Genomic DNA, 122,257 nt, shown 5'->3' on the forward strand with positions numbered 1-122,257 from the left:
CGATAGTTCGAGTTGTTAAAATACTGAAAGTGTGAACATTCGAGCTGAAAATGGTGTATTATGGTATTTTTTGGCTGGGTGGTATTTTCCTATCGTTATCGGCGCGGTCACCCTGGCTCTAGTTGCGTTGGTGTTGCCAACTCTTTGGGGCTTGAAAAAGCTAAACCCAACTTCGAAAAAAGCTAGAAATAGCCAGCAAATTTTGATGATAGCACATTCAAACACGTTCGTCGAACACATTCTCTCTCTCGGTTCGGTTGCAACGGAGCCGAAGGTGCTGCCGAAGGCTGCCGAAGTCTATGTTGTTCGCTCTCGAACACTCTACATTCTACACGAGAATTCGACCCCAAGCGTGTAAAACTGTGTTTTGACATTTTACTTTGAAGTTCAGAGTGACCAAGGAGAAAATACCAAATATCGAGATTTCGGTATTTTGATATACTTACATTTTTACACTCTACACGAGAATTCTACCCCAAAACGAGAATTCGACCCCAAAAACGAGAATTCGACCCCAAGCGTGTAAAACTGTGTTTTGACATTTTACTTTGAAGTTCAGAGTGACCAAGGAAAATATCAAACAAAAATATGGCGATTTCGATATTTGGGCAAAAAGTATCGTTATATTTAGGTTTTGAAACACGCCGATATAGTGGGAAAAGCTAAATTGGCAACACTGGTTGGTGGAGGAGGACGAAGCAAAGACCAAGAAAATGCACAGATCGCGATCGGTGCAAAAGGGAATGTGGAGAGGAAATATCAAAGCGTAAAAATCGAAGGCGGCCGCCAGCAGCATCCGCGACTACAAAAACAGCAACAACAAGAGCAGCGAGAACGGAGGAGGCAGCAACAACAGCAAAACAACAACAGAATATACAGCGCAGCGAGCACAGAAATACACATAAAAGAGAAATCAAAATAAAAAGGTACAGAATATACGACAGACAAATACACGCGAGTGCGTGTGTGTATATGTATGTATAATTGTTTGATGAAAAATAGAATTACTGCATTTCATATATGTACATTTATGTATATACATATGAGTAAAAGCCTCTTTGTGTCTGTGCGCGCTTGAGTCTGAGTGTGTGTGTGAGAATGCGACAACAACAATGGCAGCTTGACCCCCGCACAGCTGTGAATGTTTTCCATCTCCGTCCCGCTTCCACTTCCATTACCACTTGCACCCACTACCAGCCATTCCTCTTCCCACCTCGCTCTATCCCTGTAATTTTGCAAATCAAAAGCAAACTTCGATTTGCAATGCATGTCAATAGCGTTGGCTTTGCCAATTGGTTTTCGCTCTATTTCGGTTTTTTCCCGTTAGTCAAATGCCCTATCGAAGTGTTTGTCGTGCTCTTTAACTACCGTTAAGTGCAACATTTCTTTGTTGTGATATTGCCATCCCTTTCGCGCACCACAGCACCCCCCACTCCACCTCCCCGAAAACTACGCACTTTGCTTATTGCGTTGTGTGCTTTCCTCCGCCCCGCTCCTTTGCTTTTGCGTTTTAAAAATCTTATCACCACGTACAATTAAATGTGTTGAAATGCGGAGTAAAAACTCATTTGCTAAATTTTTGGCCCCACAAATACATGTAACGGTCCCTTCTCGCACACTTGCAGTCAATGACCCAATAGGCATTGTGTGTATGCCAGTGTGTGTTGCAAAAACACCTCCAAAGATGTCTCCCTAATTTTGGCTTTGTTTTTGGCTTTGCCTTGATTTGGTTTGGCTTTATTTTTAACCCTTCGCTAAACCGTTGCATTTTGACCTCGTTCAATTGTGATGTGTGGTGGGTCTTTTGTTGCTAGGCCCCACACACACGTGCACTTTTGAAGGGCATCGCCACTTCGGCTTTGGCCTCTCCATCCTATCCGTTGCCCTGCTGTTATTCCTCATTTCTTTCTTTAGCTTTTGTTTTTGTGGCTTTGCCTTGCTGCATTTTACAGCTGTCCTTGATTATAGCTTTTCTTTGCTTTGCTTCACTTTGCTTTGGTTTTCTTTTCCCTGCTCTCGGTCGCTGTCCCTCTCTGCTGCCCATCGCTTTGTTATTATGATTTGGCTTTGCCTGGGCGTGCGAGGGAGAGGACGGACTGGGGTGGGGAGTACACTGCACTGGCATCGCGACCCTCTTCCTCCTCCCGCTCCCTGACGCCCTCACTCCCTCGCACTCTCTGCTTTGCGCTTGCTCTCCTGATTGTCGCTCTCTGCTTCATGCTGGCTCTGGCTCTGCCTCTGCTGGCGTTGCTCCAACGTGCGCTGCTTTCTGCTTTCTGCTTTGGGGGCTCGAAACTCTGTTGCCAGTTAATTTTCAGTAACTAGTTGAAGTAGACAACAAAACGAGCGAAAACACACACACACACACACACACACAGGCAGCGCTCCTATATGCATAAGGGAGGCGGAGAGGCAGCAGCAACAGCAACAATAACAGCCCCAACGAACACAGCAGTTGCAAGTAAATAACCAAAATGTATAACTATGTTTTTCATAACTAAAAAAACAAAATGCTGAACGTAAGTGTGCATGTGTGTGTGCAGTGTGCTGTGTGGTTTTGATAAGAAACGTTACTCGATATTCTTTGTGTGCTTTTCAAATTTAAATAATTATTAAATAGAAATTGACTGCGACAAAAACAAACTGTTCTTTCAAATGCCAGCTGACTCGCATTTATTTATTTTTATTTTTATTTTTTTGTTATTGTTGATATTCCATGTGGGCGCATCATTGTCACACACTCAGACAAAAAACCAAAGCCAATAGTAATAGCGACAACAAGGGCAAAATGGAGCCCGAACAGTAATACCTCGCTTATTGCGTACAGTGAAGCCACAATAACAGTAATCTCCACATACGCACACAGATGCACACACACAACAGTCGGAGGCTATACAGAAATCGAAAGAGAATTTCACAATTTGTTAAACTAACGAAGCCAAACCGTGGCAAAGACAGAAACGGAAAGATTTTTGATGTGATGGGGGGCTAGAAAGAGACGGGAAGACGGGGGAGCTCGGGTACAAGCAAAAGCACCACAAGCGCACACACACGCAAAGTGCAAGAGAGTGGAGAGCGAAGTAACAGCAGAATTAGCTCATCCCAGAGCGGGAGAAGTGGGTGATGCAAAGGCGATGAAGAGAGAGAGAGAGAGAGCGAGCCATGGAATGGGGGATAGTAGGCAGATGGCACTGTGAATCAATTTTGTCACCTAGCTGAATATGATCGAGTAAAGTGCCCAGCCCTTAAGTCAAAGCCTTTTCAATTTCCCATTTTTATTTGTAATTTTAAGGATAACCTTATTGCTGAAATTATTATATTGAAACATAGGGTATGTTTTAAGATTACAAAATTCCAATATTCTATTAAATTGAGTCATAATCCTAGTAAGTCTGGTCAATAGGAATAACAGGATAACAAGGCTACCACCTCCTTGAGGCCCACGGTACATTTGTTGATTTCAAGATGATTGTGGGGCCTCTCTCTCGTCTGCTCTCTCATGCCCACTCTCTTTCGCGCCTTTCTCTCTTTCTCTCTCCCTCCTGCTGTTTGACTGTCGAGCGAGCAACAACATTAAACAGCTGAGCTTGTTTGAAAACAACAGCCACCAAACCATCTGAGCTCCGTCATCGCCCCCACTTCACTCCACTCCATTCGCTCCTTTCGCGCCCCACTGGAAAAGGAAATTGAAATTGAAACGGCATCACCCAGAGCAACGGTTGGTTGGCGAGCTTAACGGTATCCCGAAGGTATGCAGCATAATTCCGGTTAGCAGATCCCTTTCGAAGGACACTAATTTTTGCAAATGGCAATGACGTAGTTGGGAGCGAGGTAAAGAGAGAGAGAGAGTGGCTTAAGATACGACGTCACAGATTGCTGACATAGTTTCCTCATTTAGGCCAAGTATGCATTTCCACCAGTGCAGTGAGTGCAAAAGAGATTCGCTCAGCTTGGTGACCTACATAACCATGAATATAAATATATATATGTATATAGATAACTGAGCAACTCAGAAGGCAACGCGACATCCTTTATATCGCATCGGAACAGGAATCGGAAGAGAAATGGCTTATAATCGAAAGTCAAGTTGAATATTTTCGATTTAGAATCTATATTTGAATTGAATTTCGAAACTACCTTTGAATTTGGAAGCTCACCAAGGCTTACTAAGGGGTAAAATCGGAACAAGGACATATTCATATTTCAAGGATGTGTATTTCGCGCCTTTTTTTTTTGTGTGTTATCAGGGTATTTTGTAAAGTAGGCAACATTTTAAAAATAAGTTCGACGTCGAAAGAAGGTTTAATAACTTAAATTTAAATTAAATTGATCAATTTAATTTTTTTTAATATTGTTTAATATATTAATATATACTCCTCAGAATGTCCATTCTTATAAGTTTTTTGTTTCTCCTTGCAGGCAACTCTTTCGTTCTGGACCCTGCCAGTGAGAGTTGACGGATGCGGATGCGTTCGCAGTCAGCGGTGGAGCAGCAGACGACGAAGAGCACCAGGAAGTGGACAGAGGAACCATAATAGCAATATACCTTAACAGAAATATACCGCCTTAGCCTTAACGAAAAAAAAAAAGACAACGACGAGTCCACACCAAATCAAAACCAAAACCAATCAAAAGCCCAACTGCAAGTCCCAGCTCCCAGTCCCCATCCCACGTAAGCTACAAAAATGTCCTCGCCGAGTGCCGGAAAGCGTCGCATGGACAACGATGTGATCAAGCTGATTGAATCGAAGCACGAGGTCACCATCCTGGGCGGCCTTAACGAGTTCCATGTCAAGTTCTTTGGACCCACAGAGACGCCGTACGAGGGCGGCGTGTGGAAGGTGCGCGTCTACCTGCCCGATAACTATCCCTTCAAATCGCCCAGCATTGGGTTTGTGAACAAGATCTATCATCCGAATATTGACGAGTCATCTGGGACCGTTTGTTTGGATGTGATTAATCAGGCCTGGACTGCGCTGTACGATCTATCGAACATCTTTGAATCGTTCTTGCCCCAGCTGCTCACATATCCCAACCCGGTCGATCCGCTCAATCGGGATGCGGCCGCTTTGTACCTGCACGAGCCGGAGGAGTATCATCGCAAGGTGGCGGACTATGTGCAGCGTTATGCCACCGAAGATGCGTTGCGGGCAGCGCAGCAGGAGCGTGAGAGCAGTGACAGTGAGTCGAGTATGTCCGATTATAGTGAGGATGAGGCCAGGGATATGGAGTTATAATATCGGTTGGAATGCCAGCAGCAGCCAACAAAGGATCTACCGCTAACACTAACACTGACAACAGCCTAATATATATACAAAGGAAAAGGATAAATCCCTCTCACTTTCAGAAAACAAGCTACAATATATATATATATATATATATATATATATATATATATATATATAGATATTTATATATATATATATAAATAGCATATATATATATATATATATCGATTTAATTGATAAATGATTTGGATTTTAAGCTAGAAAGTGATTCGATGATGTAGCGTGCACACACGCACATGCATACATATAAATATATATATATATAAATATAATATATATATATAAATATATAGATACACTATATATACACACAATGCATATATATATGTACGTATATACACATACTATATGTATGCATTTACCTAAATGTAAGCGGAACGTAAAACGGAAAACAAGATTTGAAAACTCTTAGTTTTAGCCATCAGTAGCTGTTAACAAGGATAACAAATGATAAAAAACAAAAGCTAAGATTGGAGCAAGGTTGGAAGAATTGTAACAGAGCAAAGCAAGGAACTTACAGAAACGAAGTGGAAACAAACAAACAATTTAAGATGGAAACATGGTTATAGTAAGTGCACAGACACACAGACACATGCAATATAAAGAATAATGAATAAGGAATAATGTATAATGAATAAGACGATGTGCTTTTGGCTTTGTTCAGACCTCGTTCCATCGTTCAATAGGAGTTCTAAAGAGTTTTAAGGATCAAAAAGTACCAGAACACACAACCAATAACAACAATCCAAAATCCAGTTGCATCCACTGAAGGATCTAGACAAAGTTCGCTTTGCCTTAACCCTCGATAGCCGCTTTCCAAAATAATCTATGAACAATAAGTGACTTTTTGGGGCCAAGAGGGTTAAGATTATAATTATGTTCGCTTCGTAGAATATTTCAATTTAAATGTTACGTCTCGTCTCTCTTTCTCTCTCTCTCTGTTTCAATCTCTGTGTGTTCACTTGTAATATTATTCAAAATTTGTAACTGTTTAAACTAAGGAGAAAAACATCCCCCCAAAAACCATTTGACTAAGCAGCCTTGGCCCTGCGAAAATGATTTAAGATATAACCAAGACAAATCTTAGAGAAAGGAAGCCGTGGAACAGAATAAACGTTGCAGTTCATTTTCTTGTTAATTAATATTATATTGTACGGTTATTATGTAATGTTTTAAAATAGGATTTCGAATTGAACGTGTAATTAAATGCAATAACTCGTATGTCCTAACTTATGTCACACCGTGTTTAAGCCAAAATTAACACTTGTTTATTTTAATATATATATATATTTTTTTTAATTTTATTTTAATAATAATTATAATTATTAGCCCGAAAATCCCAATCCAAATTGTTAAACGAAACCGATCTGAATCTGGAACTGGGTTAGTACGCTGCGGGTTTAAACTTAACTGAAGAAATCAAATCAAAGTGCAGACATATATAGACATTACTGTACTGTGTACTAAAAAAAAAGAAAAGAAAAACACAACATTATAACAATACTTACGCCTAAGTCGAACAGAAACAGAATTAATGAACAGAGTAATCTATCTGATAGTTGTATATAAGTTACACACGCGCCTATATATGCTGATTCTATCTATCTATCAGGACACACAATAATTAAAACGTAATTCAAGCAATCGAAGAAGTCGGAGGAAAAACAAAAAAAAAACAGAAAAAATATAAAAGAACAAATATGTTGTTACAAAACAAAAGTGAAATCTAACAAATAAAAGAGGAAACAAAAGAAAAAAAAAAACACTAAAAAGAAACCGTTGATACTTTTTTTCCAAATGAAAGTGAAGAGGTAAGCGATTGTGCCAAAAGATCCTGCAGGACAAGACAAGAATGAGCTTGAAAAATTTGTAAATATAAAGTTTTCTACATAAACCCCAGTACAAAGTATGAAAGTATGTTGATTTTTTATTTATTAACTTTTTTCAGAGATTTTTTATTGTTAAATTATAATATTTGTGGCTCTCTCTCTGCCTCTCTTTCAAGACATCCTTCGTATGCCGTTACTCATCTTTCACTGTCTTTGTTTGGAATGCGGTGGCCAAAAGTCGCTTCTTGGCCCTGTTTTGTCAATAAGTTTTGGTGTTTCTGGCCTCAAAAATAGACTGGCACGGTTACCTTTATATACCTTTACCTAGGTCCAACTCCACCGCCACCTCCTTCAAGGACCTGTCTTCGCCTTGGAAACTAAACTGAAAGGCGCGCTCTATATTTTGTTTGTTGATTCCTTGGCTTTTTTCGTTTTGGCCCAAGGGCCGAGGGACACGGTTTTAACGCTCCTGCGTGGAGTTAATCGCGCAATCAAAACAACAACAACAACAACGGCAGTCAGGAGCCAGGAGCAGACCGACCATGGGTATCTACTTTAAAGATCTATAAAAAACAACATTTCGTCTGTGTCTGTGTCTGTGTCTGTGTGTGTGTGTGTGTGTGTGTGTGTCAGTGTGGATTGTAATTACTTTTGAAGGTTCGACAATTGCCCTAGCAATTGGGTAGCAGCCTTGGCCAGCCCCAAATTCAAAGGGAATACAAAATAGTTGAAGTTTTGCCAGTTTTCTAGGGGGCTTTGTTGGGGGAATTCCTTTCTGGTTGCAGGAATTTCAAAAGTTTCTCGGTTAATTGCTTTAAAGCCTAGAGGCATAGCTTTGTGGATTTCAAATATAATTACAAGTGCCACAGGCCTACGTTTGGGCACCATTTTTAAATGATTTATAAAATCAAAGCTGTTTTTTAGTACAGATAATACTGTCATTCTTGTAAGCTCACTGCAAAAGTCTGAAAATAAATATATTAGTATTTATTAGTATTTCCTGTTTGAAGTACTTACTTTTAATTAATTAACATGAAATTCCCTTCAGAAGCTACACTTTTCTGGAGTCCAAAATGTTGCCAAAGCCTTCACGATATTTCTCTATATAATATTTTATAAAGAAAATATGTTTAAGTTTTGTGGAAAATCGACTATTGATTTATCGTTGCTAAGCAAAACAACAACAAAAAAGTGTTTAAAGTATATAAATGGGGCAAAATATTTTACTGCATAAATAAATTAAAAATTAAAGTACTAAACACTTTCCAAAATTCCACTGAGAGAGAAAGAGTCCAGGAACACAGGATCCTTGCCTTTGGCTTGCCAATCGCGACTGAAGCAATCATTGGCGGCCAAAAAGGACATGGCCCGTCGTCCAGGCCTGCCTGTCATATGGTACATGTTCCGTACATGTCCTGGCACAGGAAATTGCAGCCAGGAGGCAGAGAGAGTGCAGAGACTGCAGCCCTTTTATTTTGACGGACTGCCAGGTCCAAAAATTTTTGATTTGTTTGCCTTAACAGTGGTCGAGCTTAGAAAGAGGGAGCCCAGAGCTAAAACCCTTCTTGGCAACCGATATCAACAAATTATAGGATATACCGTATGCGGCACATGGGAACGGGCCTAGACAGACGTGTGTCCTATAGCATGCATGCCCCGCCGATGGGCCCACAACAATGGCAAATGGAAATGCTAATAAAATTATAGTGCCTTTGGGGCAAAAGAAATCGGGGAACGGGGAAACCCCGCTACTTATACGGGTAATCACTAGATAATAGCATTTTTTCTCCAAGGCTCGAAGGCTCACAAAGGAGCACGAGACAACAAAACAATAGTGGGGAGGCGAAAAGTACGACTACAGATTGAAATCAAAGTGAACACAACAGCAAATGAGTGTACTCACAGAAATCGGAGAAAGAATGTCCTTAAACAGCTGAAAAAAAAGAATTTAATTTTCTCTTATATTTCATTCAATTTTCAAATCTTTAAATTAAAAGGAAAGGTTTAAGCCGAGGGATTTCAACTGAATTCGGTACCTAATAAATTGCATTGCATACTTTTAAGCACATTTTTAAGGGGTTTTAAAGAGGTGTGTGTTTTTTTTTTAGAAATGTGAAAAATATTTATTATTTTTTATTATTATAGTATTATTATATATTTTTTTCTACATTATTCTTAAATAATATTTCAATTAATTAAGATTTATTTAAAAATAACTTACAATATTTTATAGGATTTCCAAGAAGAAGGAACTCCTCAAACTTATTATTTTCCTTTTTTTTTAAATTTATTAAATTAAAGTAAAAAGCTAGGTTTAAGCTGAAGGATTAACTAAATTTGGAACCTGCAAATTGGTATAGCATACTTTTAAGCACATTGTAAATGATTTTAAATTGGTGCTTTTTATTATGAGAATTATTTATTACTATTTACTATAGATATATTATATTATTTATATTTCTATATATTTTTTTTCAGCCAGTGATATTTATATTAAATTAAGATTTATTTAAAAACAACCTATTATAATTTATAGGTTTTATGGTTACCTTATAAAAACTTGTTATTCAAAATTGGTTTTTTACAGAGACCTTTGAGAGTCTTGTATGTTCTACCTCTTAAGTAGCTTTTTTCCACTTAATTTCCTCCTCGAAATAGATTTCTTTCAGTGTATTTAAGTCGCCGAAACAATTTATGGGCAGAATGTGAACGCTATTACCCATTTCGATGGGCTCCGAATGGGTTTCCGGCGGGTATGAAAGCCCCGCATTTGCATTTCCAGGCCTTTTGTTTGCTCTGTGCTCCACATTACATAGTTGAAGGGCTTTTCTGGCTTGGGCTTCGGCTCCTGCTCTCCAGAAGAAGCGCTGGGGGAGCTGGGAGCCCGGCGGGTGAGCGTGTCGACTTTGACACATAAAGTAGCAAACCCACAGAGACACGCACCCAAGTGGCGTGGGAGGAGGAGGAGGTGTATATGTAACTGACAATTTGTGTTTCTCTTTCTATTTTTTTGTATTTTTTTTTTTTTTTTTTGTGCAGGCAAGGCGGGCGCCGCCGGCAAGGGTCGTTCGCCAACACCGACACCCCAAGCAGCAGCAGGCGGAGCAGGAACAGGAGGCGGAGGTGGTGCAGCACCCACAGCAACAGTGGCAACAACAGCCGGCGGAGGTGGCGGAGGCGCCGCCAGATCCACGCTACATGCGAGTCGAACCATACTGAAAACGGTATCCGTGTTCCTCGCCAGCGGCAAGCGCAACTCGAGCCACCAACAGTCGAAGGCCGCGGCGGCTGCCTTGCAGAACAAACGGCAACAGCGGCAACGGAGGATGGATGAGCTGAGCGGCAAAATCAATCCCAAGCTCCTGGACAGTCTGCGCAAGAAGACGCGCTTTACCAAGTACTAACACCAGGCTCTCCTTGAAAGGATTTCCTATATACAAATATATAATCTCGATATCCTTGAGCAGGGATGAGCTGGATGCTTTGTGCCGGATCTATCGCAAGCTGGTGTCCAACTGTCAGTACGCGGCCAAGACGCTGGCCTCCAGCTCCTCGAGTGCAGCCATAGCCAAGCCACATGCCGCCGTGGAGGTGAGATTTATATAAATATATCAATTTTTTTACAATTAAATAATTAGTTTAAGCCTTTTGATCTTCAGGATTCTCTGAGCTAGAGCTCTTAAATTTGCTGACTGCATTCCTAAAGGTTCAATTCAGTTAAAATATATTTTTTAAATATTAAATATATATACAATACAATACAAATCAAATAAATCAAAACAGTTCATAAAGAAAATAAAGCCTTTGTAAGGCCTTGTAGGCCATGGCTCTGATTTTTCGGTTGAAAATAAATCTTTTTACTTACAATAACAATTTATAGCTTTGAGCAAAAAAGTTTTGAGTGAAATTTAATAATAAACTTAAGAGTTATGAGAAAATAAAGTTGCTGTTGCCAGCTAAGTCTTGGCAACATGTTTGTATTGCCAGCAGCAACTCAGGATGTTGCTCAACATTTACTCAGCAACATTTATTTAGGTACTTAGCAACATGTATACAAAAACAATTCTGGTGCATTCTGTAAGGTTATATTTGGGCTTTTATATCAGTGTTAGTCCATAAATTAAATTCAATTAATTATTAATTATTACTATTGACTTTATGACTTATTTTAATTTAATTAATTTTGTTAAAATTAAATGAAATTAATTCAAATTTGTTCTTCTACTTTAATTTTATTTAAATTTTATTAACACTGTTTTTCTTTAAATTATTAGTATTATTATGTAATACAAAATTGCTTTGACTTTCACTAACTGCATTTTAAATTTACTTAAATTTTCTTTTAAAATTATCTTTATGACTTATTTTAATTTAATTAATTTTGTTAAAATTAAATGAAATTAATTCAAATTTGTTCTTCTACTTTAATTTTATTTAAATTTTATTAACACTGTTTTTCTTTAAATTTTATGACTTATTTAAAGAAAAAGTTTAATTATATTTCATTTAATTAGCTACGTACTTACATTTTATAATTTTTGTAAGTTTTATTTGTTGTTTTAATTTATTAAATTTCTTATAGTTTTAATTACATTTTCTTAAACTTTAGAAATGATTTAATTTTTAATTAATTATTTCTTAATTAATTATTTATTAATTACTTATTTATTAATTATTTATTATATATTTATTAATTAATTATTTATTAATTAATTATTTATTAATTTGTTATTAATTATTGTCTAAAAAATGTATGTTAAATTGTATTATTATGTTTTTCTTTTACTTTTTGTAATTTAATAAATTAGTTAATTAATTAACCCAATCCTCTGTTACACTCCACCTACCTAGGGCATCGATCGCATCGTTTTCCGAGAGCTGTTGCACAGCACCTTCGACATTGTCACCGAGGAGATCCTGATGGAGCGCATCTTCTGCAGCTGGGACAAGGCCCACGAGGGTCTGCCTCTGCGCCTCGAGGGCTGGCTGATTGGCCTGTCGACCTTCTTGCGCGGCACGGCGGCGGAAAAGGCGGCTTTTTGCTTCCGGGTGTATGATCTCAACACCGATGGCTTCATCACCAAGGATGAAATGTTCACGTTACTTAGGAACTGCCTGATTAAGCAGCCGCAGGACGAGGACCCGGACGAGGGTGTCAAGGATCTGGTGGAGATTGTGCTGAAGAAGTTTGATCTAGATAAGGATGGCAAGGTGAGTGCTGCACCTCTTGTCCCCTCCTTGTGGCTTAATTTAAGCTTTGAGTATCCTGGAACAGGTCTCCATGGAGGACTTCATGGGCACCGTCACCGCGGAGCCGCTGCTCATTGAGGCCTTTGGCCAGTGCCTGCCCACGGACAGCGCCGTCGTCTCCTTCTTCTCCACTCTGCAGGTCTGAGCTGGGAGCTATTTCTTTTTGGAAAATGTATTTAAATAAAATTTCATTAAATTTGTGTGTGTATTTGTTATAAATATTAATTATTAAATATATAACATCAAATAATAGAAGAAAATAAAAGTAAGAATTCCAAGATACAAGATACAATCTTTAAGATACATTTATAATAACTCTGAATGTTCTCATTTGTACCCTCACTTCTCGAAATAGTTTATGATAATTGTGTGGCGCAATAAAATGTATTTTTTTTGCAAGTATATATACTATATAAGTGTATAAACAAATGCTATGGGGTTTATATTAATGCAAGTCCAACTTGAACTAGAGACCCCGTAACAGATACGGAAAAAGATACAAATGCACTGCTACCAAAAAATATTAAAAGGAAAATTATTCAGAACTAAGTGAAATTTATAAAAATTTTATTATTTTTTTATTTTATTTATTCTGAAAAAGGGGTTATATATATTTTTTTTATAATTTTTGGGAAAATCAAAACTTAAAAAATCCATAACTAAGCCAAAAATTTATTAAATTCAAATCGGAAAGCATTTTTATGTTAGTTTTTATAATGTTAATAAATCTGCATATTAGATATATAATTTTTTTTAAATTTATATTTGGTCAATTTTCGGAAAATTTCATGACGAGCACCTGGAGGGACATCTCCACGAGCCGGAGAAGTTGTGCATCTGCTCGGAGCTCCTGCTCTCCTTCTTGGCCATTACGAACTTTAATGCCATCTGCGATAGGAATGTGGGTGCCGACACCATGCCCTGCATCCATGGACTGCGAGCCTTCAGCATGGCCTGGGTAATCCTTGGCCACACATGCATCGTGGTCTTCAAGTACTCGGACAACATGGAGATGCGCAAGGAGGTGGAGCAGAACTTCTTCTTCCAGGCCATCACCAATTGCCCGTTCAGCGTGGGCACGTTCTTCTTCATCAGCGGCTTCCTCATCTCGTACATCTACTTCCGGACGAATGCCAAGGGCAAGCTGAATAAGCTGAGCAAGGGCGCCAATGAGTTCACCGCCGGAACAGCACACTTCCTGGGCCTGGTGGCATACAGATTTATGCGGCTAACGGCACCCTATCTATTTGTGCTGGGCGTGGTTCAGGTAACCATGAAGTATCTGGCCACCTACTCGATCTTTGATCCGCCGACCATGGATCACATCACCTGCCCGGACTATTGGTGGCGGAATATCCTGTATATCAACACGCTGTTCCCTGTGGATGAGATGGTGAGTGCATGGCTAGGGATGTTTAGCGATGGAAACAGTTGAATATCCCCCTTATTTCTTTGCAGTGCATGGAAGTTGGTATCTGGCCAATGACACTCAATTCTATATGATTGGAGCCATTATTCTGATCGTGGGCGTCCGCCACTTTAAGCTGTCGGCCATTACCACGCTGGTGTTCCTGGTTCTGTCTTGGATCACCACCGCTGTGATTGCGTTCGCCAACAACCATCGACCCAATACGGACTATCCGCTGGCTATGTTTGACAAGATCTACGACAAGCCCTGGACCCGCCTGGGTCCCTACCAGATCGACATGGCCGTCGGCTGGATTCTGTTCCGGACGAACTGCAAAATCCGTCTGCCCAAGCTGACGGTGGCCAGTGCCTGGTTCCTGGCCATGCTGAATCTCTTTGTGCTGGTCTTTGGCCTGTATCGAGCGGATTTGTCACACTTTTAAGCCACTCGGCCTGGGCCATGTCGCTGGCCTGGATTACCATTGCCTGCTCCACGGGATATTGCGGCTATATCAACTCGCTGCTATCGGCGCCCTGCCTGTATCCCTTCTCCCGCGTCACCTACTGTGCTTACCTGGTGCATCCCATTGTCATCCGTTCCATGGCGTTGAATTTGGACGCATCTGGGCGGGGATCTGATGGTGAGTTATTGGAGGGATTAGTTCGGGAATTGTGTTATTTATAAAGGGTATTATTTTCCTTGCAGGACGTCATCTTCTTCGGTCTTACGGTGGCTTCCTACTTCCTGTCCTTGGTGGTGTCCATGTCCTTCGAGGCGCCAGTCGAAAGAAACGCCTCGCCTAAGTCCATCTATGCCCACGCACCCCAGCTCCGTCCATTTCCGATTATTTATACCCCCATTTATGTCATGTTATCTATTTCTTGTCCACATATTTATGTAGCATAGACTCATCCCGTCGTCTTCTATATCCCTTTCGCTCTACACTCTCTCCAGCACGTTCTCTCTCCCCACACGAGATATTAGCTTTTGGATCATCTGTTTTGTTTTCATTATGTGTACATTTTAGTCCTTTAATTTATTCCAAAGGTTTGGAAAAAGGTGGAAGGAGAAACGAGAAACGAGGAAGAAGGAGCCAGGAAGAGAGCCAGAGTTATACATAGTACTTAATAGCTATAATTATATATGAAACTCTAGTACCTAATTTTATAAAGAATCACGTTGTATATACTATATGCTATATATATTGTTATACATAAAACTTTTAAATAAAAACTGCTACCAAATACAACAAGTGGGGCATCGTTTCATTTATTTTTCGGTTCAGCTTATCAATTTCAAAGCAATGCATTTAGCAAAATTCTAATATTTAAAAAGTCAAAATCTAAAAATTTAATTTTTTTCTGATTTTTTTTTTGTATTTCTTTACGTTTTTTTCTGAATTTTTTACATTTTTTTAAAATATTTTAACTGCCAAATTTGAATTTAACGACGATCAGTATCAGTGTGCCCAGGTGCAGTTGTAAAATAAAGGCAAAATTTGGATTCAAAAGGTTTGAGTCTTAGCTTACTCGCGCCGATTTTAAAATGGTTCGAAACTTGGACTTTTTATAACTATTTATACCAGTTTTCAGTTGCTTGCTGCTGATTTCTGTTCGCCTGTTACCCCAGTTTGGGAAACGGGCAATTTGCATGGAAATGTTTGGAAATTTGGATGGGCTGCTGTAGGGATGTTGTTGTAAGGGGGTTGTTTTTGCAATCAAGTGGTTGTTGTCGGCAACAAATAGGTATAAATGCATAAAATGAAATATAACAGTTTATACCAATTATTAATTTTGCCCAAACGTTTTTATAACAGTTTATACCAGTTTTCAGTTGCTTGCTGCTGGTTTCTGTTCGCCTGTTACCCCAGTTTGGGAAACGGCCAAATTGGATGGAAATTTTTGCTCACTTGCATCAGTGATGCTCATGAGCATCAGTGATGCTCATCTGGCTATATTGCAATATTGGGGGGCAAAAAAATCAGGCTTAATGGCAGTGATGCGCATGTGCATCAGTGATGCTCATCTAGCTATTTTTTGCATTATTGATAGAAAATGGCATTTCACTAACCGCCAGTGATGCTCATCTAGCTATTTTTGCATTATTGGTGGAAAATGGCATCTCATTAGCTCCCAGTGATGCTCATCTAGCTATTTTTGCATTATTGGAACAAAATGGCATCGCACTAACTGCCAGTGATGCTCATCTAGCTATTTTTATAAGGTTATGAGGATTTCCGCCAATTTTTGATTAAATATTTTCGAAAATATAGGTAAGTATTTCATCAAAACTCAGAACAGCTTTCCGAATTGAATTTCATGCATTTTTGGCCGAGTTATGAGGCTTTATGTAAATTTTTGCTTAAATTTTATTTATTATTTATTTGTTATTTATTTTTTTATAAATTATAGGTAAGCATAAATATTTTTTTATGTATTTGCTATTTATATAATATATAAATGTATTTCTTTGTGTTATAAATTCCCAAAAAAACATTTCCCCAATAAAATATATTTGACTACATTTTTTCGCCCAGTGTTCTTATACAGTAACGGCAAATTGCAGTGTTTAGCTAACTGGCTAACGATCCGGGGGCTCCAGATCGGATCCGATCCGTTCAGAAGGTGACCCCGACCCAGACACACATATTGGCTGTAATTGGCACGTATCCACATTGGGATGCCGCCCCTGAGAGATGCATGGACACGGATACAGATGCACTGCATCTGACGGCTGCACTTCGGAGGCGATCATACCGAAATTTATGCAAAACAATAAGCCAGTCAAGCGCTGCGGTAATGCGAGCTAATTTATTCGATTAGCCAGCCGCGTCCACACGCAGAAATCCAGAACTGAGAAGTGAGAAGCGAGAAATGAGAACTGAGAACCCACAGCTGAGAACTGGGTATCGCAATTGTCACGAATCTTGTTTATCTATTGGATGCATTCATGCAACGCCCAAAGCTAGACCCATTCGGCGGCATTGTTTTATTTCATTGGGTTTCCCCATTCGCCTGTGCTTTGCCCGTCCTCTCACCTCACCTTGCTGGCATTTCACTCAAATGGAAGGTGGACCAGATCGGATCGGGTCGCATCGGAGAACCGGAATGTGGGCAAACCTTGCCACAAGGTGTCCCAGTTCGAGAGGCCGGAAAGGAGGAGGATGCCCTTGGCGGCGCCTTAAAGTTTATATCCGATTAACTGACTTAATATTATATTTTACATTTCAATCTTCTAAATAAACTATAAAAAATATAAATTAAATAACAAATAATCGAAATCGTAATCGTTAACCTTTATGGATCAATCTTATCTGTTTAACATTTAATGGGTTAATTAAAGGTAATTTTCAAATTGGAAGTAACCCATTCTATATTGACTTGAAACAGTAAATCGCCCCAACTTGTCTGTATTAGTTAATTAATTAATTATATGGAAAGACCGGCTGGTACTTGACCACTTTGTTGATCCGCAATATGACGTATCCCTAACGTAAATACTATGTAAACAAGATATAGAACTGCAACTTGTATACAGAACATACTTTATAGGTTTACGTGTAAAAGAGTGATTGCAATTTTGTAGTATTTCTTGTTTTTTTTTGTATATATTTTCTCTACTGACTAATCTCGCTTATCGCTTATCGATTTGGAAAGAGTGAGTTCTCGGGGGTAGTCATACTTTGACCCACAAACTTTTTCTTTTTGCGCAAACTGATTCATCACGGTGAGTTGGCAGATCCTTGGAACTGCCAATCTAATCAAAACTTCAGATTAGCCAGGATCAAAGGGGTCAACTGTACTGGTTTTAAACTTTTTCTTATATATATTATTATATATTTAAGAGATATAAATTATTAATATATAACTTATATTAGCTATAAATTCTAAAAGTTTTATATAAACCCGCGAACCTGCCAATCTAATCGTAGCTTCAGATTAGCTATGATCAAAGGGGTCAACTGTACGGGTAAAATAGGGTTTTTTTTGAGGGTTTATTTTAAAAGGTTAAAGTATTTATTATAGAACAGAAGTTCTAAACTTGTAAAGTAGTATATATATAAATAAACATCCTCATTAGAGTTCCTCTGTGTTTTTAAGCAACTTCTCTGCATCTCTATGGCATGACAAAATATTCTATAAATAAAATAAAAAATATCTTGAAACCCCCCAAAGCATTTGCTTATGAATACCTCTAGATTCTAGGAGATTAGCTTGCTTTGAAAGGGTTCTATAGGAAGGGTTAAAGATCAGACTGCAGCCAAGTCCTTATCTTCTCCATTTCCGATTCATCATGCTGAGAGAGCCAAATGATCTAGGGGGAGACCCCTATTCTCTATATCAAATCTCTAAAGTATCTCTCCATCTGTGGGATAACTCTGTGTGTGTGTGTGCTGTGTGTATTTTTATATGACATGCATATCATTTTTAGTCTTGGTATTATTACTATCGGACCCTGATTAACGCACACACACACAGACACTGGAGCACCCCTACCCAGCGGAACTGGGGTCTCGTTCCATATAGATCGGATCGGATCGGTTTGGATGAACATGTGTCGGAGCAATGTTTATAGAACGCTCTGTCGCAGTCGCTGTCGCCGTTGCCGTTGCCATTGTAGCTGTAGCTGTATCTGTATCTATGAGTAGTGTAGTGTATCTGAAAGTACGAGCGAGTATCTGGGCCTCTCTGTGTGTGTAGATTTGAAATAATAACTTATACGACCGGCGGCACGGAGCGGTGCGTAGTGCGGTGTTTACTTAGCTGTACAATTTTCAGTTTGAATTCGTTAACAGCCGCTAACGGTTTGCCACCAAAAACAGGTCTCCCAAGATCCTTTTCGGAAAATCCTTTTCGAGCAGAAATCTTTCAAAAATGACCAAAGTGTCGCAAAGGTCAGTGTTGACAATATACATATATATATATATATAAACTAGAGCTGTTGGCAACAAAACAGCCAGTGAGAAAGAGAGTGAGAGTGAGAGCAGCACTATCAATGCCTTATCAATGGAACACATTCACATTAGGGGCCATTAAAAAATTGCCATAAGCGATAGCTGGGCTCTTATCAGCCACCCAGAAGCCACCTCCCCAGGAGCAGGGTTCAAGCAGGTGCTCCAGAAAACACCTCATTTGCTTGGTACAGATACATCATCCATTGCAATCGTGGATTACCACCTTTGACCATCCTAAGAACAACTCCCAAAATAACCCTTTAGCTGCAGATCAAGTTCAACCCAAAGATCGTGTTTAGTTATGCGTGGAACCAAAAGGTTTTATCTATCTTAAAGCTTAAAAAAAAACCGACTGTTTAAAACAAAAACTTTACCAGATTTTAAGACCAGAAATTGGGAGTTTGAAGGGGCTTTAAATATACCTAAGAGTCGCCTTGAAGCTTTTATAATGCAATTTTAAAAGAGAAATAATTAATAATAAAAAATAAAATAAATAATAAAAAATTATTTAAGACTAGGAAAAGAGAATTTCATAATTCTGATTTTTTAGAAAAATATCAAGAAATGTATATCGAATTAAACATTTTAAATATATCGAATTTATCGAAAACGGTTTCCCACCTAGAAAGGGTATGGTTATCTTTGACTTCTTGGTTGAATTTACAGGACCTATTTATGTGGTTTCTCATTTTTTATTTAAATATCGATAAATGTATATTGAAATATACTTAAAATATATCGAATTTATCGAAAATGGCTCGGTTGAATTTTCCAAGTCTTTTAAAAAGCCAAACTCTTAAAAAATCTACCCCAAACTTCAGCTAAATTAATTTTATATACAATATAATTTTTAAAGTGACTGTAAATCGCCTGGTTTTTCCATTGATTTTCTTTTTGTTTTGATTATATCTTCTCGATGTATCAAAAAAGCATAAAAAGTATCGAAAATAACCTAGAATTCAATTAATTGTTTACTCAACACCTTTTTAAGATACCCTTTATATTCAAAATAATTCAAATAAAATTTCTCTTAACTTTATTTTGAGTAAAAACACCCTATTTCAGTCCACCCTGGGGTTAAGCTAATTAATTGCATTTTTCTTGGTAACAACACGGCTTTCATCGGTATCGGCACGCTTTCGGCGAGAGTCAGAAGGTGTGTTTATAAATAGCATTCCAGAAGTGCGGGAGTGGCACGATCGTATATATATATATATATATATATATATATATATATATTTACTGGACTAGATGTCGTAATATCTGACCATGATCGAGGCACGCAGCTGCAATGCCGGCAAACAGTGTAATTAGAGAAAACATGAAAACGAGAGCTGGGAAAAAGCGCTGAACACCCACTTTTCCCAGACCCAGCACTCAAAAATAAACACATTAAAAAAAAATTGTATTCTATAATAAAAATTAAATTAAATCGTAAAACTAAAAAGATTAAAGCTTAAAGTTTACTTTGCTTATGTTTTTTTGTAATACCTAAACAAAACCTTTAACCAGAGCCTCGTTTTTTTTAGATGACCTTTTATAGACTCTAAATTTGTTAGAAAATATTTTCATAGAATATTTTTTCACCGTGTAAGCAGAGCTATGGAGAAGCCTGAACTGAGGATGCCAAAAAGGTCACTCGACATGGCGATAAGCTCCACACACACGCACATCCCAAATGATGTGATGTGATGGCTCTGGTCATGCAAGAGTTGGACTTGCCGGATTGGGCCAGACCCAGACTCACATTCCGCTCCACTTCACTCCAGTTTGGTTTTATTGTTTTTATAATAATGATGCTTGGATCAAGGGTCAAAACTAGCATCAGCACGCACTTTCCACAAAAAGAGCCCACAAAACAAATATATACATATATGGTTTTCCATATAGAAATATGATTTTTATACAAAAAAAAAAAAAAGGAAAAATATGAAAAACCCAGAGGTATTAGAATTAGCAATATATTTTTATATTTTATATACTCTATTAGTTCTAAAATACAAATTATACCTACAAAATATTTATTAATATTAAATATATATATTATTAAATATTAAATAATATTTTTGAGGTATTATTTATATTTTAAAGGTAATGTAGTATATTAAATAAAATAAAATATAGGTTATTCTAGTACCTCTTTTAATTTTTAATATTTAAAAATATTTTAAATTCTAATATAATATTTAATATTTGTTTTCTGGTTGCTTAGCTTTGTTGTTGATCTAATTTGAAAAAATATATATATATATAATCTACATACTATATAAAATGTAACAAGTTGAAGAAATGTTGCAATTATCCTAAACAAGGGATTACCTCAAGGGGTCAATCAGTTTAAAGGTGATTCAGGTAATGGCAGTTGAAGCACTTCAAGTTCTACACATGTACTTACTAAATAAATATAAACTTATATATGTATGTATGTATATAGTATCACCCATCAGCTTAATTAACACACTTAGCCAAATGGTTTAGCCCGGGTTCAATGTCACAGTCTCCACATAAAAAGTTAAGTGAAAAAAAAGATGAATTACCATTTGCATTAAATGCACATCTAATTTAGTTATATAGTTATTTACGCTTAAAGTAACTCAATGTTTTCTTAAATCATTCAAAATTGTCCTTAAATCTAAGGTGACTCTCCTTTGGCTTTATTTTTAAATAAGAATTTCCAAAAATACAGGCAACAAGAAAGAAAACTAACTTTGGCCAGCCAAAGTTTGTATACCCTTGCAGGTTAAAATTAAAATATATCATAAATAAGCCAAAAATGCATTAAATTCGATTCGGAAAGCGGTTTTGTGTTAGTTTTTATAAGCCTAAAAAAATTGCATACCAAATTTAAAATTTTAAGAAATCAAAATTTTTGGCCATTTTTGCTAATTTTAATGAAAAAATTTTGCAAAAATGGCCAAAAAATCGATTTCTTCCGGACATATCTAGAAAGATTCCCCTGTTGATGCTGATCAAGAATATATATGGTTTATGGGGTCGAAAATGATTCCTTCACTTCGAAAAATATTATTTTGTATTATAAAATGATTTTATTAAAATCTGATTTTTTATATTAAAAAACTTCTTGATTATTTTAAAATTAACAAGAAAGGAAGCTAACTTCGGTATGCCGTTGCAGATGGTTTTGATGTTTATATTATAGATTATAATACTGACAACACTCAAAAAAACAGAGTTTCATTACATTTAACCTATACTTATTATGCTTACAGTTGACAGTTACAGTTTTACATTCCCAGCTTTACATATTTTATACATTTACCGATCGCTTCTATGGCAGCTATATGATATAGTTGTCCGATTTTTATAAAATATTTACCAAAACTCTGAAATAATATAAAATGGCCATATCTGAAAAATGGTGCAAAAATGTTGATAAACAGCCAAGTTAAAATTTTGTTTCTAAAAATTTATCGATCATTTGTATGGGAGCTATATGATATAGTCGTCCGATCCGGCATATATAGCAGTGAGAGCATATAGAAGACTATATGCAAAGTTTCATTCAGATAGCTTTAAAACTGAGGGACTAGTTTGCGTAGAAACGGACAGACGGACAGACGGACATGGCTAGATCGACTCGGCTGTTGATGCTAATCAAGAATATATATACTTTATAGGGTCGGAAAGGTCTCCTTCACTGCGTTGCAAACTTCTGACTGAAATTATAATACCCTGCAAGGGTATAAAAATAGGCTTTCTTTAGGACCCATGTATTTTAAAGTACACATTTTTTCGAGTGTATGGTACTTTCAATTTTCTATCAAAAAAGAGTTATATATAAAATGTATCAATATTTTGTAAAATATTATTCTCTCTCAATTTCCAGTGCTGGCAACAGCAGCAGCAACAACAATGGCAACAGCACAGACATCTACAACATCGTCCTCCTGGTCGTGGACATTGTAATGCTGATCGTCAAATTCTGGATTGCCATTGTCGAGGCTATAGTCAACCTGTTCAGGCCTGCTCCCCTGGAGAATGTCGGCGGCAAGGTGGTCCTAATCACCGGCACTGGCCATGGCATGGGCAAGCATATGGCCCAGCAGTACGCCAAGCTGGGGGCCACCGTCATCTGCTGGGATGTGAATGAGCAGACCAACAACCAGACGGTGAAGGAGATCCAGAAGAGCGGCGGCAAGGCTTACGGCTATACCTGCAATGTGACCAAGCGGGAGGAACTCGTAGAGCTGGCCCAGAAGGTGCGCAAGGAGCATGGATTCGTTCATGTGGTGGTCAACAATGCCGGCATTATGCCCTGCCATCCCCTGCTGGAGCATACCGAGAACGAGATTCGTCTGATGTATGACATCAATGTGCTGTCGCATTTCTGGATGATCCAGTCCTTCTTGCCCGACATGGTGGAGCGCAACGAGGGCAGCATTGTGGCTTTGTCCTCGTGCGCTGGACTCTTTGGACTAATCAACCTGGTGCCCTATTGCGGCACCAAGTTTGCCGTTCGCGGCTACATGGCTGCCCTGGCCGAGGAGCTGCGTCACAAGAATCCACAAAATAATGTGAGTTGAAGTTTAATTCTAGATAAAATCGATATATCAATAATGTATTAGTTTTTTGACGAAAAGGGATGGTGTCGATGAATAAATCGATATTTTCGATATCAATATTCTAATACCGTTAACTCTCTTTTCTCCAGGTCAAGCTGACCACCATCTTCCCCTACATGATTGACACGGGTCTGTGCAAGAACCCCCGCTACCGCTTCCCCAAACTGTTCAAACTGATCTCTGCCGATACGGCCGCCGCCTCCATTATCGAGGCCCAGCGCCAGGGCCTGGAGGAGGCCGCCATTCCCCGTCATTTTGTGGGTGTGGAAAAGATCGGCCGCCTGATCCCACGCAAGGCGATGCGTCTGGTGAACGACTTTCTAGACACGGGCGTCGACACCGACAAGCTCTAGAGAGGAGCACTGAGGATTCCTGGGTTTTAGTGCTGCTTCCGCTGTAGGTCATAAAGCTTTAACATTGTTTTTTTTTTATAATAACTACAAGAACAACAACAACGACTACTACTACTACTACTACTTTTGTGTAATTATTATCTCCTTTTAATTGCTGCAGCTAATTGCCGTATGGAAAGTGAGTTTAGCAAGGTAATTTAGCTGTTAAAAAGGTTGTTACTTAATTAAAGGCGAGCGTTGACGGGCTAATTGTTTATATTTTTTGTTTTTTTTTTTTCGTCTTAATAAAAGACTCCAAAGAGTACTCCCTAGAGTGATAAAATGTGGTTTTGTGTTATGATTTCACTTAAATGGGTGAGTATTTGTGGGTTCTTTTACGATTTTGAAGAAGTTTTGGTAATAAAAGAGAGTTTTCGATTTAAAAATTAAAAATAAGATCGATTTTTCGATTATTCTCACACATTTGCACTTATAATTCCCAACTGGCTCTAACATCCCTGGGATCAAGTGACGCCTGCCGGTCCTAGGTTTATACAGTGTGTTATTAAATATGATTTATTGCATAGTAAAATAAATCGATTTAATTATTAAGTGCGATGGGCAACTCGATAGGTGGTAGGCAATGTAATTACTTATTAAATTTTGCTCAATTTTTAATTAATTTTCAAAGTAAATAAGAGAGAGACTTTTAAAGACTACTGTCTTCTTTTTAAGTTTGTTAATTGGAGATAATCGATTTTCTTTGATCCACTGATTGCCTGCTCTTATTATCCTGACTTCGAATTGGAACCTGCTGCCTTGGGAAGAACATGGACTCTCTGTCCTCGTTCAGTTCTGGTGCCTCGAAGACAGTGCGCTCCATGATGACAGTGCGCTTGGATCGCTTTCGCTCCACGCTGATCAGCTCGTCCTGGAAATCCTTGATGGCCTTGCGGAACTCCTGATCGCTCTCGATCATCATGAGAAACTGATCGGGATTGTCGGGATCGAGGTCAAGATCAGGAACACCGTCCTGGCCCTGACGCGCTGCCTCGGCCTGAAGCATTGTGCGACGCTTTAGTTTCATCTCCTCGACGCGAGCTTCCAGGATTTTGCTGCGCGAGATCTCACGCTCGAACATCTAAGGGAATTAATTAATTAGTAAAGGATAATTAATTAACAAGTGAGAGAACCTACAGCTGCAATTAAAGCCTTCTCCTTGCCAGTGGCCGTGCGCATGGCCTCGTCCAGTGTTAGGATCTGCGTGTCTCCTTTCTCCAAAGCAACGGCCAGCAGATCCCCATCCGGACGAAAGACCACACTCTTGATGGGCACCCTAAAGTCTATGGAGAGTATAGGCTTTCGCTGGTGCAGCAGCAGATCCCAGAAATCCAAGACACCCTTGATATCCCCGGTCACAAACAGGGAACACCTTCCCGTGCTCCAGGCTCCGCACATAATTTGATTCCTTTTCCGAAAATACATGGTACTCGGGCCATCCTTAGCCTCCTCCGACCAGATGCGAGCTCGCCAATCCCCAATGACCAGGAAGTTCTTGACAAAAAACGGATTCCGATTGATGCTCCTTATGGGGCCGGCAAACAAAGGATAGTGGTTAATGAGAGCCTCCTGGGGAGTCATCCCCTTGCGATTGCCCACAAAGACATAGCCCATGTCGCTGCAGATGATAAACCGCACCGGAATGGTGTACTCAAATTCCAGCACCGTTACCCCATGTGCATTCATCCTGGACTGCGGCTCCTGCGGTTCCGGTTCAAGCAGCAGCTCCTGCAGTGGCATCTTCAGATCCCTGGTATCCCAGTACTTGATGGAACCATCCAGCGAACCCGAATAGAACTCCGTGTTAGACTTGGAGTGGACCCAGCAGAGGGCAGAGGTCTCCTCCCGGTGGGACACCTCCAAGGGGCATGAGCGCACCGGCTGCCCACCCCTGAAGGTATTCCACAGGCAGACCTGCCCCAAATGGGTGCCACCCACCATGTATGCCTCGTCCTTGGGACAGATCTTGGCCAGCTGGACGGGCTCGTGGCAGTCGTAGGTAATGCGCGGCCTCAGCGGATTCTTAACGTCCCAAATATAAAAACCATTCTCATTGCCAATTGGCTCTTCAGCTAGGAGACGGACTCGCTGCTTGATCTTGCTTTGGTGTTCGGCGTCTCCGCCGCTGGAAGACGTCATCGGTTGATTGGTAAATTGAGCCATAAACTGTCGATTATTGTTGGGCATCCATTCAATGGAGGTCATCACCCTCGCAGGCAGCCAAAGATCATGGAACACATTCAAGATGCGCGCCTTGAAGGGCAACTTGAGGTCATAGCCCAGTTCGGGCGGCAAGTCGGCAAAGAAATTCTGATAGATATTGAGGGCATTATTCTGCTCAACCACGCCCATCATCTTCTTGATCATCTCGAGGACCTGCTCGCCCCAGCTATCGTCGCGCTCCACCTTCTTGCGATGGCGCTGCGTCTGCTCCTCATCCAGGGGGTTCACCTCCTTGGGCCACCCGCCCTCGTAGTGATACAATCCGCGCTCATCGTACGTCACATTCTCCGTTTCCATCACGCTCAGCGCCGTCTGGTTGCTCAGCTGGGTGGACATGGCTATGGGATTGCGCAGGATGTACTTGAGGCGCTGCTTGCCGCTGGGATGGATGCTGACCATCAGCTCGTTGCGGTCCTGGAAGAGACATTGCTGTCCAAAGCGACGACGCTCGCGGGTGTAGGCAAATTGGTTGGAGTACATGGTCCTCAGGGGGTCTCTCTCTTTTATTACCTTTATTTTTTTTGTATTTATATTTATTTTTATTTTTTTTATTTTTAAGGTTTGTGTCTGTGTTGGGGTTTAGTTTAAGTTTAGTGGATTGGATTTGTGTGACATTTTCACATTTATTAATATTTTTCTGTTTGTTTTAAGTTTTACATTTAAATTTCTGTCAAACGGAAAAGTAACGGTTCAGTTTCAAATCGCAGCGGAGCAAGCATGGCGCTGCTATCGATAGTTAGGTGACAGTTAGTGGTGTGGCAATTGTTGACACTTATCGATTATGTTGACATTTTTTTATAAAAAAAAATTAGGTAAAATATCCAAGTAAAAATTCTATATTTAAATGCTTACTAAATATAATTATTTAATTTTATTCAAAAATAGTTTGCAATTCCGTTTGAATTTCCCCAGAATTTCCATTTTCCGATTAATTGCCGCCTGAACTATCGCTCAAGTTTCGCTCGGTGTGACCGTTTTACCGATAGTCCCCGTGCCCGGCGCTGTGCCATCTCTAAAAGTCAAGGCAGCCGAGCAACAAAACACAGATGAAATCTGATTTCTGGCTGCTGGCAGATTGAATTTCAAAACGGAGCAACCGAGAAGCGTGCGACGAGCAATCGAAACCGATTCGCATCGAATCCGAGCACCGATCCCGCCATGCAAGCTAGCGATTCGACACCCGCGGCTGCTGCCGCCGTCGATGAGCAGTCGCTGGCAGCGAATACCACGACAACAGTCGCTGGCCAAGATGCGGAGAACAACAACCATAACGAAGGAGTAGGAGGAGGAGGAGGAGCTGAGGAATTAGAAGCGGAGGCTGAGGCGGAATCGGAAGCCACCTCGGCCGAGGAGCGCGAGGAACTGCAGCAGTTCATAAGCGAGCTGCGCGACAAGATCGAGAGCAAGCGCCAGTTGCGCCTGGAAAACTCCAACTTTGAGCTGCCCGGCGAGGAGCACTTTGCCCGCCTGGACTCCAACCTGAAGAAGAACACGGCATTTGTGAAGAAACTCAAGGTGTTCACTGCCACCCAGCTGGACGGGCTCCTGCGCGAACTGGCCGCCCTCAATCTAAGCAAATACATCTCGGAAATCTGTGCAGCTCTGGCGGAAGCCAAGCTAAAGATGACCGATGTCCCGGCTGTGGTCACCCTGGCCTCCCGCCTCCATCGCACCTATGCGGATTTTGATGTACAATTTCTGGAGGCCTGGCAGAAGGCGCTGAACATCAAGGCGAATGGCGAGAAGATAGGTAATCCCAGTAAGCTTCGGGTGGACCTGCGCCTCTTCGCCGAGCTGGTTAGCTCAGGAGTGATCCAAATGAAGCCGGGCCTGGCTCAGCTGGGCGTGGTTCTGGTCCATCTGATAGCCCAGGACAAGGATGATCATAGTAACTTCTCCATTATACTCTCCTTTTGCCGGCACTGTGGGGAGGAGTACGCCGGCTTGGTGCCCCAGAAGATGCAGCAACTGGCGAGCAAATATGGCGTGGAGGTGCCCAAGTCGGATTTCCTGACCGCCGACAAGCAGCTCAATCTGAGGACCATGCTCAAGGGCTACTTCAAGGCCCTGTGCAAGCATGTCCTGGCCGAGCAGGCCGAGCTGATGAACATGACCAAGAATATACGGCGGATTATGGAGTGCAAGGGTGAGATATCCACGGAGAAGCGCGAGAAATGCGAACTGATGCAGGCGGGCTTCGATAAGGTCCTGGCCTCGGCCCAATCCCTGTCGGAGCTGCTGGGTGAGCCGCTGCCGGAGCTGGCCAAGGAGTCGGAATGCTGCAATCCGGGCACAGTCATAGACAATATGCTGGACAGTGCTGCCTTTGGTGTGCTGGATCCTTGGGGTGATGAGGAGACGCGAGCCTTTTACACGGATTTGCCGGATTTGCGGCAGTTTTTGCCCAACTTTTCGGCACCAAAAGTGGATTTGGAGACTCTAGAGGAGCCCAGTGAGCTCACAGAGGAGGCCATTGAGGCGAATCTGGATGCAGAAATGGATATAGATGATCCGCCTTCGACCACATCGGATACTGGGTTGGATGTTGTGGCTCCCGAGGAGCTAACAGTGCCCGCAGCACCAGCATCAGCAACTCCCCCCTCCACCGAGGAGGTGAAGCCACAGAAGATGGGCAATGCCCTCATGGAGTTGGGCCGCCAGCAGCAGCAGCAACAGCCCCAGCAGAATCCTAGCCAGAGCACCTCCCAGACCCAGTTGCGTCAGCAGTTTGATGCCTTTCTGCTGAACCTCTTCAACTGCGTCAACAAGGAGCTTATTGACTCGGCGGCCATCGAGTTTTTGCTTAATTTCAACACGAAACATCAGCGGAAGAAGCTCACCCGCACCATCTTCTCGGTGCAGCGCACCCGTTTGGATATACTGCCCTATCTGTCCCGCTTTGTGGCCATCATCCATCTGTGCAACACCGACATGGCCGCCGATCTGGCCGAGCTGCTGCGCAAGGAGTTCAAGTGGCACATTCGCAAAAAAAACCAACTGAATATTGAATCCAAGCTGAAGATTGTCCGGTTCATCGGGGAGCTGGTCAAATTTGGTCTCTTCAAGAAGTTCGATGCCTTGGGCTGCCTAAAGATGCTGCTGCGCGACTTCCAGCATCATCAGATCGAGATGGCCTGCGCCTTTGTGGAGGTCAGCGGTGTCTATTTGTACAATTGCCGGGATGCCCGGCTCCTGATGAATGTCTTTCTGGATCAAATGCTGCGCATGAAGACGGCCACGGCCATGGATTCCCGCCACTCGGCCCAGATTGAGAGTGTTTACTATTTGGTGAAGCCACCGGAGTCATCGAAGCGGGAGGCGACCCCGCGTCCGCCCATGCACGAGTACATCCGTCATTTGATCTTCGAGGAGCTGTGCAAGCAAAATGTGGAGCGCTGCATCAAGATGCTGCGACGCATCGACTGGCAGGATCCGGAGACCAACAGCTATGCCATCAAGTGCCTCAGCAAGGCTTACCTGCTGCGCTTCCCGCTGATCCGCTGCCTGGCGGATCTGGTATCGGGCCTGAGCTCCTATCAGCCGCGTGCCGTGACCGTGGTCATAGACAATGTCTTTGAGGATATACGGGCGGGTTTGGAGATCCATTCACCCAGGATGGCTCAAAGACGCATAGCCATGGCCAAGTATCTGGGCGAGATGTACAACTACAAGCTGGTGGAGTCCACGCACATCCTAAATACCCTGTACTCGATTATATCGCTGGGCGTGTCCATGGACCAGAATGTGGTCTCACCCTTGGATCCGCCGGATAGTCTGTTCCGGCTGAAGCTGGCCTGCATGCTGCTGGACACCTGTGGACCCTATTTCACCAGCCAGGCCACGCGCAAAAAGTGAGTTACCTCTGGCTTCTAGGCTTAGTCTTTGTTTTCTACAGGTTTTTTCTTTTATATTTCACAGACTGGACTACTTCCTGGTCTTCTTCCAGCACTATTACTGGTTCAAGAAATCGCATCCTGTGTTTAGCCGTTCGGAAAACACCTCCGATTTGTTTCCCATCCTGGTGGATCACACCTACCGCGACTGCCTGTCCAGTGTGAGGCCCAAACTGAAGCTGTACAAGAGTCTGGAGCAGGCCAAGGCGGCAATTGATCAGCTGCAGGATAAGCTATATCCCCAGCTGAAGAGCAGCAGCAGCAGTAGCCTCAACTGTGGCGGTAACAGCAGCAACATAGCTAGCCAGGATCCAGCCTTAACAACCATCAGCGAGATCAACGAACTGGAGGACAATGTGAGTTCTTTACAAAATACCTTTTTATACCCTTGCAGGGTCTTAAGGATCCAATTGCAAACTGCAATTGTTTAAAAATATATTTCATATATAAATATTATCGTTAGGTCACCGATGAGGAGGATTCTGCCTCCTCCAATGACCAGCGAGAGCGCCAGGTGGCTGGCAGCCAGGAGGTCGAACCGGAACAGGCCAATGATTGGACGGAGAATGAGACAGAGCCACCGCTGCCACCACCACCGCCCCCTGAGAAATCCAAGGAGGATCTGGAATTTGAGCAGATGTACGAGAAGATGACCACAGACTCATACCAGGAGCGCCTAAAGGAGCCACTAAAAGCCACCGCCAAGGATATACCAGTGCCGATGACGGCCCGCCTGCAAAAGAAGTCCTACGATCAGCTTAATGGCGGCTCCAGTCAAACCTCCTTGCAGATCTCAAAGGGAACCAGCGCCGTGGTGACGCACGAGGGAGCTCCAGGTGCTCCAGGCATCAACAGTGGCCCTGAAGCTCAAGTCGAGGGCAGCAAATCTGGTGGAGGAGGAGGAACCACCGCCGTGCCCTTTGTCCTAATGGTACGCGGCCACAAGGGCGGCAAGCAGCAGTTCAAATCCTTTGTGGCCGCCTCAGACTCCCATTTGGCCATCAATTTGAAGCGCCAGGAGCAGGCCATACGCGAGGAGAAGGAGAAGGTCAAGCGCTTGACTTTGAATATAACAGAGCGGATTGAGGAGGAGGATTACCAGGAGTCACTGCTGCCGCCGCAACAGCGCAATTTTGGCCATCAAAGCTACTACCAGAAGCCGAACAAGCACAAGTTTAAGCACCAAAAGGGCGCCCCAGATGCGGATCTCATCTTTCACTGAGAAAACGGAACAAATGTGGCTGTAAGCTAACAGAGCTAAATTCTCCAGGGACTGCGATTGCGACTGAGGGCGGGGGTTAGGATGGAGGCTCCAAGAGCCTGCATAGAAGCTCCCAACCGACAAGCACACAAACACACCTCAGAAATCGTACTTAAGCCCACTGAAAACTGAAGACAAGAAAAAGGCAGAAAAGCCAGAAAGCCCTCGCAATCGCAGCCAGCTCAAGCCATGGGGGGGTCATGGCACTCGCACTCGTACTCGTCCTCGATATTATCCTGTACATAATATAGAACAGAACAGAATGGAACGGAACAGCCTCTGCATCTAACATACGTAGAGGGAAACCCCAACCCTAACCGTAACCGTAACCATATATCTTAAATATTACATAGTACGTACCATTGCCTAGACTTGTTTCGAAAACAGAACCTAATGTATACAACGATATATACCACACACATACATAAACAGATATTCATATACATATATATATCCATCTATATGCATGTATATATATATATATATATATATATATTCGGTGTACATAAACTGGGCATCCATGTTAAATGTGTTTGCAAATTTAATTGACATTTTTTTGGAATTGGAAAATGGTCTGAAAATGAGTAAGAGAAAGGGAGGTTGGTTTTCTCTTTCTTGCCTTTTAAAAGGATTCAGAATTCTCTTCATAAAATGAAAAATACTTTTTCCACAATAATTTTCTTATTTTTCATCGTATTTAAAAAAAAAAGCTGTTTAAAAAAGTTTGCAAGTGTAAGAGTGAGATAGAGATATATTAGTTGTCTTCTTCTTTTTTAAAGGGTCCTAGAATTCTCTCCATAAGATACACTTTTTTTCTACAATAATTCTCGTATTTGAATGATTTTCTCAGCTTAAAAAAATGATTAAAAATAGGATAGAGAGATTGGATGGGTTTTCTCTCTGTCTCTCTCTCGCTCTCTCTCTCTCTCTCTCTCTCTCTCTCTCTCTCTCTCTCTCTCTCTCTCTCTCTCTCTCTCTCTCTCTCTCTCTCTCTCTCTCTCTCTCTCTCTCTCTGAAAGGACCCTCTTCCCAAATCAGAAATTAAACTCCTTTTCTTTATATTTTTTTTTCTCATTTTTATTTCACTAAAAATTAGCATCAAAACAATTGAATTTTTTCGACTTTTTAATTCNTTTTTCGGTTTTTTCCTTTTTTTATTATTAATAAAAATTACTCAAAACACGTTCAAAAACCAACTCGTTTTCTTCTGCTACGCTTTAAATATCTTCTTTCTTTTTTTTTTTTTTTTTGTTAATCAGTAATCAGTACAAATGGCAAAAAAATATATATATGTATATATATTCATATAGTAGTATTAATTTACTATTAATGAACCGAAGAAAATTCAATAATTAAACAAAAAAACACACACAAGAGACTAATTATTACAAAAAATAAATGAAATGTATAAAAACACATTAGGTTCTCCTGTTCTTTCTTATTATTTTCTCTGGTTTTCCTTTTTCGTTTTTCCATTTTGTAAAAAAGAATTATTATAAAAATGATTAAATAAAAAAAGGGCGGCTACAATTAACAATTACAAGCTTAAATGTTAATACGCTTAAATATTAATTTTTTTAAAGTTAGATTTTCTTTTCTTTTCTTTTTTAATATAAAACAAATAGGGGGAAAGAAATTTAAGAGGATAGCTGGGGGATGGTAACAGGCCTTCAATTCTTGAATTTTTTAATTAAAAAACAAAAAATACGCATAAAAAAATAAAAAATAAAATAAAATACTATAAAAAAAGAACACAAAATCATACATCATAATTCAAAATCGTTTGCTGGCGCTTCTTGTGTGTTGTTTGTATCTCGTGTGTAGCTTTGTTGTGCGTTGTCCTCCTGCGGGAAGCTCTTGTATATATATATATATTTGTATATATAAAGTCTAAAATATATATGTTGTTGCAAGGCACAAATCGTTTTGCTCGTTCATGTATATATAGATATTAAATATATATACTAAATGGGGGGGCTGACTTAGTTTAGAAGGCGTTTTCAATGGCAGTTTGACTTTCGTGGTTCTTGCACCCTTCGTCGTTTCGATTTTGGTTATGAACATATATGTTTATATATATATATTGGCTGTTTGTGGGGGTTTCCTGTTAGTTTCTTCAAAAGCACAGACACGACGACGACACACGTAATTTTTCACTAATATTTAGCTTAGAGATGTTCATGTTCCGCCTTGGTTTTTATATTTTTGATTATTTTATTTCATTTATTTGCCCGCGTACATGGGGTTCTTGAAGGTGGAGGTGGCCTGCTTGTAGATGGGATTCTCGCCCTGCAATCAAAAGAAGATAGAGAAATATTCTTAGTTTTGATATATTCATTTATAAATTATTTCCTATATACTTATACTGTGTACATACCGTATCCCACTTGGCGTTCATGCGCTCCTTCTCGAAGCGGGCAAACTCCCGCCGATCGTGGATGGTCGTGAGCAGCTTCCACAGCAGCAGAATGGCCAAACCGACCAGAACGATGGCTGCTATAACGCCCAGAACTATGCCCAGCATAAAGACCTTGGGCGGGCACTCCTTCTCCTCCTGGGCATGAACAATGAGATCGCCCTGCTCGCTGTACTTGAACATAAACTTGCAGTCGTCCTCGTCAAAGAAGGTGCACATCTGCTCGTCCTTGTGCTCATCGATCACCACCTTGTCCACTCCCACAGGCGTAAATGTCGTGCAGTTGCGCAGACAATCGTCATTGTTCTTGAGGACGCCGGTATGATACATTTGGCACTGGACGCAGTCTTTTAACTCCTGACACCGCCCCGAACAGGTGGGGCACTTTTCACAATGCCGCCCGGAGTAGCGACCCTGATCATTAACCGTGCACTTGCAGACGCCACACTCGCAGGTGCCGTGACCCGAGCATATCTCACCGCCGCCCGGCGGCATGCAGGTATCATTGGAGGCCTTGCAGGCGCAACTGGTGCCCGTCCATCCAGGCTTGCAGATGCAACGTCCGCAGTCACAGATGCCATTATCCGGGCCAGAGCACAATTGGTTCTTGTTTCGCTCGCAGCTAAAGTTATCGCATTCGCAGAGCTTACCGGACACAACCTCCTCGGGATTGGTGCGCTTGAAGCATTCGCAGGAGCCGCAAACGCAATTGCCTCGGCCAGAGCAGTCCGTGGTGGTGGTATTATCCGCCCGACAGCTGGCATCGTTATTGATGGTGGAATTCATATCCGAGACGGAACACTCGCAGCTATTGCCGAAATGATGCTCATCGCAGTCACAGATGCCGCACATAAAGGTGCCAAAATTGTTGCAATGCCGCGAATGCTTCTCATAGCCTGTGGAGCCGGGCTGCTCGCAGGGACACGCGCACAGCATCTCCAAATGGATGAGCATGCTCTCGTTAATGCCCACGGGATAGATATTAATGTATTGATTCCAATCGCGCGGATCCTCCGGGCACTTGAGCACCTGAATCTGGGCAGTGAAGCTAACCTGTTGGCCCACCGTCAGGTTGTCACACTTGGAGGTCTGCAGCTCGGGACCGCCGCCCAAGCAGGATGAGAAATAGGTGATTTTCACATCTCCAGTTGCATTGTCCTTCATCTCCACCGATGAGGAGATTTTCTATTAACAAACATTTTTAAATTAGATTTGTTTCCATTTTGGTTTCCTTTCCATACTCACCGCATATTCCTCCTTGACCAGATCCACCACATTGGATGAATCGTTCGATAGCACCGCCGCCGAAGAGCCCTGGATGTGTCCCCTTAGCTTCTCGTAGACAGAAATCTGATTGCTGGTCACCGCAAAGATTATGTTGATGGCATTCTCCTTGACCTTCTGATTGATCTGCGAAATGCTGGGATAATCCTGTACCGTCGAGTGCGTATACAAGCCCTGGGTATTCAGATGGCATTCACCATCGTTGGGTGCAATCACGCCGCCCAGCTTGCCATCGCCGGCATAATGGAAGCCAGCGTCCGTTGAGAACACAAGCAGTCGGCGGGCCTGTTCACGCCAACCCACCTGCTGGCGGCAAGCAATAGCCTGCATAATGGCATCGAAGCCACCCTCCGGTGCATCCAGATTACCAGACACGGCTGCCTCCTTTACCTCGGTCTGTCAGGGATATTTTGGAGTTTAAGAGGATTAGGAGGAGTCTTAAACACAAGTAGGGGTGGTGGTAGTTAGTTAGTTATGGTGATTGTGTTGGTTTAGGCAAGCGGGTTGAGGTTAAGGCAGGCAAGCAGCTCCTTTTGCTGGCACACATCCTGATTTTCCCGCAAGTTCTTTATGATTAATTGATCATTTATTTGGTTAGCAAACAAAGCTAATTGAAATCTTGAACCACCCCTTCATAAAAAGAAGTAACTTAGTACACAAAAAAAGTGTCTCAAGGCACATTTGCGGCCTATCAATATCTCAATATATCAATATTTTTTCAATATTACATTTAAGACAAATTTGTTTAATTGTTGTGTTATTATATGGTATTTAATTCATTAAGCTAACTTAAGCCATTTCGCCACAACAAATTTTTCAAAAGTGGCTCGTTTTGCACTGAATAAAACTATGGCAAAGCTAATTTTTACAGAGACTACCAATGAATACCTGGATACATATATATGTATATGTACCCTATGATCTATATAAATAGAAAATTGAGTGATCATCCAATTTTTCGAATTTTACCCAGTTTTCTTTACCTATCCAAGAGTGTGCCAGCTTATAAACAATAATAACCAAACGACATATAAAATCTTAAGTTAACATTTATATATCGACGCATTTTCGCGAAAGTATCGTATGTCGTAAAATCCAATTTTACAGGAGAAGCATTTTTGTGCTTTAATCTCTTAGGAAGCACTATAGAAAAGACAAAATTGAAACTTAATTTTTATCGGAACTATAGGGGTTTTAGTTATAATATTTCACAGGGTAGTGAGACATTAGGTGCCCAACAATTTTGCATTAAAATCTCAATTTCGAAAAAAAGCGACAAACGATACTTTCGCGAAAATGCGTCGATATATTAATATATTATTATTATATATTAATATACTCATAATATTAGGCATGCCAGTAATTAATTACTTACATCATTCAGTAGGTTTACATAACACCATTAACAATGCAATACCAAAACCAAAATGCAAATCAAAGAAATAATTGAATTGAAATAATGTTAGAAAAATGTTGGAATAATAATGTGGATAATGGTCCCCAGCTGAGAGTTAAGTGCAAGGCAATCAGGCGATGAGGACGATGACCACTTACAGCGAATCTATATGTGTCCGTGCTCAAGCCCATGATGTTTCGATAGCCATAGGGAGCATCGCAGTTGGGGCAGGGCTCCAGCAGGCTAGTATTTTAGTTTTAAATTTCGGATATCGGATTATCGAATTCGGGCAATTGTTCGAATACAATACAAATACATATATATAGATGGATGAGTGAAAATAAAAAGAGATAGAGAGAGAGAGAGAAGCAAACGAAAAAAAAAGAAAGGATAAATACGGTTTTTGTTGACAACATCGATTGGTGCAAATAATTACGATATAGTTACGATATATATATATACGATATATAGTAGGAGTGTCGAGAGAGATGTGCTGAGATCCTGCTCACCAGCAAACACATACACAGTACACACAGAGACACAAACTTAGGGCTAAGGCTTAATGCATAATGGATATATCTGAGAGATTGCAATAATAATAATAATAATAATAATGATAATAATAATAATTAATTATAATAATAATAATGAATAATAATAGCTATAATAATAATACGAAATACCCATAATAGAGACACAAGCACAAGGGGTACAGTGAGTGGAGTGAGGGAAGGACACATGCACAGTGTGACTTGGAATGGGGTTCTACGGGTGGAGAGGGGGGTGGCAGGCAGGCACCGGATATGTGTGGTATGTTGCATGTATGCAATGGGTTAAAGCAAGTATTATTCGTCGTCTCTTACAGAAAAGCTTTCGGTGTTATTGTTGAGTGGCATGTGATTGCGGTAACCATAGGGAGCCTTGCAGTTGTCGCAGGGATGCTCGAGTCTATCGATTCGTCGCGTTGTTGTTGTTGTTGTTGATGTTGTTGAGTTTGTTGTTGATTGGTGTTCATGGTTGTGGTTGTAAGTACATAAATATTTCAACAAGTTAGATAGAAATTAGCTTGAATTTAGTCATTAATCAAGAGAGAGAGAGAGTTAATTTTGTAAACTTTCAATCAAACCCATGAGGGCACTCATGAATCACGGTCAAGGAGTCACCCAGTCTCTCCAACAAGTCATCGCAGTTTCCAGCTAAGCGCTGACTAATCTCTAATATCAGCTCAGGGGTATGACTACCACAGAACTTTTCTTAGGAGCTAATCTTTAAACAAAAAAATTCACTTTAAAAAGCTAAAATTAAGGGGTTTTTGGAATGATACAATACATTTTCATATCAGGTCAAGTCAAAACAAACCTAGATCTGTTTCTTAACAATTAAAAATTTGCAATTAATATTCCCCCTACTTATTCCCCCTGTTACTTCAAACCATACTCACTTCTTGGGTATCGTTGAGACATAGGGCATCAGCACCTTGTCCACAAAGGAGCCAAAGCCCAGACGGAAGTTCGAGGTAATGCTCTTCATAGTCTCCGACAGCTTATCACCCAGCGCCGACAGCTTCTCCTTGTCATCCTCCATCGACTTGGACAGGTCCATAAGATAGTACAGATCCACAGGATACCCCTCCGCTTGGGTGTAGCTCACCTTCAGGTCATGCTTTTGGTCTGCAAAAAAAATCGGCATAAGGAATCAATGAGAAATTACTAGGGGGATGCCATCTCTACTTACTTATGCGCAGCTTCAGCTTCACCGACTGCGGCTTGATCTGGACAATTTCGCTGGAAGACCAGCCCGCAGAGTATTCCGAGCCAAAAGAACTGGACATGGACGAGGAGGAGGAGGAGGAGCTGTGATAGGAGCTCGAACTGCTGCCAGAGATGCTATAACCAGCGCCGGATTGGCCACCATAGCCGGCGCCATGACCAGCACCGCCAGCTCCATAGCCACCGCCGCCGCCCATTCCTATGCCTGCCCCCGATGCTACGCCGGCCAGCGTTAGGTTCTTGTTAAGGAGAATCTGCTCGGAGGTGTCCGGATTCCAGACAAACTCCTCGGGGCAAACGTTGCTTGTGTGCTGGAAGCAGCGCGACTGTCCCTTGAAGTCCGGCTGCATGCACCAGGCGCAGCTTTCGGTCTGGATGCACGTGTGGCACTTGTCCTTGGCCCCGCACGGGTTCTGTGTCAGTTTGCCCGCTTTCTGGGCTTCCGCGGCCAGCGTCATGGCGGCCAGCAGGCAAAATGCGAGGAGCAGGGCTCCCCGGCTAATCCTCGTGCTCTCGAGGATCATCTTTCTTCCTTTTGTGCCTGTGTGTGTGTGTGATTTAGAAGGATGGTGCTGGAGGAGGAATATCCGTGCGTCTCGCTCGCTCTCTCGGCGTTTACTGTCGCTGGAATAAGGAGAAAGCAATTGAAGCGATTAGTTTCCCAATCAGAATTACAAGAACTACAGTGGCGGGCATAAAAGTATACGCAACACTTTCAATAATTCTCCAAAAATATTTGCCAATAAAGGAGATTTTACTGGATTTAGTTAACAACTTAACAACTATTAAAACAAGATTAAGGCAGCTGGCCTATTTTTTCCACCGCGAGTGTAACTGAAGTTCAGCTGATGCTGTTGTTGTTTTTAATCGCTGTGCATTGCTTTCTACGCCCCCTCTTTCTCCCCCCACTTTTTGCTTGCTTTTACGGCTGCCCGCAACATCTGCCCCCTTTTCGTTTTCTACTTCTTCCTTCTTTATTCGTTTTGTTGTTTTTGCTGCTCTACCTTAATGTTTAATTTTATTTTCTCATCAACTTGGCCAGGGAGATGACTCATCTCTCACACTCAGACAGTCAAACAAGGGCGCTGCGTTGGATAAATGAATTTATAAAGGTGTATGGGTGGGGTGTGCGTGTTTTTTGTTTTTAGATGGCGTCGAAAAACCACACAAAAACAGGCACATCGAAAGAAGAAGCAGGAAGGAAGGAAGAGAGGCAGAAGCAAGCTGTCAATGCCTGCAGCGCACGTTCCGTTAGCACGCTCTCTCTCCCTTACTCTCTCTGCTTTGCCTCCTGGCGGAATGTAAACAAAGGCTGGAGGGAGCGGGACAATGAATGAGTAGTCATTATGAACGACGATTGCAGTCGATTTCCGCTTAAATGAATCAGAATCGAATCACTCATACCCGCAGTAATGCTCAAAATTCAATATGTTTAAGGGGGGATATACATGTAAACCACAAATTTTTCGGGCAAATTTTTTTTTTGTTTAAAAAATAGTTTATTATTTAAAGAATATAGTGTGTAAGTTTCATTGTCGAATTCCAATTCTAAGTGCCTCAAATCAAGTATGCACGCAAGGTTCACAAGTGTTAACGTGGGCGCATCAAAAACTTTAAACGTCTTTTTCTCAGCTTCTAATTTTTGCATTTCTACCTATGCTCTGGACACGATTCACAAAAAACTATGTAACATATCGGAGTGAATCAAAAATTATTATGATCAGCATGAAATTATCTTCTATTTGAACCTACATGGTTGTTAAAAAACTGAGTATTACTATTTTTTAAGAGGGTGGGAAGTGAAAACTGATCACCTGAAAATGGCATTTTTTCCTTCAAATCAAAATTAATTTTTTTTGTCTTGATTTCTTTTTGGTTTTTTAGGTTCAAATAGAAGATAAAGGTGTAATGAATACAAAAAAATTTAGTTTACGGATTTTGGACAGGAATTACGAGCTCTATCGTGTCCATAGCACGGCAACTCAAAGCTCGAGGCGCTACGGCATATGTTCCATAAGTCCGCCATTTTGTAAAATATTGTTTATAACTAATTTTTTTTATCATCTCTGATTCTACTTTTAACTATATCCAAAGTTTCACGACGATTGCTTGACTATTTCTTATAAAAAAAAAATTCACGAAAAATGGCAAAATTTTGACCGCTTACATGTATATCCCCCCTTAATAACCGAAAGGGCTGCAGCTTGTTTTGTATGTTCGAATGTCTGTTGCTCCACATGTGTACATACACTCACACATATCTATATTTAGACGCCCACGCATACACATCCGAACGCAATTTGCATGAAAGATCGTGTGCCGCCAAAACAACAACAATAAAAAAGAGCAACTATAATGAAAAAAATACAATAAATTTAAGAAAATTGAGCAATAGCATCACCCTGAAGGTATAAAAACTTTATAGAAGAACTGCAAAAAGCTGCCCTACTTGTGTGAGGTAACTTCGAAACCAAACTAGCCAAACTTATGATACTACAGCCCAAAATAGACGTGCGATCAGTCTGATTTTTTGCATATTATAAGCTTCATAATAAAAACAGACAATTGGCCAAGTTTCATATTGATGGCATGCAAGTCGAACGAGAGAATCGTCAAAGTAAACAGAAAATATGATATTGTAATGGGATCATACACACACAGCGAAAACAGTTGTTACTCCGAAGCATGCATGGTGGGGTAGAAGGGATGACTTTGCCCCCTATGAATAATACCCTCTATAAAAAAAAAGGCATCTGCAGCGGCGCACAGTTTTTTTGTGTTATTTTTTGCCATTAATGATGGACGCCCACCAACACATGGACACATAGACATGTGGGCGTACTGGTTGAGGTCCCCTCTTCACCCTCTCGATCTGTTTCTTCTCTGGTCTCCGTCTCTGCCTACGTACTCCGTTCGCTAGATCGTGCGAGTGGGTGGGGGAAGTTGCATGGCATGGCCAGGCAGGGCGATAAAGACAGAGCCCGAGGCGTAATCAGCAAGGCGTCGCCGATCTGCAGCTTTTAAATCAAATATAAAAAAAAAACCTTTAATACAGGCAAAAGTGTCGTGCAGAGGATTCGGATTCATGCCTCTTTTAGCTCAACAAACAACACACACACACGCACACAAACGCTCGTTATCGCTGTGTTCGTGCGTGTGTCGTCACTGCGAATGAAATCATCAGGAGAAAGAAAAAAAAAAAAAGAGCGCTCAGTGTTTTTGGCCAAATGCAGCCGGAATCCATTGATTTCTTACGTAATCCCCACTTATTTCACTCAACCCCCGACCAATGCCAGTACTTTGGTCTAACTTTCGATGCGTTTTTGCCGATAATTCGCGAAATTAGTTTCCATCAGGGGCAGTTGGCCGCTGGTTCTTCGTTTTCTTATTTTGATTTGCTCTCGCACACTTGTGGAGTTTACTCGCACACACACACACACACACACGCAGTGGATCTGAGTCAGTTACGGCTATTCCAGAGCTCTTTGTACTAGCTTTCCGTACTTTCGTTGTTTTCGTTAACTTGGTCACGATAGCGATTAAATGCTCTTGGCCAGCGGAAAACTTAATTGAACGACTGGCGCAAGACCGCCGATTGGAAGCAAGAAATTGGAATTGGAGAATTGGTAATTATATTGCTGGTGGTGTGACCAGATGGATGAATACAATAACGCCTCTTTCAAGAAGAGTGTCGTTTTATTTCGCTCCAGCTGGTCACACTTAAATTAACGAATTTTTGTGTGTTGGAAAACTTGGTTAAATAATAATCGACTCATCGATATCTGATATCGATATCATCGCTGCTAACTGCCCACTTCTAGCGCCCATCACTATCGACGTGTGTTCAGTTAAGGCAATTTTCACGGTAAAAATAACAATATTGCTTGAGAACCCCGGCCGCCGGCCATGAAACACTCCCACACAGCCCCCCAGCGGCAGCGGGAGCCATTGCAACCGAAAGCAGACGTTCGCGGGCCAGGGAGCCGCACCGAAATCGCCGGACCGCATTCCGCGCTCTATGCGCCATTTTGTTTCGCTTGTTACGTTTATTTTTTTTTGTCTCTCGCTCTTCTTACACGTTGAAAACGAAATATGAAAACTCACCACCAGTGGTTCTCTTCGCTCTCTCGCTCGGTTCTCTTCACCACCGTCACACCACTACGCAGGCAGGCACACACATGCCGCTCGCTATCTGTCGCACTCGCACATGCCGGTGTGTCGCCATTGGTTAGAGCGGCACAGCTGTATGGTGCAGGCGCGTGCGCCTCGTGCCCCGTCCGTCGTGCATGTGTGCGTGTGTATTCGCATTTTCAGTAATTTCGAAAAATTTTTGTATATTTGATGGCGACAGCGACGGCTCGAAACGCGCGTTTGTCGAAAAATCGTAGCGCGTACGTATATCGGTGTGTAGAAATTACTAAAAAATTGTGGTAAAAATCACCAAAAATTATATAAATTTGTAATCAGTGTGAAGTGCTAATTACGGGCCACCTGATGCGTATGGAAATTGTTGGAATATTTCGCGATTTTAGCGCCAAAAAACACATTTAAAAAATGTGAGACTTCAATGGACATGACAAAATTTTTTTTCTTTACTTTTTTTTTGGTGGTGGAACAAAAGCGAACGAAGAGGAAGAAGAAGAAACTGCTCTGACGTGTGTGTGTGTGCGAGCGTGCAGTTGTGTGTGTGAGAAGAGGGCATGAGTGTGTAGTAGTCACCAAGTGAATAATATTAACTAAAAAAAAAAAAAAGAAAAAACGGAAAAGAAGCAAAGAAAAGAGGAATACACACGCGCGCGCCAAATCCGAAAAGAAATTTCACTAATAAAAAGCAAGTGTGATCGTTTTGTAAAGAAATAAAACAAATCAAGGAATATAAAACTACAAAAAAAAAAAAAGCATGGAAAAATCTATATTCTATGGATTTTTCTGGTTATTGTTGTATCATTTAATATTTTGCGGTTTGGCGGCGCCGTCCATAACGTAAGCGAATTGCTCGCGTTCCGTTGCGTCGCGTCGCGTGATGACTGTAGCGTATGCCGATGCTTACGTTGTGGGTTACGTTGTCGCTGGGGATTCATCACACTCGCTCTCTCTCTCTCTCTTTCGCTCTCCCTCGCGCGCGCAAATGGATATCGGGGAAAAAGTGCTGATTTTTTTTATGTTTGTTTTTATTTCTACAGTTTGCACTTCTTTTAACAGTCGTGTGCAATTTTACATGTTGTATATGTTCGATTTAAACACAACTGATTCGAAATAACAGAAGCAACAAAGAATTATTTGGTTTTATAATAATAAATGACAACAACAACAGCAGCAGCAGCACACAGCTACATCAACAACAACACAGCAAGCAAGCAACAAAAAGCCATTCGGATTTCGGATTATTAAGCAAATGAAAAGCTAAAACATTTAAAGCGGCCGAAGGAAATGTAAGTCAGAAAAGTGCAACGCACGTGGCTACACGTCCCCCACCCACTCGGCCCACCATAGGTTGAACTTCTTTTAGTTTCCGTCTTCCAAATTAAATTTTTACTATTTTGTTGGCGAGTTCTCTTCAATAAACAAACATTTTTTGGAGGGATAATATTCTCCTAAGGGACAGCAGCTGCATTTCACCGGTTTTTCCAACCCTTTTTCTACCTTCTCGTTTTGAGTTTGAGATTTCTTCTGTAAAGAAGTTACAGATTTCAATAGTAATATACACAATTATTTGCTTACTTAATAGTATTTATAGCCAGTGTCAGGGTTTGTTTTAATTGATAAAATTTATTAAAAAGATAAAAATCCTTTAACTTTGTTATAAAAGTCTTCTTTAGCTTGAAAAAAATATTTAATTCACTAAAATAAAAAGCCTTGGAGTTGGAGTACATTTAAAAATTTAAAATATTTACCAAGTACTGAGTTTTCAGCATAATTACAGTTTGTTATTCTTTTAAATGGATTGCAAACTTAAACAGCATTCGCTATAAGTTTCTTGCCCAAAAATATCATAAACATACATTTTTAGTAAGAAATATCTACAATACTGTTAAAATGTGTAATTATCGATATTATTTAGGCATTCTACACTCTCCTGTTATTCCCCATCATGTACTCTTTCTACCGGCTTTGTGACTTTTTAAATTTATTTAGTTTTGTTGTCGCTCTCTTTTTTATTGCAATCGTCGTCGTCGTTGGTGTTGCATTTGGGCATTTGGCGCGTAAATAATAGGTAGACGCAAACGCAATCTGTTTGTTTACTTGTCGCCGCGGCTGCTTTGCGAAAATTGAAGATATGTTTATCGTAAATAAGCGGAAATTTTGTGGCTCTCTCTCGGAATCGAATTCATTGATGCTTTTTGGGGCGATGCTTCCTCTTCTGCTGGTGCTGTTTCATCTTCTTCGCATGCTGCTGCCGCTGCATGCTGCCATGTAAACCGGCTTTAAATTCGTGCCACTATTAGCACGATTTATTAACCTAGAGGCAGCAGCTAGCTCCCTCTCCCGCTCCTCCTAACCCATCGACTCCGCGCTCTCTCATTCTCGCTCTTTCGCTGGCTCGTAGTCGGCGGCGGCATACTTGCAGATACACAGAAGAAGCACAGCACATTCGCTTGCTCTCTCCGTTCGAATCGAATGCCACCACCTCTCTCTCTCTCTCTCTCTGGTTTCGAAATGCCGCCATATTTGCATTACGTAGGCCCCTATTGTTGTCTCGCTCTGCCGCACGTCCCAGCAGCTGCAACTTTCAGTGGTCTAGCGTAAGTGTGTGTGTGTGTGTGTTTCACTTGAGTATTTTATTTATTTAAATAAAATTGATATATTTGGCCGTAGTTCAAGTGCAAACAAAAATGAAACAATATTTAAATTAGGCACGTTTCTTAATGTTTCCTTAAATGAAGTTTGCTCTATTATGGCGTTTAGTTTGTAATTGCTTTTTAGCCAAACTATTGACCTTTGTTTATACGGGATTGAGATAATAAATTATTGATAAATGTACGGAGGAAAATGATGGCCCAGGAATATCAATTGGATTTTTGTGTAATAAAAGCTGCTTAAAGTGAATCCCTCTCCTCCAGTCCCCACCTTACTTCCTTTTCCTTTTCCTGGTGGAATCACCAATGCATGCCGTTGCTGTATATTCTCTGCTGCTTCTTCTCCTTGTGCCTCCTTGCTCATATTTTCCCTCGCCTCTACGTCACCGTCATCGTGTTTGCCTTCGTGCTATCACTCGTGCTGGTGTTGGTGTGTTTGCCTTGAATATCTCTCGGTTCACTTTGGCTCGCAATCGTTCTACGTAAAATTCTGTTCAAACTCAAAGTCTACTGTACTACATAATTACAACCGCACGTTCGCGCTCTCTCGCTCTCTTCCGTTCTAGCTGTTCGTGCTTGTGTATGTGTGCGTGCCAGTTAATGTTTTGTTTTGTTGTGAGAGCAACAGAGAGGGAGCGAGAGAGCGCCGCCCGCTATTGCATTCTGGACGTATCTCGTACACTCCCTCTAGCTCTATCCCCACCCTCTCCTTCCTCGGGTATTTAATATTTGTTATTCCTAAATATTCCCATTTTATTTGCGTGCTACGGCGAGAATAGAATGTGGAATACGTCATGATTTTCGCCTGGCCTTCGTGCGTTGTTTCCGTTTAATTTTGCGTCACACTCGCACTCGGACTCACACTCACGCACACACAAGCGCATACGAACACTTGGCAACTAACAAAAATACAGTGGGCCAAAACTATAAACTCAAAGCCCGCAATTGAAAACGCAGCCTGGATCCGGAACTTGAACTGGAACTCCTCCCAAAGTGAAAGCGGTACAGCTGAAAAGAAAAGAGCGGTGAAAATAACATGGGTCGCCGGCCGGCGAGACACACACACACACATATGTAGACTACATGTATAGTGTAAATAAATTCGCAACATCAACAATAAACAAAACGGAGCAAGTGTTTGTATTCTTTCTGCGTAAACAATTGAGGGTTAAATCAAAACGAATGCAATTGTGTGAATCAAAACTGTACGAGAGGGGGTTGTAAACATGTACCATATTTGTGGTCGCTGTGAATGCAATTTGTACCACTGTCAATTTGGAATATCAGACTGTGCATCTGTGTGCGTGCTTAGTGCTTGCCCTCGCCCTCCTTCCCCAACTTCCTCGACTCCTCACCACACGGCACGTACTTGTAGTTGAGGGTGTTAAATAAAAAATAAAACGTTGGAATTACGTGCATATTATTGCCTTTGCATTGGCGTTGCAGTAACAACAACAAACAAAGCGAATGAATCATGCTTGCTTGTTGACCAAGAATATTCAACTTAAAAAGGCGGCGTGGTGAATTTCTCTCAGTTTTCAAACACAACACACGCCGCAAGCGGTGTAGGTGCGTGCGTGCTTGTGTACGTACGTATTGCATTAATGGATATTTATTGTGTTTATTAATTTTTTTTTTTACATTCGATTTATTTTTTTTTATTTTTGCGAGCGCATTTTGTCTGGTTTTTGCTGTCCCTTGATAAAGCCGCTTGATAAGTGCAAGTGGGATGGCTATATGGTTAGAATGGGCTACATGTGTGCGTGTGGAATGTCTCTCTTTCTCTCCCGATGTCGAACATTTTCGAAGTGAAGTTCGAAAAGCGAATTAGGCTCTCCCCGCTGCTCTCTCGCTCTCCGGCGCTCTTCTCTATTTGTGCGACGGCCCGTGTGTGTGTTGCCGTTGCCTCTTCTTTATTTTCGCTGTTGCTGTGAGTGCCAAAACGGCGGCAAAGTAACTACACACGACCGAACGGTGGAAACGTTGGAAAAACGGAAAAAACAGCAGAAATAGCTGAAATAATAAAGTGCTCGCATCAAATAATCAAGAATAAATCAGATATATTGCGAATATTGTTGTGAAAAAGTGTAGGGAATTGATTGTTTTGCACTTGGGGCACTGTGTGAGTTTTATGAGTAGTTTCATTCTCGTTCCCGTTACCATTCTCGGTTCTCGTTCTCCGTCGTTGTCTCTCTGCTTCTTGCCGTTTGCTCTGTTTTCATTCCACGCAGTTTCGTTGTCGTCGCGCATTTTGTTTATGCGATTTGTAAATTTGTTATTTTGGTTGCCTGCTGCCCCCACCGCCCCCCTTGACCCTATTCTATTCTATTTTATTTTACGCTGTATTTATGTATTTCTGGTTGTTTATGTAACCCGCCTCGAGGTGGAAGTGTTGTGAAATGCAAATCTCGACCAGAGTTGCAAAATAATATGCCGGCATAAAACAAAAATTGATGGAGCCGAAGCCGAAGGATTGACTTCTAATTTGATTTGTGTTCGTTCCTTTGCTACAGATAATAATCGCATCGCCTCGCCTCGCCTTAGCTGGAAAAGATTTGACGGATTATTAGCAGCAATAATGCCTACCGTTGCCTTACACCACGTATCGGACTTGGCCGCAGGTCTTGCCATCCAATGAGAGGAGCCTGGGCGCTGAGAATCTGGAGCAGGGGTGGTGAGTAGCAGCAGACAAGGTCTCCTAGCATCTCCACTTACTAATTCTTCGGTCTCTTCCCAAATTCCCACAGTGCACAGACATTGCTGAGCATGAAGCAACAGCACAATCCCTCGACTAAGAACCGTTTTGCATCAATCACAGCGACGAAGAGTAAAGCGGGAGAGGAGCAAGCAATACGAGAAGGATACGGACCGGGAGCCGCTGTCAGGAGGTGTCAGGAGCCAGCAGGAGCTGCTGCGTCCAGGAGACGGAGGAGGAGGTGGTCGCCGTCAACGACGGCCACACAATCGATCTAGCGATCAACGCAAAAGTGAAAATACACACCCATACACACGCCGGAAAATCAAGAAAAATCAAGAGCAGTAGCAGGACGCCACAAGGAGGAGCAGCAGCAAGGGAGGCCACAACGGCGGACGGCGAGGAGACGGAGACGGCCCAGGCGTGTGTGTTTGTGAAAGCTCGTAAAAGTGAGCGCGTGTGTGGTGTGCTGCCCCCCAAAGTGTGTGCGTGAGTGTGCGTGTGTCGGCCGTCTCAGTCGAGAACGAAAAGGATACCGAGGATTCACAAGTCCAGCAAAAGAAGCACCACCAATTTATCAGCTAATTAAATCCCTAATTCACGCCACAAACTTCACACAACTAACAACGCCACCACTACACAACTACAACCACCATGTCGTCCAGTGAGCCACCTCCCCGGTATGAGCCGCCCGTGGAGCCAGTCAATGGCATTGTACAGCCACCGGTAATGCCACCAGCGGAGCGACCCGGCCGCAATACCAATCAACTGCAATATCTGATCAAGACGGTGATGAAGGTGATATGGAAGCACCACTTCTCGTGGCCTTTCCAGCAGCCCGTCGACGCCAAGAAGCTCAACCTGCCCGACTACCACAAGATCATCAAGCAGCCAATGGACATGGGTACGATCAAGAAGCGGCTGGAGAACAACTACTACTGGTCGGCCAAGGAGGCCATCCACGACTTCAACACCATGTTCAATAACTGCTACGTCTACAACAAGCCCGGCGAGGATGTTGTTGTCATGGCCCAAACGCTCGAGAAGGTCTTTCTGCAGAAGGTCGAATCGATGCCTAAGGAGGAGCTCGAACTGGAGCCGGTGACGGCCAAGGGTGGCAAGAAGAAACAACGTGTGCCCACCACGCCCAAGGCAACGGGCGGTGCTTCATCGGCGTCCGGTGGTGCCTCCTCAACGCCAGCTGTCAGCAGTGGCGCCGGCAAAGTGCCCACTGCTGCTGCTGGAGCCGCTTCATCCGCGCAACAGTTGCCCGGCCATGCGGGCGCAACGGGAGCGAGTGGCGGAGCTGCGACACCTGGCACCGGTACGGGTTCGGGTACGCAAGCCGCCCGACCCGTTTCAGCCATGGGTGGCACGGTTTCATCGACGGCCGGCGGTGCACCGTCCATACCACCGATTAGCACAATGCCACCGCATACGGTGCCCGGCAGCACCAATACGACGACGACAGCGATGGCTGGCAGCGCCGGGGGAGCTGGAGCGGCAGGAAATCCCAATGCCGTTGCCCTAATGGCCAGCCTCCTGAATACGGGCCAGGCTGGAGCATATCCCGGCGCGCCCGGCCAGACGGCGGTCAATAGCTCATCCCTACTCGATGGCAACTCTGGCGCCGCAGCGGCAGCAGCAGTGGCAGCAGCAGCAGCGGCGGCAGCAGCAGCGGCGGCGGCGACAGGAGCAGCAGGCGGTGGAGCTCCGCCAGGAGCGGGAGGAGGCGGCGGAGGAGGAGTGACAATACCAGCGGCTGCCGTGAATGCCGCCAACGCGGTGCAGGCCTATGTGAATAGTACGGCGGGAGTGGGCGTCGGTGTGGACACCGTGATACCGCCGCAGCAGCCCGCCAAGATTAAGAAGGGTGTCAAACGGAAGGCGGACACCACAACGCCGACGGCCAATGCCTTTGAGTCTCCGTATGCGCAAATGGACTCGAAATCGGCCAAAATAGCGACGCGGCGGGAGTCGAATCGTCAGGTAATTGGCAAGAAGGTAAGAGTAAGACGTGAGCCGAGTCGTATGAGTATGAGTATGATCATGATCCCCCCCTCGTTCCTGTCAAGTTTTTGTTATCTTAAATATTGTTTCAAGCTTCCATGTCAAGTTTATATTGTAAATATAGCTGCATTGTGATTTTTGTCAAAAAATTCCTGATAAATTATAAATTGTAAAAGCAAAAGACATTTTTTTTCTTGCATTGTCTATAAAAAAAGTAAGAAAAATCATTTTTTAATCGGATTGAAACACTTAAACTTCCTTTTTTTTTGTAAAGTTTAAAATTTAAAATCAAGGAAATTGTATATTTGCTTGTTTTAAATGTCTAAACATGTATCATTTAGTACATCAAAAAGCTTGAGTTTTTTAATATCATAAATATATATGGATGCTCCTCCAATCTTAGTGTACAAAAATTTCATTACCTTATAGTTGTATTTGTTGGAATCATTGATTAGCCTAAGCTATAAAACCCGAATCAAAATTGGTTAATAACTCAAAACCTAATTGAATAAATCATACACAATACGCTGCCTTGCCTCTTACTCGATGACCATTATTCATGTTATTGTAAATAAACACACGTTACTTACTACTGATTACTGGTTACTGTTTTTTGATTACTATTTACTGACCACTGTTTACTAATAACTGCTCACTTTTTACTGGCTTACTGATACTGACATAGATACTGATACTGATTCGCAGTGCTTCCTGATCAAGTTCGCAGTACTTGCTCTTGTTTTACTTTATTTTAAATTGAAAGATTCATTCTATTTCCTTCATATCAGCTTATAAGTTCAATTTAGTAGCGAACAAGAGAGTATTTACTTTACATTTTAAGTTTCTTTCCATTTATTCATAGGAGCTTACGGGAAAGAGTATTTTGCCATTGAATAATGTTGATCTTAATGATTACTGTTACTGACACTGATTACTGTTACTCACACTGATTACTGTTACTGATTACTGTTACTGATTACTGTTACTCTGAATAATCATAATTCATTATCCTTTTTGATTTAAATTCAATGCTAACACCATGCCGCTTTTGCTCCTTTATTTCGTTCTTTTCTTTTTCTTCCATTACGTTGATTTCGTTTGCACTCGATCAATCAATCAATCAATCGAACACCAATCACCAATCAATCAACCAAACCAACCACGAATGGGATCTTCTGAACCAACAGGATCTTACATTCCAGGGCTCGGGCTACACACTGTCGCCATTGGGCGCCGGTCTTCCCGGGATTGGCGGCCTTGTGGGCGTCGGCGTTGCCGGCGGCCCCGGTGTGGTCAAGTCCAAGGAGAAGCTATCGGATGCCCTCAAGTCGTGTAACGAGATCCTGAAGGAGCTCTTTTCGAAGAAGCACTCCGGCTATGCCTGGCCCTTCTACAAGCCGGTCGATGCCGAAATGCTGGGCCTGCACGATTACCACGACATCATAAAGAAACCGATGGATCTGGGCACCGTGAAGCGGAAAATGGACAATCGCGAGTACAAGAGCGCGCCGGAATTTGCTGCCGACGTGCGATTAATATTCACCAATTGCTACAAGTACAATCCGCCAGACCACGATGTCGTTGCCATGGGCCGCAAGCTGCAGGATGTCTTTGAGATGCGCTACGCCAACATACCCGACGAACCGGTGGCCAATGCTGCCCACCATCATCACAGCAGTCACGGCCATGGGCATGGTCATGGTCACGGTCATGGTGGACACGGTCATGGCGGTCACGGGGGTCATGGTGGCTATGGTGGCTCCGCTTCAAACAAGCATGATGCCAGCGATTCGTCCAGCGAGGACTCAAGCGATACGGAAAATGAATCCAACTCGGATGAGGAGCGCAGTGCCAAGCTGAAAATGCTTGAGTCCAAGCTGCTCGGCCTCCAGGAGGAGATACGCAAGCTATCGGAAGAGGCGTCCGCCAAGAAGAAGGCCAAGAAGAAACTCAAGGAGAAGAAGAAGCACATCGGCGGTGGCTCCGGTTCCGGTTCAGCCTCACACCATGGCCATGCCTCTGGTCCAGGCGGTGCCGGCGGTCTAGGAGCCGGCACTGGCAGCGGACCCGGCCTGGTATCCGGCGTACCCGGCGCCGGTGGTGTGGGTGCCTTGGGCGCTGGTGGAGCGGCTGGCGCCAATCTATCCGCTCTGTTAAGTGGCTCCCTAGTCGGCGGTGCCGGCGGTTCATCGCTAACTGGTGGCAGCGGTCTACCCAATGTATCGGGCCTGCATAGTCAGGCGCACGATGTCATGGGCTTTGGCGGTGCCGGCGGTGTCGGTGGACCAGGCTTTGCCAACGTAGCGGCTGCTGTGGCAGCTGCGGGCGGCAAGGCGGGTACATTGGCCGGAGCCTTGGCAGCGGGTGCTGCAGCGGGCGCTGGAGGAACGTCAACCGGCGGCGGCGCCAGTAATAGTAAAGGTGCTAAGAGCAAGGGCCAACGTGGAGCAAAGGGTGGAGCAGTTAATGCTGGTGGCGTTGGTAATTCCGGAGCTGGTGGAGCGGGCGCTGCAGCGGCGGGCACGGCAACTGGGGCAGGAGCTGTGGGCGCACCAGGCGGTGGCAATGCCTCCAAGCGAGCCAAGGGTAGTAATTCGGCGGGCGCTGGCGGTGGAGCGGGTGCCGCTGCTGCCGCTGGCGGTGGTGGCAATGCCAATGCCAATGCTGGTGCCGGTGCCCGCGGCAGCAGCAAGAAAAAGCCCAGCCAGGTGATGAACTTTGACTCCGAGGAGGAGGACACGGCCAAGCCAATGTCATACGATGAGAAGCGTCAGCTGTCGCTGGACATCAACAAGCTACCAGGTGAGAATTGAAGAGAACATTTTAGAAATATTTAAGAAACTGCACTACATAATATAGTAAATATTTAATATAAATATTTAAATATATATATTTAATAAATATTTAATATAAATGTAATAAATTATATATTTAATAAAATATATTATAAATACCTATATCTATTAAATATCCCCCCTCTTTTTCCAGGCGACAAACTGGGCCGCGTTGTTCACATCATCCAAAATCGTGAGCCATCGCTGCGAGACTCCAATCCCGACGAAATCGAGATTGACTTTGAGACCCTGAAGCCGTCGACGCTGCGCGAGCTAGAAAGCTATGTGGCGTCGTGTTTGCGCAAAAAAACACGTAAGCCATATTGTAAGTTTGTAACTAAACCGAGACCACCATTAAAAAAAAAAAACAAAAAAACAAAACCAAAACAAAGCCTAAGCAAAAGCAGCAATAAACAGCAACAGCAGCAAATTCAAAAACAGCCCCTGTTCCTCCAGACCAAGCTAGAAAAAGTTCCTATTATTTCCTTTATCTCCCCCCAGAGGAATCCCAAAGCCCTACCAAACAACCAAGAAGAATCAATCTACTATATATCTGAAGAGAAATCTCCATTTTGGCTTTGCTGACTGCGCTCCAAATTTGATTTTGATTTCGAACTAAAATATAAACCGTAGTGGTCATGTTTAGTTAGTTAAACTCGAATAAAAAAAAAAAACAACAAAACAAAAAACTAAGAAAAAAAGATAATAATATATATAATAAATATGCAAAAATCCGTATATTTAAGTCTCTCTCTTGAGCTATCTGTCCTACCCAATCTTCTGTCTGTAGTTATATATATATATTAAATAATATAATATATATATTATTTAGTGCCAGTGCATGCAATTCCCTTCCCAAAATCTCCTCCCTCCAAAGTATGTAGCCTGTGAATGCTGTAGATGTGTCGCAAAACTCTCTCTCTGAGATTTCTGCGGCATTTCGCTGATATATCTTTTATATAGAGACTTGATATTTGCCGCTTTATCTTTCCTTCGTCGAGCATGAACCCAGCCTTTTTCCATCTCTCTATCAATCTATACATCTTTATATCTATACAAATATATATATGTTTTTGTTCTTTATTTTCTAATGCAGATAAAAAGCCTTCCGGCAAGTCAAAGGACGAGCAGATGGCCGAGAAAAAGCAGGAGCTGGAGAAGCGACTGCAGGATGTCACCGGCCAGCTGGGGGCAAGCAAGAAAACCGCCAAGAAAGGTATGTTAAACCTTAATATAACAGTTTATAACAGAATACAGATATGTTCTTAAAGTTGTTTCTTTTATATTAATTAATTATCTTTCATAACATTACTCTCCTCGCTCTCTGCAGACGAATCGAACAAGGTGGAGGCCATTCAGCCAGCGAATCCTGTGTCGTCGAGCTCCAGTTCCAGCGATTCATCGTCGTCAAGTTCGAGTGATAGCAGTTCGAGTGACTCGAGCGACAGTGAAGCAGGTTAGGACGCGTTTTGTTTGTTTGTTTTATTTTATAAAGTCTATTTTTTTTTAATAATAAGATACCTAGAGATAGGGCAAATACATATACATATATAAATATATACATATATATTTAGTTATGAATAAATATATATATATGTATATGTAGATATATAAGTATGTTGTTTAAGAATCAAACAACATAACTCACTAAACAAAAAGAAAAAACGGATACGGATACCGATTCCGATACAGAAACACACACACACACACGACACCTATACAACGTTTTACAACTTTTAACGGAAACAGAAACGGAAACACACCTAAAAACCTTCACTAATAAAGAAAAACAGTCGCCGCATAATCATTTTTTTAAATTCTATTATAACGTGTTAACACTGGAAGACCGTACATATTAAGGACATCATGAAGACTCTAACGAGTAGCGAGTAGAAAAGCCGTTGAATTGTGTAAAAAGAGAAAGAGAGAGAGAGAGAGAGAGAGAGAGCTAGAGCTAGAGCTAGCTAACTTTGCTGCAGATCAGTTTCAGGAGATTTTGGATTAATTCGATTGGATATAGGTTTATCTAGTTATAAATGTAGCTTAACCATACCCCCATACCCTAACCTTAATCCAATTTAGCGAGTATCTCTAGGGTTTTATCCTGCGATTGATTGTGTTTCTAAAAGTTCAGTATCAAGACCACCACGAAAATCCAACTTCATATCGAATTAGAGCGAGATGGACGTATATTGAAAGAGAGAGAGAGAGGAAGGGGTATGATGGCCAATTGTACTATTGTTAATAAACCATATACACACACACACACCCACACACGCACCCTTATTAATTTATTGAACTTAGCGCATTTTGTTTATGTTTTTGTGTGCTAAAATATATACCAACGGAAAAGATAAATTTCCAGCAAAGGAATATATGCGATATTATGTTTACACCCGTCTGATTCGGCAATAGAAATGACCAACTCTGGTGAATATTACTTTTTATCTAATTTTTTTTTTTTTTTTTTTTTTGTATTTGTTTAGAATTTTCAAGAACCAAGTTCATGACAAAGTGCAATATGCATTTACTCTAAGAAAACAAATGCAGCGAAAGAGTGAAAGATTTATAGAATTTCGAATCATGAGAGAAATCGGGACAATTATGGTAAAATATATTCAGAAGAGATTGTAGAAAAAATTCAATAAATAAAAGATTGTGAAGATTGTTCAACAAATTTGCAGAAAGATGAATCTATATAGTTTGGAGAGATCCAGAGTTGGTGGTAAAGGCAGGATCAGGCGGGTGTAGAGACTAAAGGAGCGACCATATATAAAGAACACCCATAGTACCCATAAAACCCCCCTCATTAAACACCGTTTTTACTGACGACGACGACATAGACGAGACAACATGAACATGAACATGAACACACATCGGCAAAACTTTATATAATCGATTTATATATATATAAATTTTAGGTATAGTATATACTTAATTATATATACACAAACACACATATATATATATATATATATATATATATATATATCATATATCTATAGACATATACATATACATTATGTATATATATATGGCGTATATAGATATTGTATTTAAGCATTTGTAGGTATTAAACAAATTGTATTTGTAAATGAAAAACTATCTAAAAATTAGAATAATAAGAGAACACACAACTCTTTACTAATTTTAAGTCATTTTTGAAAAAAAAAGAAAGAAAAACAAATCTTGAAAAAAAAAGAACAAGCAAAAACCAGCTTATTATTACCAATAATATGATTATTATTATTATTATTATTATGATTATGATTATTATGAGAATATGCTGAAAAAAATCGTGAAGCAATTGTGTATTGGGGGCAGCCAATCTGAAAAAGAAAGTAATGAATATATATTCCAACTCCAACCAACCAACCAATCAATCAATCTATCAACCAATCAATCAATCAATCAACCAACCAACCAAACCAAAACCAACCAATCAAGTCAATCAATCAATCGATCAACCAAAACTCTCCATCAAATCAAATCAATAACAAACAGAGCAACAATTGCATGATTGACAAAACAAAAATGATCAACGAATAAATCGATTATAAAAAATCTATCATTCACGCCCACACACAAACAAACACACACACGTCCACACATCATGATATATAAACCCCATAACCATAAAAAAAGAAAGCAAATGAATAGAGGCAGCTCAGGATCATGTTTATGATCACGTTCACACGTACTCCTCACCTCATCTCAAGGCAACTAGTCCCCTCCTAATCTATATCATCCATGCACTGCCCGGTGGAATCAGTTCTTAAAACAAACCCCCCTCTAGGTTACCTTCTGTGCCAATTCCATAATGTTTCTAGTCCAATCTCCCGATGTTTCCCTCACACAAACATCTTCTATCGGTCTTCATAACTTGATTTTTTTTTGTAATATTTTTGAAACCCACACACTCACACAACCACAAAAAATAACCTCAAAGAACTATGTGTAAAATATAATAATAATAATGAAAATGAAACAATGAATAATAACCCCCAAAAATAATAATATGAAAAACTGATTGAACCAAAAATGCAAGCAAAATTACCACATATATATATGTATATATATATTTATATATATTTATATGTATCTATATATATCTATATATGTATATATGTCTAAAGAGTATATAGAAAAAGCCAATATGCAAAATATATATTTGAAAATTCTCGATACACTTGCAGACAATGTGTAAAAACCAAGAAAGTATGAAAAGCTTCAAAAAACAAAAAAACGAAATCGAAATCGAAAAAGAAAAGAAATGAGAGAAAAATAAGAAAGAAATCAAACAAACACCAAAACCACAAAAGCGTAACTAAACAAAAAACTACGTAAGGATCGAATACGTAAGGAGAAAGAGAGAGTAAACGTAAGGAGAGAGAGAGAGAGAGAGAGAGAGAGAGAGAGAGAGAGAGAGTAAACGTAAGGAGAAAAAAGTAAACGTAATGGGGGATAGAGAGAACAAGTAAAGTGTGGCAATGAATGAAGATACAAGACAGAGAGAGACCAAAAAGGAGAGAGAGAGAGAGAACAGTCAGGGGGATAGAACATTTAAAAAACACCCATATTAAGACTTAAAATGACTCCGTTATTTATTGTTTAGACCGTTTGTTACATAACCTAAACCCATCCCGCGTTTCCTGCTGGCACAAAATGGAACTGGAACACACGACAACTAGCTCAATTCGTGAACTCTAGTTCGCCTCCGTTATCCTTCTTATCCTTCTCACACACTCATATATATATGAGTATATATACATATATATATATATATCGCTTATAATCGTTGTTGTCATTTAATTTATGTGTAAAAACAAAGAAATATGAAAGAAATGCTTCCAAGTAACTTCCATCAACTTGATATCCTTCCTCCGATTAGCTAAGGGAAAAGGTTAGATGTGCTAATAAGAATGTATAGAAGGGAAAATGGGAACAGTCGAAATCCATATAGAGTAATAGAAATAATCAGGATTCCATCCCTTTTCAAATCTCTTTCTCTCCCACTTCCTATGTGTGGCTCGAACTCTCTCTCCCACACTCTGTCGCTCTTTCCTTCTGTCGCACTTGTCCTTGTTTTCGTCTCTGTCTGTTAGTAGTCACGTTATAATAACGGTAAACGAGAGAAGCGTAACGGAACGTAACGACAGGAAGAGCTCTCTCCAAGCGTACGTAATACGTAGAGTTCTTTTGGCCTATATCCAAACTCCAACTAGTTCTACATACAAAGCTATATAGTAGGGTGTACATATTTACATAGATGTATCCAGCAGCTAAACATTGATCAAAATCAGAGAGAGGTATAAATAAAAAAAAAAAAAAAAACTAAAAAAGAAAAAATAGAAAACAAATAATTAAATGTAATTTGAAAGCATTTTATTATTTATTTTTCGGCTGTCGGCTTTCCCCTTTACACATTGTTTGCACGTTTTTTTCAAAATATAATAAAAAAAAGAAAAGAAAAAATATATTATATATATACAAAAATATACAAAAAAAAAAAAAAAAAAAAACAAGAAATGCATAGAAGAGGAGGAGGATTGATTAATGATAAACGATGATAATGCAATGGAAATAAATAAGAAATGAATGCATAAAATCAATTTAAATATAAATTTGTACTATTTAATTAAATCAAATGAAAACGCAAGGAGGAAAAATGGAAGCGAACGAGAAACCAACAAGAGCAACAAACTGATAATAAACGACGACAAACAAGAGAAACAGCCACACACAATGTAATCAATATTACTTTAAAAAAATCAAGTTGAAGATAAATCTGAGAAAGAGAGCAAGTAGAGAAAGCAAGCAGTGTCAGAAGAAGTTTGAGAACAGGCAGAAGAATTCGAGCAATTCTACATTTAGGTTTTACTTGAGACCACTTGCGCGTTTTCTTTACTTTTGTTTCTTTTCAATTTTTTATTTATCGACCGATTAGCTCTTGTATATTTTCCTTGCTTCAGTCAAGTCACCCTTCGGTTAAAATTCCAATTCCAACTCGAAGTCTATATCGAAAACCCCTTCTCCCCCATTGCATTGTGAGATTGTTTTGTTGTAAGCTTAATACTTGTGTTTATTTTTTTTGTTTAGCTTTTAGTTAAGGACTAGCGAAGAAAATGGCAGTAAACACGCTCAAAAAATAAAAAACGAGTCTTGTAAGAACAATTTCGTAAGGAACGTTGTGAAAAAAAAACATAAAAAAAGAAAGAAGAAAAAAAAAACATTAAAATCAAAACAAAAAAATAAAACAAACAGTGCATTTTTGGTTTCAATTTCAGTATATATATTTATATATATATATAAGATAAAGGAAAAGTATGGGGGGAGGCAAGCCGATACATAATAAAATATAAAATAAAATAAACGCAGAGATAAATAGTAAAAATCTTAGGGAAAGCAAGAAGAAAGGGAGACACACATAGACGAGACATAACAGGAACACAACAAACACAAACACACATTTAGCATTATAAAAAACTTACATAAACAAGCATACATTTAAATATTTATAGTAAAATAAAAAACACAAACAATAATAATATTTATTATTACAAAATGGCAACAACAAACAACAACTAAAAACTAAACTAAAAAAAACGCAATGAATACAACAACAAACAAACAAAAAAGAAGAAAAAAAAAAACACGAAAAATGAGAAGAAAAATGAAAAGAAAATGTTTATTAAAAAAGTAAAAAAAAAAAAAACAACGTGTGTTTCCTCATTATCCCCGCCCCACCCCAAAACTACCCATTTCTATTCACAGGAAGAAAAAAATATTTAACTGAATTAAAAACATATAATTAAGTGAAAAAACCGATAAAAAATCGATTGGAGCTTGGTTTGGTTGCAATTCCATTTTCCCGATTATATCGATATCGATTATACATTTTGGCGCCTTTTCTGCTGGTGTGGAGTGAGACAGGACGAGCTTTTCGGGGGTCTTGCTGTTCTTTTTTTCCCCCCTTCTGCAGAAAGCACAGATACAGATAAATATAGAGATACAGAGAAAGAGAGGGAGAGAAAGAAGAGAGTGTGTGGGCGAAAAAGGCAGATAGGAAGAGAAGAGCTCCGATAACCCGATAACCGATATCCCGTCACCAACCCATCACGAAACACAATTGCTTCATCGAAACTCGGCATTGTAAGAGGTATTTTAAAGACACCTATAATCTAAAATCTATAAACATATCTGTAGATCATGTGCTGTTTGTATGCTATATATGTACATACATATATAATCTCTATACCAGCACCAGGATGAATCCCACTATATGAATTAATTAAGAAAATGTTCAGGTTTAGGGATCAAATATGACAATTTCATCCTGAAACCTTGTAAGTCTTCTAGAAAACTGTTTTCAAATAATTTATAATAGTTTAAAATGCAATTTGTATTTAATATTTATAAAAGAACTAAAACTTATTATCATATAGGATTCATCCTGGCGCCTTAGCTCCTTTAGCTTTTCCTGCTTTCCATGATCTCCTTTGCTCCTTTGACATTTGTGCTTATTTGTGTATTCTTCTGCCTTTTTCCTGAAACAGGTGACGGTGATGAGCGACCGCCGCGCAAAAAAAAGTCCCGAGACTCGAATGGCAGCAATGTAAGTAACAAGGACTATATAATAATGATATATATGGGACATATATATAATAAAAAATTAAATAATTGGGGAGGACCGCAGACAGACAGGCAGAAAAAGCACCAATGGAATTTTTGGCAATGGAATATGGATTACAATTTTGTTAATGTTACAGAACCTTTAATTTTTAATGATTTTTTTTTCTTATTACATTAAAAATTTGAGAGAAAATTTAACTCTTTGTTGATTCCTTTCCAAGCTTTGCCTGCAATGTACAAGCAAACAGACTTATTAAGTTCCACTCTCTGGAAGAGCCTTTCTCCTTTTTCTCTCTTGTATTTAAGCTTTGGCTTAAGCTTTGTTTATCGAAAGAAAAAGTCCGTTAAATAGATTTTTTCGTTTTTTATTTTTTTAATCAATCTTTAATATATATATTTCCATTGCCAAATCCAAAGAGAAGAACTAAAAACCAGAATATAAACACACTGTAACTGAGTTTGAATGTTGTAATAACAACTTGAGTCTTGAATGTAACATTTATTCATTACCTAATTCTCTTTCCCTTCGTTGTTCCCTTTTGTTTTGTGTTATCCTTTTGCCGGGATATATCAGGTAAATAATCCTAGTTTGACCACAGTCCTGGGCGGCGCCGGAGGAGGAGCAGCAGGAGGCGGCAGCGTTCCAAGCGGCGGTCTCACGCCAATTTCGTTGATGAACCTGGAGCATGTCCTGAACGCCAATACACCCACATCACACACGTGTAAGTAATGTCCTTGAATCATTTCCTTTGCCGGATTAATCCTTTATTCAAGTTTGTAACTAACTGAGTACCTTCTTCCTCCTTGCTCTCCCCTTCCTCCTTCCCCTTGTCTACAGCCTACATGTTTGGCAATGCCAATCCGCTGACGGCGGCCGCCATGCTCAACAATAACAATAAGACGACGCTGCCCGGCAGCAATTTCAGTGGCGGCGGCGGCGGCAACATGCTGCACGGTGCTGGGCCAGTGCGTGTTGGTCCTGGCTCGGCTGGTGCTGCTGCAGCAGCAAAGAACGGTGCAACCAACGAAGATCTGGGCAAGGTGCCGCCAGTTTCCGTTTCCGTTAATCTGGGCACGCAGCAGCATGGCTATCCCGGCAGCAGTGCTGGAGGCGGAGGTGTCCAGGCTGCCGGTGGCGGTGGCATACGGATAGCTAGCAATCTGCACAAGCCACCCGGCGGCATTGGCGGTGATCTGGGCGAGCATCATACGGCACTGGCGGCTGCTTTGTTGTCCAGCAACCAGAACAATGGGGCTCAGAACACAAACACCAGTCATCCAGTGGGCGTCCATGGGGATGTGATGGCCAATGCCTCGTTGTCTGCGGGTCTCAAGCAGATACCACAGTTCGATGATCCCGTGGAGCAGTCACTGGCCTCGCTGGAGTTCAGTGCCGGCTCCACGGGTAAGTCGTCAGGGTTACCGCTAACGGATAACTTTTTGATGCAGCCGGATGGGGCTCAGCAGCAGCAGCAACAACAACAGCAGCAGCAGCAACAGGCTTTTGCCCACTTGGACTATGTGAATGAGCTACTGATCAAGGGATCAACGGATGCTGTCAGCGGCATGAATGGCAATCATCCGCTGAACTTTGTGCTGGACATGGCGGCGGCAACGGCAAACCTGCAGAAGCATCCCCAGCAGCAGCAGCAACAGCAGCAGCAGCAGCAGGCGCACAATAACGGTTTCAATGTGGCCGACTTTGGCATGCCTGGTTTTGATAGTCTCAACATGACGGCCTCAGCATTCCTAGATCTAGAGCACACGCTGCAGCAGCAGCATCAACAGCAACACCAGCAGCAGCAACAACATCAACAGCAGCAGCAGCAACACCACCAGCAACAACACCAGCAACAACACCACCAGCAGCAGCATCAGCAGCTTACGCAACAGCAACTGCAGCAGCAGCAACAACAGCAGCAACATCTCCAGCAGCAGCAGCAACATCTCCAGCAACAGCAACAGCAGGCCACCAACAAAATGCTGATCATACCCAAGCCCATAGAGTCGATGATGCCCAGTCCGCCGGACAAGCAGCAACAGCAGCAGCAGCAGCAACAGCATCTCCAGCAACAGCAACATCTCCAACAGCAGCAGCAACAACACCAAAAGGGCATGCTCCCGCAACAGTCGCAACTGGACATGATGCTGGCCGCGGCGGCCAATTTCCAGGGCAAGCAGGTGCAGGCCTTCAAGGCCGCGGAACAGAACCTTAAGAATGCCAGCTCTTGGTCCTCTCTGGCCTCGGCCAGCTCTCCCTCGTCGCACACATCAAGCAGCTCGAGCAGCAGCAAGCCCAAGCCGGCCATGGACTCGTTCCAGCAGTTCCGCAACAAAGCCAAAGAACGCGATCGCCTCAAGCTGCTGGAGGCGGCCGAGAAGGAGAAGAAGCATCAAAAGGAGGCTGCCGAAAAGGAGCAGCAGCAGCAGCAACGCAAGCATCACAAGTCCTCCTCATCTTCGTCCTCCTCCTCCTCATCAGCAGCAGCCGCAGCAGCTGCTGCAGCATCGCAAGCAGCCGCAGCAGCGGCGGCAGCGGCAGCAGCAGCATCAGCAGTAACCGCCTCTTCGGCTGCCGCCACGCAGGCAGCGGCTGTGGCTGTTTCGGCGGCTCCACCCACCTCATCCTCAGTGGCCTCCAGTGCCTCGAATGCCTCCGGAGGCAGCAGTAGTGGGGGAGGAGCAGGCGGTGGCCAGGCCAGCGGAGAACGTGAGCGGGAGAGGGGTGAACGTGAGCGGGAAAGGGACAGAGACCGTGAGCGTTCCGGCAGCGGTCAATCTGGAAATGGCAACAATAGCAACAACTCGGCGAATAGCAATGGACCCGGCAGCGCGGGCAGCGGGGGCAGTGGCGGTGGCACCGGCGGCAACAGTGGTCCTACCAGCACAGGTGGACCCAACAGCGGCGGCGGCGGCGGCGGTGGCGGTGGTGGCAATCCTAACAGCAATAGTAATGCTGCTGCCGCCCTGCTTAATGCCGGCAGTAACAGCAACAGTGGCGTTGGCAGCGGCGGTGCCGCAAGCAGTAACAGCAACAGCAGCGTAGGAGCCATGGTAGGCAGCGGCGGACCAGGATCTAATAGCCAGGGTAGCAGCGGTGGCGCTGGAGGAGGCACTGGCACTGTCGGCGGCAGTAATGTCATGGGAGGCGGCGCCCTGGACTATGGCCAGCAGGTGTCTGCAGCTACTCAGATGGCGCAGCATGTGGCCGCCAGTGTCGCTGCCCAGGTCATAATGGCCGCCTCGCCCCTGGGCGCCATGGAAAGCGGAAGGTAAGTGAGAGGCGAAGCAAAAAACTATAGAATTTTAAAATTTAAAATTGAAAAAATTTCTTCTAATTAAAGGAAAAGTGTTCATGATGCACAGCCACAGATATCGCGGGTGGAAGACATTAAGGCATCGCCGGGCGGCCAGGGCCAGAGTTCGCCGGCACAGCAATCGCCGCAGGATCGGGCGGCCGCCAAGCGCGCCGAACAGCGGCGGGCCGAGCAGGAGCGGCGCAGGCGCGAAGCGGTAAGTCACACCCTTAGAGTTACTCTCTGAACTCCAAAAACTCCAAACTTACAAAATTCTAAACTCTTCAAAATCGAAAATCTTTCAAATCTAAACTTTCGAAACTCTAAAATCTTTAAACGCTAACCTCTCCAAACTCTTAACTCTCTAAATTATAATTTCTCCAATCTCCAAACCTCAAAAGCTAAACTCCGAACTCTCCAAAATCTAAACTTCCATATAGAAACTCACCAAAATTTCAAACTCTCCAAACTGTATACTCCCCAAACTCAACCTTGCAAGCTTTTAACTCTCCAAAATCTCAAAAAAATTGTATTTCTCCAAAACCTAAACTCTCCAAACTCTCTTGTCTTGCAGTTGGCTGGCCAAATCGATATGAACATGCAGAGCGATCTCATGGCTGCCTTTGAAGAGACGCTGTAGGCCAAGGCCAGCAAAGGCAACGGCGGCAACACCTTCTCAACCAGCAGCAGCAGCAGCGCCTCCATAGAGACCACAAAGCGGCGAGGGCCAAGGCGACAGCAACGGACAACGTTGGACAACAGCAACAAAAAGAGGAGCTAGGACAGAAGCAGCCTCCCAAATAAAAACAAAAGAAAAACAAAAGCATCTATTTAAGAAGCATGGTTTTAAGGCGTAACTAAGCATACGTATATTTAGTGAGTATCTCTAATATATGCATAAAACATATACGAAAGGAGAGAGAGCGGAGAGAGAGGAGAGAGAGGCAGAGCAGCAGCCAAGGAGAGAGCGGCCAGAGAGCAGCAGCGGCGGCGGCAGCAGCAGCAGCAGCAGCAAATTTCCTTTTTGAAACACACACACACACACATTTTTTTAACTTACGATTATTATGATTGTGTATTTACCAACTATTAAGCGGATAATAACGATTAATGATTAAATATTAAGAACGAGGATGGTACGAGTACGATTATGTTTATGATGGACATTGCTTGTGGTTCCAAAAAAAAAAAAAAAAAACAAAAACAAAAAAGCAAAAAACAAAAGCTTATTATGTTTAATATTATTAATTCACGTGTATAGGCAAGTTTAGTTGGTAAGATTTTTTCCCCCTTCATTGTATAAACACACCTATGCTTAGAGTTGTTAACTAATTTAAAAACTATACAAAAAACCACAAACAAAACGAAAATTTACAAAATAGAAGAATCCCAAAACAGAAGCGAGAAATCAATATATATATTCTTCTTTTTTTTTTTTGTAAAACTTGCAATTTTAAATCATTGTTTTTTTTTTTTTTTTTACCCAAACACAACAGTTGTAATTTATAATTTATATCTCACAGACACACACACACGCATGACTAGGATGAGATAGAGAGAGCATGGTTAAAGGAGAGGCTTCGGTAGGAAGCCGAGCTGGATGGATATATATAAAGGCAACAAATGTAGTTCTTAAGTAGAAACGAAATTTTTTGTATGTAACGACGATGCAGTCCCGTAAAAATTATAAAATAAATATAAATTTCAAAACAAAAACTAATTTAAAAAAGAAGAAAAAACCAAACAAGAAACGGAACAAGAAAATAGAAAAGATGTAATAAAAACGGAAGATAACAAACAAACAAAAAAAACAGCAAATAATTTATAATTTCTTTATCCTGAGAGAACCTTTCTCCCAACAACAACAACAACAAATTGCAGTGACAATTCATTCAGTAAGCTATATAATGTGGGAGCCTCCCAGTCCCCCAGTCCCCCAGTCCAGTCTGTCTGTTGCATTGTCTTCCAAAGTCTCAGCCTCACTTTCCATTCCATCTATCCAGCCTCCCAAGTGTGTGTCCTCTGTGTGTGTAAATATAGCTCCATTTGAGGGGAAGGAGTAGTGGGAATTATGCTAGCAACTATCTATGTGAAAGCTAACGACAGGATTCCAATTAATTCTTGTATATAGTAAAGTCTTCCCCTATATATTCTCCCCCTCAGTTGTTATATTGTCGCTGGCAAGGTTCATTTCGTTTTGTGTAAATTAGAGAGAAGAGAGAGAGAGCGTGTGAGGAGAGTAGGAAGGAATTATATATTATAACAAAATAAACCCTAAATATATATAGTATATAAACAGAAGAAGCATACATCAGAAAATACCACATATATATATATATCTATATATATATATATATATATATACAAGAAAGAGATACCTTTTTTTTTCTATACTTAATTTTAGCATTTAATTCAGTGAGAGAGAAATGTACGAAAGCGAAATAAAACTTGAGAAAAACTAAATACAAAATACATTAAAAAAAACAATATAAAAACAAACAAAAAACAAATGAAGTTTTTAATTAAAGAAAACCTAACACAACATTAAATAGAAATATAATATAATATAATATAATAAATATTATATTTTAACGAGCCAGTTCGAGTCCAATTTTTGATCAAAAGTGCCCAAAATCTCGAGCAAAGGATGCGTTTTTCTTTGGCATTAATTAGCAATTAATTGTTGTACTTTTGTTGTACCTATAAAAATAAAAAACAAAACAATGTGTCCCTTTGGGCGTTATGACACAAGTCTGTCACAGTGTCATAAAACCCTTAGGTGTTATGACAGCATGTAACATATAGCAAACAAAAAAAAAACAACTAAAAAAAGCACTTTTTCTATATAAAAAAAATATTAAAAAAAAGTAAACGATCCTTAGCCTTAAGCGCCTACCGCTAATAATAAACAAATAATAATTAATAATTAGTGATTATTAATTATTATTAATTGCAGCCGAGCAGGAGCTGGCGGGACAAACATTTTTGGGATCGCCTAACATTTACACATGACTCTAGCTGTAACTCTCTCCCCCCCCTTCGTAGCGTTCTTAGCCTACAGATACAAATATATAAATATATATACACACATATATATATATATAATAAAAGAACACACTTTTTAGTAAGCCCATAATTAATAATAAAAGGAGGAGGAAGGTGCAGTTATGTAACAGCAAGCAAAAGAGAAAATGGAAAAGCATTGAAAACATTGATAACAAAACATATTTTACCTTTAATGCGTACACATACACAACACACACACACACACACACACACACACACACACACACACACACACACACACACACACACACACACACACACACACACACACACACACACACACACACACACACACACAGATTTAGTATTAATGAAACAAACAAAAAATTGAATATAAAAACTAAAAAAAAACTCAAGAAAACTGAAAACAACAAAAAACAAGTAAAGAAAAACAAAGAAAATCGGAAAAAAAACAAAAAAATAAACAAAAGTTCATAAAAAATATTTCAGTATTGCGTTTTACTTTTTAGAAATTAAGAGTTAACAAATTTCTTTTTTAATTCTCTAAAAACAATTTAGGTAAGGTTTTTTTTTTCAAAAAAACAAAAACCCATCAATTAATTATCTCCTGTTCTAATTAAATCATATAAAATATTTATTATAATAATTATATATTTTAAATTATATAAATGAAATATAAAATTATTATATATTTATATAATTTAATTGGAACAGGAGATGAACAATTGATGTTTGTTTTTTTCTTTTTAACTAAAACTTAACTATAAACTTAATTAATATATATGTATATATATACATTTTATATAATTTTATTTATATATATATGTATACATATATGTATGTATATCCATGAAATTTCGTGAAAAATGTAAAAATATACCCCTTACAGGGTATTATTATTTTAGTTTGAAGCTTGAAACACATTGAAGGAGTCTTGATCAGCATCAACAGCTGAATCGTTTTAGCCATGTTTGAAGAAAAAAAAAATTTTTGAAATTTTTTTTTTAAATTTAACAAGGTGTTATACATCATTAAATTTCCCGAAAATTGGTAAAAATTTTTATTTTGTTTTAATATTAAATTTAGTATGCATATTTGTTAACATATTAAAAACTAACACAAAACTGTCTTCCAAATTGAATTTAATGCATTTTTGGCTGAGTTATGATCGATCTTCGTGCTAGGCTATAGATACTTACTTTTTGAATTAATTAAAATATTTATTCGCTACTTATCTATATAAATATTCACAATAAATATATAAATAAGGCCGCTCCTGTGATGCTCAAGTGGTCTTTATCTTGGTCGTCGACTCCTGGGTGGTGGTACTTGCTCCAAGGGTAACCGCCTCAAGGTCTGCCACTGTGCTTTGCTTCTCCATCGACGCTTGGGTGCTTGGCAGCAAGGGCTCCACAGTGGTGGCCATGGGTTCCACCATGATCAGCACCCGACGTTTGGTGGTGGTCATCAGTGGTTTCGGTGTGGTGGTAGTAGTAGTCGTGGTGCTTTTAATACTTGGTGAAAGAGTGGTTCCCAGAGTGATTCCCCACGTGGTGGTGCTACTGCTCCTGCTGGTGGTATACGCCTCTGTGACCCGACCCACTCCCGGCAGGTAGAGCGACAGCGAGGAGTCCGTGATCTCACCATAATCCTGACCCACATCGGGTATGTTGTACACATTGTAGGCATCGACAGCCCGGGAAACGGAGACCATGGGATTAGCCAGACCTCTTAGTTGCTGGAACTGCATGGGCGAGGGACTGGTGCTGGTCAACCTAGTGGGCATCGACCTGGGAGTTGTGGTAATCCTGGGTGGCCTGCCAAGCAAACGCCTATTGTTGTTGATCAGTCTTGGTGATGTGGTGATGGCAGTGTGACGAGGAGCTGGAGGAGGAGGAGGAGTAGGAGGAGTAGGAGTAGGAGGAGTGCCCATCAGGTAGTAGACCTTCCTGGGCTGACTGCTTAGCTTCGAGGAGGATTTCAAGGACTTTTTCTTGCTCCTACGCTGCTTCTTTTTACGCAGACTTTTGGTGGGCGGATGGCAGGGACCCTGGTGAAGGATTCGCAGGACTAGAAGGGAGAAGGATTAGGATTAATAATATAAATAAATTAAATTTTAATTAAATTTGTAAACAAACCCTGCTTTGTGTGACACTCGCTTTGACGCATCTCGCACTCATTGGCAAAGGTCTGCGGCACTGCACCCCCGATCTCGGCCAGCGCACAAACTGGCCGCTCTACTGGAGTACACTTCATGGTCTGGCAGCTGGGCAGGCAGCGCTCCATCTCCGTGGGCTCCAGTTCTGCAAAAAGAGAGAAAGATCAGATAAAGCTTCTCGGAGAGAGACTCCCCCTCCTTCTCCTCCTGACTCACCTGTGCCATACTGAAACAACATCTTCATGTTGTGCGCCTCCAGACGACAATCGTTCTCGAAATAGAAGCTATCAGTGCCATTGGTGGCACAGACGGCCACTCCCCCAGCCTGACACTGCGGCTGATAGTCCACATACTGAATCTGCAGGTGTTCCGGATTCAGATTAATACCCACATTCATCTTATCCTTGTCATCGGGATCATGTCCCAGGCCAGATTCGCCCAGGATCTTGGCATACTGATTGCTGGTGTAGTGCGGATCACTGAAACGCCAATTGGCCAGCGGCGAGGACTTGCTGATAGCCGCTTCTCCTGCTCCCAGCCAGAGGATCAAAAGCAGTGGTAGGAGAATGATGATGACTCTTGACTGCATCTTGGTGGGTTTGTGCTGGCCTCCATGGTGGTATTCCATGTCTTTATAGTGGCTCAGAGTGAGAAGTGTTTGTGTCTTATCGCTGGCACTCGCTGGCTGCATTTTTCCACCTACATCGCAGCCACTATCTTCCACTGAGAAAGCATAAATAATAAATAATAAATAAATGTATAGAAAGCAACGATAAGTTACAGGTGTGTGGGGGCTTCATGGCGCTCACCTTGCGTTGACCATTCATTGATTCTTTTTCTTGTATCCACGAGTCGCTGGGCTTATCTCACAGATACTACTGGTGTAAAAAACACCTGTAAAAGATAGGCTTTTGGGCAAAAAAATATCTGGCGAGATTAGTACCTCATATAAATATTTTCCTAGATTTTAGAAAATTCGCCATAAAACTAGAAATTATCTAGAAATTATGTAAAATAAAGAAACAAAATATTTTAAGACAAGGCACGCCAGAATCAAGGTAAGAAACCGTAATTATTATTTCTTAAGGTTAATTTTTTGAATTTATTTAGGAAATTACTACACTACTTACTAATTAAGAAAAAAAAATTAGGCCAAGACACGTTAAAACCAAAGCAAATATTAATAAATATATTTTTTTAGAGTCTTTTTTTTTATTTTTTAAATTTAGGGCGATTACTTAAAGATCCTTTCTTAATTGTAGGGCGAATTGACCTTTTTTTGTTGTTAAAATTTTCATAAAAATCTTGGCGAATTCGCTCTAAATTTTTTTTGCCAAAAATCTTACACGTGTGCACTTATATGTAATTCCCAACTGGTTTTAACATCTCCAGTATGAAGTGACGGCCGCCGGCCGGCATGGATAAGTGTTTGTGCATATGTATGTGTGCTATATATATATATGCTATATATGTGTTATATATATTTTTTATAGTTCAAAAAATTAAAAGAAAATCTTTCTAATTAGTGCTGTTTTTAAATTTAACGCTTTTCGTTGTGGATAATCTGGCAGCACTGGTGGAAAATCGATAGCTGGCGCTGCCATGAGGGTCTCGGCGTTTTAGTGTGCCCAGAAGCCGCGAAAGCGTAGATTTTACAGGAAGGTTTTTTTTTAGGGGTAAAGCCAAATTCGTTATCTGGCAACACTGTATCCAAACATCTGAATGTCGCTAACGCCGTGAACTAATTGTTATTTTTTTTCTACGAGCCAATCAGTAATATTAAGTAGTGCAGCGCGAATGTATTTCTCCGTTATCCCCTAACGCAATCGAGGATATAGCGCCGTGGATCAAAGGAAACAAAGTTGATTTGTTTATTTCTGCAAGGGCTCGGACGGCGGCAGGGCTGTGTGTGTCTGTGTGCTGTGTGTGTGCGTGCGCTTCATTCATTTTTATATCTCGAAGTGCCCGCTCCGAATTAAACAAAATATACACACGGGTCTCCAAACAATAGCAGTGGCGGCGAATCCGAATCCCCCCCTCTTCCGCCGGCGATAATAAATAACATTAAGAGAGAAAGCAAGAAGAACGTACATACGATATATTTTCTGGCTTGTTAAATGCAAAAAAAAAAAAACACTACCGATACAGCGAAGTAAAAATCAATAATTAGAGCTCGTTCCCAAAGCAAAAGCAAACGCAAAAAAAGGTATGCAGTAGCAAAAAGAACAAAACCATTGGCACAACCAAAAACCAACACACACACACACTCACACTAGAGTATGCATGTGTGTGCACATACATACGAAGCCAAAGTGTATCTATGTATTTTATCTTTGTATTTTGGGCATTAATGCAAATAAAAGGGCGAACGAGATGCAAATACGCGGGACAAACAGCAGGAGGATGAGGAGCAGTTGATAAATATTGCGATAATTCGAAAGAATAACTTGACATGCGACGGACATACTCTCTTTATTTACATTACATGACATCCCTCGCATGTAAACTAATGCTGACCACTAAGGAAAAGCTGGGGGGAGTGGACCATTCGAAAATCCCACCTTTTGGTGCAGTTTTCCGGCCCCCTGCCTGTGTATATGTGTGTGTGTGTGTGTGTGGAAAAGTGCGACGTAACCCATTACGAGGTACCGTCCCCCGTACCACACACATGGAAGAGGAAAAGGTTTTCCTTCACTTTGCATCGCCTGCATTGCAGTGAGTGGTGCTTTTCCGATTCGCTTTCTTGGCCAGCATACGCATGCATACTCTCTCTCTCTCTCACTCTTCTCTGCTCTGGCTTTGTAACCCACTCAATAGGGTCGTACCCAGAGCACACATACACATACCTACATACGTACATATGTATCTTTGTCGAAAATGTGCAATTGCGGTAAATAAAAAACAAAAAGGTGACACCGAGTCTGATTTTACATTTTGCCAAAAGGCGTGAATTTTGACAATTTACATATGTATGTATGTACATACATACATACGTGTATGTAATGTCTAATTACCTAATTGTGCTGACAAAGTATTTGGCTAACTATAGCTATAGTATATGCTATAGGCCATAATACCCGAGAGTGAGTGTACGAAAATCGATTAAATCATGTAACTAAAAACATGCAAGACAACATACAATACATACATGTGTATTTTTTGTGTGGGAACATACAACAATGTTTGTTGTTAAAAAAAACACAAAATAATAAATGTAACACGATTCCGGCTAGTCGGAGTGATGCCAAATTGAAAAGTCAAGGCAGCTTTATCGAAACTATACATTTTGCGTGTAAAATAAACGTTTTTGTTTTGGTTTTCCCGTTTTGACTTGTGTAAAATCTAATTATTACATGAAATGAAAATATGCTCTTGACTTATGCATACTTGTAAGCTATAGTTAGCGTTTCTTTAATCAAACAATTCTAGACAAGAATATTTTCGCAGTTAGGCTTTCCCCTCTTCAAACCAGAAATTGTCTCGTATATTGTATATTGTATATTTAATTGATTAATAACTAGTAATTAGCATTTATTTTGTTCTTGAAACTGCTTAAGTTTGATATATATATATATATTTTTTTTTTAATTTTAAATCGGAGTTTTGGAGTTTACAATTAATAAAATAAATTGGTGTTATCTCATCGACATAATTTAAAATCACAATCAAAAATTAGCACAACAGATTTGAGCAAAAGACATTATATAAAGTACATAAAAGTGAAATTCGTATCCAAAGTCATGTTAAACAGCGCAAATAACAATTCTCTCCAGCATGTAAGTAGACGAAAAACGTCATTAAATAGTCAATTTTTCCTTGCCTTGTTTATATATTTTTGCATGTGCATTTTTGTGAATTTTCTGCATTTTTGCATATTTGAATTTTCTATCTTCTATCGCATCATATAAGCGCACTGCATGTCTCCTCTCCAGTCAAGCTTGGGTTAAGGTTTGATTTATTAAAAAAATCATGTTGCTTTCTTAATTGTTTATGTACTATAATTAAGTCTGTACATTGATCAGGGGTGTCTAAGCTAAGGAGTTTTCTTATTTTAATAAAGCAAAATCAAGTTCAGTAAAACTGAAACTGAAATATTTAAGAATTATTAAGATATTCATTTATTTTACATACATTTTTTATAAAACCAGACTTGTATAGATTGATTTTATAGACCATATAACACCTCAGGACCTGTATTTTATATTATGTTTGTGAAAGAACTAAATGTTGTTCCTTATTCTTAAACTTTTACAAGTCTATTTTTTATGATTTTTTTCAAATCCTGCAATTATTCTGGCTTATGCGTAGACTAAATAGAAATTAATGAATTCAGTATTATAATCATTAGATTATTCTAATTAATAACCATGCATTTTCTAGTTTGTATTAATGCACAAATACTGATCTTGATTATATTAAACTTTTCGAATTTGTGCCCTCAAATGTCCGTCCGACACGAATGACACTCGAAACACAGGTGTGTTGTTATATAAAAATATGTTGCAATGAATTCAAAATGCCAAAAAAAAAAAAAGTAAGACAAAAACAAAACAATTTTAAGAGGAAGTCTCGAGCCTAACAAGTTTTGATTTGCTTTAAAGAAAAAATCGATTTTACAATCGTTTACAAATCGATTCACATTGATAATGCTAGCACATGCATTTCCTGAATTTTTAAATATATAAAAAATTATTCCCATTCACATTTAACTTTAGTCTCAATGTTGGCATGCCTAAATTTTAATTTTAATATTTTTGCTTGTAAATAAGTTACAAATATTCTTAAGTTGTTCACACGGGGGTTTTTTTTTTTTTTTAGGAAACTAATATCTTGGTATGGCAAGAGCCTCACATATACCAAAGCTCATTCCATTTGAAATAAAGTTGGGACCAAAAATATATTTTCTTCAGATAGAGATATTTGAAAATGTATACCCCGAAGTATAGAATTTACACATATACACACAGTTGTATTTATTTAAAAATGCTGTGTCGTTGATTACTGCAAATTTTGATACGCAAATGCAATTCATGCATCTCTGAGTTTGTGGTGCTGCAGCTGCTGCAGCAATTACCGCTCCACCGGCATCCAAATTTTGATGTAATTTCGTTTCGACCTTTCATTAATTCTACAAATCTCCGATCTGCCTTCTTTAGCGGCGGCAATTCTAGCAAAAGTTGTGCTTTTATCAGCACCAAAGCATCAGCATCAGCTTGGCCTCAGAAAAATTGCACGACACGAGCGCGCGCACACTGTAACAATAATAATCAAATTATAAATTGCAGCATTTTCTTTGGGTTGGATTATTATCCTTTACAGCTGAGAAAAATCCATAAAATATCAGTTAATTAAATTATTTCATTCATGAGGATTTAATTTAGATTTTAACACACATTTTGTTTAGTATTTATAAGGATTTTAAAGCCATAATATTCCTTCCTTTAAAGGGGTATATAAATATCGAGCTTCTTGAAATGCACAGGGCTAGTCGTGCAAATTATCTATACACGTACCAGCATGTGTGTTATACACATGTATCTCTTTTTTTTTTTTTTTTTTTTTTTCTTCATAATTTCAGTTCCTTCTATAAAATTAGCCGCAGATTGCTTTTGTCGTTGTCAGTTAAATGTCAGTGCTTAGCCGGGAAACTCGAAAATCATCATCAGTCGTCGCTAAGTTGAACACGATATTCGGTCGTCGGTTCTCGGTCCTTGTTTTATCTCGACTATAGGGAATATATTGAATAGAATAGGCCAAAATGTATCCTGTATCATCCTACAAGCCAAGGCAGAGAGGGTGGCATAAATCCTTTCACTTCCAACATCATTACCATCAGCATGGCATGCGTGTAGCCAAGACCTCCATTTATTATCAACGACAGCAACAGCAATTTTCAAGCTTTGCTAGCTATAGGTCACGCTTTTATTTTAAACCTCGTATTATGCGTTCCTCATATATGGCTTACGATGTAAGTAACATGAAATAATGGTGACAAACTGATGAAAAGCAGGGAAAAAAAGCCAAGTAGACACGTTTCCAACTCAGCCCAAAATAGGAGTTATATATATAAACAGATACAGAACATAAAACATATACTTTGTAAAGTGAAAATATAGGCCTTAGAAACAGGATATAGTAATTTTCTCTTACAGTTACAGTTTTTTTTTTTATGTTACGCTAATAGTAAAATCGTCTTGTAATAACTGTCTATATAATATACATATAGTATCGATGTTGTTGTGCCGTAATCGTGACTAAAAACTAATATTGTGTGTTTGTATGTATGTAGAAATAATTGACAATACATTAAAATACAACAATTTTAATATTATTAAAAAAAATAATTAAATAAATTAAGTAAGAAGTATTATTAAGTCTGCTTTTTAACTAAAATAATACAAATTGAATAAAAAAAAACACTTTTCGATATCTTTTCTATGCAAAAATCGATAAAAATCGATGTTTTTTCATCTAGTATATAAATAATCGAAATAAGAAAATATTCCAAAATTTGTATACGTTTACCATTGATTTTCTTCCTTAATAAATAAGAAAATATAAATTATCAATATACTTTTGTATAAAAAAAAATTGATTTGAAACCGATTAACTTTCAATCTCTAAAAAAACATACATACATCCACATAAAGAAACAGGTCCTTAAAAGGAAAGTTGTGAATGCTTTGTTGTTGTACTGTACATGTCCTTTGATTGTCTCAAAATTCAAAATCCTGGAAATAAATTTAATAAATTTAAATTCAAAATGTAATATTATTATTATTAATATATACAATATCCATATAGCCGGTAACAGCACCATCTGAAATCAACATGAATGGCTATAACCGAAAATCGCCACAAAAACGGCGTTATGATATGCCAAAATATGCTGGTAAGTCCCGAATCTCCCAGGTTATATATATACTACATTTATAATTCTGATTACTACGTATATTTCTGAACTTTCCACAGTTCCGCCAAAAAAGAAAACAAGCAAGGAACGCATACCACAGCCGAAGAATACAGTAGCAATGCTAAATGAGTTAAGACATGGACTGATTTACAAATTGGAGTCACAGACTGGTCCGGTGCACGCACCCTTATTTACGATATCCGTTGAGGTGAGTTAAAAACATATATTTAATATATTTGAATTGATTTAATGGGGAGGATGGTACCATTCCACTAAAAGTATGTTTAAAAAATAATGGTTGTCCCACTAAAATCAATCAGGGAATCAAAAGATCCTCTCAATCGGCACCCCTTTCTCTTGCGGTTTCGCACTAAAATTCCCAACAGGTTCTAGCCCTTAATAGGTGACTTTTTATATCCAATCGATATCATTTACATATGTTTGCTGTTTATTTATGCATTATTTATGAAAATCACTTGATATTCAAAACTATTTCGTTTATGGCATCATTACGGAATGCATATATTATATATATATATGTATATATATTCCACGCGAGCCCATCCAAATGACATATCAATAGATCGATAAGTAGGGGGGTGAGTGGGCAATAAAAAAGTGCATGACAGCTAGACGTTAAGATGGCATATCAAGCAACTAGTACACTTTAGACCGAAAAAGACAATCGTTTAGGTTGTTTTATATTTGCATCTGTTTAGCATGGGTCACAAATCGATATGTGAAACCCTAAATGTAACCTCAAAAAGCCCATATGAGGGATACTTAAATACTGTTTATATTGTTTTGTACATATTTTGTTATCTATTCACAGGTCGATGGACAGAAATATTTGGGCCAGGGACGCAGTAAAAAAGTGGCACGCATCGAAGCAGCTGCTACCGCACTACGAAGCTTTATACAGTTCAAGGATGGAGCTGTACTGTCGCCATTAAAGCCATCGGGCAACCTGGACTTTACCAGCGATGAACATCTTGAGAATGGTATTGAAAATTTATCCAATCAAAAATTGGTCGAACACATTGAGACGTTGATGTTGACTGAAAAGAAATCCAACCTTACCTCGCTTGAACAACCCACGTTGCGTCTACAAATGTTTTGCATGAGTCAGAGCAAGTATTAGTGAAATTTTTCGTTTTCCTTACTTTCCTTTTTGTTTTTGAATATCTTTTAATTTTATTAGTTAATCATAATTTTTAATAAGGGATTTCAATAATTGACAACAATCTTTACATTTACTTCAAGAAGTCTGTCTTAATAATGTTAGCAGAGGGTTTGCTTTCTTTTTTAATTATAAATTTATTTTATTTATTTTGGTTTTTTTTTGGGAAAATTAAAGTTATTGTGGTTTGTGTTTAGAGGGATTTTAAAGTAGATATCTTTTAAAATTAAGCCAGAGCCTTATATATAATTTTTAAAGACTATATTTAATAACGTAATTTACTGTCCGAAATATATTTAAAATTTCTATTTAAAATGTTAACAAATTTTTCTATATGATAATAAGTGGTATATTATAAGCACATTTCCTCTTGATTGTCTGGGTATTGTATGTTTTTTAATTTTAGTATTTTTGTCTACCAAAATATTAGAATATTTTTTAACAAAAAACAGTTTTCAAGTTTTTATTTTAAAACTTCGATTTTTTGTTTAATTTTTTCTTTTTTTTGTTGCTTTTGCAATTAATAAAGTCTGACAGTTTTGCCTAATTTTTGGTATTTCCCCCCTTGTAATCCTGTAATGTGTAAGTTTTATCCATCCAAAAAATATATAACAGTTTTACTACCTATTTTATATTAAATATATTTCTTTAAAACATTTCATTAGATAATGCTCTTATTTTCCAAATTTTTTTTATTGTTAATATTAATTTATTCGCTATTTGCATTATTTAATTCCACATGTTTTTCCTTGCATTTATCTTCCAATAAAAAAACAATGATAATCATAATAATAATAATGCTATATGGTTGAAGAGAACATAATTATAGATGGTTAAGAGCCGCATCTCAGCAATAACGAAACAGTCAACCATAATTCTCTTCTGATTTTGTGTGTTTTTGCCAGATGTGAGCAAGAGTGCCATTGCTGTGGACGGCCAGAAGAAGGTGCCAGACAAGGGACCGGTCATGCTGCTCTACGAGCTCTTCAATGACGTTAATTTCGAATGCAATAATATCGACGGTGCTCAGAATAATTGTCGTTTCAAGATGACTGTGACCATAAATGAAAAGAAATTCGATGGAACAGGTAAGTCTATTAATTATGCGGGTATGACACTGCATTTAAAAATTTCATTAATTAGAGTTCTTATTGGAGGAGGTTTTAGGGCAAAAAATAGTGAATAAAAAACAAATCAAATAAAATAATAAAAAAAAAAATAATAATAAAAAAAATATATTAAAAATAAAAATATAAATATAAACAAAAATATATAACTGCGTAGAATTTCGACCGTTGTTATAGCAATTTTTTATATTTTATTTTTATTTTGTATTTTCTATTTATTTTTTAAATTAATTTTTATTATATTTTATTATTTATTTTTTTAATTAATTTTTATTATATTTTATTATTTATTTTTATTTTATTATTAATTTTTATGTTATTATTTATTTGTATTTTATTATTTATTTTTATTTTATTATTTATTTTTATGTTATTATTTATTTTTATTATATTATTTATTTTTATTTTATTATTTATTTTTATTTTATTATTTTATTTATTTTTATACTTATTTTTCTTGATTTATTTTGTTATTTATTTTCTATTTTTAGCATTAACATTTAGTTAATAAACAAATTTTTTAGACAGTGTCATAACCGCATTATTTGTCTTCTTGAAGGCCCTTCAAAGAAACTGGCCAAGAATGCCGCGGCCAAGGCTGCTTTGGCTTCGCTGTGCAACATCTCGTACAGCCCCATGGTTGTGCCGCAGAAGAACGTGCCCCTGCCCATCGACGACAAGTCCTCGTCTATGGAGCTGCCACAGATCCATGCCGATACGATCGGGCGGCTGGTTTTGGAGAAATTCATGGAGGTAATCAAGGGCCAGGAGGCATACTCGCGGCGAAAGGTATTAGCGGGCATTGTAATGACTGAAAACATGAATTTTTGTGAAGCCAAAGTAAGTACAAGTTAATTGCTTATCATTACATTACATACTATTATATGCTCTTCTCTAGGTTATCTCAGTTTCAACGGGCACCAAGTGCGTCAGCGGGGAGCATATGAGTGTGAACGGTGCTGTCCTAAATGATTCTCATGCCGAAATAGTCTCCAGACGTTGTCTTCTCAAGTACTTATATGCCCAGTTGGATCTTCAGTGCAATCAGGGTATAGTTGTTTGTTGCTAATGCTAAGTTATGGCTATAAATAAAAACTAAGTATGGTAAAATATATTTAATTTAATTTAGTAATTTAGAAACATAAATATTAGAACCTTGCGGAGTTATTCATTGAGCTACCAAGTAACATTATTTTGTTTTATTTATTATTTTTCCTTGCTAAAATATAGGGTTGTCCGTTTTAATAATCAAATTAAGGGTAGGCTATCCCTTGTTACGGAGGCTTTTACTCTATGATTACTATTTTCATATATATATATATTTTTTAATTTTTAGCCACGTGAAGGCTTTGAAATTATGTGAAACTTTATTTTTTGGCTGTTCCATAGCAAATATTTAAACGTAGAAAGGACTTTTATTATTTTGGAAATGTGAAGATTTTTCTTTCTTTCCCCTAAATAAGTGAATCTACAGGGTTTGATATATTATAGAAAATATTAAAAATATTTCTATTTATTGAAATATATACAGAAAAACTGATTCAATTTGTAACCTTTCCCATATATTGGTCCGATATTTCTAACATAAAATGGATTTTAAACCAAATAATACTTGATTGATATATCGATATTATTACTTTTAGGATACAATTTTAATGTATTTTAATTATGTATTTTTTTGTTTATCAAATATTGGCTTTTTGCTTTCCGCCCCTCGCCCGTCCGCTTTGTATTTGTATTTGCTTTGTGGTCGTACTTCTTTTCATATATACTTGTGTATTAGTGAAAAGAAAGAATGCAAAAAAAAAAAAACCAAACAAAAAAAAAAAAAAAACACAAATCTATATAATTTTACTTTAATTTAAAATTTGATTACTCTTATTCAATTTTCTCTTAAATTTAGCCACAGCATATCAGTCGATTTTCGTGAGGAATACTGATGGGCAATACCCTTATAAACTAAAATCCGGGGTACATTTCCATTTGTATATAAATACAGCACCTTGTGGGGATGCACGGATATTTAGTCCTCACGAAAACGACACAGGTGTTGATAAACATCCAAATAGGTTGGTACTACCGATATTTTATAAATACTTGCTACTTTATTATTACAACAACAACAACTACAACAAGAACAACAACAAATGAATAACATCAACAACAATAGTTTTATATTATGTTAATTATTTACACTCTCCCGGAAAAGAAAAGTTCAGACAAATTTAGAGAAAAAAAAAATACAAATTGTTTATATGTTTTTGGTACCTTTTATAGTTATCGTATGTTTTTTTTATATTATATAAATATTTATATATATTTATACATATATATGTTTTCCAATATATATGTATCTATATATATATATATACATACAGTTGCGTGCCTATATAATTTGTAGGCTTCATGAGTCGTTTTTGGCAAAAATCGTCTGGCGTTAAGCATCTTGAAGATTTTTTGTTTTTATATAATTAAATTCTTAATAAGAAATAAATTCTTATATATTATAGTATTAGTTATAAACCTATATCAGCTTTTATAGAACTTATAGGCAGCTTGGCTTCTACATTGCAGGCAAAAGCGTTGAAGAGAAAGCGGGTTTTTTATTGTTTATATAAAATATATACATAAATAAGATATAAAATAATATAAATATATATATATATATATATATATATATTGGAAGCTCCTTAAACCATTTAAAAATCTGTTTATAAATTTTAATTTTAAGTTCGGAAAAGATATATAAGCTTTTACCTTCAGCCAGATCAGTTAGCAGCGTTGTTTCTTTATTTATCATTTTTATTATTTATTTTTTGTGCATTTTTTCCAGATGACTTTTGCCTTTGCAAAGTATATGCTGGCTCCACTGTATGTTTAGCATTTAAGGTCAATAGCAATCTTTTAACGAGCTTAAATATATAGCTCACAAATATATTTAACAGGCTTTAAAATAATTTTAAGCCTTGTCTTTATTTTTTTTTTTAACCCAGGGCTTAAATGTACTTTTTTTTAAAGCGAAAATTAAATTTTAAAATTTAAAAATTAAATTTAAATTTTAAATGTAATTTGTTTTAGCGAAAATTAAATTTTAAAATGTTAAAATTAATTTTAAATTTTAAATGTTATTTTTTTTTTTTAGAGAAAATTACATTACCATACTTTTGTCTTAAAGCTGGAAAAACATTGATGTTAATCGATTTTAAATCGATTTTTGATGAAAACTGTCGGTATTTTTTCGGCAATATTCGATTATTTGAAAAAATATTAAGAAGAGATTTAAATGGTTTTTCTTCACAAAAAAAATATATTATTTTTCAAAAGCAATACACACTTTTCGCTAAACAATAGTCAAAAGTAAATAGAATATAGATATTAAAGACATATAGAAGCTTTCCCAAGTCTTTCCCAAATGTCTGTCTGCATTAAAAAAAAAACATAAATAATACATAGACTCCCCAAATCGAATAACCTTTGACAATACACAAATAATATATATATAAAGAAGTTGTACGAATTTCAGTCAAGTCTGGATTTATAAAATATATAGAAAAGAAAATCATTTTCAGGACAACAACAGATTTAAATTTAATTTGAAAAATGAATAAGAAATGATTTAATTGAAAATATAATATATATACCATATATATATATATATATATATAATATATATTTCATTTAGAGAGGAAGAGAGAACAAAAAAGAAACCAGTCAAGTTGAAAGGATCAAATTTTGTTTCTCCCCTCTTGGCATGTACCCGAAACTCTACCGTCTCGATCAGGCAAATAATTATGATATATATTTTCTCATGTCCATATATTTTCTTGCAAATGCCGCGCGATTTCCGATTAAACACACACAATAAAAACAAAACAGAAAAGCCCGTGGCCAATTGCGCACCAAAATAGAATCCGGAGAGGGCACAATTCCAGTGAAAAGCAGCGATGGCATACAGACCTGGGATGGGGTATTGCAGGTAAGATAATTATTATTTATAAACCCTATGAATTTTAAGTTATAAAATCTGTTTCTCCAGGGACAACGCCTGCTAACCATGTCCTGTTCGGACAAAATCGCTCGCTGGAACATCGTGGGCATACAAGGTTCCTTGCTGTCTTCCATTATTGAGCCCGTATACCTGCACTCGATCGTCCTGGGCAGCCTGTTGCATCCGGAGCACATGTACCGTGCCGTTTGCGGTCGGATTGAGAAGTCCATTCAGGGTCTGCCGCCGCCGTATCATTTAAATAAGCCACGCCTGGCTTTGGTCACCTCGGCGGAGCCGCGAAATCAGGCCAAGGCTCCAAATTTCGGCATTAATTGGACCATCGGGGACACCGAACTGGAGGTGGTCAACTCTCTGACGGGCCGCACCATTGGTGGCCAAGTTTCGCGGATCACCAAGCAGGCATTCTTTGTGAAATATGGATTTCTCATGAAGAATCTACCGGGTATACCGATACGCAAGGTGACCACGGATTATGGTCAGACCAAGGCGAATGTTAAGGACTATCAGGTGAGGGGGAGGGTCCCTGCAAAATATCCATTAGAAATATTTATTTATATTTAATTATTAATTCTTTTTTTTTTTGCAGACGGCGAAACTAGAATTATTTTCGGCCTTTAAGCGCGAGGACCTTGGCAGCTGGCTAAAGAAACCAATCGAACAAGACGAGTTCGGGCTTGTCGAATGACTGCATTCAGCGATACTACTATATAATATTTATTATTATTATATAAAAAAAGACAAAAGTAACGGCAAGCAATTAATAGAGTTAGAAGACATAGATTTTAGACATAAAAAGAACAATTCTTTTTCGCAAAAACAGCGAGTTAAATGTAATAATATTTATTATAATCACCTGCCAACCTTGTTTTCCCAACAACAACAACAATGCAACAGTAAGAACAACAACAACAAGAACAACAGCAACAAGCACAAAGATGCTAATGCTCGAACCATTAAAAACGGCTCTAGAATATTTATAGAATAGAATGTAGTCTTTATGCTGGAACTGAGTAAAGGAGTATTATGGCGTTTTTTGTTGATATCAAAACGGATTCTTCCATATCCCCTCAACCTTGGTTACTTTTTCCCCTCGATTCGTTCTTTAAACAAATTCGTTACAAAAAACTAATAATAAATAAAAAGAAAAGAAAAATAAATATATTTAATATATATATATATACGCCTTAGCTACACTGCTTAGATTTAACAAGAAAATAAATATGAAGGTGGGCTTTCATTAGATTTCTTCTGTTTGTGCCTATTTAACGAGATTAACGAGATTAACGAGAAGGAGAGGAATGTGGTAATTACAAATTCAAACAAAAAACGAAAACAATTTTGGAACGTATGTATGGAAAATCTTTAAAGTAAAAACCGAGAAATAACAATAACAATTAAGCAATTGTATGTCGTTAAGTAATGCTATTTGCAAGGACATAAAAATAACAATAATAATAATAACAACAACTAATAACACAACCTTACAAAGTCACGCTTTATAATAATAAATAATATCAAAAGTAGACTTTAGGGTGAATCTGCATACGTACTTTCAACTTTCTTCAAAATCATATAGACATACATATAATATATAACAACCTAGGCTTTTCAAACCGTTTTCAAGGTATTTCATCAATTAACGATTTATGTAGATTTCTTTATGATAATTAGAAGGCAACCGAATAGATTAGTTACAGTCTGCAGCTTGTAGTGTCATCTTTATCTAATAACTAACTATCCTTTTTCGTAAATTAGCAGCATCATCCTATCCTAGTTTTTGTCTCAGTATCGATAGAACTCGATATACTCCATAGAACCTTTCCCGCTTGATTTTTAAACGTATGAATAAAAAAAAAACCTATATATTTACAAATTATTTGACGCGTATGTAGAAATTTTAATGTTTAAATCGGTATTCTTTTTCATATTTTGGAGGAATAAAAAAAGAGAGAACATCAAATGGATCATTTTCCATTATATCGATATATGAAAGTTAAATTCCCAAGTTTTCGATATATAAAAATTCGATATATCAAAGTTTTTTATATATTTAGGTCGATATATCATATCGGACTTTTTCTTTCTCGAATTCTTTAAAGAATTGCTAGAGTAAGAGTAGATCTTGCCACAGAAAATGTATTTGACATTATAAGAAATTTGTCTAGATTTTTTTTGTTTCAACTTACTCACTGTAAGTATTTCCCCTTCGAAGACTTCGCTTGAGTTCCATGTATTACTTATGGTTTTTTTTTTTTTTTCAACAACCAACCCCCCTGCATTACTTGGTTTTTATTTTTGAAATAATAACAAATGGAATGAAGAAACGAATAATGTGACGACATAAATGACTTGAGTAATACCGCATATATAATGGATAAAGAAAAGTTGATCTTATATAAAATACTGTGATACTAAATTTTACTAGTACTTCCAGCATAGCTGCATTTTATCCATTCTTAAATATTCTATGTTATAGAAGAAGCAGCATCAGATAATAATCATACAAATAATAACCGTTATATAGGAAGAAAACGAACAACAAATTATTACAAGAAAAAAAAAAAGAAAAACGAGATAAATATTAAAACAATGCTTATCTAAATTAGAAATTCAAATAAGAAAAGGGAGAATTTTACACAGAAAATATAGGGTTAAAAGGGGTTTTTCTGAAAGGTCTTTAGTTTTTATTTTTAATTGCAGAACAAACATCTTTTAAATATATATACATATATATGGGAAAATATATAGAACTTTGGTTCGGCTAATTCTTGTTCAATATTTATTAGATTTACTCCTCTCTAAGACAATTAATTACTATTACAAAAAGGAGACTCCTCTTTACCATTTAAATAAGTTAAAACGAAAAGCTAGTCATTAAACGAGTTTACTTGTTTCTTGTTATATCAAATGGTTGAAATTCTAACAATTTTTTCAGTTGTTTAGCCTGATTATTTTCATAAAATAATAGCTAAAAAAAAATACATCAAAATATATATAAAAATAACAGAATTTTAAAACGAAAAAGAATAATATAGATATATATATATATCTATATATAGTAAGCGAAATACAAAAGATTGCTCAAGCCGCAAACACTTTTGGTAGTTATTCATTATTTTCCCGGGACTTCCCCTACTGACAGGACAAACAAAAACAAGAAAAATTTATGGAAAAATCCATTTGCAAACACAGTGATAAGACGAGATTGTATTTCTTACCAGGGAAATACAACAAAACACACACGTAGCTATTAAAAAATGACAATGTTTGAATTGGTCCGAAGAGAAACACCCGAAATACAGGCCAATGTTTATTCCATTTGTAACCCCCATAAAAACTACACACAAATAAGACAACAAAAACTTGGGTTAACTCCGGTATTTATTAGAAATTATGCAAAAAAGAAAAACAAAACAAGAAATAACAAAAGAACACGAGCCACATCGAAGGTGAACACTTACTATTACTTACTATTTATTTTGTAGTTTCTAGAGTGTTATAAGACTATATCCAACTAAGCAGATAACGAAGACATAGTGCCGACTTCATACTTGATACAATTATATATAGAAATCTGCTATTATTTCTCCCAAAACACACACACACAAACACACACACACGGACACTCACACACGGATACATCTTTTAAATCTTAGAGATACATAAATAGTAATCTTACTCCATTACTAAAACTTTTATTACGACTCTGAATAATACGACGACACCAAGAACATATAATCTCCAAAATAAACAGAACAAGAATATATAAATTATTAATTAGGTTACACTTATACTTCGCTTAACCAAAAAGAAAACAAAAAAGAAATCAAGAAAAACCAAAACTAATGAGCAATTTAGTCAGCAAAAAGGCTTTTCATACTGTAGTTTTCCTTTTATTTTATTTATTTCTGGTCTTTAATATTATTATTTTTTTTACTACTCAATAAACTTGAAGAATAGTTGTGCTTTGGAGACCTGCACTCGCTTCGACGATACAAAAGATACCTTTGACGTAATCATGTATGTGATTCCGAGTAATCGGCATAGAAGAAACTTTTCAAAAAAAAAGAATTATTGAAGAATTGTCTTGTAGAATGCAGTAGCTAATCTCATCTTAATAGCCTTCCCATACATATGTAAAGAATCTCCTTTTTTTCTTATTTAATTTATTGCTTTTAGGGGAATCGTACATACTAATAGTTCACCTTATTTCATACTAGTGCAGGTCTCTAGTCTCTAAACACTCTGCAAATGTGCACCAATCTTTCCTTCAGTTTGAGCCAGAGCTCATCAGAATGGTTCTCTTAACACTAAAAGTTCCAATTGAGAAAAGAATTAAAAGAATCTCTTTCCGATGGGAGAGTCATTTTTCTCCCTCTCCCGGTTTCTCTTCCACGCTTTGCCTGCAATGTGCACTCTTAGAGAACTTAGCAGAGAGAGCCATATCAGAACATTTTTTGCTTTATGAGAGACTGCTCTTGAGATCTCTGGCTAAATCATAAAATCCTACCAAAATATAAACTAATATATACACACACTCACACTCTCACACAACACCCAAACTTATACGTAAAACCTTGTTCTTGGTCAACCAATTAGTGCAAGTACATATAAACGAGTATAATGCAGAAATAAAATAGCTAATGAAACACTCTGTTAACAGCTTTGTTAACCCTTAACAACAAATGAAAACAGCTAAGAGAATGTATCAATCACTTACAATTTTAATATAGATTTTACGATGGCTTTTGTTACAATTAAAACAACCGAAAAACAAAAACAAAAAAAAAAAAAAAAAATTGTATTTTGCGATTTTATAATCGAATGTCAGCCAATAATAAATATAATCTCGAGGTCAGAGAGCCGAAATTTAAACCTTATAAACGTATGAATATTTACATAAAAATCGTTCGGTCTCCAAATACTGTAAATGACGATTTAATAAATTACCAAACAATATATATATACATATATATATATATATATATATATAGAGTACACAGAAACTGGGTTTTCTGGGTTCCTGGGGAGAGGTTGAAGAACAAGTGGGATTATTTAATTTAATGGTGAATTCCACTGAGTTTGCTGTTAATGCTTTAATAAAAATCTTGGTGATGTCCCACACGTGTGCACTTATAATTCCCAACTAGTTCTAACATCCCCGGCATGAAATGACTGCTTTTCTCGGGTATAGACAGTGGCGAGCACATGTGAATAAGTGTTTGTATTGCAAAGTTAGCTACCTTTTTTATTTTTTTATTTAAATAACTTTTATTATGATTTATTTTTTATAATTATGCAATTAAAAAATCTATTTATAAATAAGAAATTCATAATAATTAATAGTTAGGGTTGTGTGCTCCAGATGTTCCTGCTACAGATCGCTCTTACAGTGTTTATGTGGATTATCCTGGGGGATTCCTTGTTCCTTCGACCCTACTGGTCGCCTTTCATTGGGCTCCTGTGCTTTTGCAGATCCCACTTTCAGTGTAGTTTCTTGCTTTCAGTGCTATTCTGACTGTATCCTGTGGGTGTTACGTCCCAAAGCAACTCCTCCTCAGCTGCCTCTTCGTGATGTACCAGGATGACCCCCATGTATGCCTGCGAAGTGAAAGTAAAGATTAATATTGGTAAGCTGAAATTTGTATATCCTTAAAGTTTAAAGATAAAGTCAACGGAATTTTTATAAAGAAAGGCCTGATTTTTGAAGGTATATATATATAGCCATATAATTCTTATAAAATAAAATCTTCTATTCTTTATTTCTTTATTTATTGATTCATTAATTTGTTTATCTATTTGTTTATTTGTTTATTTATCTATTTGTCTAATTCTCTAATTTTTCACAAATTTTGAACGTTGTTTTTCCACACAGCATGCAGGTTTCGTCGACAACGAACTTGTTAAAATTATAGACCGCTGTTAACGAAACCCGACTTCAGTGAGGATTTTCTAAGACATTTAGCCATGAAAAGCAATTGGAAAACACTAGAAAAACTCTTGAAAAACACTTGAAAATAGTCACTTAAGTAAATTAGCGGTCCTCCTTGGCCTTGGCGATTGATTTTCCTTGTCTGTAAAGAAAGTACATAATTTAATTCAAAGTTTTCTAGGTTTGTATAAATGATTTTAAATAATTACCACATCATTTATTGTTAAATATTTAAATATAAATCAAAGTTCTTAGAGAAATGTTTAAGCTAAACATAAGTAGACTTTGCCACAATGTCGACTTGAATATTAGTTCTGTGCATCGAACTTGTACAAAATTTCTATCAAAATTTCCTGATACCTCTCTCTTCCGGCATCATGTGGATGCAACTGTAAGCTGGCCACAACTAATAAATAAATAAATAAATAAATAAATAATAACAAGAAAATACTCTAAAAAACAGAGCTAATCGTGCTTTTTTAAGTGGTGCCAGTGCCCACAAAGGATTGCCGGATAATGAGAGCCAAGGTATGGTTCCGGAGCCACTTGTTGCCCTGCCCACAGATGATGCCTATGACGGGATGGATGATGCCTCTGAGAGCGTCCACTTGATCAATCCATCAATGAACGAGCTGTTTCTAGCCATTCACACGGCCAACGAGAGACCGATAATAGTGACCCAGCCCAGGATCCAGGCGAGTCTCCAGAGAGGCGGTCGAGGCAACGAGGAGCCCTCATCCGATCGACTGACCTTTGCCCGCATGATGGGCGGTTCGGTGAGTGAAAGGAAGGAGGAGGTTTTAGGTCTTAAGTCCCAACCAACTTCCACAGCAAGATCGAATCAATTACTATCCAAACTTTGTCCGGGACATCTGCTCGAATGTCGTGGCCCCAGATTATATGCATCGAGCTCTGTCCTTTGACGACTTGCACTTTGTGGGCGGTGACAATGAGGATAATGATGTCGATGATGGAGATGACAATGGATCCGACGACTCCTCTTCCTCCAGTAAGACGGTGCTGTGGCGGGTTCACTCCGAGGGAGCACTGATCACCATGCCAGGTAATGGAAATTTGGCCCAGCAAATGGCTATACTAAATCAAGGGGGTCCCAAGCGAAAGTATCCTTTGCATCCACGTAAAAGACGCGAAGAGGGCCTGGATCTGGTGACCAATCATAGTACTTGGAGTCCGGGCTATTGGATCACCATGGGTCACATCCTGATGGTGATTGCCTGCCACCGTTGGGGTCTTTAAGAAGGGGTACTATTATGTGTTTTTTGTTTTTATTTTGTGGGAAAAGGAAAACAACAACAAACAAGATAATTTTTTGTTATTAATTATTTAACTTGTTCGATTTGAGGGATTTTTAAACGCACACAAATGTTGTGCAAATTGAAATAAACTTTTTTGTTGCATATCCTGATTCCGCTCTCTCTTGGAGCAGAACAAGTTCTCTCTCTCGTTCGCTACTGAGAGAATATGTTAGCTCGCTTATACATTGCAGGCAAAGCGTGACAGAGTGCGTAATGAGAAAAAATAGAGCGACATTATGCGGTTCTTCTCTAATTGGGTCTTTGGTCAACTGGTTTTTTGTGCATTTGTGGGTATACATTACATTAAAAATTTCTTAAATATTAAAGCTTAGTTTTTAAATTTTTTAAAAATAATTATTATATAATTAGAATATTTTAGATAATTATTAAATAAATAATAGCACATTTAAACAATGAAATCCCTTTAATCCCAAAAAAAAAAAAAAAATTTAAAAACCTAACAACAACAAATTTATTTAGGTAAGTGTATTTAATTTAAGCACATATATATTTATATATACAGGTATACAGGTATATCGGGGTATGGGAGATATTGGTACTCAGCCGCAATAATAAAGTTTGCTGGCAGCCACTTTGGATCTAATGCACTCAGAGTGCCATAAAAGGGGTGGCGTCCCTGACCGGGTGATATATACCGTTTGCCTTTGTCTTTTCTCTCTCACGGTAAAAACTGTATAAATCGAATTATTGGACACAAAGTCAGCTACATCAGAATGTCGGCATGTTTTTGTTGTTGTTTTCAATACAATAACAAAACATAATCGAATTTTCAGTGTATAATTATATTAAAAAGCAACAAAAGGCGAACCAGGGGGTTGTCTTTCAATACAAAAGTAAAGCATGTCTAATGTTATTTACTAGAATTGAAAATTAATTGAAGTGGAAATAGAGTAAATTAATAAAATAGCTATTAATAAAATAGTTAATTAATATTATTAAATATTTTATATCTATTTTATTCAGAAGCTTAAAAAAAACTTCTTATATTCGTTTAAAATCTGAAGTAATGTTGTAATTATTTGACAGCTGGGCGGCCCACTTGTTACGATCGATTTGACAAATGGTTTAAGGTTGCCACATGGTTTGATATAGGGCTAGAGGTAAATTTTGCACACCTTCTATGTTTACAAACTTATTAATTATGTATGAATTTAAGTTCTAAGAAGGTTATTATATTATTTAGAAATTCAAATTTCAATTTTTGCGGAAAATGTAACAATTTTTTGAAAGACCTTTAATAAGTGGAGCTTGATGTGATTAATGGATTTATGTAAAAACAACTATGGATAATTTTAATTTTAATATTATGTATTAAAATATATAATATAAATATAATATTTAATATTGATATACATTAAAATATATGTCTATATATATTTACTATTATTTATTTTTATTTTAAAATCCCTGCCAGGGACTGTAGGCTGTGGTCCTTTGTCCAAGCTATACCTCCTGTACCCTATACATATATGTCACAAGTAATTCTGACGTAACTGAAACTTTTAGGATGTGTGACAGGAAGACAGAGAGACAGGAAGACAGGAGTACAATGCATTATTCGATATATATACACACACACAGAGAGACAAGTGTACCGGCACTCCAAGGCGAATAAAACTACGCAAAGTTTATTCTGCTTCATTTGATAAAATGAGACTGGTGAGTGCCTTTACAGGGTACAGGGTACAGGGTAGTGGGTACTGGGTACTGGGAATAGCAGTCAGTAGTCAGAAGTCGCAACGGATGTGGAGGCGGATGTTGTGAAACCTCTTTGTTGCGGCAAACACTTACGCACACCAACAAGTGGAGCGGAAGTTGACAAACGTGTACCGTAACGTGTACACTGTCACAGTCACAGTCACAACAAAAACAACACCAGCAGTCACAGTTTGTGAGGGAGTGTGTGTGTGTGTGTGTAACACGCACATTTCCGGTGTCTACCCTCCATCTATGTATTTCAAAATTTATCACTAGCTTTTGTTTCGAAACATTCAGGGTGGCCTGACTGACGACTGACTGGCTTTCAATGTTGACAGTTCCTAAAATAAGTTTTCTTTACACTTTCGCCGCAAAAACACTATATATTCCCATCTTGAGTTTTATGGGGTTTCAACAGATAATCTCTGCCTTAGCCTGCTCTCATGGTTTTTAAAAAAACTTTGTTAATCGGATGGTTATCGATGTTTTTCGATTATAATTTGAATTTTGTTTGCACAAACTATAAAACAATTTTTTTTGTTTATTTATTAATAAATAGTTTCAGTTTATATTTATTTAAAGCTTTGAACCTAGCTATATTTTTAAAACTCGAAACATATAGCTTTTTATCTATTTTAAATCGATTTTCCTTTATAAAAATATCGGAAATTTGCCTTTTTAGGTCTGGAACTTGTTCTTATAATTAAAAAAAATTAAGTTTAAAGTGGATTTCTTAGCTTTAAGTTAGGTAAACTTGATTAAACTCGAAAAACATAATTTTTGATCGATTTTTTTTGAAAACTTTAGGCCTGTGAAACCCTCCACATATTTTAAAATTTGATTCTTGTTGTGTGTTCAAGTCCAAGTCCAAGGCAATAGACCATGACCGTGGACAAAGTGGACAAAGATGTAGTTCGATGGCCGGATGGCGGCTGGCTGGTCTGTTTGTTTGACTCACTGACTGGCTGACTGACTGCTGGTTGGATGGATGGATGGTTGGTTGGTTGGTTGGTTGGTTGGTTGGCGACCGAGCACGGTGTAATTGTGCTTCAATGGCAACGAGTACGAGCCCATAAGGGCCAAGAGCGGTGTGCCTGTGCCTCAGTGCTTGACCAACTATTTCGCTTTTGCTCTGGCAAAGGGTATGTCCCAAACTGGGAAATATTTATCTCATTATTTTTGTTGTACAAAATAGCTTGATTATTTTATAACACAATAAAGGCCTAGGGTAATCAAGCAGGTTATTATACTTTTGTTCATAGGTTCTCACCCCATTTCACAATTTTAAAATATCCATTCCGACCCCACAAAGTATATATAGAGGCACTGCTAGAGGTATCAATTTAGACATCAAAAAAATATTCTTATAAAAAAAGAATAGCTTAGCATTATTAAGCAAATAAATAACAATACATCTTTATTTTACTTAAATGTTATCTCTTTTTAAATATGTAAGTAAAATAATTTAATTAATTTTATTAAGAATCCAATTCTTACGATATACATCTAGGGTTTACCAATATACCGTATCACATATCTACCATCTTGGCCAAGAAATCTTTAAAATAATAATAATCCATGAACATTATCCTTAATCGAAAGAAAGATATTGACAGTAAGACATGGGCTTGCCGAGGCTACTCCTTTTTTTTAATGTTACAAATTAATTTTTAAAATATGAAATTTAAAGTTTCTCTTAAACAAACAAAATAATAATAATAAACATAAATATACAAATTAAAGCCGAAAATAAAGTATTGCAAAAATAAACAAAAATTATAGAGTAACCAGTAAAAGTTTATTTTACTTATGTATATATTTAAGATCAGAAATCAGTTAATTCAGTTAATTAAAATGTTATTTTAATTATAAAAAAAGGTAAAAATAATATAAACTTTAATTATTTGTTACAAAATCCTCAATTGGAATTTATAATATTTTTGTATATATTTTTTTTGTATATTTTAAATTATATTTTTATAATATTTTTATGATATTTTCAAAAATTCTCATTTTATATATATACTATTTTTAAAAATCCTCAATTGGAGTTTATAATAGTATTGTTTTCTTATTTTATATTTAAGATTACATTCATTAAAAAAAAACACTATTCATTTAAAATTTTGCTTTAAAAGATAATAATAATAGTTTTCAGAAAAGGTTATTTGTTTATTTTTTCTAGGATTTGGGTTATAATATTGTAAATAATAGAACAATACAAAAATGCTAAATTATTGGACCCAAATTTTTTATGTAATATATATTTGTTAAATTTGAATAAATTTAAATTTGAAGCCTTTTTTTGGGAAAATACTTTTCGTACTTATTTCTTTCACATGCCTTTGCAATATTTTAATAAACTAAGAAATAAAGAAATACGCAAATAGATGAATCAACTAAAAATAAAATTAATTGAAAATTAAAATAGTACATTTGAATTGCTTCAGCCTTTTGACAGCCCAAAAACTCAGCATTTGTCACCTGTGGCCACCTGTTAACATCCTCCCCAACAACTCCTAGGCGGCTGCCGCAGCAATCAATTCAAAAGGTAAGACTTTCTAACAAATATGGGGTGTTTAAATGTTTTTAAATATACAATCTATAATATTTTCATATTTTTTTTAAATATATTCCTGTCAGTTGGGTAGACGTTGAACTTACTCGTGAGCCTCCTCCTCCTTGCTCTCTGGGTATTCGCGGTAGACCAGGTGTAGGATGTGAGTGTGTGTATGGTGTGTATTTTGTTGTTCCAAACAGCTGTGCGGCTTGAAATATATATTTTTTTTGTTGGTTCTTTAGGCACATATGCCTTACATTTTTGGTAACACCAAGGCATATATATCACTTGGAAAAAAATACATTTTTATTTATAATTTTAAACACAGATTTTTTTCTTTATATTTTTTTACGCGTTGTAAACAAATACATTTTATTGTTTTTTTTTTCCTCTTTTCTGTGGGCCAAAATATATATTGAGAGCGTGTGTTTTTGGCACAAACTTCCGCCTCGAACGTCCCGGAATCGAATGAACCAACAACTGTTTCTCCGTTAATAATGAAAACTTTTTGCTGGGCCAAAAACCAGAGCTGCGATGCCTTTTCAACCCCCAATGTGCCACAAGGGCTTGTTGTGTACACCCATACACACACACAGATGGTATATGTACACGCGTATACAGACACGTGTACATGTGTCAGAGGTGTGTGTGTGAGTGAGTGGACCCGAGTGGCTACGGAATCCAGAGGATGGGTTTTACCGAGCAACACGACACGAGGCGAGGCAAGGCAAGGCAACGTAACGCATCCGCATCACAATGGCACTGCAACGCCGCAGCAGCAGCAGCAGCAGCAGCAGCATCATCAGGCGGGTCGCCGAGTGACACGAGCCGCGCCTCGTGCTCTGCCAACTGGCTGGGCACCCCTCCTGCCCGAGCCACTTGGGGCATGACGACGACGGCCACCGACACGACGCCCCGACGCCGATGCTCGGCAGTGCGCACCTTTGAACTGTTGCTGCTCTGCCTGTCAGAGCCACTGGCTGGACAGAGCCACAGCCAGAGCCGGAGCCGGAGCTCGTGCACGTAGACATAGAGAAGAGTATGGAAATTCATCATTTTCTTTCTTTTTTGTTGTTGTTGTATTTTTTTTTTCTTACTTTTTTGTACATTTCTTTTTGCGTATTTTTGCGAGTGCAGCAGACAAGCCGTCTAATGGATGGAATAACGGTAACCGAGCGCCGCGTAGACGACATAAATCTTTTCTAGCTGTTGCTCTGCTTTTGCAACTCAATCGGTTGTGAATGGGATCTTGGTTGATTCCGAGAAAGGAAAGAGTATTTAAGTGGATTCAAAAGCTTGTCAAAAAATGAGAAAGGAAAGAGTATTTAATTAAATTCAAAAACCGTCAAAATATCAGACAGTTATGAGGTGGGAGATTTTGTATAATTATAAAATAATAAAAAAGGTGACAATTGTCAGAAATTTGAGATTATGAGAATAGCTTTGTATAAATAAAATAGAATATTATTTATAATATATTTATGAATATTTTTAAATATTCTTAAATATAAAAACCAATGCAATTTGGAGTGCTTGTTGATTGGAATTGGGATTGAAATACCATTGGTGTTGGTGTATTGTGGAAAGATTCACATTTCTTGTGGAAATAAAACAGTTAATAGTTTATTACATTCATTATTATTTTTTAATATAAAAACAAGTGCAATTTGGAGTGTTTGTTGAGTTGAACCAAATTGGAATACCATTTGTTGGTGTATTGTGGAAAAAACTATATTGCTGGTATTGCTATATGCTAAAAATACTCGGGCATCTGTTAAATATTTTCCAAATATAATAATATATTCCCCGATAAATTCGATACACTCCGTTGCCAGCAAACCTCTAGCCTTAACTGTCCATATATCCCACTTTGTAGAGAGTATGAGACCAAAAATCGGTGGCCAAGCCAAGCCAAGCCCACTTATCCCCAACGACATCACAATCGGTCGGTCGGTTGGCTGACTCGCCTACAAAAAAAAAAAAAAAACAAAAAAACAAAAAAAAAAAAAGAGAAGCGCAATTGAGGCATTTTTACCTTTTTATTAGTACATACACACGGTCAGGCGAGTGGAATCAATGGACCCAGCCAGCCATCGGTGCACACATGACAATAAAAGCCGTGTCCCTGGGTATAGGTGCCTCCAACCGGGCGGAGATAGTGGCAGTGGCTGTGGCTGTGGCTGTGGCAGTGGCAGTGGCAGTGGCAGTGAGGTGACTCCCGACCTCGGCCACGGCCTCGGCACGGCTGTTGGTAACAAAAATCCAGACCAGGGTGGTGGCACGACGCGACGCGGTCAGTGAAATCGAAACAGAAGCACATTAAGCCACGGCTATAAGGCTATAACTATAAAACAGAAACAGCTTTGCATACATTCATTCCCTGGAAAAACGGGGCTTGATTTGCTGCAGCAGCCGGAAAATCGGAAAATAGGAAAATCGCCAAATCGTGGTGTAATACTGAATTTATTTCCATAGCAAAACAGGCGAAAGGCAAATAGATAACCTTGGCTGAGGGTCACTTTATAACCATTTTAAGTATTTATCTAAAGTTTTATAAAAGATAATCTGATAGCTCTAGTAATCGATTTTTAATCGATTTATTGGCTTCGAGAAGCTTTGATTTATTCAAATTAAGGTTAGGTAATTTACTCAAGTATTTATTCACCTTAAAGTTTACACTTGTAAAAATATTTCTCGGTATTTAAGTAAAATCGCACTAAATCTAAGAACTTTTTTGCACAATTTGAAAACATTTCCCATTACTTTAAGGTGAGGCACCTTAAAATCAAGACAAGATATATATTGATATATTTTTTAGTGTACATTTTTATTATAGTTTCTCAAACTTAGGGCAATTTGCTACATTAGGTTTCTTTATTAATTTAAGGGCGAATTGCCCTTATTTTGCTGGTAAATTTTTCATAATATTCTTGGCGAATTCGCCCTAAATTTTTAAATATAAAAATCTCACATGTGCGAACTTATAATAACCAACAGGTTCTAACATCTCCAGAATGAAGTGACGGCTGCCGGTCTTGGGTATATTCAGTGTATGTGCTATATATGTGCTATATAGGTGATATTACATAGTTAATTATCCCAAAAGTAACTCAATATTTTCTTTAATAAAGGAAAACTAAAAAATGTCCTTAAAAATAAGAATAATTTTATACTTTCCAAAATAAACACCCCAGCTTTAAAACAGTTATTTACCTGATTAAAGGTGGAATTAATCTCAAATCTAGGACGAGTCTCCTTTGGCTCCGCTTTAAAGTAAAAATATCTAAATTTGTATTAATTAAATGTAATTTTATGAGGGCAGCTAAAGGTATGTGCTCGCTTAGCCACCACTTAAATGGGTGACAAGTAGAAATTCCAATTAAATGCTGGTGGCTTCTAATTAATTGATTATATTCTTATATGGCAAGGACGATTTTTGCTGGTGGACCGCAGAATTAATTATGATTTGACTTTGGTGTAAGTTAAAGAAACATTTTGTGGTCGCTGCAGACTAACAAATGGCTGCTGCTGCTGATGCTGCTGCGCTCCCAGGCCGCACTGCAGGTTGCGGCGACTGCTGCGGGGCTGGCCATACCCATCTCCATTTCCATCCCCATCCAGACATATTGTTGGCACATTGGACGTGGTTTTTAATTTGCCTTATCTCTGTGCTCTGGCTCCTTTGGCCGGGCTCACTTAATTTATACCTTACTCAGGGGCTCCAAGAAGGTCCCGGGCATTATATCAAGAAAATTATTTTCGTCAGGTTAATTGGAATTTTGCACAGATATATACATGTATATATATTTATAGATATATATATAAGTTTGGTAACAAAGCGCTCAGCGTGATTATGTGCTGTTTTAGCGTTTCAAAAGAAAATGGGCTATGCAACTCTGAGTTTATAAACGTAAAATGACCCAAGGGTTTCGGGTTCTTTGCCAAGTTAATAATTATTTTTAAATAAATTATTATTAAATATTTTTTTGATAAATGTTGTATTAAACAAGTAATATAAAAAAGGTAGTTATCCTATTTTTGTAACAATGTTCAACTAGGTGGCAGCCTTTAGCAAGAGAAGATCGAATTAGATGGGCAGCCCAGCTGGCAATCGAAACGGATGGACAGTCCGCCTCTCAAGTGATCCTTGAATGTCCTTTAACTTTTTCTTGTATGAACAAAACATTCTTTTTATCTTACTAAAATATAACAATAAGTTATATATTATTAAAAAAAATATAAGTTATATATTAAAAATATAAGTCCCCGAAAAATCAACCTTAACATGAAGTACCCTCTTGTCTGCCTGCCAAAAGGCAAGCCTTTCCTCGGGTTAATTTCCTTGTAAGTGCCCGCGTTCAAATATAATTAAGGCAAGGTGTACGCGGCCTTTAACGGAGACTGTTAATTTAGTGTATGTTGTGTGCGTGTCCCTGCCTCATGTCGTAAGTGTGTGTATTTGCATTAATACGTACATATACGTAAAGCATATGGAAGGACGAGAGTCTCGGGCACTCGGCACTCGACACTCGACACTCGGCGGCAGTGCTTGGACGCCTTTTGCGTGTTGCGACAAAGGTGTTAACACCAACAAGTTGCCTTTGCTATGATGACAATAGAACAATTGGCCATGGGTGGCCATTGGCATTGTCGTGCCGGAGATTTTTCGCATATTTATACAGGTGTGCCCGGCAGATGATAACCGAAGGTGACCGCCGGGCAGGTGGGGCAACAGGCAACCGGCATCAGGCGGCAGGAGAAGAGGCGCGTCGCACAAGGCAATCAGTCTGTGTCAAAGCTGGGAGGGAGTGCACGAAGTGCCTTTGATATTGTTGACACAAGCAGGACAGCTACAGCAGGCAGGCTGGCCCCAAAACGGAGGACGACAGGACGAGGTGCGATGGTTACAGTGATGCAACAATTTTCCAAAGGATTAAAGTTGTCGTACAGACGCATGATTGCGTTAAAAAAAAAAAATGAAAAAGAACTATGTATGTATACAACGAGAAGCAATAACGAACGAACGCAGGAAGGACTCTCCACGTCTCGTTCGAATCCTTAACCGGTTGGGGTTCGAGACGAGTGAATAATTGTTGGAAAAGCTAGCCTGTGATCGCGCTGGTTTTTCCCGGTTTTTATGCGAGGTCCAAGCTATTTGTTAATTTATTTACAAACCATATATGAGGCCAGAAAGGGGAGGGAGCTGCCCCCTTTGCCACTTCACGCGTTAAGTGCTCATTCATACACTTGAATACGTTTTCGTTTTCGGGGCGTGTGTGTGGTGGTTCGGCCTGCTGCTAAAACAAAGGTGGTTGGAAGGGGCCCTTTGACGGTGGTTAACGGATTGGAGTTATCCCTGCCGGGAGACTATGCTAAATTAGTTCCAGTTTATCGCGTCGAGAACCTGTTTTGCATAAATTAAACATGTAAGGATTAACAGGATATCCTGCTGAATAGCTCATCTACTGTTTTTAATTCAAGTGTATTTGGAAGGGTTTAAGTAATGTGTAAGACAATAAATAAATGGTTTAATACACATAATGTTATCCATATCGAAAACCTATCAAAGAGCATAGAATTTGGAGGTATAAGTTTGCCGGGAAATTGAATTGGGAATTGTAAGGCAAAAATATCAGAATACCCTGTCCTTTGTAAAAACTAGATGGCAGGCAACCTCGTGGAATTGAATTTTGGAGCAAGTGGACAGCCCCATAGATTGGGAAATTTATCATAACTCAGCTAAAAAATGGTTAATTTCGATTCGGAAACCTTTTCAGTGTTAGTTTTTATTCGGTTAATAAATCTGCATATCAAATTTAACAGTTTTTTAAATTTAATTTTTTGCCAAATTTTTTTTTTACAATTTTAACGATCTAACATCAAGAATATATATGATTTATAGGGTCGGAAATGACTGAATTGCAAGCTTATGACTGAAATGGTAATACCCTAGAACTTTTTATTAGATTAATAAATTATTTAGTTTAAACATAAAAAATTTCATAAATTTTTCAACTCATAGAAAATAGCTACATTTTGAGTAATTTTGATAAAAAATAAATATAAGAACTTTTGCCAATTATTTCCTTACAGTAATAGGTATTATTGTATCCTCAGGCCAATAATCTGAATAATTGCATCTTGGCTGTGTTGGCACATTGCTGGGTGCCAATAAAATGGGGCTAAAGGACTTGGAAGTCGCTCATTCTGCGTGGAGATTATACTGCGGCTCCTTATAATTTGGAAAGTGTTTTTGTACAATAAATTTGATGGGGGCTCCGCTCTGGTTTCACCAGCATGGCCTTATCTTTCACGCATATTAATAATGCTTCGTCATTAGACGACTCTACGCAGATGCAGACAGGGGCAACAATACCTGCAGCAGGAGCAGGAAGCTGGAGCCACAGCAACGGCAACGGCAAAGGACATCCAGGTGGGGAGCAGCAGCAGCAGTTGACGTTACAACTCAGCAAAAAGTAAAGGCAAACATGCGAAGGAGTTGGCTTGGCTTTGGCGCTGTTGGCAAACAACTAGAAGCGAGCCAAGCTAAAAAGTCCACAACGAAAAGCGCTGAGAAGATTCCATTTTAACATCTCATTAACTTGAGCGGCGCAGACGTGCTGTTTGGATGGGCGCCTGCCCACCGCCTCTGCCCGGTAAGGGGCTTGCAGATTGCTCGGATGGTGTCCGCGGCATGGGTATAAAGTTGCAATAATTTAACAATTCCGCCCTCTTAATTGCCTGCCACATTTCATTTTAACGTGAGTCCGCGTCTCGTTTGCCCTAGCACGGGGCTAAGCTGCATATAAACACATACATATATGTACATATATACATATCCGGCAGCTTAGCCCCGATTTTTACCAGGAACACATGCCTTTAAATGGACAAAGTTTTTGAGGTAGGATATCTAAGTAAGCTAGGTTTAAGCAAGTTTAAAGACTACGTTTACAAAATATATTTAATATTTATAAATATTTAATATATTTTACATTTGTAAATAACTTTGCTAACTTTTTACTTAAAAAACAGATCTCAAAGTCAACTATTTTCTCTCCAGTCTGCTTGACAACTTGTTTTGAACGCTTGACAGCTGGACTGGACTAGGTTGCCACCTAGTTTAACATCGTTGAAGAAGTTCATATACTTCTGATTTGGCATATATTTATTTATAATGGATATACATATGTATATTTTCTTGATCTTCTAGGCATCAGGAATTTGTATTATTTCTGAAGACCCCCAAGCCTTCAACTTAATTGTGAATGCCCGAAAACCCGTTTGCCCTAGCACGGGGCTAAGCTGCATATAAACACATACATATACATATGTACATATGTATATACAGTCTTATGACTCCCATCCAGCTTATTTTCTCGAGCAGAGCTCGCTCTTTCGAATATGTCAAGCAGATACGCTTAATGCGAAATTAAATGAAAACACCTTAATTGCAGGGAGCGCGTCGCGTCGCGTCAGACATGGTTGCACAGCACGACGCAGCACGAGTGTCGCAACCGTTGCCAGACTACACACAGGGCGTGGTGGGGTGATCAGGGGAGGAACGTTTTATAATTTTACGCATTTTCGCAGCCATAATAATAGTATGAACAACGAGTGTGTGTGTGTCCTGGATGGGAGTTTCATTGCACGTTTTGTCATGTGGTACGTTTTGGTTTGGTTACCAAAAAGCGTTATAAAAATGTTATTATGACACCTTTATGACACTTCCAGATGCTGATTATGATGAAGATAAAGGTATCCACTCAGTGGCAGTAATGCAAAGAGGTTAGACAATTGTTAAGAAGGGAACTTGCATAAAGGAATAAATGGGAAAAGTTAAGAAAAATATATATTTTTAATAAAAGTGTAGCAGCTTTGAAGGATCCTTGATTGAAGCAAGTGGGCAGCTCAGCTGTGAAATCTGTTATTTTGCAAAAGCTCAAACTCTCTCTCTGTGATTCTTGGTTTTCAAATCACAGAGCTCATTCTAAATTTTCCTTTTTTGTTTATTAAACCATCGATGTTATGATGAATAAATATCCAACATGGAATGTAATCAGACACTTTGATGGCAAAGCTTTCTGTACAAAACTACTTACTTCTTCCTTGGCATGGAAAAATAGGGAAATTACTATAATTGTATTCCCATATGCAATGAGCTGCAGAGCTGAAGAGTTGCAGAGTGCTCATTGCATATGCCAATCGACTGACTGTCACACATGGATGCCTGGACGTGCAGGGCTGCATGGCATATTAGGGTGGACCTTAGTTGTAAAGTGGGGATAACTGAAAAAATAATATAATTAAATAAATATATATAAAAAAATATAAATAACAAAATAAATATACAAAATATAAATAAATATAAAAATATATAAATTAATAAAAAAAATAAATGAATTAATAAATAAATAAAAAATAATTATATAAAGAAATATAAATAAATAAATAAAAATATAAAATAAAAATCCCAACTCTTTAAAAATCAAGGGTCACCCTAACCCCCCACTTTGGGGGAAAACGAGGGAGCCGCCCTGCTCCGTTCCGCTTAATAGTGTTAGCATTGTGAATGAAAACGTGCCAATGTGTGGAAGTAATTTGTATTTTCATTAGGTGGGCAACATTCGAGCTCTCAGTACTGTTTAGTAACAATAACAACTCCACACGGATGCTCTGCAGTGTGTGGAAGCCCAAAGGATGCCGCATCTCCCCAAGCGCCGCCGATGCCTCCCATATATTCATGTGTCCCTGGCAACAGCTTAGGTTAAGTGCCAGTGCCAGTGCCTGGCCAGCTCCTGGCGGGACACGGTCTGCGATTAAAGTCCTGGGTGCAGCCAAGACAAGCGCCAATTACACTCGCACTTCCCCCTGAAAAACCTGCAGATCTGGAGAGAGTCCTGCCTCAACTCATTTCCCTTTCGAGCTGCGTCGCCCAGGATAACCCTGAAAAACCCAAAACTCAAAAGCGGATATGAATTGTGAGCGCGGAAAATGAACAGAAATTAAGTGACTTCCGTCGTGGCAATGTCTCGCCGTCTGGTCATGCGAAAATGTTATTTGAAATCGGAATTCGGAGTCGGAGAGTGTCCGCAGGGATACAGTTTTGTAGGAAGCCTCGTCATCAATCAGTGGAACGGAATAAATTTACAATTTGGCAATTACATTTTGTATTTATTTATTTGTGTATTTTTGGCCTGCTGACACATGTGTGTATTTTGGAAAATGTAGATGGAGTATATATCTATAAATTTTTTTCTATATATTTCTTTAGTTTATTTTGAAAGAATATCAAAGAGTTGAAGAATATATAAGGTATATAAAATATAAATATAATATTTATAAAATTCAAAACGCTCAAATTTTATAAATATTATATTTACATTTTATATATATTATTTTATTTATATTTTATTAATTATATTTTGTATATTTTATATATTATTATATTATATATATTTTATATATTTTGGTTACATTTTTAGAGGCTTTTGAATTTTATAAAGGTATATAAATATTTGTTATTTACATATTTTTATTTTTATATATTTTTATTTTTATATATTTTTTTATAATTTTTATATGTTAATTATATGTTTTTTATATATTTTTTATTTATTTTGTATATATTTTTTATATATTTTGTATATATTTTTTAATATTTTTGTTATATTGTTATCGCCCAGGGCATCCTCGAATTCGACTAGACCCCAAGACTTATTCCACTTAATATTGCTTCCTGCTTTATATTCAACACCGAAATTGTCTGCTCAATAGTGGTACCTGTATCCGTGAAGTAGGGAAACCCTAGGATATATATATATATATTTAGAAGGATGCTGGCTGGCGGTGATTGCACACCTTTAACATACACACAGCTCGTGACAAATTGAAACTGAAAAGGCATCACAAGTTCAAAATCATAACTGTCTAGGCGAAGGTAAAGGTTGTGTGTGGTGTGTGTGTGTGTGTGTGTGTGTGTTTGGTGTGTGAGGTGTACTTGCTGGCTGGTTATGAGTTATGAAAATCTACAAATAATGCAGGAAGAATGCGCATGAATATGAATATAAATTGAATTTACTGCCGTAGTAAAGAGTGAATCATATTTATATTTATTTGACCATGAATAAGTGTGTGCCAGTATATAAAGCAGGAAAATATAAAGGGAAGTGTACTGGAAAGATATTTGATTTTTTTTTAGAATTTTGTCTAGAAAAATTTCAGATTTTTAATAACAATTATTGTGTGAAAGAAAATATTGAAATGTTTTAGAAAGTAAAAGCAAAAATGAAAATTGAAATAAATGTTGAAATTTATAAATAATAATATATAAAAAATACATATTTATTTACCTTAAATAAAAATGAGCTGAATCTTGTTCTCAAAACGTAACTCCCCTTATTAAAACCCCTTCTAAATAATACCTAAAACCCCGTATAGGGTATACTGCTCGTCGACCAACTCCCAGCTAAAACCCAATATCCTTTTAGTTGTTTTTATTTATTTACCTTTAGGTACGTGTGTACATGCGAATGTTTACTGTTTTCAGTTTTCAGTTTTCGATACGCCACAGATTGAAAGCAAAAGTTAAAAATGCTCTCCCCAAACATAGATTAGGCCATTTCCTTCGTTCCCAATGTGTTTTTGGGGTAGTATCTACATTTGACATGCTTTTATCTGTTTAGCGTGTTTATTTGCACAGGAAACTCATTACGCAAATCTCCCCCAAAGCTATACGTAAATCCTTTTAGGGTCTCCAATAATGCCGCTCGCTGCATGCCGAGGCTTTAGCTCCTTTCAAGTGAGAAGGAGGGGGAGCTGGGGGACCAGGACTGCCCGCATTTTGTAGTATGTGTTGTATATCGTATATATTATATATATATTTTTTTTTTATTTTTTTATATAAAGGCAAAAAGGTTTTATACTTTAATCGAGACTAGAGTTCTCCTATTTTGAATGCCATTTGAGCAACTTTTTGGATTGATTGACCAAACATAGCTACAGTTTGCGTTTAAATAGCTTTCAGAGATGTAAACTCTCGAATGTTTATACTTTTTCTTGGGAATAAGACAAAGCAAATGATAAAAAAGAATAATTTTCAATTTCATTTGCCACCTGCGTCACGGGACTACTCTTTTTCTTGATGGGGAAAGTTAAGGAAAAGTAGGGAAAATAGTAAGGGTATAGTTGCAAGCTAATAAAACTATTAAAAAATAAATAAAATTTATTTAAAATAGAATATAGTTAATTGAAAGTTGCTAGAATGACAGAAAGCAAGCCAATCAAGTTTGAACAAGAGAATCCTTTGACAGCTGGACTGTCCACTTGCTACAAACGCCTCTAAGCTAAGAGCTTAAGGTTGCAACCTAATCAAATATTGCTAAAATATTTATAAATTATATTTATTATATATTTCTAAATTAATACTTTCGTAAGAGCATTCAATGTTCTTTATCAACAATGTTCTATAGAAGCCAGTGCAATTGCTTTCTATATGTATGCTTCTATGCTTTTTTCCAACTTTAATTTCAAGTGCAAGTCCAAGTTACTGAAATGGCAACAACAATGGCCAACTTTTTTTTTTCGTACATTAAGCCGACGTAGAGCGGCGGCTTTGATGATAAAATTGAAACCTCTTTTTGGTATATAATGGGTAGCTATGAGAGACTATCAAGGCTTTTACTTGTAACATTTAAATAAAGTATACACAAATTCTGGTTAATTTAGAGAAAACTTTTCTAATAAATAGAAATTAAAGAAGATTATTTGTGGAATAAATTTTACTGTAAATATAAAATTACTGGGTATTCTCAGGTCGAGTCTCATCGTTAATACATTAAAATTCTGTTTAATTTTGAGAAAACTTTTCTAATTAATAATAGTTCAAGTAGATTTATTTGTAGAATAAATTTCCTACAAGTATAAAATTGATGGGTATTCCCTAGTCGAGTCTTCACCTTTTTTTAACGTTACGGCACAGTCGGTTCCAGTTTGTGTTCGGTGTCGGAGTAAAACAGTAAATAATAAACAGAACGCAGAACGGTGAACAGAGTCCTGGGTTGGGGTCCTTTTCCCCTCTTCTTCCTTTTTTTTTTTTGTCGTTTTATTTATGCCGACATCTATGGAGCTCCACTCCTTGCCAGCAGCAGCATCAGCCAGGTGCCGCTATCGAAAACAAAACGCAACAAAACCAGGCAAAAAATGTCTCACAACTTTTAATTAGTTTTTGCTTAAAAGTGACGCACGAAGCACGCTCGCGTTTGTGGTATCAGGCTCAAGTGGCAGCGCCAGTTGGAGGTGGAGCAAATCCCGGACTTGGATTGCACTGAATATCCGGGATTCCGGGCCAGGAGAGGGTAGAGCCAGAGCCATATATAGGCTGGCTAGAAGATAATCGGACCCGAAAAAAATTGTGGCAGCACCTGGTAAGCCGTTTTAACTAGAATCGAAATCAAGCTTAAATTCTGCAATTCTGTGTGTTTCTCTTTAACTTTCCAGGTTGGTGAGGCAAAAGAACCCTGGCCAGGACCAAATTAATTGCATTTCATGAGGTCGCGACACCTTTTGGGCCAAGTCTTTGACTTTTTGCTGAATGAGGGGAAAATGTTAATTACTTTTAATGCTGTGATGGAATGTCAACAGTGTTTGGGTTCTCTTACTCCTCAGTTCCTCACTTCCTCAGTTCATATTAAAACTAAAATAAGATATAATGTCCAGCTCACAAAGGACACACAGACAAATTTGAAGATTAACTCACTTATTACATTATTCACAATTCCAAAAATAATCATTTCTGTTATTATTAAGTAGTTAATTTAAGAGTTATTTTTTCAAGAGATTTACCAGTAAAGTTGCCTCTTTAAGGTCCTGAAATATAGCATATCCTTTAATCAACTGAATAACAAAACTGAAACGGTCAAAGGCTGGCATTTGGTGTGGCTTCAAATTGAAATGAACAAACCACAGCAAAGCTCCGGAGCAACTTCCTCTCGTCCACCTTAACGCCTTCGAAAAGGGACGCTATGCAGTTGTGGCAAAGTCCTGCGTACTTTGTCACTTCCTAAGCAGTCTTAGGCTTTGGCTCCCTTAATGTTTTTGGCGGTTTCTGCCACGGCACCAAACTTGGCCAAGAGACAGAACAGAGGGCTTCTGATTTGGTCATCTTTCCTTTAAAGTGTCCTGTTTTGTCACTTAAATTATAAACTCTTCGTCCATTTAAATTGCCAATAAAAAACTCAGGGCAAGCATCCTTCAATTTATAAGCAACCTTTAGGTATTTGTTTTACATTTATGATTAAGCGTCTTTACTGCTTCACATCCTTGCTGTTCCTGGAGAAAGGACCACCACCAGGACGAATGTTAAAATGCGTCAAGGCTTTACGTCTGGTTACTATGCGTATCCTGTTTGTGAAAAGACCCACACAGAGACAGAAACAGCGAGAGAAAGAGAGAGAGAGAGTGGAGAGAAAGAGAGCCAATCTAGCTCGGCTGTTGCGCTGTAAACAAACAAATGTGAATTTTCAAGTTTTGCCCCCCGTTTTCTCCTCTCTTTTTATTTTTTTTTTTTATTGAACTTGGAAGTTGCATAATAAACTATGGCAAGTTGTATAGAATTTATTGTCAGTCGAGGAGTTTTTGCGGCTCTTGTATTTCGAGATAGAAGTCACATTTGTGCCGCCTCGACAGACGGAATGGAGAGTCACTTGATTTGTGTGTTCTACGCGTGAGGATGCGACGAGTATCCTTGTTTTTACACAATTTATATGTAATTTGGAGAAGCAATTGTTAAAAAAAAAAAGTTAAATATTGAACAGGAATTAATTTATTAATTTTTTGAAAAGGTTTTCATTAAGAGGTTACTTTTTTAATTTGGATTTTATTTATTTCATTTTTATTTGTTATTTATTTAATTTATTTATAGTAAAATAAAAGAGAGGAAGAAAGAGAGATAGAGCGGGAGAGAGCGGGATATCACAGTAGGACTGTCCACTTGTTGCAAATCAAGAGCTGCCACCTAGTCTCACATGGCCAAAGCAGGGAAAGCTAAAAAACTAAAATAATAGCTCAAAAAATAATAAATAAAAATAAATTAAGCATACTTTGTGATGAAAAAATACCTTTATTCAGGATTCCTAGTATCCTTGTATCCCCTTTATTCAGTGTAACCTTTTGTGAAACGAATGCTTGGCCAGGAAAGACTGCCATGTGATCAGAGGACAACCAGCGAGCGACCAATGTTATTGTCACACTTCAGTAAGCCGAAATCAATACGCTTAAATCGCATAATGTACGAGCATTTGAATATAATTTTGGTCTAACAACGAAAGCGGATTTCTTATTGGGGAGAAGGAGAAAATGAAAAGCGAGCGAAAGCCCGGGGCCATTGTTTGGCTCACCGACAACTTTACACTCTCCTTCCCCTTCCCAGACTTGGTCACAGACTCAGAAGCGGAGCCACTCCCTCAGACTCCAGCCCATCCGAGGAGCAAGGAGCAAGCATCCCATCCTGGTGGAGTAGCCCAGGGCAGGCCTCACGAGCAGTGTAATGTAAATGAACTGCTGTCACCGCCCCCAAAAGTTCCTGACAGGTGAGAACAATGTAGAAGTCAAATAATAATAGTGGGGGAAGCCCCCTCTATTCCACCCACCAATTTTGGGTGTGAAAATCCAGTTGCTGCTCTGAGACAACAGGCGGCGGCGGGTATACCGCCGAATGTCAGCGGTCCCTCTCGCATTATTAAGATTGTTAAAAGCCAAGATATTGATTTATGCAGATAAGCGCTATTATGCCAAAGTGCCAGTGAGCTGAGCCAACCCCCCAACCCCCCAGCAGCGACCCTGACTGACTGACTGACTGACTGACTGACTGACTGCCTAATGGTGCCTGTTAGGCATGTTTGTCGGGCTCCAAGCTCCAAGCTCCTGCTTCTCCCCATCACTTGGGCTTGTTACGAGTGTGTCTTTACATCCTTGTCTCTCAGCCAGGACACTGATGAGCCGCAGGCAAGTGAAGGAAACGGAAAAGGAGACGGAGACCAAGACCCAGAGTGAGTGAGGGAGACCTGCATACATTCCTTAAGTCAAGCTCAATCACTTAATGTCGCGTAGGTTCCCGGAGCATGTTTGAGGAATCGATGTCTCGTCCACAACATTTAAATTTCAATTATTTCTTCTGTGACAAGCATAAGCCTAATTCACAGTGCCACCTTAACGGATATAGAAAAGATGCGAAAGTCTTGAAAAACAGCCCTTGTTTTTTATTTTGTTGCTGTTTTTTTTGTTGTGCAATAAATCAAAACAAATCCCTTTGCTTGAATTTCAATGTTGCACAGCAAACAACTTGGCGATTTACGTGTGTAAAAGTATGTATATACTTGTACACACATCGCCCACAGAGAGATAGAGAGAGCGAGAGCTTTACGCTATATACTCTAGCCTAAATATATACACTCATAAAAAAATTATTTATATTATAAATAATAAATTATATTAAATAATTGAAGAAAAATTGCCCTAAAGGTAAGAAAGTTTTTCTACAAATAAGACAAATAAGTTTTCATGAATTTAAGGCAAGGCTTTTTTAAAATCAAAACAAGACAGTGTAAATATTATTTTGTAGTGTTAATTTGTGGTTAATGTTTGTTATAAATGTAGAGTTATTTTCTTCGTTAATATCCTTTCTTAATTTAAGTTTGAAAAGCACTTTTTTTCATTAAAAACCTTGGTGAATTTTTCTAAAATTTTGTTTGGCAAAAAAACTCACATGTGCACATCTAATTCCCAACTGGTTCTAACATCCCTGGTTGCCGGTGACTTACTCCTAAATTAACTCACTCAGATGGAGTTCTCGTTTTTACTCTCTCTGTTTTTTGCTTTTATTTTGATATTAATTCGTGGAGAGTGTGACAACTGTACTTTAAATCAAGGCTTCAATTTATTATCTTTCTTTATATATTTTTTTTCCATTTATTTATTTACTTATTTCACCAATAGAAAGACGCCTTAACTTGGCTGCTTAAATACTTAATTAATACTAATTTTATGTAAATTTAGGTAAAATGTTGTATTTGGTCCTATATTTCAGCATAAGCTGCCTCCTTAAGGCCTCCCTTAAATGGTTTTAATTTCATAGGAAAAACCCCTTAATTATTTTTACATTTTACCTAAAATATAAAGTAAAAGTTGCTTGTCTTATTGTGTGCCTTGTTAGCCAAAAAGTGTTCAGGCGAGGCGTCAAATGAAAATTTAAGAAATGCGCGGAAAATATTTTCCGTAAATGCCAGACAAACCCCCCCTAAGGCTTGGGGGGGGGTCGTGCTGGCTTCGAATTTTCTGGTTATTTTATGATTTGCTTATATTTCTTTAAGGTTTTTATTTACCTATTTTAAATGTTAAATTTTTTTTTAAGATTTAATTTTTTCATATATTTTTGTATATATATTTTAAAAACCTTAAAAACCTTTATGATTTCTAGTTTTTTTAAATTATGAAAAATATAAAAAGAAAAACAATCGTATAATATTTTTATGTATTTTTCATAACTTAAAAAAACTGTTTAGTGTTTTAAAGTTATAAGAAATATAAAAAAATACATTCTTATATTATAATTATCAATCTTTGTAATCTTTAACCTTAACCCACAAGTTAAGGGTTGATTTTACAAAGGACCCAACTTCCTTGGCTTTTTTTTTTGTATGATTTCCGTTTATTCAATTGGCGGAAGGAGCTGGAAAAGGAACCCCAAAAGAGAAGGGGTTATGGCCAAAAGGTGAACTCTGAACTCTGTTAATTAGTGCCATTCAGCTCAGTCATAGAATAAATATAACTTGGAAGTTCTGGGTTGATGAAGATAATGAATCAATCGATAAAACCAAAAGTTAAAAAAATAAAGGTGGCTATGCAAATTGAATGAAGGATGCTATTTGCATAATTTGTTTCTCTTTTTTGCGTTTTGGAAAAGAAAAGCTAAAAGCCTTAGGAACAACAGCAGACTTTAAGGAGATCATGGGGTTTGATCAGGTTCAGGTAAGGATCTCTAAGGAGAGGGAGTTTCAGTAGTTTCTAGGAGCTAGGAGGAGTTTCTAGGAGTAAAGAGGAGCTTGGAGGAGCTAGGAGGAGCTAGTAAGAGCTTGGAGGAGCCTTGAGCATCTCCAAGAAGCAGCTATAAACCGCCAGCATGTCATGAAGTTCAGCGCGAGAACAATAACAGCTTCTCCCTTAATTCTGTTCGGTTCTGCGCCCTGCGTCCTACGTCCTGCGTCCTTCGTCCTACGTCCTTCGATACGCAGTGCAATGCCAAATGAATAAATCCATTTAAATTGCAACATCCATGACTTGCGGGGCTATTCATCCCGAGTGCTGTGATGAAGACGACGACGAGGAAGCCAGAGAGCCTGGTAAAGGGCCAGCGGAAAACGCAATGAAAACGCATTTCGTATACATTTTCTCTGCATTTATTTTCCCTTCTTTTATTTCTTCTTTTTTCCCTTCTATTTTCTTTTTTTCTTACTTTTTTCCTTATTTTTTTTCTTACTGCCAGAGTCTGCCACAGCCACAGCCATCGCCATCCTCCTCCGCCTCCTTTGGCCTAACAAGCGCAAAGTTAAAAGGACAGTCTAAGGCAGTACATGTTTGTATATATATAAAAATATATATATATTAATACCAGGATATATACATATAAATGGTTAGGTGGGTACATATCGTAAGTATATGTATTTCAGGCGTACAAAAAAGAATGCTAAATCATGGATGAAGTGGATTCCCGGGCACAGCTTGCCCGCCGTTCGCCGTTTGCCCGCCGTATAATTGCATCGAACGCCGAAGCGAATGCTCCTCTAATTTGGTTCCCCAGGGCCAGGAGACGGTAAAGCAGCAGGAGGTCAGACCCAGACTGACCCAGGACCTAGACCAGGCCGCGTCACATGGTGCGAATGATCGTTGCCATATTGTGCAAATGGCTAGGAACAGGAAGAGGAACAAGAACAGGTCCTGGGACCTGGGACCTGGGACCTAGGAACAGGAACAAGAACAGGACCTAGTACCTAGGACCAGGACATTTGCAGAACCCTGACCACGGCCAGTGGACGCCATTTGACGCCATCGGCGGGTTGCTGCGGCGCTAAAAGGAAATTGTGATTGCTGCATAAAATGCTTTTAGAATGGTTGCCAATCGATTTTGGCACGGATTGGCAATGGCAACAGGAAGAGGAACAGCAATAGGAGCAACAGCAGCAACAGCAGCAGCAGCAACAGCAGCAGGAGGCTGGAGAGCATGTCCTGGGGTCCAGGGCCACGCCGATAAGCGGCTGACGTCGCATCCCATGGAATGTGCGATTTAAAATTGATTGTGAAACATTTGTACTGAATTGGAGTTTCGTATTTTCGTTCGGCTCTTTGTTCGACTTTTGTCCTCATGCAAAAATGGGAGCAACAACAGGGACCAGGAGGAGCACCAGCAGCAGGAGCAGGAAAGTCACAAGGAGAGAGGGTGGCGCAACAAAAATGAAACCGAAATTGTGCGGCTTGCAGCGAACACAAAATACTATCAACAGCAGATGGTGGAGAGACAGGAGCAGCAGCAGGAGCAGGAGGAGCAGCAGCAGCAGGACGAGGAGCAGCAGGATCAACCTAGATGACAGAGTCACAAAGACCAAACAACATGTTGCCATTGGCTTGAATTGTGTTTAACAAATTATGTTTAACATTTGTGGTCAAGTTGGCAAAAACAGAGACCAGGACACGAGACCAGAATTATTCTTAGAACGATCGTGTGTCCCTGGTACTATTTAGGGATCAGTAAACAGGGAAACCTTACACCCCTGCTTCTATATATGACAGGAATAAGCTGCTAGCAATGGTTGGCATTATGGCATTTATGCAGGACCTACCAGGAGGCAGGATCTACCTGGAGGTAGGACCTACCAAGAGGCAAAACCCACTAGGAGGTAAGACCCACCAGTATAACAATCCAACCCAAAGCTAGGTTATCCGTGCTCGAATTTCTTTTTACCCTCGATGCTCTCTTCGCCAAAAAGGACTCTAGTCCGAGTTACTATCTCGACAAAAAGGGTAGCCGGCAGGACACTGAATTAAGTCACGTGCTGACATTTAAGTCCGAACGTGCAACACGAAACGTTTTCAGTTTTCAGTGTTTTTTTTCCCCTTCTTTTTTTTACAGGACACGGAAGAGGCCGCCAGCGATTAAGTGTTGTCTCACTTGGACAGCCAATCTGTGGACACACCGGGGCATAACTCCAGGGACAGGAGTGTCCTGTGGGCCAGACTTTGTCCGAGTGCGTTGTGTCGCTGCTTTATAATGGCTTTATTTGCTTGAGACGAGGCAAGTGGCAATTGATGGGTTTTCACGGGGGGCTTTTTTAGGGGGGTTTTTAAAGGGGGTTTTGAAGGGGGATTTAGAGGGGTTTTAGGGGGTTTTTAGAGGGTTTTCAGGAGGTGTGTGTACGATCTTAATTAGAAATTTAGAATGATAAATTTATAAGGATTTTAAGTAATTTTTTTAATATAGTATTATATAAAATATTAGGGGGGTTTTCAGGGGGTTTATATAAGATTTTATGAGGGTTTTTAGGAGGTTTTCAGGGAAACTTATAATGGTAATATTATAATTAATAATTTTAATTGTTCCTGATATTTTTTGTGGTTTTAAATAAAATAAGTTTTGATATAGTTATATTTAAGATTTTATGACGGTTTTCAGGTTTTTTTGAAGAGTTTTTGAAGGGTTTTTTAGGGGACTTTTTAGGTTCTTCAGAGAGTTTTTAAGGAAGTATTTAGGGTGTTTCCACGAAAACTTAGAATGGTAATTTTATAGTTAATAATTCAAAAATTTTCCTTTTAATTTAATATTAGATTTTATGGAAGTTGAGGGGGTTTTTTAAGTGGGTTTCTCTGTAGACTGAATGCTAACTAACCTAAACCTAAGTAAAAGGGCTCTCTCTCTCTTTGTTTCTTCTCTCTCTCTCTCTCTCTGTTTCTTCTCTCTCTCTCTCTCTCTCTCTCTCTGTTTCTTCTCTTATTAATAGCTGAAAGGTAATATCGGAGTTATGATTTTCATTTAATTTAATTTTATTTTTCTCTTGAATTTTTCCCTTGAATTTTGCAGTGTATAAGAACCAATGAAGCATTAAAACTTGGCAATGAATGAAGGAATCAGACTATTGATAGCATTTTGTCAAAATAATGGGATACGCGAAACGAACGAGAAAAACTTGAATGGGTGACGAAAAGTCAGGCGGGAAAAGGAGGAGGAGGGGGGAGCAGGAGGATGAGGAGGAGAAGGAGGAGGAGAAGGAGGGGCAGAAGGAGTTCCCAGTAAGTATTGCGACACAATAACAAGGAGGCGTTGGAGGAGAATGACAAGGAGTCTGAGGAGAAGGAGAAGTCAGAAAAGGAGCAGGAGTCTGGGGAGGAGCAGGAGTCTGAGAAAAAGCAAGAGTCTGAGAAGAAAAGTCAAGGCAGGAGGAGAAGTCTGAGTAGGAGTTGGCCAGGGCAGCCAAGATTGTGTTTTGGCTTAGCTCCTCCGACCAAGGTCCATAAACTTGTTGAAAGCTACAGCTGTGTCTGTTTGGTGTGTGTGCTGTGTGTGTGTTCTGTGTGTGTTTTTGGTGTGTGTGTGTTCTCGTATACAAATGGTGTGGCATAACTAGAGGGGCTGTAGATAAAAATAACAATTGAAATAAATGAGCAAGGACGGAAGGGAGCCAGAGGCAGGACTAAAAGCAGAGCCAAGTGACAAAGACTCCTAGCTGGGCTGCCATTTTATTTGCATACTTTTAGGCGGCCGGCGGATTGAAGACAATTTGTGGTCAAATTGTGTTTGACTTTTTCGTCCAGAGACCCCGAGCCCAGGCAGAGGAGAAAGAGTCCGCGCTCAAACCGCTGATTACAGAGGCCTTTCATCTACAGCAACCCAACCCAACCCATCCTATCTATCCTTCAACCCAACAACACACACATAAGGAAGGAAGGCCCAGTCTCAGAATCTGTTGGACTTCCGCTACCATAAACATGCATGGAAGAAGAGACTCTGCCCGGGATTAGGGTTGATTGCAGAGTTCATCGTTTGGGTTTTGGGTCGTAGTGGGTTGGGTTTTAAGGTCGTGGCTTCTCCTCTTTCGCAGTGCACCGGTAACGGATTCCCGGCACTCGCTTCTCATATTTTTCTTAATTAATCTTCTTTTCTTTCGCGTCGATGATGGCTGGGAGTGCCTTTTTGTGCGAACGTTTCGTAAAAACTTCAGCGACGAAGGACTCTGGACTCTGGACTCTGGACTCTGGACTCGGACTCGGACTTGGACTCTGCAGAGTCCAAAGTAAATTAGCTAAAAATGTTACTTTGCCAACGAGGCAAAGATGAAGATGAATGTTTTTCGCGGCGTGTTGATGGAGTCTGAGGCGGCTAAGCGTGGCGTTAAAAAGGCCAGCCTTAAGACCAAAGTAAAGGCTCGCCAGTGCAGCATCCAGCTTTCATCTCCCACATTTCAGTTGAATTCCAGCATCAGGTGGAAGTGCTAAAGTTTCTGGGATGCCGTCGCTGGCTGTAGTAATGAAGATAACATTTCCTGTTGTCAGCATTTGCAAAAGTTGAACAAAAAGCTTGGGCCTTGGTGTCCGAAATGCTCAGCAAAACCTATTCCTCATTTTCGAAACTTTGCCAGAGAGAAATCAAAATGGACAGAAGGACCCAGCCAGGACCATCACAAGGCTAGGTGAGTTCACTAAAGCAGAAATAGTTTTATGGGAATTTCAATACTTTAAGAGTAAGTAGGGTATATTAAATGTCTTTAAATATATTTAGAAATATTTATATAGAAAATATTAATTATGAAATTATTTTTCAGAGCAAAGAGACTATAGAGAATCTAAAGTTTGAAGAATATATATGTTCTTTAATTCCTAGTAAACTCCTAGCAATTAACCTTGTGTATATATGTATATCTGTTAACCAACTATTTAATTGTCCAGTGGGAAAAGTCAGCAAGTCACCCTCTCCTTCTCTATTTCCCTAAAAGAGTGTTTGAGAGTGTTTAAAAGCAAAGTAAATTATTTATCACAAGGAACAGTTGTTGTGAGGTTCCGCTTGGTTCCTCCAAAGGGTTTACTTTTATTTTATTTTTATTTATTCTTTTTAATTTCTGCTTTAGGACTCTACTCCCTTAAGTGACTTTAGCCTGTTGCTCTCCTATGTGATGCCTGGCTGCTCACAGCAAAGTCATTTACACTGAAATTAATCATGATTACGCGTTCTGTTTAGCCGGGATGAAGGGTACTCGGAATGCCATGTTGCTTCGGTTTTTTTTTTATTTTTTATTTACCTCCCCTTAGTCGCAGACGCTTCCTGCATTCACTGATTCACTTAGCCACTCTTCTGCACTTTAAATGGCTTTTGCAGCCAAGCGTTTTCCGTCTTTTTCTTTTACATAAATTTTGTAATAAAAGATTTCATATTTTTCTTTTATAAATATAATGTAAAATATATTTTACATATTTTTTAATGAAAGATTTAATATTTTTCTTTTGCAAAAAAATGTAATTAATTTTTTAAATTAAATAATACATTTATTTTCATCTATAAAAAATGTAAAACATATTTTACATAAATTTATAAAAGATTATTTCACATATTTTTATAAAAAATTAAATATTTTCCTTTTAAAACAAAAATTAGGAGACTCCCTAGACTTCCAGAGATAAGAGACTCAAAAAATAATAGAAAAACAAGAACGAATCAATATATAAACTAAAAATCATTTATCACCTGGTTGCTACACCCTCTCTCAGCCTCGGAAGAAGTCACTTCTCTGGAATATAAATTATATCAAAGCCCAATGAATCATGCAATAATAGATAAATAAATAAATCAGAATCTTGTCCTCGAAACAGCTGCCGGCTGCCTCTCGGTACACCAGGCACGTATGTGCACACCCCCGCACACACACACACACACACACACACACAGAGGACACAAAACACACCATGTACATGCCATATGCATGTGCTTATGTGACACTTGAAGCCCAGTCGCTCTGTGAGTGTGTGGCAGGCCCCAGCAGGGCCTAATTAGATTACATGCAAATTAAATGCAGCAAAGAGCAGCAGGTACACACGATTTACATGGAACTTACTGCCAGGATACTGGGAAATCGAGGGGATATTAGGGGGGACAGGGGTCTAAAGGGGGGTAGAGAGAAATATAGGGGGATACAGGGACGTAAAGGGGGTTGGGAGCTCCTGGGAGGCACAGTGAGCTCTTGGGAGGTACAGGGTGTTCCTGGGAGGTACAGGGTATTTCTGGGAGGTACAGACATTTTCTGGAAGGTACAGGGTATTCCTAGGAGGTACTGGGAGTTTCTGGGAGGTACAGGGTTTTTTTCGCAGGGATTTCTGGGAGGTATTGTAAGTTTTTGGGAGGTACAGGGTTTTTATTGGAGGTACAGGGATTTTCTTGGGAGGTACAGGGATTTGTTGGGAGGTACTAAGAGTTTCTGGGAGGTACAGGGATTTTTATTGGGAGGTACAAGGTATTTTTAGGAGGTACAGGGTATTTCTATGAGGTACAGGGTGTTCCTAGGAAGTACAGGTATATTTTGTGAGGTACAGGGAGCACCTGAGAGGTACAGGGAATTTCTATGGCGGGGTACAGAAAGCTCCTTGGAAGTACAGGGTTCTCCTAACCTTATGTACTCGCATCCCACCTGCTGCTCCTTTGCCGCTGGCAATTGTTTATTTACCTCAAATCCTCGTGAGAACACCTTGTTGCTGTCTGTTTAAAGTGCCAGGAATCGATCATCTTCACACTTCACTTGAAAAAAAATATAGTAAAAAAAAAAACAAAAACAACAGCAACTGCAACCAATAATTGAGGATTAGCTGCAGGCTTAAATCGAGTCGGACGGTACAGAAAACAGAGAGTAGAGTCCTAGTTCCATTTTAAGCAGGACACTAGACTGACTGCCTTGGGACGCGGCAGTTGCACGACTGAACCTTGGCACATTGCAACGTAGACAACGCAAACTCGTCGTCGTGGCCTGGCCCGAAACGCGAGGATGCTGTGACTCCAGCTACAGGTCCTGCCTCTGCTCCTGCCAACAAATGGGCCTGCAAATCGCGCAACAGGCAGCCGAGGATGCAGCAGCGCTGCTAGTGTCGCAGCTGCAGGACCTCCTTCTATGTCTGTGATGGTATGCCGAGTCGTAGTGTGCGTGTGTGTATAAAAACAAAGGCAAGGAAAAGCCAGGAAAAGTGAGAAAAATTGTTGGAAAGAAAAAAGCTGGCGAAAAAATACACGAAGACACGACGACACACCCAAGGAGATAAACAAAGATTTGTCTGAGTAGAAAAATGGCGGAAAATGAATGTCACAACTAAGGAGTTGAGCAATTAAGGAAGGTCCTGGACATACATAAAAAAATATATCTATATCAAAATACATATATATATGTAACTATATAACTAGAAATATATTTATATATTTTTCGTGGAAAATATTCCGTGGAAAAATCTGAAATCATCTGAAATCTGCTTTAATTTCCCAGGTCCTTGTCAGCTTCAGGAGTAGGGCCTGGCGAGGTGTCTGCGGTGGCGGTGTTGGGTCCTGCTCCTGTTCCAGGTCCTGTTCCTGGCTCCCAAGTGCAGGTGCACATCCAGGTGGCGGTGGTGGAGGTGGTGTGGTCAGTGTCAGCCTGTTGCTGCGCGTTGCCATCAACTGCAGGAGTCTCGTGTGTGCAACAGGCAGGACATGGACACTCACAGGCACACACATGCGCAGGCTTGCCACCCACCCCCCCTCACACACACATACAAAGACGCGACACATCCGCTTCCGCAACAGGCGGCGGAATTCCTGGAGACACGAGGAGAACGGCCTGCGCCTCCTAATGCAAATTAAAGAGGATGCACAGCCAGGAGGAGTCGCAGTCTCAGTCTCAGTCTCAGTCTCAGTCTCAGTCTCAGTCTCAGTCACCTGTGCTACTCGGTGGATAATCCAATACCATCCTTCTCGTCATCCTCCTCTGTCCTATTTACCAGATTTGCAATGGGCAAAAACACCTAGTGGAATAGCCGCCACAGGGCGCTGTCTCCGCTGGAGCTGGAGCTCCTCTGTCCTGGAGTTTGCACAACTTTGGCCAGCGGAGCATAGCCCTGTGACAAACTGATTATTGCCTGGGAGTAGGAGATGGGAGCTGGGAGAAGGTAGCTGGTAGATGCAGCCTGTTGCTATCCGGCAACACGAGCCCACACGCACACCAGGACAACCCAGCTCACCCACACAAATGAAGAGGACACACACACACCAGCAAGCCGGTTTACGCACACAGAGAAGGCCAGGATTTAAGCTCTCAACTGTTGCTCCTCGCTCTCTAGCAACAGGTACTAGTGGAAGGAGGAAGGACCTACAGGACAGGGGGGGTGTCCTGGTATCCTGGTCATGCGCAGAGGAGGACATCCCACGAGCGAGGAGCGAGTTTCTCCGATGGCTTAGAACTGCACGAACTGGCTGCAGTCCTTGTCGCACCTATCAGCATCCGTTTGGAGCTGGAGGGGAAGCAGCAGCCTCAGCATGGGCGTGGAGAGCGCCCCTTCCCCGCCCACTCCTGGTCCATATGTGGCCTAAAGGATGAGCCCCTTTGAGCAGTGCGCCTCTGTCCCGGCAATCCTGCTCGGCGAGGAGGAGGAGAAGCGAATGCCATTACCGTAGTTTTATGATGTGCGGTCGTGCGAATGAATGCCACCCTCAGAGCCTTCTGTATTACGCCTCCAGCTTCCCCCTGCCGCCCCCTTCCTGCACCTACTTACGCCAGCGGAGATTGCACTCTTAAATGCCACATTTGTCGCTGGCCAAGCCGTTAATTGGCCCGCTTAATTGCGAGGTGTATAGGCCTCCTGGCCAAAAGCTACGAGTGTTTTAAATATTAACCAAGTTCAGGTGGGGCCAGTGGATTGATTATCTTTTTTGGTAATTGAAAAGAACTTGATATATGGTATTTAATTGTTGTTATTGCTTTTATTATTAATAATGCTATTGTTGATATTTTTAAAACTGCTTTTATTATTATTTCTGACTAAAAATATGACTTAATATATACCCTTTCAGGGTATTCTAATTTTAGTAAAAAGCTGGAAACCCAGTGAAGGAGTCATTTCCGACCCCATAAATTATATATATATATTCTTGATCAGCATCACCAGCCGAATCGTTTTAGTCATGTTTGAAGAAAAACAAATTTTTAGCAATATTTTTTAATTTAAAATTTGTAAAAATTTGTAAAAGTTATGATTTTTTAAAATATTAGATTTATTATGCAGATTTATTAACCTATTAAAAACTAGCACGAAACTGTTTTCCAAATGGGGCATTTTTGGCCGAGTTTTAGATTTTATAAATTTTAATTTTTTCCCCAAAAATGTTAAATTTTTTTTGTTTTAATTTGTAAGAAATATTCAGCAAAGAATGATCTTTATAAAACGCTTAAATTTAGTATGCAGATTTATTAGCCTTATAAAAACTAACACAAGCCCACATTTCGATTTGAATATAATGGCGGAGTTATAGATTTTTTATATTTTGATTTTTACCAAAAATTATATGAAATTATAGATAAATATTTAAATTAAATGCAGTAAGCAAAAATAACTCAGAGCAGTTTTTCTAATCGAATTTAATGCATTTTTGAATTGTATATTTGCTTTTATTTTTCAGTTATAAAGATTTTCAAAATGGTATCCAAATTTTATAATTAACTAGTAAGCCAGGCGATCTCCGTTACGCCACCTTCGGCAAATTATCCGTTTAATTGAAGTGTTCTTTGGTAAACCACATTTTTTGTGATGTATTGTGGTTAATGAAATTATCTAGGGACCAAAGAGCCCCTGGGATGTTAAAATCACCAAGAACTACTAACTAAGTGGTCCCTATCCGAAAGTCTTTTAGAGACCAACTGAATAGTGGAAAGATGGTTTCAATAAATAGGAAGTTCCGACAATGGAGGAAAGATGAAACTGTCTCGTTGGTGGTATTGCCATAAGGGGTTTTTTCAAGGTAAGCTGATTATCCGCCTTACCAATTTCGGCCGGTAGTCCAGGCCTGACACCCTGGTAGGGAACTGGGGCTCTGAGAGGACAATTGTTGGGACCCTCCAGTGGACAAACCGGATATGGGCAACACCGGGGGCACGGTCTCACCCGCGACACCTTCGGATAACGAATATTTTCTAGCACTCTATCTCAGGATTACTGAAATTTGTCCTGAGGTCGATGGCTATGTCGAGGAAGGCTGCTGTTAGGAGCCTGCCACGCTGGTTGGGATCCGCTTAGATCGTCTCTCCTCTGTGAATACACTTGTTGCTGAATTGCATGCCTTGTGCGGAGACCGATGTTCACACGTCGTGCTATAGGCATTTTCGACTATAGGCAGAGCGGTTAATTTAACCTCTAATCCACATAATTTACACAGTTCAACTTACCACCCTAAATACAAATGCTGGTTTCCAATTGCACTGATATGAAACGAATAACTTATTTTTTTAAAAAATGAACACAATTTCGATTTGTCATAAAATAAACTGAGTAGAGAATTATGGCATGCTATGTGTCAGTGTTGGCACTTTATGCAAAAATGATTTTCCCGCTTTCTGTTGCAATTTTTCCTGAATTTTCTTTACTGCATAAAATCACAAATTCCGAGACCTTTCCAACGAATGCAAAACCGTGGAAATCGGTTCGTGCGTTCTGGAGTTATTTGATCCCCGCAGAAAACTCGACTTATTTTTATATAATAGATTAATAATTTTTACAAAAAAAAAAAAAAAAATCAAATAATTACATTTTTAAATTAAATGATCTAAATTATTCCTTTTTAGTCTATTTATGTTTATACCCTTGCAGGGTATTATAATTTCAGTCAGAAGTTTGCAACGTAAGGACCCTATAAAGTATATATATTCTTGATCAGCATCAACAGGGGAATCTTTCTAGATATGTCAGGAAGAAATCGATTTTTTAGCCATTTTTGCAAAATTTTATAAGGGGTTACATCATTAAAATTTTTGATTTTGATAAAAAAATTTAATTTTCAAAATTTTTAAATGAAGTATGCAGATTTATTAACTGTAGAAAATCTTGCACAGAACAGTTTTCCGATTTCAAATTAATGCTCTTTTGGCCGAGTTATGATATTTTTAATTTTAAAAAAAATCTATAAGTTTTTTAATATAAAAAATCCGATTTTACAATACAAAATAATATTTTTCTAAGTCAAGGAATCATTTCCGGACCCCATAAGCCATATATATTCTTGATCAGCATTAACATGCGAATCTATCTAGACATGTCAGGAAGAAATCGATTTTTTGGCCATTTTTGCGAAGTTTGATAAGGGGTGACATCGTTAAAATTATCAAAAAATGGCCAAAAATTTTGATTTCTTAAAATTTTAAATTTGGTATGCAGTTTTTTTAAATTAATAAAAACTAACACAAAACTGCTTTCCGAATCGAAATTAATGCATTTTTGGCTTAGTTATGATATATTTTAGTTGTTACCTGCAAGGGTATACAAACTTTGGCTGGCCAAAGTTAGCTTTCTTTCTTTTTATACCCTTGCAGGGTATTATAATTTCAGTCAGAAGTTTGCAACGCAGTGAAGGAGACGTTTCCGACCCTATAAAGTATATATATTCTTGATCAGCATCAACAGCCGAGTCGATCTAGTCATGTCCGTCTGTCCGTCTGTCCGTCTGTCCGTCTGTCCGTTTCTACGCAAACTAGTCCCTCAGTTTTAAAGCTATCTGAATGAAACTTTGCATATAGTCTTCTATATACTCTCACTGCTATATATGTCGGAACGGGCCGGATCGGACGACTATATCATATAGCTGCCATACAAATGTTCGATATATTTGTAGAAAAAAAATTATAACTTTGCTGTTTTTCAACATTTTTGCACAATTTTTTAGATATGGCCATTCTATATTATTATAGAATTTTGGTAAAAATTTTATGAAAATCTGACGACTATATGATATAGCTGCCATAGGAACGATCGAGAAATAAATAGGAAAAAAATTATAGCTTCGTTGTTTTCCAACGT

General features: G+C 38.9%; 12 protein-coding genes across 32 annotated transcripts; 9 read left to right on the forward strand and 3 right to left on the reverse strand.

Annotated features, from left to right (window-relative positions):
- The first annotated feature begins 660 nt into the window (after positions 1 to 660).
- Positions 661 to 6,521, forward strand: UbcE2H (ubiquitin conjugating enzyme E2H). Of its 2 annotated transcripts, none has more exons than XM_017166222.3 (2): positions 661 to 926; positions 4,420 to 6,521. In XM_017166222.3, the coding sequence occupies exon 2, from the start codon at positions 4,686 to 4,688 to the stop codon at positions 5,235 to 5,237; it is 552 nt and encodes a 183-aa protein (XP_017021711.1). In that variant the 5' UTR covers positions 661 to 926; positions 4,420 to 4,685; the 3' UTR covers positions 5,238 to 6,521. The 2 variants fall into 2 exon arrangements, with proteins under 2 accessions (XP_017021711.1, XP_017021712.1); XM_017166223.3 differs by lacking the exon at positions 661 to 926 and adding an exon at positions 2,307 to 2,461.
- Positions 6,522 to 6,692: 171 nt separating this feature from the next.
- LOC108074203 (calaxin) lies at positions 6,693 to 12,520 on the forward strand. Its single transcript, XM_070288110.1, has 5 exons — positions 6,693 to 7,663; positions 10,157 to 10,514; positions 10,585 to 10,708; positions 11,969 to 12,328; positions 12,393 to 12,520. The coding sequence occupies exons 1-5, from the start codon at positions 7,660 to 7,662 to the stop codon at positions 12,510 to 12,512; spliced, it is 966 nt and encodes a 321-aa protein (XP_070144211.1). The 5' UTR covers positions 6,693 to 7,659; the 3' UTR covers positions 12,513 to 12,520.
- An 853-nt stretch (positions 12,521 to 13,373) lies between these two features.
- On the forward strand, positions 13,374 to 14,217 carry LOC138929230 (nose resistant to fluoxetine protein 6-like). The gene is made up of 2 exons (XM_070288553.1): positions 13,374 to 13,764; positions 13,826 to 14,217. The coding sequence occupies exons 1-2, from the start codon at positions 13,374 to 13,376 to the stop codon at positions 14,215 to 14,217; spliced, it is 783 nt and encodes a 260-aa protein (XP_070144654.1).
- A 4,293-nt stretch (positions 14,218 to 18,510) lies between these two features.
- On the forward strand, positions 18,511 to 23,987 carry Ldsdh1 (Lipid droplet subset dehydrogenase 1). Its single transcript, XM_017166231.3, has 3 exons — positions 18,511 to 18,669; positions 22,577 to 23,264; positions 23,402 to 23,987. The coding sequence occupies exons 1-3, from the start codon at positions 18,650 to 18,652 to the stop codon at positions 23,663 to 23,665; spliced, it is 972 nt and encodes a 323-aa protein (XP_017021720.1). The 5' UTR covers positions 18,511 to 18,649; the 3' UTR covers positions 23,666 to 23,987.
- A 268-nt stretch (positions 23,988 to 24,255) lies between these two features.
- Positions 24,256 to 26,560, reverse strand: LOC108074236 (dynein intermediate chain 3, ciliary). The gene is made up of 2 exons (XM_017166179.3): positions 24,842 to 26,560; positions 24,256 to 24,785 (listed from the first exon to the last, which is right to left on the reverse strand). Exons 1-2 carry the CDS (start codon positions 26,405 to 26,407, stop codon positions 24,384 to 24,386), a joined length of 1,968 nt encoding a protein of 655 aa, XP_017021668.1. The 5' UTR covers positions 26,408 to 26,560; the 3' UTR covers positions 24,256 to 24,383.
- Positions 26,561 to 26,933: 373 nt separating this feature from the next.
- Positions 26,934 to 32,331, forward strand: Upf2 (UPF2 regulator of nonsense mediated mRNA decay). The gene is made up of 3 exons (XM_017166206.3): positions 26,934 to 29,778; positions 29,846 to 30,176; positions 30,284 to 32,331. Exons 1-3 carry the CDS (start codon positions 27,086 to 27,088, stop codon positions 31,040 to 31,042), a joined length of 3,783 nt encoding a protein of 1,260 aa, XP_017021695.2. The 5' UTR covers positions 26,934 to 27,085; the 3' UTR covers positions 31,043 to 32,331.
- Positions 32,132 to 42,190, reverse strand: mys (position-specific antigen beta subunit myospheroid). Of its 6 annotated transcripts, none has more exons than XM_070288613.1 (7): positions 42,051 to 42,190; positions 37,912 to 38,570; positions 37,619 to 37,847; positions 37,041 to 37,125; positions 34,743 to 35,177; positions 33,459 to 34,682; positions 32,132 to 33,370 (listed from the first exon to the last, which is right to left on the reverse strand). In XM_070288613.1, the coding sequence occupies exons 2-7, from the start codon at positions 38,468 to 38,470 to the stop codon at positions 33,305 to 33,307; spliced, it is 2,598 nt and encodes an 865-aa protein (XP_070144714.1). In that variant the 5' UTR covers positions 38,471 to 38,570; positions 42,051 to 42,190; the 3' UTR covers positions 32,132 to 33,304. The 6 variants fall into 6 exon arrangements, with proteins under 6 accessions (XP_070144714.1, XP_017021696.1, XP_017021698.1 ...); XM_017166207.2 differs by lacking the exons at positions 37,041 to 37,125; positions 42,051 to 42,190 and adding exons at positions 36,336 to 36,420; positions 41,451 to 41,609; XM_017166209.3 differs by lacking the exon at positions 42,051 to 42,190 and adding an exon at positions 41,451 to 41,609.
- On the forward strand, positions 41,757 to 64,460 carry fs(1)h (female sterile (1) homeotic). Of its 9 annotated transcripts, none has more exons than XM_017166189.3 (13): positions 41,757 to 41,811; positions 43,130 to 43,378; positions 47,257 to 47,417; positions 47,491 to 49,427; positions 50,636 to 52,250; positions 52,437 to 52,607; positions 53,379 to 53,498; positions 53,613 to 53,738; positions 59,839 to 59,897; positions 60,489 to 60,636; positions 60,753 to 63,186; positions 63,259 to 63,427; positions 63,785 to 64,460. In XM_017166189.3, the coding sequence occupies exons 4-13, from the start codon at positions 48,093 to 48,095 to the stop codon at positions 63,848 to 63,850; spliced, it is 6,243 nt and encodes a 2,080-aa protein (XP_017021678.2). In that variant the 5' UTR covers positions 41,757 to 41,811; positions 43,130 to 43,378; positions 47,257 to 47,417; positions 47,491 to 48,092; the 3' UTR covers positions 63,851 to 64,460. The 9 variants fall into 9 exon arrangements, with proteins under 9 accessions (XP_017021678.2, XP_017021679.2, XP_041631082.2 ...); XM_017166190.3 differs by lacking the exon at positions 41,757 to 41,811 and adding an exon at positions 42,225 to 42,376 and having other exon boundaries at positions 47,491 to 49,442; positions 50,651 to 52,250; XM_041775148.2 differs by lacking the exon at positions 41,757 to 41,811 and adding an exon at positions 42,225 to 42,376 and having other exon boundaries at positions 47,491 to 49,442; positions 50,651 to 52,250; positions 52,437 to 52,595.
- Positions 64,461 to 67,407: 2,947 nt separating this feature from the next.
- Positions 67,408 to 69,226, reverse strand: LOC108074202 (uncharacterized). Its single transcript, XM_017166141.2, has 4 exons — positions 69,205 to 69,226; positions 68,612 to 69,118; positions 68,376 to 68,540; positions 67,408 to 68,307 (listed from the first exon to the last, which is right to left on the reverse strand). Exons 2-4 carry the CDS (start codon positions 69,084 to 69,086, stop codon positions 67,523 to 67,525), a joined length of 1,425 nt encoding a protein of 474 aa, XP_017021630.2. The 5' UTR covers positions 69,087 to 69,118; positions 69,205 to 69,226; the 3' UTR covers positions 67,408 to 67,522.
- Positions 69,227 to 70,104: 878 nt separating this feature from the next.
- Adar (Adenosine deaminase acting on RNA) lies at positions 70,105 to 86,573 on the forward strand. Of its 7 annotated transcripts, none has more exons than XM_070288050.1 (12): positions 70,105 to 70,601; positions 71,997 to 72,171; positions 75,200 to 75,287; positions 75,368 to 75,516; positions 76,141 to 76,438; positions 77,394 to 77,576; positions 78,175 to 78,455; positions 78,514 to 78,664; positions 79,519 to 79,684; positions 81,492 to 81,591; positions 81,652 to 82,131; positions 82,211 to 86,573. In XM_070288050.1, the coding sequence occupies exons 2-12, from the start codon at positions 72,136 to 72,138 to the stop codon at positions 82,307 to 82,309; spliced, it is 2,031 nt and encodes a 676-aa protein (XP_070144151.1). In that variant the 5' UTR covers positions 70,105 to 70,601; positions 71,997 to 72,135; the 3' UTR covers positions 82,310 to 86,573. The 7 variants fall into 7 exon arrangements, 6 of the variants coding, with proteins under 6 accessions (XP_070144151.1, XP_017021702.1, XP_017021699.1 ...); XM_017166213.3 differs by having other exon boundaries at positions 76,141 to 76,309; XM_017166210.3 differs by having other exon boundaries at positions 72,072 to 72,171.
- A 1,237-nt stretch (positions 86,574 to 87,810) lies between these two features.
- Positions 87,811 to 88,982, forward strand: LOC108074241 (uncharacterized). The gene is made up of 3 exons (XM_017166186.2): positions 87,811 to 87,947; positions 88,020 to 88,332; positions 88,388 to 88,982. The coding sequence occupies exons 1-3, from the start codon at positions 87,934 to 87,936 to the stop codon at positions 88,811 to 88,813; spliced, it is 753 nt and encodes a 250-aa protein (XP_017021675.1). The 5' UTR covers positions 87,811 to 87,933; the 3' UTR covers positions 88,814 to 88,982.
- Positions 88,983 to 93,839: 4,857 nt separating this feature from the next.
- LOC138929231 (uncharacterized) lies at positions 93,840 to 111,786 on the forward strand. The gene is made up of 6 exons (XM_070288554.1): positions 93,840 to 94,174; positions 95,287 to 95,444; positions 107,577 to 107,736; positions 108,134 to 108,195; positions 110,923 to 111,136; positions 111,588 to 111,786. The coding sequence occupies exons 1-6, from the start codon at positions 93,840 to 93,842 to the stop codon at positions 111,784 to 111,786; spliced, it is 1,128 nt and encodes a 375-aa protein (XP_070144655.1).
- Positions 111,787 to 122,257: the final 10,471 nt, after the last annotated feature.

Source organism: Drosophila kikkawai, chromosome X (assembly GCF_030179895.1).
Source record: "Drosophila kikkawai strain 14028-0561.14 chromosome X, DkikHiC1v2, whole genome shotgun sequence".
Lineage (NCBI taxonomy): Eukaryota > Metazoa > Arthropoda > Insecta > Diptera > Drosophilidae > Drosophila > Drosophila kikkawai.

Excerpts from the sequence above, each read along its gene's own strand:
- LOC108074202 (XM_017166141.2), bottom strand. The coding sequence starts at position 69,086 with ATGCAGCCAGCGAGTGCCAGCGATAAGACACAAACACTTCTCACTCTG. Across the intron at positions 68,541-68,611 it reads GTTGTTTCAGTATGGCACAG|AACTGGAGCCCACGGAGATG; the intron begins GTGAGTCAGGAG and ends CTCTTTTTGCAG. Across the intron at positions 68,308-68,375 it reads CGAGTGTCACACAAAGCAGG|TCCTGCGAATCCTTCACCAG; the intron begins GTTTGTTTACAA and ends TCTCCCTTCTAG.
- LOC138929231 (XM_070288554.1), top strand. The coding sequence starts at position 93,840 with ATGGGTTTTACCGAGCAACACGACACGAGGCGAGGCAAGGCAAGGCAA. Across the intron at positions 94,175-95,286 it reads CGGAGCCGGAGCTCGTGCAC|GTGCCTCCAACCGGGCGGAG; the intron begins GTAGACATAGAG and ends CCCTGGGTATAG. Across the intron at positions 108,196-110,922 it reads GACGGAGACCAAGACCCAGA|CTTGCCCGCCGTTCGCCGTT; the intron begins GTGAGTGAGGGA and ends TCCCGGGCACAG.
- Upf2 (XM_017166206.3), top strand. The coding sequence starts at position 27,086 with ATGCAAGCTAGCGATTCGACACCCGCGGCTGCTGCCGCCGTCGATGAG. Across the intron at positions 29,779-29,845 it reads AGCCAGGCCACGCGCAAAAA|ACTGGACTACTTCCTGGTCT; the intron begins GTGAGTTACCTC and ends TATATTTCACAG. Across the intron at positions 30,177-30,283 it reads TCAACGAACTGGAGGACAAT|GTCACCGATGAGGAGGATTC; the intron begins GTGAGTTCTTTA and ends TATTATCGTTAG.
- UbcE2H (XM_017166222.3), top strand. The coding sequence starts at position 4,686 with ATGTCCTCGCCGAGTGCCGGAAAGCGTCGCATGGACAACGATGTGATC.
- LOC108074203 (XM_070288110.1), top strand. Across the intron at positions 10,515-10,584 it reads AAGAAGACGCGCTTTACCAA|GGATGAGCTGGATGCTTTGT; the intron begins GTACTAACACCA and ends ATCCTTGAGCAG. Across the intron at positions 12,329-12,392 it reads ATCTAGATAAGGATGGCAAG|GTCTCCATGGAGGACTTCAT; the intron begins GTGAGTGCTGCA and ends ATCCTGGAACAG.
- LOC138929230 (XM_070288553.1), top strand. The coding sequence starts at position 13,374 with ATGGAGATGCGCAAGGAGGTGGAGCAGAACTTCTTCTTCCAGGCCATC. Across the intron at positions 13,765-13,825 it reads CCCTGTGGATGAGATGGTGA|TGCATGGAAGTTGGTATCTG; the intron begins GTGCATGGCTAG and ends ATTTCTTTGCAG.
- Adar (XM_070288050.1), top strand. The coding sequence starts at position 72,136 with ATGTTAAACAGCGCAAATAACAATTCTCTCCAGCAT. Across the intron at positions 75,288-75,367 it reads TGATATGCCAAAATATGCTG|TTCCGCCAAAAAAGAAAACA; the intron begins GTAAGTCCCGAA and ends AACTTTCCACAG. Across the intron at positions 76,439-77,393 it reads AATGTTTTGCATGAGTCAGA|ATGTGAGCAAGAGTGCCATT; the intron begins GCAAGTATTAGT and ends TGTTTTTGCCAG.
- Ldsdh1 (XM_017166231.3), top strand. The coding sequence starts at position 18,650 with ATGACCAAAGTGTCGCAAAG. Across the intron at positions 18,670-22,576 it reads ATGACCAAAGTGTCGCAAAG|TGCTGGCAACAGCAGCAGCA; the intron begins GTCAGTGTTGAC and ends CTCAATTTCCAG. Across the intron at positions 23,265-23,401 it reads ACAAGAATCCACAAAATAAT|GTCAAGCTGACCACCATCTT; the intron begins GTGAGTTGAAGT and ends TCTTTTCTCCAG.
- LOC108074236 (XM_017166179.3), bottom strand. The coding sequence starts at position 26,407 with ATGTACTCCAACCAATTTGCCTACACCCGCGAGCGTCGTCGCTTTGGA. Across the intron at positions 24,786-24,841 it reads AGAAGGCTTTAATTGCAGCT|ATGTTCGAGCGTGAGATCTC; the intron begins GTAGGTTCTCTC and ends TAATTCCCTTAG.
- LOC108074241 (XM_017166186.2), top strand. Across the intron at positions 88,333-88,387 it reads CCCGCATGATGGGCGGTTCG|CAAGATCGAATCAATTACTA; the intron begins GTGAGTGAAAGG and ends CAACTTCCACAG.
- mys (XM_070288613.1), bottom strand. The coding sequence starts at position 38,470 with ATGATCCTCGAGAGCACGAGGATTAGCCGGGGAGCCCTGCTCCTCGCA. Across the intron at positions 34,683-34,742 it reads TGGTCAAGGAGGAATATGCG|AAAATCTCCTCATCGGTGGA; the intron begins GTGAGTATGGAA and ends GTTTGTTAATAG. Across the intron at positions 33,371-33,458 it reads TGAACGCCAAGTGGGATACG|GGCGAGAATCCCATCTACAA; the intron begins GTATGTACACAG and ends TTTTGATTGCAG.